Source organism: Rhinolophus sinicus, chromosome 1 (assembly GCF_057876585.1).
Source record: "Rhinolophus sinicus isolate RSI-liver-muscle chromosome 1, RSI-T2T, whole genome shotgun sequence".
In the NCBI taxonomy this organism is placed as follows: domain Eukaryota; kingdom Metazoa; phylum Chordata; class Mammalia; order Chiroptera; family Rhinolophidae; genus Rhinolophus; species Rhinolophus sinicus.
In genome coordinates, this window is record NC_142501.1 from 82676506 (window position 1) to 82820684 (window position 144179).

The window sequence follows — 144179 nt, forward strand, 5'->3', positions numbered from 1 at the left end:
AATGGTAAGATGTGGAAGGATATAAAGTATTAAGAAGATAAATATATCTTGAAAAAGGAGATGGGGGTAATAGGAAGAAACTGCAATGTAAAATATGGGGGTCAGGGAAAATCTCCCTAAAAAGGTGGAATGTGAGTAAAGATTTAAAAGAGGTAAGAAAGTAGGGGGATTTCTGGGGTGGGGAGAACAAGGCAAAAATGTATATATCATGTTCAATGTCAGTGTATCATTGAAGAGCAAGTATGTGGGACAGGAGTGAAAGGGCAAGAGTGGTAGGAGAGGGGGTCAAATTAAAAATGGAGTTCAGATCATACAAGACCTTGTAAGCCATTGAACAAAGCCATCTGAATAAGAAGTTTGGACAGAGAACAGATAGGATCTGACTTCTCTTTTTAAACTTTCATTCTGGTTGCTGAATTTAGAAGACTTTGGGGAAACATGTATCATACTATATTATTATTATTGGATTTTTAAAAATTTATCTCTAGCATCTCTTCCTCCTTTGGTTGCAAAAGCTAAAACTTGTTTATCTTAATATGTTTGTGTCTTGCAAGAGTTTGAGAGACTTAATTGGTAATCACATTTATTGAATTAGTTCCATTTCTTTCATCAGGCATGAGAGAAATGTACATATCAAATGCAATTTGAAAAGATTACATTAAGCTTAATTTCATAGAAGACCAACACTAAATTGATAAAGACAGTAGAGTGTAGAAAGGACAAAACAGAAAAAAAGTTAAACCAACTTGCACATAGGTAAATAAATATAGGCTACAATTTTAAAATAAAGAATAATTTGCCCCTAGATTTTTAAACAACATAAGATCTAAGGGAGTAGCTTAAGCAAGTATATTAATTAAATATCCAAAATGACACCAACTATACTATAATTCTGTCTCCATTAGAATTAAAGAATTGCTGAAATGTTGGAAAGTTAGTTATTTACTAAATGTATAACTGTATAACTGTATAACTGTATACACAGTATAACTGTATAACTGTATAACTGTAGCACAGATGAATCATCACATAAGTTAAGTATCTCATAGTTAAATAAAGTTGTCCTCTGAATCTAAATCAAATTATACGTTTGAGGCATGTATGTTACTTCCAAATAAAATTTGCAACTTCATTGAATTTTCAGACAGCTCATAGGTTTCACTGAACTGATTCTTTCGCACCATCATTTGTCTGGTGTTTGAAAAGCTGTATTCACAAGTTCAGCTAGAAAATATTTATAAGCCCTGTGGTGCCAGGCATTGGCAAATGTCCTCCCCGGACATGTGCTGAAGGGAACAAGCCACACAACCACTCCCCTCCCTCTTAATCCCTCTAGTTCATTGAAATTGGATGACCTTCCTGGGAACTCTTTACTGTGGCCTCTGTGGGTGCCAAAAGCCGAAGAAAGCTCTCTGGGCTGTTCCCATTCAAATACTGAGCTTGCTGGGTTCTCATTCAGGCATCTTTAGACACACTTCCTTCTTGCTCAGTGAAACTGCTAATTGGCACAGGAAACATCCCAGCTTTGTCCATTTTCTATAGAAATTGGAAATGCTTCTGTCTGACTGTGCTAACAGAATTATATCTTCAATAGTATGAATTCCCTAGACCTTTCAAGAATAAATTTGCGGATAAAATTATACACCTAATGTAGTTGGTTAGTCTTCAACAGCCTCATTCCACAGATTAAGTGGTTACAAGCAAGAATCCAAAACTGGAGGTTAAAAGTGGGTGCTTGGGATATAGTTATTTAAATGTGATAAAAGCTGTACATGGTGCCTTCCGGTCCTATGATCTTTACCTTATTGACCCATTTGCACTATTATATGTTTAATCTGTTTGTTACTAGTTATAAGGAAGAGGGACCATTGTGGTTGGTTTCCAAGGGATATTTTTCCATCAGCTCAAGAAAGCGTGTGACATTGCCAAGAGGGAAGAAAATTGTCCTCGCATTTGTCATTGGCCAAGAACCCATTCTCTCACATGTATGAAAGAAAAAGAAAAACACTCTAATTCATATTTTTAGGTCTTGCCTGATTCTAATGGACTTATGTAGAATGACAGGCAAAAAGGAGATATAATTACTCAGGAGAGCGCACTTGGTCTGGGTGTTGAAATGATTGAAATCTTTTAAGCCAATCTTCACACGTTGAATGTTTATTTATGTCAAATGGACAAAAAGTACCTTAAATTCTTTGTGTCTGTATATTCATGTGTATCTTCTTTGAGTTCAAGTAGATGCATAAAAGTTTTGTGAGTCTTTACAGGATACTGTTGCTCTTTAATTGGGATGTTTCATGCTTTAGCGAGGATATTTCATGTCAAATATATTGATATAAGCAAAGTCCATTCAAAACTGTCATTAAAATAGATTATTAATATTTTGTTCTGTGTTTCTAACCACATATTTTGAGGTTTTGGAGTATTCATGGAGAACAGGATTCATGACATCACTGTCCTTGTGTTTAAAAGATCACGAGAGGACGACTGACCAGGTTTCTGGCTGTGTGCAGAAAACCCAGTCATTTACTAGTCTTTACTATACTTTATGTATCAGAAGTGCATTTGTGCTGCCCTGTTTCCAGTGTCAGAGGCGATTTGATTTATTGAAATTCTATGTGACCACAACAGGTCTGGAACTGTGATAAATAGTTGAATGGATAAAAAAGAAGTCTCCTGAAGAACTTTTGTTTAGGTCCTCTTTGAATTGTGATTTCTAGTTTTTGCCAAGTTGTTTTATTGGGATTAACTTTTAGAGGATTGTTTCAAAGTGTAATATTTTATGCTTTTCCGTATTAAAGATCCATTAGTCTATGAAACAAAATAAAACAATTTTCAAGATCACAGGAAGTCAAAGTGTTGGTGCTTGAGAAAAAAACAAAATGACAGATAAAACAGAATTGACAGTTCTAGAAATAGAGCCAAAATACACATGGGGATTTAGTGTGTGGCAAAGCTGGTAGTTCAAAGCAGTGGGGAAAGATCAATTATTTAACAGGCAGTGTTGCGACAGCACCTAGCCCTTTGGGTGAAAATCAAGCCGTATTTCTATTTTAGAGCCCCAATAAATTATTGGTAAAATAATGATTTATAATAATAATAATATAAAAGTGACCCCAATGAATTAGAAAATAATTTTGGATATATTTTTTTCTTTATTTAGTGTCATGAAATAAACACAAGTCTATTTAAAAATAAAGTATCACCTATAGGCTATGAAGAAAAGGAAATGGTAGAATTGACTACATAAAAATTTTAAGTATCTATGCTGCAAAAAGAAGCATAAAAGTGTCAAAAGAAAAAACACAAAGTAGGAAAAATATTTACTGAACATAAAATAAGCAAAGGCTAATTTCCCAGATATGCCAAAAAAATTCACAAACCAATAAAAAGATAACATCTGAAAGAAAAATTGGCAAATGTATAAACAGAGAGCTCACAGAAAAAAGAAACATAAATGACCCATCATCATTTATGCCACAAATGTGTGCTACAAGTATGCATATGCCAGGATTATCAGAGTTTCATGCAATAAATAAGAGAACAAAACAGATATAAATTTCTATGCCTGAGTACATTCAGTCATGAGGGAAGGTGGTGGAGAAGAAAATAAATAATATACCTAATTCATAATTATATAATAGGTTAGAGCCATAGTTCCCAAACTGTATGCCAAGGCATCCTAAGATACTACAGTAAAATTACAGAGTGACCCAGGTTATCTAAATTTTTGAGGGCAACATCAGCGTACAAATTAGGTACGCTGAGGTAGTTCAAACTTCCAGCATAATCTAACTCCAGCATTAGATTATGCTAAATTTTGGTGACATAGCTTTTCAAGGCCAGCTTTTCAGCGGCTGCTGTGATAACAAGAAAATACTGGGGGAAAAGTCAGCATGCATCAGGAAATGAGGATAGTGTTTCTTATGATTCTGCATGTTGACAAGCCATTCATGGTCCTACACACATCCCGTGAGTAAATCATTAGCATGAATGAAGAGTGAAATATAAATGTTATTTTCTTTCAACTTATATGTATTAATATTATTTTTTCTAATGTCTGTTAAGTTATTAGGACATGAATGCTTATTAAGTGGTTTGGCTCTATTTAATGGGAATTATTGGATATTCCCTTTGGCCAGACGTGCCGTGAAAATATCGAGAGATTAAAGAGCACCGTGGACTAAGTTGAAGAACCTCTGTTAGAGACTGCTAAATGCTAGGAAAAAAAATGCAGAACACACTCAATTGGTCTGAGTGCTGGAGGTAGAAGGGGATACGCTTCTATTTTAAACAGGGTATATAGGTGGGGCTTCACTGAGAAGGTGGCATGTGAGCAAGGTCTGAAGAGGTGAGAGAGTGAGCCACACAGATGGACACCTGAAGGGAGACTGTCTAACTAGAGGACACAGCCAGTGCAAAAGCCCCAAGACAAGAATGTGTTTAGAATATCTGAGGAGTGCAGTGTGACTAGGGCAGAGTGAGCCAAAAGGAGAGTGGTAGGGAGGTAAGATCAAGTAGAGGTCAACGAGGCACATCCCAGAAGCCATTATAGAACTTTGGCTTGTGCTCTGAGAGAACTACAGGATCGTTGCATTTTAAAATAGCTTTTTAAATATACTTGCAGTCCAAGTTGAATGAATAATTTAGTTAAAAACAAAACAAAAAAAACATGAAACACTTATATGCAACTCTTCTGACATTTCAATATACTCTATACCAGGTAGAATTGAGGTATACAAAGTTTGAACCATTAATATATATGTTTCAAAATTTGTGTTTTTTTTTAAATAAATAAGTATATCTATTTGTCTTAAAAAACTTAACTATCTTAGAAGTGAGTCATTTAATGACATCATTGCTTTCCTTAAAATGTCAAGTTGTCCTTCAGAGTATTACAGGCTACATACAAATGCTCAGTCCCCACACCATTTTCTCCTACAAAAGAAACACTTCCAGAGTTGAGCAGAGCAGTGTCCAATCTTAAGTAAAAAAAAAAAAAAAAGTTGTGCATAAAGAGTAGAGGAAGATAATTTATTTTACAGTAGTTTTTACTATCAAATATCTACAGAGTTAGAGCTAGTGAGTTATTTTTAAACAGTAGTCTTTAAGGTTACATTATTTTCTGAAAGCTTTTAAACGGAGTGTTATGTTAACACATTTTAAAATATTTTAAGTGACAAATATTTTACATGATATGAATATTACATGAATGTGTTTAATTACATACAGGATTTCCTTTTGCCTGAGATTAAAATCGTGGAGACTATAACGCAACATAAATACAATACTTGAGTGATTTAATCTCAGAATGAGAATTAGGGTTTATACAGACAAATCACTGTTTATATGTGGAAAAAAGCAGTAAACTTTCAGAAATACTGGAGTCACAGTTTGAAGTTACACAAACATTATTTGTGTAAAATTTATTCTGTTGAATAAGCAATTTTTAACTGCAGTAAATACTAGTCATAGGACAACTTTCAAGTAATAGAAGTACAAACCTAGGGTACAATTTTTAATATGTCTAAGATTTCATTTGAATAATACCAAAAATGAACTCCTTTTAAAAACGTTAAGTTAAGCAGAAGTTTTGTGTTTTATGTTTTGCTTTTGCTTTTTTTTTTGGCAATAAGATCAGAAGTTCAGTTTTGGATGTTAACTTTGAGATTGCACTCAGATATCCGAGAGGGATCTGGGTTGGATAAGTTATTTGGGTGCATTTGCTATATTTGTGTTATTTAAAGAAGTAGACTAAATGAGATCACCAAGAAATGAGTGTATTCTAACAGAAGAGGGCCAAGGACTGAGAGCCATGGAATAACCCAACATTGATAGGACAGAAAGAAGATGAGGAAAAAAGAGAATGAGTGCAACTAGTAAAGGAGACAAAACAAGACTAGAAGCGTGTACAAGTGAATGTATAGCAAATTAGGATTCTGAATTGACAACTGGACTTCATTACATAAAAATCTTGAAAAGAGCACTTTTAAGAGAGTAATAGAAATGAAAATCTGATTGGGTTTAATAAAGAATGAAAGATGGAGAGGATTTCCATTCTAGAAATACCATTGGTAAATTGGATCAGCCCTCCAGTTATGGAAAACAAACTAGACAAAATGGTAACACACACACACACACACACACACACACACACACACACACTTCAAGGTACTGGAGAACTAACAAAGAAAACTCAGAGAGATATGCAAATCATTCCGGGATGCCTTTTTCTCAGGGGTATCTACTGATAATAGAAACAGCTAAAAGGTAAAACAACTGAGTAGAACTTTCAACAATCTCCCGGGGCTGGTGAGCAAACACTGGTTTCAGGGCTTACAAGGAGTTGAGCTCTGGTTAAAAACAAAACAACAAAAAATAAGTCCCAAGCATTGAGTTGGGCTGCTGAAAGTGTAGGAGTGAATAGAAATAGATGGACCCTCCCAGGCACCCAAATTTAGTTTCAAAAGATCTTAGTATCTGATTAAATTAAGGCAATCAATGGGGAAAGGCTGATTTTGCCCCTCAGAGGATATTTGGCCATATCTGAGGCATTTTTTAGGTTACAGTGGGGTGCTACTGGCATCTTATGGGTGGAGACCAGGAATGCTGTTAAACATCCTAAAATGCAAAGGACAGTCTGCACACAGAAAATTATTCATTTAACAATGTCAGTGGTGCTGGGGTCCAAAAGCCCTGTAGTAAGGTGATTAGGTATTGCTAGTGCTCCTAACTGCCTCTGGAAACTAATAAAATCTTTTTAGGATAAAAATAATGCTATTCTGGGACTCAAGCTATATCTATAATTGGTTGTATACAATGTCTAATGAGAAGTCAAAATAATCAGGTACATAAGGAGGTAAGACAATGAGTTCAAAATTAAAATGTATGCAGACACATAATGAAATTATCTCATGAGATTTATTTTTTTAACTTCTTCATTATGGAAAATTTCAAACATACACCACAATAGAAAAAATAGACATGATAAAAAGGAAAATGAAAACCCATCTATCTATCACTGAGGAATAACAATAAACATTAACTCATAAGCATCTGTTCCACCCCTCCTGCTCCACCACCACTGAATTATTTTAAGAAAGTTTCATAAGATTCCACTTGTATTTTAGCATATCTCTAAAAGATTAAAGAATCTTTTTTAAATACATGTTGTGGACTGAATGGTTGTGTTCCCCCCAAATTCTCATGTAGAAGCCCTAACCTCCAGTGTGATGGCAGTTGAAAACAGGGCCTCCAGGAGGTATCTAGGGTTAGATGGGGTCATGAGGATACACTCACCATAATGAGATTAGTGACCTTATAAGAAGAGACACCAGAGAGCTTGTTCTGTCTCCCCACGCACACACAGAAAAGAGGTTATCTCAACATATGGCCAGATGGCAGTGGTCTGCAAGCCAGGAAGATAGCCTTCTCCATAATCTGATCATGTTGGCGCCCTGATTTCAGACTTCCAAATTACAGAAATTTGAGAAAATATATGTCTGTTGTTCAAGCCACCCAGTCTATGGTATTTTTTTATGGCAACACAAGCTGAAGAATTTAATATATGATAATTGTCGCGTCCAGAGCAACAAAAGTTGTGGGAAGCGAGAAGGGCAGTGCAGGGTTAAGAAAGACTGTAGTCAAGAATAGAGTGCAAGTGGGGCCAAGGGACTCCAACCTCAAAGAACTGAGCCCTGAATCGGGCCAACACATAGCTTTTATTGATTAACAAATGAGGAAGTAAAGCTTATTAATCTCAATATCTGTGAATTTCATACATTATAATAGGAAACTGATTCAAACCAATCACCGTTGCCTGCAAGCAGCAGAACCGTAAGTCTCAGCATGAATGTACTTCCCCAAGGGACAAAACCTTTATGCATATGAATAGATGGAGAGCTGATGTTATCACATCATTGAATCTCTTCCCAAGCAGGATGTGAGAAGGAATGTAGTCACAGAGGCAGAAGCTCTCCTTAGACAGGGGAAGGTGGAGGTCTGTGTCCACCTCTATCAACCCTGTGAGTTCTCCAGATGGCCCCTATGTGACTGTGCCTGGCTTAGGTTGTTCCTCCCTTGAAGAATCTTACCCGTCATTGCCTAACCAGCCATCCTTTGGGGCCAAACAGGGAGACATAAGGTGTAAGCTCAAAGGTGAAGCAAAGTCCATGAAAGGATCCATCTCACAGACTCTCCTTTCTTTAGGGGTAGGAACTAGGGGACAGACGGTTAGGCTGCTGCGTGGCAACAATAATAATATCACTATAACTCCTTAAGAAAAAAAAAAACACAAAAAGCTTTTAATATAACCCATTACTCAGCCAGAGTTTTAATTTCCTCAATTGCTTCATACAATTTTCCTCATTGGATTGTGAAAATTAAGATCCATGCATCTTCCCAAGACAAATCTACAAAAATAACTTAGGAGTCAGTTATCTCCTTCCCCCAGAGGTAATTATTTGTTTTATGATTTAGCATTCTGTATTTTAAATTAGCAAAGCTACATATAATTATCTTCATAATATTTTCCCATTTCTAAGATAAATAATAGCATATTTCCATTTTCCTATTTTTTTTTTTTTTTTAGTTAAGGTTTATTGGGGCAACAATTGTTAGTCAAGTTACATAGATTACAGGTGTCCAATTCTGTAATACGTCATTTATATATCACATTGTGTGTTCATCATCCACAGTCAGTTCTCCTTCCATCACCATATATTGGATCCCCTTTATCCTGACCTACCACCCCCATCTCCCCTTACCCTCTGGTAATCACTAAACTATGTCTGTGTCTATGAGTTTTGTTTCTTCATTTGTTTTTTTGTTGTTTTCAGTTTTATATCCCACATATCAGTGAAATGATATGGTTCTCTGCTTTTCTGTCTGACTTATTTCGCTCAGCATAATAATCTCAAGATCCATCCATGTTGTCGCAAATGGTACTATTTCATCTTTTCTTATTACTGAATAGTATTCCATTGTGTATATATACCACAACTTCTTTATTCATTCATCTACCAAAGGACACTTTGGTTGTTTCCATGTCTTGGCCACCGTAAATAAAGCTGCAATGAACATTGGAGCACATATATCTTTATGGATAAATGTTTTCAGATTCTTTGGATAGATACCCAGGAGAGGGATTGCTGGGTCATATGGTAATTCTATTCTTAATTTTTTGAGGAACCTCCACACTACCTTCCATAGTGGCTGCACCAATCTGCATTCCCACCAACAGTGTAAGAGGGTTCCTTTTTCTCCACAGCCTCTCTAATACTTGTTATTATTTGTCTTGTTGCTGATAGCTTGGGGTCAGGTGATATCTCATTGTGATTTTTATCTGCGTTTCTCTGATGATTAGTGGTGTTGAACATTTTTTCATATGTCTATTGGCCATTTGTATGTCTTCTTTGGAGAAATGTCTATTCAGGTCCTCTGCCCATTTTATAATTGGATTGTTTTTTGTTTTTGTTGTTGAGTTGTATGAGTTCCTTATATATTTTGGATATTAGCCCCTTACCAGAGGCGTTGTTTGCAAAATCTTCTCCCATTTTGTTGTTGCCTCTTTATTTTGTCTATGGTTTCTTTTGCTGTGCAGAAGCTTTTTAGTTTGATATAGTCCCATTAATTAATTTAGCTTTTATTTTCCTTGCTTTGGGAGTCAAATTCATAAAATGCTCTTTGAACCCAAGGTCCATAAATTTAGTACCGTACCTATGTTTTCTTCTATGCAGTTTATTGTTTCAGGTCTTAGGTTTAGGTCTTTGATCCATTTTGAATTAATTTTGGTACATGGTGACAAACAGCAGTCTAGTTTCATTCTTTTGCATGTGGCTTTCCAATTCTCACAGCACCATTTATTGAAAAGGCTTCCTTTTATTCATTGTATATTTTTGACTTCTTTGTCAAAAATTAACTGTCCATATTTATGTGGGTTTATTTCTGGGTTCTCAATTATATTCCATTGGTCTGTGTGTCCATTTTTCTGCCAATACCATGCTGTTTTGATTACTCTTGCCCTGTAATACAAGCTGAAGTCAGGGAGTTTGATACCTGCAGCACTGTTCTTTTATCTTAGGATTGTTTTGGCTATTTGGGGTCTTTTGTGGTTCCATACAAATCTGATGATTTTTTGTTCTATTTCTTTAAAAAAATGTCATGGGGATTTTGATGGGGATTGCATTAAATCTGTGTATTGCTTTGGGTAATATGGCCATTTTAACTATGTTGGTTCTTCCAATCCATGAACATGGAATGTCTTTCCATTACTTTGTCTTCTTCAATTTCTTTTAAAAATGTCTTACATTTTTCAGTATATAAGTCTTTCATATGCTTGGCTAAGTGTATTCCTGGTATTTTATTCTATTTGTTGCAATTGCAAAAAGAATTGTTTTTTATTTTAATTTCTTTTCCTGAGATTTCATTGTTAGTATATAGGAATGCAATGGACTTTTGTACATTGACTTTGTAGCTAGCATCTTTGCTGTATTAATTTATTGTTTCTAATAGCTTTTTGGTGGAGTCTTTAGGGTTTTCTATATATAGCATCATGTCATCTGCAAAAAAATGACAGTTGAACTTCATTCCCAATTTGGATACCTTTTATTTCTTTCTCTTGCCTGACTGGCTAGGACTTCCAATACTATTTTGAAAGCAGAGGTGATAGGGGACAGCCCTGTCATGTTCCTGAACACAGAGCAAAGGGCTTCAGTTTTTCACCATTAATTATGATAGTAGCTGAGTGTTTGTGTATTTCCATTTTCTTGCACTGCTTTTGATGTGATATATTTTTTGTTACAGTTTGCTTAACATCAAAGTAATTTAAATATATTCCTCAGTCATCTTTATTGACTTTGTTTCATAGCTATTTATTTTTTACTTAAATAGTTTCTCTGTTCTTGAATAGACACAAAAATGACAGAAAGGTATCCTTTATATCCAGTATGTATGTTCAAATCAGGAGTTTGTAAACCATTCCAAAACATCATTCCAAATTTGAGTTAAATAATATGTCTGAATTTTATCAACTTTTTTCTTCCAGTGTTGACTTTTTGTTTTGAGTCTTTACAATATATATATTAGAAGACTTTAAAATGTCGTTATGTCCAAATGCCTTAACTAGATGGGAAGACCATCTTGTTACGCAGAAATTCTTTAGAAAGTCAAAGTTCGCACATGTTTAAAATACATTATCAACAAGAAGAACCTGAAAGGAAAAAATGTAACAGTTGCAAAATACCAAAGTAATCAACAATTTCAGGTGCTGTGGAGGCTGCTTTTACTATGATTAATTAAGGGAATGAATTGAGCTATACATACTCTGTGTTCTTACAAGTGTTTTTATAAATGTGTGCAGTTGCTCTGAAAAACTGTTTAGAGAATGAAAAGACAAAGTACAGACTGGTGGAACATAAGTGCAAAACATATACCTGACAGAGGACTTACATCTAAAATATACAAAGAACTCTTAAAATTCAGCAATAAGAAAATACCCAATTTAAAAATGGACAAAAGATTTGAACAGACACCTCACCAAAGAAGATATACAGATGGCAAATAAGCATATGAAAAGATGCTCAACATCATTTGTCACTAGAAAACTGCAAATTAAAGCAGTAATGATATACTATTACCAGCCTTTTAAAATGGCTAAAATCCAAGAAACCGACAGTAATAATTGTTGGCAAGGATATGGAACAGCAGTTCCTGTTGCTCAGAGCTGCTGGGAATGCAAACTGGTACATCCACTTTAAAAGACAGTTTAGCAGTTTCTCAGCATATCTTTACATTACAGTCCAGCAATAGTGTTGCTGGGTATTTACCCAGCTGATTTAAAAACTGTGTACACACACAAAAAGAATGTGTATAGCCGTTTTAGTCATAATCACACCAAATTAGAAACAACCAGATGTTCGTAATAGGTGAATGGATTAACAAACTGCGACCCATCTATGCAATGGAATTGCATTATTATTCAGTGATAAAAGAGGAATGAACTATAAAAGATATGAAAGGCATAAAATGAATCTTAACTACATACTGCTAAGTGAAAGAGGCCAGTCTGCAAAGGCTACTGTAGGATTTCAATTATATGACATTGGAAAATACAAAAACTATAAAGACAATGAAAAAAACAGTGTTTTCTACAGGTTCGGGGGAAGGGAAGAACATTGAATATGTAAAGCACAAGAGAGTTTTTTAAGAAAATGAAACAATTCTGTATGATATTATAATGGTCGATATACAACACTATACATTTGTCAAGACCAATACATTGAGAAGCCTAAAATATGTGTCCTCACATACAGATTTTCTGGCTCTATAAACATAGCAATTGTGTTAAATTCCATTGTGTTTCCGCACCATTAAGAGGTGGGGGAAAAGACGGTTTGTTTATGATCATATACTCTGCATTACTGAGTATTTTCTGTTTTGACTGCCCATTAATGAAACCTGAATCCTCCACCTACAATTTTACATAGCAGGCGACTGATGATTTTGAGAATTTTCCACAAACTTGCTCTGGCTCCATTCATTTCAAATGTTTCTCCTCCATCACCCATATACTTCCAGTGCCATGTCCATAGGGCACACTTACGTCATGATACAGCCTCTGACCACACACCTTCGGGTCATGGTGTCCTAGTGAATTGGCACAGTGTTCAGTGGGAATGTTGCTGGAAGCTATTCCCACACCAGAACACATGCTAGTACCTTAAAGATAAATGGAAGTAGCTGCAAATTTTACAAAAATACATGATCACATGAACATATTGCCAGACTCCCTCTTGGGACTTATAAAGAACCTCTGTAAGTGAGGGGGTCCAGAGTTTTGGCTTCTTTAGCTTCTCAGAAAATCAGCCTCCAGGGACTAGGAGTCTTTGTCAGTTCTGTTTTAGTTTTTCAGTTTTCAAGGTGAAATAGCAGTCAAGATTGTCTGCTAGGAGTGAGAATGGGGAATGAGGTGGGTGGTTTGTGAGAAAAAATAATATAGGAATAGTCAACTGTGAGAATGGAAAAGTGAATTGACTTGGGAAATAGAATTGTTTCCAGCATTGGGATCAACTTGAAGTTCACAGAAAGGAATTTACAGAGAGACCAATAGGCATGGTGGTGTATTATGGTCCAGTTGTGTTTAGCCATGCAAGCATAGAAAGGGTGAGTGGGGAATTAGATTTGAGCAGGGGTGTCATTTATCAAGCCGATATTAGGAAGTGAGAGGGACCAAGGGAGGAGGTATTTGCAAGAGAGTGATTATAATGCTGCACCATGGATTTTAACCTGTGTAAAAAGAGCAGAGAGGACATCAGTGATTGACGTTTAGTGGAAAATGGTAGAATCAATAGATTGACAGGCTCAGTGTGTCAAAGTATTGTTGGAATTGAGGCCCATGAGAGAGTAAACTGGAAAGATACAAAGTGGGAGTCAGAGGTAGAATGCATGGAACTGAAATATGGATGGGTTGTACTTAAGGGCTATGACAAAATCAACAGGACGACTGACCATCAGCAGAGTGGCTAGAGTATTGAGGACTGGTTTACTAGGTGAGAAGTTCAAGGACCTGAAAGGACAGGATGTTGGAAGGATCATTTATATCAAAATCCCAAGAATGAAGATGGTACAAGTGAATTGAGTGACAGTGATGAAGGGGAAGGTTAGTACCTGAAAGTAACAATGAGTGTCAGTGGGTATGTAATCCAATACCATGAGATTCACATCTGGGAGGGTTTAGGGAGGATAGACAACTAGCCCAGAAGCAGTAATGAGGAACAGAGAACCTACTTCAAACCTAGTGACAGCTGTGGCAGAAGAACAGCCACCAACTGAGAGGGCTGAAGAGGCAGATGTATTCTCAGAAGAGAGCCTCATGTTATTATAATTTGAGTAAATTGATGGAGGAAAAATTCTGAAAGTACACTGAATTTTGCTAAGTATGGACTGGAATTCCAAAGGGTACACATATTACAATGTCAAAGTCCATCTGTAATTTTGTGGTTATGGTACAGTGGGTAAAGTTTTATTTGTGCTGATGTAGAGTGTTACAAATTCTGCTACTAACGGAAAAGGTGAGGTTAGAGAATAATATTGCATATATATATATACTGGGTGTGCCAAAAATATGTATACAAGTGGACAATTTGGTCAATGTTGCTCAAGCAATAATTTACCATAATCAGAAGTGTCTGGATGCTGATGGTACCCACTATGAGCACCTCTTGTAATTGCAGAAGTCAAACGTGACTTGTATTCATCTTGTGTTATGGGTGTATATTGAGTATTACAATTTTAATACAGTTTTCCTTTCTTAAAATGTGTATACATTTTTCTTGAACCCTGTGTGTGTTTGTATTTGCACATGTAAAAAAAAAAAACATCTGGAGGTTAAGAAATTGTTAGCATTGTTTGCCTCTAGGATAACTAACTTTAATGTTGAAAGGAGACTTACCTTTATTTTATACCCTACTGTACTGCAATACTGCAATGCACAATGATGTTGTGAGACAATTAAAATGTGAATACTTACTGGCTCTTTTGATATTAAGGAATTATTGCTAATTTTACTTAGGTTTGCAAGGGTATTGTGGTTATATTTTAAAAGTTATAGAGAGACACATATAAAAATTTGCAGGTCAAATATTTTTAGGTATTTGCCTAAAAATAATATGAAAGGGGAATGGATAGGAGGTATAGATGGGAGGCTTAGATAAAACAGGATCATTCAGGCGTTAAGTAAAGTCAAAGCGAGGTGTGTTTACATGGGGGTTCATGACACTACTCTGTCTACTTTGATATATACATTTGACCCTTGAACAACTTGGAGGTGAGGGACACTGATCTTCATGCAGTTAAAAATCTGCATATAACTTTGACTCCCAAAATCTTAATGACAATTGTCTCTCAATATCCACAAGGGATTGGTTCCAGGATCACTCCCAGATATCGCAATCTGCAGATGCTCAAGTCCCTTGTATAAAATGGTCAGAACAATGCATACAGTTGGACCACTGCCTCCACTGAATCCCAACTGTGGATGGAAAATAGTGTTTTCAATCAGTCTGTGATTAATTGAATCTGTGCATGCAATACCCAGGATACAGAGGGCTAACTGTGTCTTTATTGAAAAAAAAATAAATCCATGTATAAGTAGATCCATGCAGTTCAAACCCATGTTATTCGAGTCAACTGTATTTCAAAATGTCTACAAGAAAAAGTTGCAATAGTAGTACCCATTCTGGTTAAATTTTATTTCAATTCCATACCATATTATTTGTATTAAATTTGGGATTGCAGTTGTGTAAGTATTCTTGGTTAAAGCCCTCATGCTGTTTATGGCTAAAGGGAAAAACAATTAGCAATCCCCCAAAAAATTATGAGATGGAATGAGGAGGGCCTTGGAAGCCATGTTGAGAAATTTGGGTTGTATCCTGAAAATACTGAGAAACCAATTAAGTGTTTTAACTAGAGACAAATATGTATCATCAGATGTCTCCATTCACTCTCTATATAGTCATTCTAATGTGAGAAACTGATGAAAGAGGGCTAAATAGTGGAGGACTGTGATCAGTTATGAGGCTATAATAGTTGTCTATAATTATATTGGTGGGAATTTGTAATATAAAGGGTGAGCAGAGGAGGGACAGTCAGAAAAGAAAGTATAAAGAAACAGTGGGTGAATAAGTGTGGTGTCATAAAACTGAGGGACTTGGTCTCAAGAGTCGAACACCAACTAGGGGTTAAGCAGGATGATTGTTTACTATCTAAGCCACATGAGCGTAATGATCTTGCCATCCCTCTCAGAAACACACAATGGTATCCCATGCCCCCTAAGAATGATTTCTGCCCTCTTGGTTGTGGCAGTCAAGGCTCCGGTCTCATCTCTATAAATTTCATTATGCATTATATGCTCAGGACACACTGGTTGATGGAATAAGCTGAGAAATTTTGTAAGTTCCTGCTTTCGAGAACGCTGTTTCGACTGGGCATAATTCTCCTTTTCTTTCAAAAGTCATCTCATCCTTTTGTTGGCCTAGAAACCAACTTCTCCATGATCTTCCCTAGTGTGCATCAGTTTCCCCTTCCTGGATGCCCTAAGCACATTAACTCAATCTCAATTTTGTACACTACTGCGGTAGTTACTTAAATGTGGCTTTATGCCCACTATCGCGGTTTTCATAGCTTCTCCACAACTAAGTTAGAAACTTCATGAGATCAAACTATGTGAATTCAACTTTATCCTTCTTGATTAACTTACCAGTGTTAATGACCAATCAATATTTATTGAATTAAAAGGATTTCTCATCCTCTTCTGTGCATATGACAATGGAATCTAGATTAATGACAAAATTTCCATAGAAAACATTGATTTTAGCTTAAATGTTGTGAACATGTGTGGTAACCTTAAAATACCAAACGACAGGGCAAATTTATGAGAGTGCATAAAATTCTTTATTTAGAACAATAAAGTATATGTATATATAATGTAATTTCAAATTCAAACCTGTATAAAAAAGGTCAGGACATATACCTATTTTAAAAAGTACACATACAGTATATACACATACACATCACATTTTACAACCTTTTTTATTTAATGAAACTTCAGTCATAATAAAACTATTTAGAATAGTGTTGACATACATTTACAATACGATATGCAAACTCCAATCTATGACTGAACGAGCAATATATTTGTGCATCCATCTAAATATCTGAATACTTTTCAAGTCCATTGATTTAAACAATAGTGGCAAGTCGGGCACTATAGTCTCACATTAATCCTTAGAACATAGGAGAAGAGGATATTTTGATTGAAAATTTTTATTCAGTGAGTCTTATAGCTCAGAAATCAAGTAACTGAAAATAACTATGGTTTTAGTTTAAGCAATTATCTTTTTTTTAAAAAAACACCATCAGGATGTAGTTGGACATGGTGGTTACAAATAAATTTACAATGCTTAGCAAACATTTTTGGATCATGAATATCCATTTTAATATGGATTATGTCTAAAACAATACCTTGTTAGGAAATGAAAGTACTATTATTTTATCTTTACAAACAGAGGCATTTCCAGACTTGTCAAAGGAAAGCAGCAACACTAACCATACTTGTACATTGTGTGATCAGATACCACACATGAACTAGTTAGAATTTCAATCTGAATGTTTCCATTTCAATGCCAATTTCAATATGATATTGTTTCAAAGAAAAGTGGGCTTACTTTAAAATTCTTATCCCACTTTTCAATTTAAAATGTACTTTATGAAATACCCGTTTCTAAATGGATTCTAGATTATCTTTTGGCATTCAAAAAAACAACTTTGAGCATCTCACATTTTCTGCTCTTAGCTTTTACTAAAACAAGAGCATTTAAATGCTTAATTCGGTGCACTTCCAAATGTTACACACACCTTAGAGAATCTCTTTCTGACCAAAATGTAGTAGTAGTATTCTTCAGAGGTGATCCAAAAATGTTTATTTAAGCAAAGGAAAACACCACCTCTTGTGGAAATGGTTATCCAATTCACCCAAAATGAGACTGAATTTCACATTTACTAATGGATCCTATTTACATTACAAACGAGAACAGCAATGACTTTTTATGTTCAAATTGTTTATTCACAAAGATCAAAGTTAGATGTTTTGCATTGGATAGTTTCAGCCCTATTTTATCTTGTCAGTCATAAATCAGTAGGTTTCATACCTAAGGTATGACCTCCGAGTTCATCATATAGATAAATAAAAAAATTGAGACCCGAAGACAGGAGGCAAGTTACCAATATCAGTTAATGGCAGAGTGGGGACTCCTGACAGTTTTTCCCAACGTGTATCCCGCTATGCCAAACTGCCTTTTTGAAAAATATGTTTTAATTAAAGAAACATAGATATGGAATGGCTAAAAGTCCTAAATTGGAATTATATTTTGAAGCCAAAACTTAGCTGAAGAAAAACATTAAGAAATAATCCATGAATTCTGACTAGATGTTTCTTGTGCATTTGACTTCAATTGCATTCGAGTTCTAAAAAACATGCCACAATGTTTCTCCAAAGTACTTTCATACTCAATGAAATGTGTTTCTTACGAAAAACAAATACTTCGATATGGACACAAACTTTTTCATACATTTTCACTTTTCACATAATCCTTTTTTAAGAGGACAGGGTACTTATTCTATTATTGTATTTTTTAAAAAATCCAATTTGTCTCTGACTCATTAAAAAGTGGCAGTGTGGTAAGCATGTTCTATTATAATACAAAATCCAGGAACACTTTGATGCCAGCGAGGAGGAACCGTTTATCACAGAGCCAGCTTCTTTATAGACTGGGGTTCTACCAAAGAGGGGCAAAGCTTTCAGCATAATTTAGAATCTGCAGACTTCTGTGACCATTTTAAAAGGCAATTTTGAAACACTGATTTTGAAGACATCGGATAAAAATATCAGATAAAATAAAGCAAAGATATATATACATATATATCTTCGTCTTAAAGCAGATATGACACAGTTAATGCCCAAGAAGCTAGCATCCAAAATAATGTTCAGCATTTTTCTGTTGTTCATGCATTTTTATGGAACTTTAGAGTTTTAAAAATTGGTAATCCATGTAACTCTCAATGAACCAATACATTTAATTAGGCAGAATACATCTCCCCTCACCTACCATGCCATATTTCATAACTTGCTGAATTTGTTTATTTATCTCTATTGATGAGGACCATGTCCTTGCATGTTAAAATGCAGCTACTAGCTTTGAGAACAAAAGTACATTCATTGTACTCTCAAACTCATTAAACAGCACGTTCACATACCTAAGAACATCAAAGCCATTGGTGAAACAAATCAGACTCTTAAGTATCAATCTTCTCAATCTACTCATGCCCTATGCACACAACTCATATTAATTAATCTATGTCTATTTTCCTCAAAACAATCAATGTCACATGACGGAGACAGGTCCTTTCAGCAATTAAACTGATCTCTGGTTTTCTTACTAATCGATTGTACCATGGGATGGATTATCTGAGGGCCTCAATAAGTTAATGCAGCTTCCCGAAACACTGGGGTTGTATCTTACAGAAATGACTAGTCTTTGAAGAACCACAGCACTTTAGAGAAAAAAGGGATCGTAGAAGTCATCTGAGCTCTTTGGTACAAAAAAGAGCAAAGGCCACGTATTGAAGTTGTATTTGTATTAACTTTGAGCATATGCTAAAATCCAACTACACTAGAAATGCTTAGACTTTTGAAATCAGAGTAAAGCCAGCAGTTAATTTTCCATGCCCTTTTGTATCACTACAATGAAAATGGTCCTCTCAGGGTGGTAGTACAGGGCAATAATGTTATTATAAGGATTAAGTTATAATGGAAAGCTTTGGATTCCTTTATGTGTATGTTCATGATCTACTAAAAGAACCTTCATCAAAATAAGCCATAAGAAATCATTCTTTGACTTTAATCAGATGTTCCTTTGACATATATATATATATATATATATATATATATATATATATATATATGGCATTGGAAATTCACATAATGTCTTACAAGTTCTAGTTTTAAAAAGCACAATGTCCACCTTGCGAATTCCTGCCAAATTCACTCTTAGCATGACAAACGCTGTCATATATTTTAAATAGCAAACTGACATGCATAACTACATAAAGCTCTCTTTTTCTTAAAATTCATAAACCTTAATGGATATAGAGTGCCTGCTTTTAAATAAATGGATCCTTTAAACAGATAATGGTGATTATACTATAAATATGTAGAGTTTCCTGATTCCTTGCATCCTTGTAAAAGCCAAGTAACCTAGTTTTCAGCACCCTTATCAGCATGAGGGTGTGGTTTTCTAACCTTAGATACTAAATGCCATATTTTTACTCTCTCCCATGTGGGAACTGAAAATGGGACCTTCATACATTCAGCAGTTTCTCCTAAATCCCTTTGCATAACTTTATAATAGTTTTAGAATATAAACATTTTGTAATATATTTTGCAAGCACGATTTATACACTCTGTAGTGGTCCAGGGAAAGGGCCGACTTCACCAGGGGTGCCAAGTGTCCTCCTAGGCACCTGTCCTGTGGTTTAGTGTTCATAGCTTCTTCCCATGATGACTCAGAGAGCCACCCCTCTGCAAAGGCATCACTGTCCTAATTCAGTACTTGCTCCCCTGCGTGGATAGACCCAGCCCACTATGTCCATCTGTCTAGGGAGATATGGGTGAGCACGATTTATGTCAGGAAGAGACCAAGATCAGACCCATATCATGAATCAGCGGCTACAAGGCTGACGTCACGCCTACTCCAATTACTTTTTCCCACTGCTTTCTCTATGTACAGTGTCTGAGGCTATTGAGTTTGCTGTTTTTAAAATTTCTCTAGATCCCTTTGAGAAAAATTATTACCTCGACTATCCAGCCTGAATTCTACTTGAAGAGACCAAGATAACTACAAACTGCAGGTTGTAACTGAAAATAAAACTATGTGGCTTTTCAGCAATTAGACGTCTCTGGAGGCATGCAAAACGGTGCGTGCAGTCTGGGACACGTGCTTTCTCTCCCAACATCAGTTGCAGGTTCTAAATGAGACGACAAGTCCCCCAGGTCCTTAAAATAGAGTCCTGCTCCATGCAAGTTCTTCTTTATAGATGATTAATTCAGTGCCAGTTTCACAGTAAAACACTTTGTTCCAATTTCTGAATCATCCATGTAGAGGCATGGGTAGCAAGAACAGATAAAGACGCAGTCTGTCACTTCAGACAGAATATGAATTTGTGTAAAGCTGCTTCATTTATGAAGCAAACATGAACTGTTACCCGCCTAGAGAGGAAAGACAAAAAGAGAGATTATGGTGTATATACTTTCTGCCTTCTTTTCATTCTCAACAGCTGAATTCATATGACTACAGAATCACTAACCAACTTACAACATGTGCTTTACATACACAGCCTGAAAAAACTTGACAAATGTTTTTTGAGATGTAATGATTGGTCACTCTCTGTGATCTCCCCGATTACACTGAACATTATCTGAACTGATCTTATTGTTTTTGACTGTCTGCTTCCATTAGAATGTAAGCTCCATGAGGACATGGAGCTTTGTCTATTTTTTTTTTTTTTACTTACTACCATACTCCAACACTTAGAACAGTGCCTGGCATGAAATACACACTCAATATTTTTTTTTTTAACCTAAGAATGGATGAATACCCTGTGGCTTTCATATCCCCAAGCATACCACAGATTATCTCCATTTGTAGTCAGAGGGTTATCAACCTATGTCACCTTGAATTTCTCTAACAAGGCTAAGGAAAGGTAGCAGACAGGTCATGAGGGGAGAGAGTTTGAAGCACAAAGGCAGTGTCTAGAGAGTGGAGAAGTGGAGAGAGATGGAGCCACATAAAAGAGATATCTGGGACAGGTGGAGAAGCTGGTCAGAGGCTACCAACAAGAACTAGCCTCCCGGCCCTTCAGCAGAGCTGGTATCTGGATTGCCCAGCCAGCTTCTAGCAAGTGCTTCTCCCAGCTGAGGAAATAGCAGCAGCAAGATGTCATTCAAAACCATTGGCCAAAAAACGAAAGACAAATCCTGGCACCACATCCTGACAAAGCCTCCGGGAGGTTCATTGGGCGTTAGCACAGCTTATTGTACTTGTTTAAGCATGAAAGCCAGACTTTCTTTCAGTTCTTCTGTGCTGGTGTTAAGGCACAGAGCTTTGGACTCAGCTTTCAGATTTTGCAAATTTCAAGTGAAATATTTGTATTTCCTTATCTATTTTCTATTGTAGACAGTATCTTCATACTATCTTCAATCCCCACCTATAAATGGCATTTTTGCATTTCTTCCCTACTCACTACTTTTTCTCTATCTTTGTCCTTATTTATCCCACAATCACAGATCACTGTCTCTAAAATATAATGAGATCACTACACAGGTTATGTATAAAATACGGTAGTATGAGTGATAAGAAGTACAGTATTTTTTCTAGTCTTTCTAAATACAACATACTAAAAACAATCTTACATGACAACTTATCAAACAGAGAACTCTCGGAACTAAAAAAACCTCCATTTAGGAAAGCAGAATTAAATCCTGAAGGAAAATGTAGAGGCATTAAGAGAAAACTTCAAAAATCCAAAATACATAGCAGATACTTTAAAAATAAAGCTTGGTTAGAAAAGCAAAAGGGAATCAGAGAAAAGCAAAAGGATATATTTAAAAAAGAAAAAACCTATGAATAATTTAAAATTCTAAATTTAATCAAACGTAGGAAACCAAGATTAGAAATCTATTTCTGATTTTGTCCCTGGGTCATTTAGCAAAGAAAATAAACTTGAAAGCTATCAACTGTTTTCCCACCGGACAAAACTATAATTTTTATAATGATACCCTGGATTTTGGCAACAACCTCATGAAATAAGCAGGATTCTAATAATAATCCTTTCATTATATTTGAAAAACCAGGGCTTAAAAGACAACTCAGTCATTCAGGAACTTAGAGCTTAAACTGCAGAGCCAAGGCTTGAACCTGAGTCTCATCCCTTTCTCATGACGTGTCAGAAAGAGAGCTCCAAAAGTACAACGCCAAAGCTCCTGAAATTCTTAAGAACTCTCTAGTAAACAGTCACAGATCCTGCCATTTGGTAACTCATCATTCCCACATCCTGTGTGCTAAATGACCACGCCTGACCCAGCGCTCATCTGTATTCTACCTCTAGGGTCTATTATTTTCTGTCTTAGCTCAGATCTATAGGAAACTTCTCGGTTGTGTTTCTTTCATGAATCTCTCCACCAGCCTCAATATAATAAAAATTACTTTCTACTCTCACCATGCTAGGGTAAGTTAATAAACACTGCAAACTGGGACTTCTGGGTGACTCTGCATGCCGTCCTACCAAGGGCTCAATTAAATTTCTTTGTAGATGATTCCCAACTCCTAAATCTATTATTTGCAGCCCTCACTGTTCTCTGAATTCCAGTTTAACATATTTGGCCACCGGTCAATATTTACTCACAGCTCCTTCTATTTTCTTTTAAGGGCATGGCCATCTGGTTGGTCCCAAAGGCTCCAGATCATCCCCGAGTACTCCCTGCAATGTCGAGCCTCACATCCCATTAGTAACTAGCATTTGTTGATTCTTTTACTGCAGTGTCCCCAAAGTGGTCCATGCTTTGCTGTTTCTGTGGCCCTTACCCTAATCGGGTCCTTATTCTCTCACATCTATCTGTCTGAAAGACTGGCCTCCTACGTGGCCTCGGCTTCCTGAATCTACTTCCTCGCTCCTGTTTATCTGGCCTCACCGATATCTCATTACTTTCCTAAAACTCTGCTTTGATTGTATCGCTCACATCTTTTCTGAACCCTCCAACCGCTCCTTCTGTGACTCAACAGAGTGCAAGTCCTATACTTTCAAAGTGATCACCACCTTTTCTTCTCAGCTCTTTACTAACTCTTAAGGTATGGTCTCCACTGGAGTCCAACTATACAGATTGACTCTGGGACACAATCAGTACTTTTGGCTTCCCTGGCTTAATTTAGGCCACGTGCAGTACCTGGGTTACCCCTTCCCTACTGCTAATAAAATTGTACCAATCATCCAACGTCTAGCTCAGTACAAGTGCCCCCTCCATCACCTACACAATGAAGTCTTTCTCCTGTAGCTAGTGATTTCGCTCTCCCTTCAAATAAGGCAACTGGATATGGGAGTATGTGGTACCATTCCAAGGGATGCCATCTATTCCAACATCTGGAGCTATGTTGTGGGCACATCCTGTACAGCCATATGCAGTGGCCTTGCCTTTGACCTCTTATTGCATTTTCCTTGTAAGCTCCTTTCATTGCTTTTTCAACTTTGTAAACTTCTAGCTTCCTTTTTAAAACAGGGTATTATGCATAGGTCCTATTTCCTTTTATAGGCTATAAGCATTTGGAGGCTACAGCTAGGTTCCATTAATCTTGGCCTGTAAAAATGTACCTACTAGAGTTTGTAGGAAGAATGAAGAGCAACATTTTCCTATAATATAGTCTAGTTTATTTCTTTCCTCTGAACTGTGCTACACACAACCCAATAAATGAAAATTCTTGTGGGATGCTACACATGGATATTTGGAATCAGCTTAGTTGATCAAGTGGTTTTTTAACTTTCATTGTTCATGTTTGATGTCAGATAACCACAGCTTTAGTATATGTCCTCTTAGAGGCAATTTCTTTTGTTTCTAGTTCATTACCTTATATTCTTTTCCATGTTCTTTCCTTGTATTTAAAATGAAACCCCCTTCTCTTCATTTTCCAATTACAGGTTATTTTCTTTGGAGAACTAACGATTCCATGTTTTCTATTCTAGTGTTCCAATATTTGCCAATTTAATTAGGTTTAGTTGGTGAAACTTCCATTTCAGGGAGAAATTCTTGCCATAAATCTGTCATTTCCTGTATTTTCCCCTTTCTTGTTAAAAAGAAAATGAATATAATCCAAATCATGTCTAATTTTTAAAATATATAATTACAACTCCACATTTCATTTCTATCTTGGTAGTTTTTACTACTGTTATTCTTATTTTTTGGCAGATTTCCTCTCCTACCACATCATAGTCTGCTCTCCCAAACCTTTCTCTCTCCCACATCCCTTTCCCTAAATTATACTTAAAGTTTCTTGGAAGTTTTATCTCTGTTTTAGTACAAGGCCAATCAAAAGGCTTTACTCTATACAATGGGTACTCAACAAATGATTACAAATGACACACATTTTAACTTTGGGGTCTGCAGATTCCTTGTAATGAGCTGGCTCCTTTTTCTTCCTTTTTTCCTATCTTCAGCATTCAACTTCTTTACTTATACATATGCATGTCTATTTTGTTTTTATTTCCATAAATCTCATTCTCACATTATTGCAATACTCCGAGACATTCATTCATCTCCATTCATTTATTCAACAAATATTTATTCATCACTTAACATGCACAAAGTGTAAGCTATCGAGGTTGATGGAATTCCAAAATGAAATTCAGAAACAAATCCTGCCCTCTAAGAATTTATGGTTTAGAAGAGGACACAAAATATCTCTGTAAGTAACTATCATGTCCTACTAATATATTAATATTTTGTGAGTATTATATCATATGAAATGTAATATGAAACATGGTTAGAGGGCCATAAAGAGAGATCACGTTCATGTGGGAAGTCAGTGCTTTGGACACTTTGCAGAGACGATGGGTAAGGTACTTCATGAAAGAGAAAGCCACTTTTTCATCCACTTTACACTGACGAGTCAATGTGCAATGAGTTTATTTCTAAACAATTCAGGGCGTCTTTTTAACCTGACTGTGCACTTTGATTTGTAAATAATATTTTGTATTTTAAGAAAAATTAATTAATCATCTCTCACATGACTGTAACCCCCCTTGCTGTGCACATTTGACTGTCCTATTGATCAAAATCAGCAAATTAAACACACGCATGCACACACAAGATAATAATAAAACCGTATTTCATTTTTTTAAAGATTATTATTATTTTTTTTAATTTAGGCAAGACCATTTAATGTGAGAGGTGCCCTCAACACATCTTTAAGTCCACAATATAGCACCATTAACGATAGGCATGATAATGTACAGCAGATCTAACTATCTTCTTACCACTTGGTTAAACTTTCACTTAGCGTTTTTGCATTCACTCAGTTGTTCCTTCAGCAAACCTTTATTGAGAGCCTACACCACACAGGTGACAGGAGAAGGGCTTGTGAGGAGATACAGCAAGAACTTGACAGACTCAGTTCCTGTCCTTGAATGTTCCCTGACTAGCAGACATTTGCATAAGTTGCTCGACTACAGTTGCTTTAAAATGCCATCTTTTTCTCTTAAACAAGTGCCCTGAGTTTTCTCACCATAATCCACCCTCCAAATGTCACAGGACAAATGTCACAATTAAAAACTACATGATGAAAGACCTGTGTGCCAAAGCAGGATCCCAGCTATGCAATTCAAAACCAAACAACAGAGGACATTACTTGAGCCTTTAAGACTTAATTAACCATTTAATGTGTGATTTCTGGGTGTGTGGCTTAAGGGAACTGAAATGACAGACAGGGAACATACAGCGAGGCTTGCATTGGGGTTGAGGGCAGAGAAATACTAGGAAAAAACAATGATTGCAGAGTGGGAAATATAGCTCCAGAAAACATAAAGGGTTGCAATGAAGGGTGTGTTCATTTACATTATTTGATAGGACAGATGAGCTTGGAGAGAAGCTAGGATTCAGCTTTGGACATACCGTGTTTCACCGAAAATAAGACCGGATCTTATATTAATTTTTGCTCAAGAAAACGCGTTAGGGCTTATGTTCAGGGGATGTCATCCTGAAAAATCATGCTAGGGCTTATTTTCTGGTTAGGTCTTATTTTCAGGGAAACATGGTAGTGATCTAGAGCATACTTAACGGTAAAAAGGAAGTCTGTGCAGTAGCAGGGTTAAAGTGTTAGAGAAATGTGAGACATAATTATTATTGTATCATGTTATTTGGGGTTGTTGAAAATGTTCTATAACTATAAAAGTGAGTGCTCCTGGAGGAGGCAAGGAGCTCTAGGACCCAGTTTTCCTGGGGAAGTTTCAATCTAGAGATAAATGTCTGAATTTGGGATAGAAGTGAAAGCTGGAAGACAGTGATCTGTCAGGAAAAGGCCCAAATCACCACTGTCCACATCTGTAATAATCTGGGAGCATAAGCGATCCTTTGACCAGGAGGGGAGAACTGAAGAGTTAGGAGAGTGAGCAACTCTTGTATTCCACGTATATTACAATATATGTGTTCAGGATTCCATGGGCATACCAAAATTAACAGCCAGTTAGCAGAAGTGAAGGTGAGAAGAGCACGAATGGACGTTGGATCAGGTTAGTACAATTCGAGGTACTCCCCCAACAGTATCTGGAGCTTGGGAGCTGGGGGAGGAGATATGAACATCGGTGCCTTCCGGCCTTGTTTTCTTACTCTTCTTACTCTCCACCCAGCCACGCAACCACAACAGGTATCTGTCACTGGTTTATATTCCGTGTGTCCTGGGCTCTGGACTGTGATGAGGCACAATGACTAACAGTTATGTGACCGGTGGCACTTTGCCTTGACAATTTCCCTCTTCCGACTGTAAGATATTTTGACCTTTTCTCCTTTTTCGTAAAATGACAAGGAAAAGTTTTTGGTTTTCACCTGTTTCAGCATCTAACAAACGAAACACTTTTTCTGTCATCTTATAGTAAATAGTCACACCTAATCAAAACTGGTTTTATTTATTCTTCTATTAATAATGTTTTTATTTTAGTCCTAATTTACTCTATTCCCTTTGTGTAACTTACTTTTCTGGCCTCAAAAACAGTAACTATTCAACTGTTAATTTTCTATATATCTCCCAGAAAAGATTAATCTACTAATCAGGACTACACTGCTTTGTCTTTCAAAACTTGAGAACACACAATGAATCAGAAATGCACAATTCAATTATGAAACAGCTTTTCAGTTAACATACTGACATCAGCTTAATAGAAGCCTTAATACATTTTGTTTCTACATTTTGGCATCTAAGATGCTGTATAGGTCTTGTTAAATCTTTCAGCTTGAATTCTAAAAAACTTACCAATGTACGAAAGTAACAGTGTTAATACGAGCCACAATTACACTTCTTGAAACTCTCTCTCCTTTTCTTGCAACATACTGAAAAACAAGAAAAATGTTTATTAAATGCTTTGGACAGAGATTCTGAAGTGCATCATGATCCTGGCATTCTAAAAGGCAGTTATTTCTGTAGGAACAGTAGCGAAAGATTACAAAATTGAGTGGAAAGCTTATCTTCATAAGTATTACTATAAGGAAGAGAGAAGACTTTATCTGCCTCAACATAGTTTCCCCAAGTAGTTTTTAAACTTCTCTTTGTATATGCATATACACATACTAACAATGCTTATATGCACTTAATATGTGAATATGTACACACAGGCATGATATGAGAGAAAGTAACATGCCAAATGAAAATTACAACTGAATATAAAATCAAAGTATTAGTACTGGAGCAATATAGCGTAAGATTTAAAAAAAAATGTAATCAGGGTCAGCTACAGTAAATGGAATGGTATCTTAAAACAATGTTTATATTTGGCTTTGGAGAAAACACTTCACAGGTTGGAAAAAGTTAAGGCTCTGAAAGCTAGAGTGAAGTCAAATCTATTAAATATATTAGAGAAAAAGCACAGAAAGTATCTTGACTAGGAAGTGATACTATGAACCAGGGTTTAAGGAAGAAGGAGACAAAGGTGGAGTATAGGAAGACTAAGGAAAAGAAAGATTCTGTGGTAGCAACTCAGCCAAAACTTAACAAAGATGTGGATGGAGACAATCAGCATTGCCAAAGAAAGAGCGAAACTTGTACGAGACTCTGAGAGAGAAATCAGTATGTTTTGGTAATAGCGTGAAAAGGAGGAGAATAAGGAAACATGCCTACTGAGCTCCTACTGAGCAGGAGTCAGAGCAAGATTCTTACAGCATAAAAAAGAAAGAAAAGAGGACCACTATTGACACCCTAAGAAGGGTTGTGACATAAGTGTTCTATAGGTAAATGGAAATATAGAATTGAAGAGAGTGAGAGGTCAGAAATGTGGATGAAGATTTGGAAGACACTGGTTGGAGCTGCCATTACAAGCATGCAGACCTTCTTACAGAAGCTGTAAGCATGTGCACGGTATGTGAAATGGCCACGTCAGGCTTACTTGTGCACACATTTAGTAAAAACAAAATACCTTATCTCATTATCCTCTTCATTAATCTGTATATTTTCAACTGCTCTTGTAAGATTTGATTGTTTCTTCTGGGAAAAGAACAATGACATATATTGTAAACATATCAACAAATAGTATAACATTTAAGAGGTAAATGGTCTCCACTTTCATCTTTTATGTCAATAGCTCCAATAACTATTTTCTTTACATTGCAGTATGTAAAATATTTTTCCAATAAGAAATTATGAAAAATGCATGGTAGTATTGACTCAATAATTTTAGGATGTTGGAAGCAAAAATGTAATAAAGAAACTGAAAGATTTAAATAGGGTTCAAATTCAGAAAACATTTCAGACAGCTGAGTCACAATGATTTAGCACATTTTAAAATTTTAGACAGGCTTCAATAAAAAGAGAACAAAAGGTAGAAATGCAAAATAGCATATAACACCAATGGCACTTCTATTTGGCTTTAAGCACATGATAAGATTTTCAGCATATTTTCTTCCCTTTTATATTTAGTTCAAGCTATTAAAACCAGTTGCCATTTCTTAAGTGTGCAGTGTCAGCTACAAAAGTTGTCTGCAAAGTATAGTAAGTAATGGGGAGAAACATTTCTAAGATTTAAATTTGGTTGAGACTAGATTGGACTTATCTTACTGTTTCCTTGGTAAGATCCTTTCTCAGAAAAGGGCAGTTTGTTAATCATGTATATAAAATATAGTAAGAACAAATAAAGTTCAGAAAGTTTTTGATCAAGAAAAAAAAAAAATAGCAACACTTACCTTCCAGTATAAGGCTCCAAAACCAAACCCAATTACAAAAGAAAAGAATGCCGGCAACACCATAGCTACCCATTGTAGGTTGGAGTCTCCAATGGAATTTGAGGTCTTCCCTGGAATTGAAAGAGTATAGTGGTGAACACAGCATATCCACACTTGAGGTTTTACTCTGATGCTGTGGTTGTTTCCATAACATGCGCTTGACCTATCTCTGTTTAAAATATTTAAACCGCTGATTTTTCTGCTGAGTATTGTTTTGCAATGGCAGTACAAATCCATGCAGTTTCCAAAAGGTAAATAAGTTGAAAAAAGAAAGAAACCCCACACTTGGAAGGAGATTTGACTTGGTTAATGCTGTCCCATAAAGAATACAGACTTGACCTATTCCTGGGAATGGGGGTGGGGGTGGGGGGATGATTCATACAGCCAAGCAAATCCATTTCTATATCTTTATCATCTAATATCTTTTGACATTCTTATTCTTGACATCTTGCCCAGCAATCTTAAGGATGACATTTTGTAACCCAGATCAAGGTCTGCATGCATTAAGCTATGCCTGGCTGGCCACAAATATTAAGTCATGACATATACATTGTAGTTAGAGTACTTTTAGGTACCTTATGCTTAGAATCCTGGTAGTATTTCCTCATTGCATCTTCAACACATATTTATTGGATGCCAGATAGTAACTAACACTGTGCAAGGGATTAAAGGTTTGATTTTTCAGACTTTATTTTGGAAAGCCTGAGGCTATTGAACATTAAAAAATGGCTGGAAGCACCAGTGTCTCCCTATTGCTTAGTCTAAATAAGTAACTCAGTGAAAGAAAAGACATATGACATTAGCTTGGAACACCTTCCTCGTTCCTGCTTTACTCTTCCAAGAGAAGCAGAATGATTAATAATTCAAATGAAACACATCACCCACAAGGGTCTCTTCCTTCCAACACAAAGTTTAACGTTTTGATAGATTTTTCTCTGTTTCCTGACAAGAAACACGTTAGTTGCTTGGGCACACTGAATCTTATGCCAATTTGGAAGAGTTAAACTCTGTTTTCTTTTGAATATGCAATAAATTTAGAAATTACACATTTTCAACAATTACATGATCAAAATGTAAATGAATCCAAGATAAAATGACCGCTTTCGGCTGTATTTTACAATGATATTTGAGTTACTGTGTCAGCCTACAGCCATCTCTTTGACATACAAAGTACGTAAAGTACATAATATATAAGAACTGAATCACTGTATGTGTATCAACATTTACAAGGAAAAAAATGCATAGATTTAACCTGAGAGGGAAAAATCAAATTTTATCTACTGTAGCAAAAACAGGAATTGCCTATTTCCCCACCATTTGTAAACTGAGAGCAGAAAATTCACTAATTTTATGACTGCTATGTTTCCAAAGAGACTCTAATAAATAGGATATCTGTGTGTGTGTCACATGCATGTGTGTGTGTTGGGGGTAGTGCGTGGTGGGTATGTAGTGTAAGGGACAGTGGGACAGGGTCGGGAGTGGGATTTTTTACTGACAAAACCGTGAATCACTTTCTTAAGACTAGACTAACAGTGCTTGTGGTCCACCCAAACCCTACAGCCCCATGGGAAATACATATTAGGATCTTAAATTGGAGCTCAACGTGAATTCTCTCACCAAAATAAGCCTGATTTAAAAAATGGAATTCGGTATCATTGAAGTGGTATTATAGTTAATAATATCATTACCTTAAGGGATATATTAGAATTACATGAGTCTGGGATTTAACTACCATTTTCAAAAGTGTTTTTTATAAGAAAATGGATTCAGAGTTACAAGCAATTCCTACCATTTTAGGAATCTGAATATCACAATCTATACATAATTTGGCTGTTCATGCTTGTATTCCAGTAACGTGTTTAAATTTTCCATAAAAGCCAACCTGCCTGCTGTGGCCCACACTGTGTATTGGGATTGCTTTTGTGTGATTTTGATGGATTCTGCCAGGTAACCTCCTTGAGCGGCCCTAACCTAACCAAGCCTACAGAGAGAACAAAGGAAGCTGTAATACTCTGTCCCCAGACCCCAGTGGAAAACTAATGGGCTAGGATAGAGTTATGGAGGACTTCATTATGTATGCTTCGGCAGTCAGATGTCCTGGAATCTTGGCAGCCAAACACCTGTTCTTCCTATTTTATCCAAAGGCCAAATCTTGAATTGCACCATTCATAGTAGAGGAAAGACCACACTAAGTAGCAAACAGCAGAAGGAGCTTACTAGAGAGCATGGTATTCTGGGATTTCCCATTCAAAATGTTTCTCAGGTAGAAGGACAAACCCCTAAAACAGGTGTTCCAAACACAGCCCTGCTGGAGGAGAAACCTCACTGAGGAAAGTTCACCTCACTCTCTCAGGTGCTGTGACTTCTTAACCACTTGGAAAGTCCCACCCTTAGAACCACGGCTCCAAAGGAAGTCATGGAAACTGTCTAACACAGCAGCAGCAGTCTTCTTGCAGGAGAGAGGGAGGGAAAGACCTGGTAAAGACTGGGAGGGGAAGGGAACCACAGGATTTGAGCTTCACCTCCTACAGAGGTCAACGTTTCCTCAGGTTTATTTCTCTTGTTAATTCAAATAGCTTAATAGCCAGGCCTTTGGTTCTCTCCAATGATACCACCATCTTTCTCGCAGGGAGAAAAGAAGTGATGTTATCAGAAAAGGTTTGCTTTCACCTCCAGGGCACGACTCTCAGTACTTGCTACTGTGGCTATCCACACCAAGGATCAATGAGATTTGAACTGTCTGCCTCATGGCCCATATGAAGGGTATTTGGGGCCAAGCCAGTAACAAAGCTTTGAGTTTATGTAAAGAGTGCCCAAGAAACCTGTGGAGCGAGGGAGCTCATCTGGACAGGATTTGAGTAATCCCAAATTCCTGGGTTGTTATATTAATCGTATCTTCTTATTATGAAAACGAATCCACTGTCCAGAATTCGTGGGAACTGAGTTGTTTGGTTTGACTAAATAATACCCAACATCTGTAAAAATACAGAACACAAAAAAGTGTACTACAGATTGGCTGAACTCCTTTTGAGAGTGAGTCTGTTTATGGGCAACAGGCCTATGAACACGGATCACTTGGGGCTGCTCCTGGATTGTGATCCTAAGCTCGCCCTCACAGGCTTGCCACAGTTACTGACCAGCCCAGTGCTTCCAACTGCTCTACTAATTAATGATGAAAACATACTACACATCAAGCACAGCTCCAAGTACCTGTGTGCCAATATTTACAACTCACAGAAACCCTGTAAAGGAGGTATTAGCCTCCATTTGACTGGAGAGTCCAGAGAGATTTAGTAGCTTGCCCAAGGCAGTCTGACACACCGCCATATTTCTAGAAGATGTGTAAGGTAATGTTAAAGTAAGGATTTCCTTCTATATCATTTATTTTTTTAATTAAAGTTTATCAGAGTGACAATTATAAGTAAAATTACATAGGTATCATGTGTACAATTCTGTATTACATCATCTATATATCACATTATGTGTTCACCACCCAGAGTCAGTTCTCCTTCCATCACCATATATTTGATCCCTTAACAAACATTTTAAAAATATCCTTTAAGCCTGGTACAAAAGACGTTACTATTACTTTAAAAATAAAACGCCTCTTGTTTAACTTGGATTCTCCCTTACAAACTATAGTGAAGACGCTCAAATCTCTGGACTAGTCCTTCATATGCCCTGGTCCTGTAGCTGGCATGGCCACTTTTTGGGTATTATCCCTGAAAACTAGCATGCTTTCTTCAAATTTCTCTGGCCCTGTTCCCTAAATGGCCGTCCCTCCTTTTTGCTATAACTAAAAACATTTATATACGTCTATTACTAATATTATACATATTATAATATACAGTTGACCCTTGAACAATGCAGAGGTTAGGAGAACCAACCCCCCATGCAGTCAAAAATCTGAATATAACTTTTGACTCCTCAACAACTTAACCACACTTGGCATCCAAAGGGGATTGGTTCCAGGATGCCCAATGGATACAAAAATCACCTGTATTAAATGGCACAGGTCAATTCATACAGTTGGCCCTCCACATCCATGGACTCCCAACTGCAGATCAAAACCAGTACAGGTATTTATTTTTAAAAACCCATGTACAAGTTGACCCATGCAGTTCAAACCTCTTTTGTTCAAGGATCAAGTGTACATAATTATCTATCTATCTTATCTATCATCTATCTATCATCTATCTATCTATCTATCTATCTATCTATCTATCTATCTATCTATCTATCTATCTATGTATCTATCTATAATATGTATATGTTATCTATATATCTGTATCTGTATCAAACACACACACACACACACACACACACACACACAGTGTGCACAGAGGGTGCCAAAAAAATGTACACACATTTTAAGAAAGGAAAATATACCAATAACAAAAGATGAATACAAGTCACGTTTGACTTCTGCAATTACAAGTGGTGCTCAAAGTGGTTACCATCAGCATCCAGACACTTCTGATTACGGAGAGCTACTGCTTGAGCAACGTTGACCAAAGTGTTAACGTCTCTTAAAATGGGTATACATTTTTTTGGCACCCCCAGTATATACAATAAAATACTGAGTATTTTATTTATGTCTGTTTCTCTTATGAGAATGCAAGCTCCATAAGAGCTAGTCTTGTACATGGGTATCTAAGGGACATATTCATGACTGACACTGCCTGGCCAAAAGCTACTTATTGTGTAAGACCCTTATTTATTTATGTTTTTTACTAAAAGGAAGAAAAAAATAAAATAAACATAAAAGAAGACTGGCCATTCATTTTGCAATTTAAAAAGCACCTTCAGACTCAGAGGCACAGGGCTGAATAGGTGTTTTGCATTCAGTTTGTCTTTTAAAGTAAGTAGAAAGACTTTTGCTTCTAACCATGATAGTAGCACATCAGGCTTCCCAACCTAAGTAACTATTATACTAAACAGATTATATGAGGCAACTATTTTCAGACATTAGGCAACAGGCAGCACAAGATTATAATTCCTGAGAGAGTGAAAACACACTTGACCAGGCCCATGATTATCCTGCTTTTTCTGGTTGGGAGACACCTTCACACCAAGGCATGGAAGACAGAACCCAAGTGGGGCTCCATGGTCTCACTGAGATAGGGAATCCGCCTAACGTTTGGGTTGCTGACATGGCTGGAGTGGGTGGGTCAGGGTTATTTGTGGGAAAGGAACCGTGAGGAGCAGGAGCACCAAAAATCTTTGGAGGCGTCTCATTTAGTCATTGGTCAAATGATAAGCTATCCATGCGCAGGGAAAGACTTCACAAAACCTGACAATAAATGACGCCTAGGAAGCCCTGACTTTATCAGAGCCCTAGCAGTCACTGAGAGACAAAGGATTCTAAGGAGCAAGAATAAAGAGGTTTCCTAGGCACTCAAGAGAGAGCGCAGAAATTCCATGATTTAGAAACAAGGCTACTCTTCCTCCTCCCTCTAAGAGAGCTTAAAAACACGCCTGGAAAGGCAAATAAATCTGATATGCCAGTACAGCAATCCCCCCTTATCTGTGAGGAATATGTTCCAAGACCCCCAGCAATGTCTGAATCTGCAGATAGTACCAAACCCTGTAGGCACTGCTTTTTCCTCTATGAACATACCTATAATAAAGTTTAGTTTATAAACTAGGCACAGTAAGAGATTAACAACAATAATAAAATAGAACAATGGTAACAACATACTGTAATAAAAGTTATCTGAATGTGGTGAGAAACACCACATATGTGAATGTGGTGAGAAGCCCCCCTCTCCGCTCTCTCTGTCAGAGAAACAGTGTGATAAACCAAGACAGCTACTAGGTGACTTAACAGGCACGGAATGTGTACAGTATAGATACTCCAGTCAAAGGAAGGATTCATGTCCCTGTGGGATGGAGTGAGACAATGCTACTCAGAACAGTGCACAACTTAAAACTTATGAATTGTTTATTTCTGGAATTTTCCATTTAGTACTTTCAGACTGCAGTTGACTTGGGGTAACTGAAACCACAGAGAGCAAACACCATGGATAAGGGGGTCCTACTGTAATCGAACTGCTGATTGGAACAAAACTCAACAGTCTCCGAAGGAATCTGACAACATCTAGATATTCAGTAATCCAGCATATCCTTAAAAATTACTAGTGATCGAAAGGGAAATATAACCCATATAGAGAAAAAAAAGAAAATCAGTTAGTAGGAAATAATCCTGAGATAAACTACACGTCGAATTTAGGAGACAAGAACTTTAGAGCAGCTATTGTAACTATACCCAAGGGCAAAAAAAGAAAATAATGTACTAATGACTATACAGAGAAAAATTTCAGCAGAAAAAATATGAAATATAAAAGTAATCAAATGGAAATTCTATAAGATGAAGTACAAACTTAGAAATGAAAAAAAATGCACTGGATCCAAATCCATAGAATGTACAACACGAAGAGTGAACCCTATGTAAACTCAGGACTTTGGGTGATTATGACGTGTCAATGTAGGTTCAACATCAGTTGTAACAAATGTACCACTGGTGGTGAGGGGATGTTGATAATGGGAGGCTATGTACATGTGCTATGGGTGCAGGGGGTATGTGAGAAATCTCTGTACCTTCCCCTCAATTTTGGTGTGAACCTTAAACTGCTCTAAAAAACTAAAGTCTTAATTAAAGAAAAATTTTAAATGCTGGATGAAAAATTTAGCAGATTAGCAATGGCAGAAGAAAGAGTCAGGGAAGTTGATAACAGATAAGTAGAAATTATTCATTTCAAAGAATGGAGAAAAGAGAGGTAAGAAAACAAACAAACAAACAAAAAAACACTGAACAAAGTCTCCATAATCTGTGAGACAGTATCAAACTGCTCCATATATGTGATTGGTGTCTCAGAAGGAGACGTGAGAAAATGAAAAAAAAATTTATTTTTAAATTTGCCCCAATTTAAGGGAAATAAACTTACACATCCTAGAAGCTTGACAAACAACAAGAAAGATAAATGTTAAAAAAAAAAAAAAAGAACAACTTTCCTAGGCGTGCATCTCAGTTAAACTGATAAACAGAAGAACATTTTGAAAGAAAAAAAGCAGAGGGAAAAATGACCCAGGATATATGAGGAAAAACAAAATACACATGTTGGAGCCTTTTTGTCAGAAACAATAGAAGCAGGAAGACAGAATAACATCTTTAAAAGACTGAAAGAAAAAAATTCTGTTAACCTGAGTTTTATATCTAGTACAAAGTACCTGCAATACTAAAGACAAAATAAAGACTCATTTCAATGAAAGGAAAAACATTGTTGTCCGCAAATGTGCAGTATAAGAAATGCTAAAGGGAGTTTTTCAGCCTGAAAGGAAGTAACACTGAATGGAAACTTGATCTACAAAAGAGAATGAAGAGTACAACAAATAATAAATACGTAGGTAAATATAAAAGAATGATGGTTTAAAGCAATAATTTTAAGATTGTATTATGGAGTTTGTAACAATGTAGATATATGAGAATATGTCAACACAGCACAAAATAAGGTTGTGAGTAAGTGGCACTATCCTGTTTCAAGGTTCTTACATATTTTTCAAGTGTTACAATATTAACTAACTCTAAGTAGAATGTTATAAATTAAGATGTATGTTGTAATTCCTAAAGCCACCAAAATATAATGATGCCAGGAGGTGCTGTTAAAAATCCAACAGAGTGATTAAAATAGAACACACACACACACACACACACACACACACACACACACACAATTTAACCCAAAAGAGGGCAAAAAGGAAGAACAGAGGATCTATACGCAAACAGGAAACAACAAAACGGTAAACCCATATCCAACCATACTAATTACTATATTAAATAGTTATAGCTATAAATGAAACAATCTAAAAGTCAGAAAGACTATATAAAATAGCAAGGCCCAACTATATCTTGTCTATCAGAGATGTACTTTAAAAAGGAGAAAGGCCAAATCCTCAATTGAAAGGAAAGACTTTTAATGCCCCTTTCTCAGTAACTAACAAAAAATTAGACAAAAATTTTAATAAAGATGTAGAAGATCTGAACAACACTGTCAACCACTTTGATCAAATTTGAGAATACTACACATGATATCTGAAAAATGCACATAAAATGAGTCTCAAAATTTAAAAGATTACAATTTATGTTCTCTAACAATAATGGAATTGATTTAGAAAAAAAAGATATATAGAAGAAACACATTTTTAGACATCAAACAATCCATGAATCAAAGAAGAAATCACAAAGAGAATTTTTAAATATTTTTAAAGAAATGGCAATGGAAACACAGCATATCAAAACGTGTGAAATGCAACTAAAGCTGGTGTGTCACGAGGACATTTATACCTTTTAGGTTCTTGCTTATTATTAGAAGAAGGGTTTAAAATCAATGATGTAATTTTTCCACCTTAAGAAGCTAGAACAAGTTGAGCAAATTAAACCCAAAGTAGAATGAAGAAAATAATAACGATTAGAAATCAATGCAATATGAACAAACAATTTAAAAAGCCAAAAGTTGCTTCTTTGAAAAGATTAACAAAATCCATAATTAATAGGAAAGACTTTAATTGACTAGCACACATATAGTCCTTTTACAAAACTTTTCAGATATGTTATATAATTCAGCATTTTAGATTTTAGAGGTTCTGTCCTGCAAATATTGTGTATCATTTAATATCCTCAGTGAGGTCTGTATAGTACCCTACAAATCAAACATATTAATATTTCTGTAGTGAAATGTATAAATGCTCACTTTTAGATGGATGAAGCCTATGAATAGCCTCATCTCACTTCGGGTCAGGGTTTGGTAGCAAAAATTGCCAATCCAATTGGATATTAAAGGTTCTTTTTTTTAAATTTTCTGAATTGCAGAATTGATATGGCGGATTTGTAATAAATTGATGACTTCTTTTTACACATGTCTTCGATGTCCCTGGACATATGACAGTGCCCCATTACTAAGTCTTAAGGAATGACTTTCTTAGGTATGATCACAGGATGAATTTTTAACTCTTACACCTTCCACGAGACTAGAGGGTCAGAATATTTACTAAATCCAGTGACCTTTATAGTAACCTTTGTGTAGATTTGAAAAGAGAATATTAGACTTCCAGGAAACTGGGCTCTTGGACAGAGGACACAAATTTCAGGGAAAGAAGCATATTCTCTTCCAACATATAATTTTATAGTAAAATAACAAAATCATCAAATTCCCAAACACACAACAGTAAACAGTGATATGTACAAAACTGAAAATATCCTTGCAATTCTATACAACCAGCATTTGTACTTTCCATTTTAAAATTCTATTTTTGTCAGGCAAATTCTACACAGAATGTATTTTAGGTCAACAACGAAAACAGCTTAAATCATAGTGGTAAAAGTAATTTCATCCCTTATTTAAACTAATCTTAGCAGAAAATTTATTGGCCCAATTTTCTAATTGTTATCTCAAATTTTAGGGAAACCCAGTTCTATAAACCTAGTATCTAATTCTCAGGAAGACCATAGCAGGAAGAACAGTACTGGAAAATTATTAACAGTAATAATTGTAGCCCATGCAATACTCCTATATAGACGCTAACTGGAGCCATGCATGCATTAAATCAGATACGTGTACTTACTATTACTGCTACTGCTGTCATTCTTAAGGGAGCTGGCTGCAACAGGGGGTAACATAAATGGTTTTGTGACACTGACTCTGGAATCTAAATAGAAAGCAATAATGTTTCAGTGTTGCATGGCGATTTACATAGAGTCCCCACAAGGCCAAGTGCAATACCAGAGTGCTTTCCAGGTCCTCTTCCCAAATCTAGGTTAGTCAGAGCCTATTTATTTCATCCTGGGTGTTGCTGCTGTTCTATTTTTATTAAGAAATTCACCACAGTCACCTTATAGAACAAGGAATCATTGTCTACACATACTAATAAATGTAAATAATGCAAATTGTTGGTAATTGGTCTTTTTTTTCTTTCTTTTTTTTTTTTAAATAAAAAGCAATGACATTAAGATTTTGTATTATAGGGACCCAGTGGGGAAAAAGAGTCTCAATACAGAGCAACTAGTGAAGGTCAGAATTCATGATTCAGTGGTAGACCCTTTAGGAAACGATTTGAGAAGGGGACATTAAGGAGACGGGAGGTGAAGAATAACATTATTGTACATTACGAGTACATATCAGATAAGAAAAAATATAAGTGACTATCTCATTTATTGTTTACTCCTATGCAGTTTATCAATTTGAACATCATGACTGTTATTTTGGTTTGAAAAACAAACCTACAACCATTCATTTATTTTGTGGTATTGATATTTACTTTTATGTTAGACATAACACGCATACGTCTTTCTCTACCTACACATATATTTGAGGTAGAGGTAGATTCTTACCTACACATATAAGACTCGGGCTTGCTTTTAACATTTAAACCAGAAATGCTTATATGTCTTACCTCTTTCAGGGCTTGTTAAAGAAACCACACATTCATTAGGTTTAGATGACACCATCTCCAAGTTCTTGAAGGCATCGATGGATCTATTAAAAATTCTAAAGAAGTCTTCAGGAGTAAACAGCTTGGATTCTAGGCTCTTAGATGACTTTTTTACATTCTAGACAAAGAAAAGAAAGAGAATTATATTTTTCTAATAGCCAGAAATTTAACTGATGTCAAAGTAATAAACTCTGTCCTTCAAAGATTCAAGGAAAACTAACATTCTTAAGACAACTGTTTTAACATGCATAACTCAAATTAGCACAAAAGGGTAGTGATCCCACCCAGTTCAGTCTGAGGCTCTACTCTGGATAAAAGGAAGATGGTAGGCGTTGGGGGTGAGTAAAGTGAATTACAATGCCATAACAGTAAAATAATCCGAACAACAAATTAGAGGCATTGCTCTTTAAAGGTGTTCATTAAAATCATTCCTTATTAAAAAAAGATAAAAGAAAGCAAAAGAAAAAGAAACCTCCATAACACAGCCTCCAAATAACCAAAAATTAAAAAGTCTGGTGATGCCAAATATTGACAAGGACATGGATGGAGCTAAAGGGACTCATACACTGGTGGAATGATATAAATTGGCCCATTTGATATTATCTAGTAAAGCTGGACACGTGCCCAACCTGTGACCCAGAAATTGAATACTAAGTGAATACTCTGGTGAAGCTTTTGCACTATGTACCACAAGACATGTAAGAAAGTTCTGCAGCAGTTGTTTATAAATGCTTAAATCAATCAACAGGAGAGTGGTTTAATACAGTGTGGTATGTTGAATCAATGGAATGTTCTATAAGCAGTAAAAAATTAACCACAACTATATGCATCAAAATATAAATCTTTATAATGCTGAGTGAAAGAAGCAAGTCACAAAAGAATAAAGAGTATGATTAATTTCTATAAAGTCCCCCAATACAAATCAAAGCTATATTTTAGGAATTCATAAATGCATGATTATCTATAAAGCAAATCAGGTAATAATAAGAGTTAACATCTACATAGTAGCACTTACTACGTACTCCTCTCAGTGTTTTATACATATATATACACAATCTCCAAAACAACTGAAAACTACTGATACGAATTTCCTGGATACCAGCCATAGTGTCACGATCACTTAATGTACATTGTTTCGTATTTGGAACTCTCTTCCTGACATTGCCATTTACTGAACACCTAACTCATCTTTCAAGCCCCAATGCATACGTGATTTCCTTCATGACATCTTGTCTGATATACCCTACTTTTTGTGACCTCTGCTTCTTATCAATGCCCTTGGCACACTATTTGTACTAACAAGATATAAAAAGAGATGTAAACTGTAAGATGTCATTGATTGTAAGATACATTCTGACTCAGACATTAGAATGTAAAACAACAGAAGTTAATAAATATAACGATTAGGTTATTAGCATAAGAATTTTGAGATTGGAGAAACAAATGGGATTGATGTTTGGTCTTAAAGAGTAACTGGAATTTCAACGGTGAAGGAGTATTTGAATATTATGGTACAGAATCATATATAAAATCTTAGATTTAAACTTCTAGAAGGCCTGTACTCTAAATCTTGGCTTGTGAACTCTATGCCAAAGCATGTCTCCCAAGACCTATTCTATTACAGTCACAGTGTAATATAATAATAATAATAACAATAATAATATTTCTTAACATTTATTTTGCCAGACACAATGCAGAAGCACTCATCAGGAATTACTTAATGTCAACTCTATGAGATAGATCCTGTCATTGTCCCATTTCAGGCATAAAGAAAGTGAGCACAAAGAGGTTAAGTTCACAAAGCAAATTAGTGACAGTGTCAGGATTTGAAATCCAACACTTCATATGAATCCCTAGTGGTACACTGCCTCTTAGGTATGCCTAGAACCCAAATCATTGCCATGCCCATATTCTGAAGTTGGTAACAACTATTTCTAAAATGACTTGGAGATCTAAAGTGCACTTTTTGTTATGACTTGATTCCTCTTGCTAAGAGATCAAGTATAAGTGTTCACTGTAGATAATATTCCATTTAAAGGTAAATGAACATTTGCAACCTACTAGGAAAGTTATGGGAATTCCATTCACTTATGAAATAAAGTTAGGGCTGTTTTTACACTGTCATGTGAATTATTTTTATATTAAATGACAACATTTAGGATTTCATGTGCACTTCAACATTGTGGTATAATGAAAAGCACCTATTTCTGTGCTCATCTTTCAAGATATTTTTAAATTAAAAGTTTATATATTAAAAATCGCACATACAAAGATGCCCCCACCCCCACCTCCCCACCCTCTCAATCAGCATAGGTTTTAGAGACAAGTAGTAAAGAGCAAGCCCAGTGAATACAAGGTTACCTCAAATGGGCGTCCTTCCATGCACTCCACAAGGTCATCCACTATTTTCACAAGTTTGTCTATGATAGAATAATTACTCAAGCCTTCAGAAATATTCGAAAACTTGTCCAGAAGATCAGTCAAGCTGACTGACAATTGTTCCACCATTTCACTTATCCAACAATGACTGGGCTGCAAGAAATTGAAAGAAAGAAACATAAAGCACCTATAATATTTTAAATATAGTAAACTCGGAGAGCCCTTCAAAGACATCAATGTTTCAATCATTGACTTCCTTACATCAGAACAGGTCAGTTCTTGTGTTTTAAGTCAGATCTAACATCTGTTTCAAAAATTACAAATGCATATAGATCAGAGGAAAGCATTGATGGTAAAGATTCTGCTCTTCCATGGAAATATAAATCAAGACAAGACACAGTCAACTTTTACTCTTACCAAGGTTCAGATATTAATGGAATTTAATTCTACTGAAGAATATTCTTTATTCAATATGTTCTTAAAAGAGCTTTAGACGCAGAGGAACTTACAAAACATTATTGTGAGAGACAGACTTAGGCCTCAAGATCTTCCAAGGAACTTCCAGTTTCCTGGTGCACCAGAACATGAAATAATGCATTAATAATAGCTTATTTTTCTAAAGTGTTTGACAGATTTCAAGCCCTCTTTATAGATGAATTCATGTGGGTATTAAATCCCCCTTCCAAAAAAAAACAACAACAAAAAAAAAAAAAAAGAAAAAAAGCCAGCCTGGCAGAAATGTGGTCTGACAGAGAAGCACTTTTGCCTTAGTAGAAGGACCAGCTACATAATTTCTGGGGCCAAGGGCAAAATGAGATTGTATTTATTGTTCAAAAACTTGTTCAAAACATGATTAAGAATTTCAAGATGGTGACAGCAGAGCATTAAACCATGTATGGAGCCCCTCCAACAAAGCCAGCCATGAAGCCAATCCTGCCCAATGGTTAGAAACTCAAATCTTAGAATCAGGCATAACTGGGTTCAATTCAGCTAAGAGACTACAGGCAAGCTACACAAATTCTCTGAACCTCACTTTGCCTGTCTGTAGATTGGAAATAATGGAACCAGGTAGTTGTGAGGAGATAATAACATACATAATTTGAATGTAAGTCTCATGAGGGCAGCATTTTTATAAAATCTTGTCCCTCACTTATAAAAGTGCCTGGCATATAGGAGTCGCTCAGAAGCTATTTGCTGAACTGATGCATGAGTATATAAAAAGACGAATGAATGAGAAAGAAATATTTACATCAAGGCTCCACACATTCTGTAAAGGGCCAGATAGTAAATATATTAGGCTTTGTATGCCAAGAGGTAAAACTCACGAATATTATTGTACATATGTTTATACAAGACAAAACAAATGTCCCCCAAATTTTATTACAAAATTTAAAATGTAATACTAATTGAATACAATCTTTTTCATAATAACTGAATTTAATTTCTTTGCAATATGGGTCTATCAACAAGAAAATGGATTTCTTTATTTCTGGTCAACATTTTGCTTAGTTGAGATTCCAAGTCAGCATTCTCTATCATCAAATACTGTGTTTCCCCGAAAATAAGACCAGGTCTTCCATTAATTTTTGCTCCAAAAGACGCATTAGAGCTTCTGTTCAGGGGATGTCATCCTGAAAAATCATGCTAGGGCTGATTTTCCGGTTTGGTCTTATTTTCGGGGAAACACAGTAGTCTGCAAATGTTCATCGGTAAAAACCAATCTCAGCTGGCTAGCAAACAAAATCAGGCAGTAGATTGGATCTAGCTTAGGGGCTACAGTTCCTGACCTCTGCTATAACTGGCTGTGGATCAATAATGGTTTAGATTATTAGGAAGAACTTCTTAGCATATTTGAATTGATTTTAATATTTTTTAAGTTAAGGTAATATTACTTAACATAGAATTGGTCATAAGTTCATAGACTGTATTAATATATTTTAACATTACCTTTTAAGTAGTAGCTCTGACTTATTTTTTACTCTGCTAATACGTTACAGTGAGAAAAATAAGACAATTTTAGGGATAGCTAACACTGACTTGGATTATTAATATCCTAAATAATTTAATATAACTTGTATTGCAATCATAGAGAGTAACTGATGCATGTAAAAGGAATCAAACCACTAAACTTTATTTCTTGACTCACCAGCAAAGTATTCCTGTGGGGAAAAGTCAAGTAATTTATTTATTCTACATTATACAAGGGGGCCATTTTATATTCATTTAATAGAACAGATTTAATTGATACAATACATGCAAAAAAGAAACTGGTTTATCTATAGATAGGTAAGTTCCAATTCCTGGAAGCGTTAAATGACATTCAAAAGTTTTAGGATTGTTGGCTTTGGCTTCAGATAAGTAGAATAAACAAATCCCTAGTGGGAATAATTCAATTAGGTCATTTCCTCAACTCATCAACCTAGAGCAGATTTCCTAGAATATAAAATACAGCACATACTATAAATACAGTTTGAAGAACACTTATGTGGTAGAACAGCCTTTACCAACTAGTTAATTCCATTAGAATTGTGCAAATTGTTCTGTGGCAAGCAGAATCCACATATTAATCTTTTCAAATTTTCTCCTTGCTTCACTTTCTAAACATTTCTTGCCTATCCTTCTCTTTCATCTTCTGACATGGAGAAACCAAATTAAATCCCCTTGCTTTGAACTGAACTAAGGTACTCCTTTTGTTACTGTGCTCTTTGTCTTAAATAGTTTCTCTCTTTTATTTTTTTCATCACTTTTTTGTGGTTAAATAGAAAATAAGTATTTTACCTATATGTATCTTATATTTAAACTCCCATGCTTACTGACACTTCTGTTTATCCCTATTTTCAACTGAACTCCATGTTTACATTCTGCATTCAAGTTCTTATTTAGCTATTACTATGCCCTCACTGCCAACCACTCTCCCGTTTTCACATACGTAATCAACAGTCCAAGCAATCAACTTTTTCCAGTAAAATTTTCAACCCTAAACCTGGAATTTCTTAGTTACATCACGGAAATCCCACAATCTAATCCTAGCCTGATATCTGTCCTTTTAAAGTAATGAAAAATTTATTGACAGTTGATATGTTACAAACTTCTGGACTACACTGCTGAAAAAGATATTTTTAAACATCCTTAAGTAGTATTTCATTCTTTATTCATTCTTGCCATAATTTCCTTGGAAAAGACTGTATAATGGATTCAAAGTTTTATATTTTCATTAATTTGTGTAAATAGTTATAGTTTAGCTTTTTAAGATTCTTGGATTTATTAAAGATAAAACTGAGTTCAACAAATAATAAAAATATCAGCCAGTTTTGACCTGTCTGCCTGCAAGAGAGGAAACCAGTTTTAACTAGAACGTCAAGCAGTTTCGTATTTTCTTTTTAATTAAATATAGTCAATGATTTGCAAAGAGAACAAAACAAGGTGAACTGAATATTTCATGTGTGAGATAATAGGAGGTCTTTCTGTTTTTCAACTCTTTTAAGATTATGATTAGGAAATGGATAATGAAAGGTTGTGAAGTTCACAGATATAATGTTGTTCTTTTGCTTTAATAACAGGCTTTATGGTCACTATTGCTTATCTTTCAGAGACCATTTTAAACTTAAATAGTTCAATATAAATATTAACTCACAATATTAATTAGAAGAATGTAAGATATAAATAATGTTCTTTACTTTACTAATAGAAGAATGTGAAGGATTAGGAAAGTTGACAAAAGCCATACAGGATGTCAAAGTCATGATGTAAAGAGTACCTTGCAAATTCCTGAAGTACATATAATTTAGTTTTATTTTATTCACCCATATACATAAAAAGAAATACAGTCCTTGTTTTGAAAGGGAAAGTTTGTCTGGATTTTCTTTAATGCCATAATCTCAATTTCTTACCTTCTTTCTTAGTAGCTTCTGTCTTACATTACAGCAGCTCTAACAAGGACTACTGGAACAGCATATCCTTTACATTTGTACATTTTTATGACATGTGTCATTCTAGAATGCTAACTGAAATCAATGATATTGAATCAATATCCTTGACCTAACATGCCCCTACCACTGAAGATGTTGTTAAAAACTGTGAACTTTCTAAGGGATTTTAAAGGACAATGAGCACCAAATTGATTTAACCAAATGATTCAATAAAAGATGTAATAACTACTATAATTAAAAGCATTCTAAACATAACCAGGAATGTGACCACTTCCAAAGACTAGCAATGAACATAACCATGCACAATCTAAAACTACACATAAATTTAAAATAGATGATATATGAATTCCATAAGATGTGTACTATAACACCTCTGCAGCTCCAGAACTGGTAAATTTGAGACCCAGGCTGAAATAAAGTGTATGCTTTAAAAACATTTTGGGGACTTACTAAGTCTGGCAAGCTTTCTTCTTCCCATCTTCCTGTTTCATTCAAGACACTGTTCTAGTTTATTAGTTGAAAGAATTTGACACATTATTCTGCATCAGTCTTAGATGCAGAGAGAGGAGTGTCTAACCGCAGTCACCACGAGTTTTACGTAATTAGAAGCAGAAGGTGGACAAGCTGTATGACAGTACATACTCAATTAACACTGTTGGTAGGTTCTGCGTTTTTAAGTGAAACAATATGTAACAAAACCATCTTTACTATATGGTAATTGATTTATATATTTATGTTTTTCTTTGTACTTTATATTTAACGAGAATTAAGTTCTATGACATTGTATCAATGTTATAATAACAAAGTGACCTTATTCAAGGGCCCGCTGTATAACCTGTCTTCGTGGATGCACTTGGCATCATTTTCCATTTGGTACTGTTCCTAGAGAGGTATCTGTGTGCTTCCTTAGTGAGCCTAACAGGTATCTACACTGTGAGAGGGTTCTCTACAAGAGTTGAGGTGATTCCACTATTCTATTTGTATCTTCTTTAATTTCTCTCTTCAGTGTCTTATAATTTTCTGAGTACAGATCTTTTACTTCTTTGGTTAAATTTATTCCTAGGTATTTTATAGTCTTTGAAGCAATTGTAAATGGGATTGTTTTCTTAATTTCTCCTTCTGATATTTTATTATTGGTATATACAAATGCAACTGATTTCTGAATATTAATTTTGTATCCTGCTACTTTACTAAATTCATTTATCAGTTCTAATAGTTTTTTGGTGGAGTCTTTAGGGTTCTCTCTATATATAGTATCATGTCATCTACATATAATGACAATTTTACTTCCTCTTTACCGATTTAGATGCCTTTTATTTATTTTTCTTGTCTGATTGCTGTGGCTAGAACTTCCAGAACTATGTTGAATAGAAGTGGAGAAAGTGGGCAACTTTGCCTTGTTCCTGATCTTAAGGGGAATGGTTTTAGCTTTTCCCCATTGAGTATGATGTTAGCTATGGGTTTATCATATACGGCCTTTATTATGTTGAGATATGGTCCCTCTATTCCCACTTTCTTAAGCGTTTTTATCATAAATGGTGCTGGATTTTGTCAAATGCTTTTTCTGCATCTATTGATATGATAAGGTTGTAAAGATTTTGTAGGGTATCCAATGGACACTTGTCTTATTAGGGAGACCATTTCAGGAATGATGTAGATGCCTGATCACTGCACTGTATACCTGAAGCTGAAGCTAAACAATAATGAATGTCAACTATAATTATATATATATATATATATATATATATATATATATATATATATATATATGGTCACAAGAAGTGGAGTACAGCACTAGGAATAGAGACTGGAAATGTAACGGCTGTATGCAATGTCAGAGGGGTAGTAGATTGGGATAGGGGGGTTATCACTTTGTGAGGGATATAAATGATAAATGTCTAGTACGTTGTTTTGTATACCTGAAATTAATTAAACAAAATAGAGAGTTGAGGTGAAACATCCATCAGTGATTCTGAGGGAGAAAAGCCCTGGCTCATAAACTGTGAGGCCCCCGCGGAATATTCACAAGGAATATTCACCCAGTCTATTCACAAGGAATATTCACCCAGTCTTCTAATTCAACTAATCTAATTACCAGCATCACCACCCTATTTGATTGTTTTTGTTTTGTTTACTTTAATGTGTGTCAAATCTCAATCTTGTCAGAATTAGAGGTATGAATGCCCAAGGCACAAAGCATTCCTTTCTTTCCTTTTGTGCTTCCCATATGTACCTCCTTGCTGAGCAAATTCAAAAGAATCTAGAGCCATTCCATTAGAATCACAATAGTTTAGATCTGGAAGGAATACTGAAGACCATATGGTCCAGTCTCACCAATTTCATAAGGGGAAAACCAAGGCTGAGAGTGGTGAAGTGGTTTGTCAAAGGTTACCCACAAATTCAGACACAGAAACAGGAGAAACCAAGACCCCCTCACATTCGCCTTGTTCTTTCTTCAGTGAGTACAATCAAAGCACGTAAAGTATTCTTTTTGTCGGGTTCACCATGTCTCTTGTGGTCTTGTATTTGGGCCAGGCACACTGGTCCTTCGGCTCAGTTAAGAGATCTCGGGAATGGGAATGGCTCTTTCTGTCTCATTTCACTGCCTCCAGAGTCATACTGATAAAAGAAAATGTCTCCAAGCAATTGTCACAACCAAATAGCAAATGTCAGTTGCCATTAGTGAACTTTCTTTTCTCCCCTGGTTTTTACACTTAGGATTAGAAAGCTGTCACTTCCCTGCTACTCTCAAACATTCCATGGACAGGCAAATTTAAAATGTTCTCATAAAAGCACTTTGCAAAATACTGTGTGCTCACATCACTAGTGCATAGTCTACAAAATCTTAACTCCTTTTCGGATGAGCTGGGTCTTGTCATGATTTATTTTAGTCCTTTTCCCTAAACAACTTGGGTCTTCAGTATTCCTTTTAGGCATTCTGACTTTGTATTTTTGTGTTTGAATTAAAGTGATGTAGAAACCTCAATCTGATTAAGATGGTAATCAGCCCAAACACTATAAATATGTGTTGTTTCCCAGGGCAGGTCTATAAATGGCCCCTGAGCCAGACACAAAATAGCACAGTGAGGAAGGAAAGGCATGGGGAGGTGAGGGCAGCAATGATGACCTAGAAGCTGTTTCCAGTCCCAACTCTGTTAACACACTTTGTGATTTTTAGAAAAGTCAATCTATCCAGAGCTTCGGTTTCTCTGTGAAATAAAGGGATCTGTGTAATCCATGCTAGGCAATACGGGGGCCATTAGCCACCTGTCCAACTTATTACTCAAAATGTGGCTAGTGTGACTGAGGAACTACAATTTTAATTTTATTTTAATTTGTTTAAATTTAAAAATAAGTACTTGATTCGGCAAGTGGAAAACTTTTAAGTATGCTTGAAAAAGCTAGGTACGTGAATCTGCAGTTTCAGTTGTAAATTTTATGAAAATCTAAGTATGGAGTATTTCTGATGAAAATTTAGTGTCTGAACTGGAATGTGCTGTAGGTATGACATGCACAGCAGATTTTGAATGATATAAAAATGTAAAATATCCCACTAATAATTTTATGTCAATTGCAAGGTGAAATGATAATATTTTGGATCTATTGGATTAAATAAAATTTATTATACATAATTTCATTGTTCCTTTCACTTTTTTAAATGTAGCTACTGCACAATTCAAGATTACATATGTGGCTTCTATTATATTTCTATCATAGTAATGGTCTAGATGTTCTGAACAGTATCTTAATATAATCACTTATTCATTAAGCTGGCTGCTGTAGTTTAAATACACAAATTTAAAAAAACACCCTTTAATGTTATATTTTATTCATTTAACTAATATTTTATATGTATTCCTTTAAAAAAATAAATTCTTATACGGGAGGTAGAAGTAGACAAGTACAGTGTCTATTTGTCTATTTCTGTAGGAAGTAACTCCAAATCAAAGGGGTCAACCCTCACAATCCATACTTACAACTAGTGAACTTGTGCTGTGGCCACAGCTGATTGGACAATGGACCCCTGAGCCAGATGGGCCAATCAGAAAGTCACTTCCCAAAATTGGTAGTGGTGATAGGAACCGATAATCAGTCTCTGAGCAGGGCCACAACTGTAACCTGAAATTTTGAGAGCTCTAGAGCAGCTACATTCTACTAGGTGACAGAGGACATAAATTCTGCCAGAACAGAACAGGATGGGGCAGAGATTCAGAGATAGGGAAAGGAAAACCTGGTAGTTTTCCAATCCTGACTGGAGTCCCTTCAGGAGTTCTGGCTGCATCCTTGCCCTTGACTGGGATGCTCTTCTTCAGTATCATTACAATAAGGAGACTTTTTATTGTTAAACTTGAGTTTATTACTGTTAGTGAGAACCAAGGGAGTCTAAACAAGTAAGATGGGCTCCTTCAAGATTTGAAAATTAGATGTCTTTTGCCAACAGTTACATGCTTACTGGTAAGTAGTTCTTGAGTAGCTACTACCTATGCGACTTGGAGGAAATATAAAGGAGTGGAAGATTTGATCCCTAATTTTTAGATTAAAAAAACACAGGAAAAAGAGAAAATAAAGCATAATAATAATAGTGACATCTGACACTTACTGTATGTATAGTATATCTCAGAGCTTTCATACCTTACTAATTTCTCACAACAATACTTTGAGATAAATATATAACACATAAAATTTTAAATAGCTATGTAAGCACTATATGATCAGATACCCAAAATGAATACTTTCTGGACAACTTCTATAGAAATTCAGAGATAATGAACTAAAAAGTAAGGTCCAAAGAGCAGACACCATGTTGGTATTGTTGAGTACTGAGTCTCTAGCACCACGGAAAAGCACAGAGTAAGCATGATATTAAATTTTACTGCCCATAGATACAGGGGAGAGGAAACATGGTCTGGAACAGTAGGAGATAATGGCCTTGAGAGAAAGAGGGATCTTAAGTTGACCTTGGAGGAGATGCCCATTAGGATGCTTTTTACCCCCAGGATATTGCATGATTCTGTGCGAAGAATTTGGATGAGTGGAAGGGGGAGGAAAGGGGCAACCCTGGCAACGGGAAGTAGCACCAAATGGTCTTGGAGCTGAGAATAAGCATGGTGATTTTAGAAGGCAGGGACTCATCTCGCTGGGGTGGCACGTTTGTGTTGGGAAATAACAGGTTTTGAAATGAGGTGGTCAGGGTAGGGCAAGATTGTGGAGAGTGGGGAATATCAGATTCAGGAATTTGGCTTTCAGCCTTCTGTCCTGAGGAACACTGAGAAAGTTTTTGAATATGGAAAGGACTCAATAAGAGTAGTGTAACAGAAGGTTCAAGGAGACCATGAGTCCTCAAAATTGCATGACACAGCTCTTCCATCTAAGATCTTTTACAAAATGCACATGGATCTCAAAGAAGATAACAGTAACAATAAAGTTGAGGCGCAGCCATTGTGTGATGAGTTACAGGCATTCACCTCATCATCATAATCTTGTGGATTCTATTCAGGTCACGTTTGTACCTCAGGGAAGTTACAAGTGATTACATGCTGGAGAACTTTTCTCCTTCCTTCCCTGTTCACTGTCTTTCAGCAGATTCTTACTAAGTGCTTATCATCTATTAGGGACTGAGGACATACGACAAAGCAAAAACTCCACAATTCCTGCCCTCATGCAATTTACAAGTAAGTGGGAGTTTATCAATTAAATAATTCCACAAATAAATGTAAAACTGCTATTCCAAGGAGTGTTATGAAAAGAGTTTCTAATGGGAAGATTTGGCTTCATCCGGTAGCAGAGGGAAGGCTTCCTTAAGGAACTGAAATCAACACTGAAAGAGTCGGGAACGACCTAAACAAAAGGACACACCAGCATTCCAGGTACAGAGAAAGCCATGGGTAGAGGAATAGCGGCATCAGGGAACGTGTGAAGATGAGGGACTGAAAAAGAATTTGGAAAGGTGCCAAATCACACAATGCTTGGAGGCCTTAATGAAGGAGAGATCCTTTCGCTCTTCTGAAGAACAATATACTTTTCAAAGTATATGAAAAAGGAGGGTTAAAATGATCATATATATATATATATATATATATATATATATATATATATATATTAATCACTGTCTACTCAAAAAATTGAAACCTCAAATGATGAATTCTAGAATGGCCAGGGAGATGGGAAAAGCCCAGAGGCAGCAGGACCAGGCAAAAGAAGGTGAGAACAGTCCAGAAGTGAAATCATGCATACCTGAGGAAGGGTGTTGCACATGGAAGCTGGCTGGGAGCCATATGGTTAGAGTAACATTACATATTGCCAGTGACTTGTTTAACCCTGCCTTTAAAAATTAACTTAATTAAAAATTGACATGTCAGTTAAGACTGGTTCAGGTAAGAATCATCAATAGATGCTAAATCTATGCTAGGAACTGTGATAAGGAATCAGTGCCTCCCCCAAAGATTGCTTATTAGTTGCTAATGAGTAAATACACAGAAACAGTGGGAAACCTTAACTGGGTGATCAAAACAAACAGTACCAGGAGGGAAAGATGGGCATTGTGTGCCTCTGGATGTGATAACCTGAGGACATCATCACTTCTACAGCATAGAAGCTTGGAATGCATATTACAAATATAACCATTAAGAAACATCAAATGCTTCAAGGAGAAACATTTTATTTAAAGGGGAAGGCTGTATTACTAAAAAAATTCAATATCATAAATACAAAGGAAGGCTGAGGAATTCTTAAAGGAGACTAAAGACACATGACATATTAGTTTCCATGAACTTATTGGACTTAAAACACCACAGATAAATACACAGAAACAGTGGGAAACCTTAACTGGGTGATCAAAACAGATATATTATTTTACAGTTCTTGAGGCCAGGCATCCAAAACAGTTCTTACTAGGCTCAAGTCAAGGTGTTCAGTGGGGCTCTGTTTCTTTCAGAGGCTCTACAGAAGAATCCTTTTCCAGCCGTTAGAGGCAGCCTGCATTCCTTGGCTTGTGGCCCTTTCCTCTACCTTCAAAGCCAGCAATATAACATCTTCAAGTCCCTCTCTCTGGCCTGACACACCTGCCTCATAAGAATTCATGTAAGAATTCATGTGATTAGATTGGGCCCATCTGGATAACCCAGGCTACTCTCCCCATCTCAAATTCTTTAACTTATGTACATCTGCAAAGTCCCTTTTGCTGTGTCAGGTAACATATTCATAGCACAAGACACCTTTGGGGAGCCATTATTCTGCCTATCACACTTGATGTAAAAATGCAAATCATGATACTAGATTGGTTCTCGAGCTGGAGGAAAAGAAATGCCCCCCACCTCCAAAAAAAGACTTGATAAAATTGAAATACAGCCAGTAGATTGACGTGTTTTAGTTATTCCTAAACTTGTTGAAGCTGACAACCACACTGTGCTTATGTGAGAGAAAACCCTTTACTGAGGAAATATACACTGAAGTATTTCGGGGTAAACAGACATTATGTATACAACTTACTCAAAAGGTTTAGAAAAATAATAAACACGTGTGCAAGGGAAGCAAGCATTTAGTAAAGTAAGCAAGACAAAATGTTAAAAATAGATAAATCTAGATTAAAGAGCATGTGAGTGTTTTACAACTTTTCTGTAAATTGGAAATTATTTCCAAATGAAGAGTTAAAATAAAACTTATGAATATGTAATTTACTTTAATTAAAAACTGATAATTGTTTTACTCAAACACCACAAGCAACTCATGGCTTAGATGATTTATACATATGAAAGTGACTGCAGATGTGTGGCACAAATTCAGCAATTCACTTCTTGTTCTTTCTACAGTAACATTACTAGTAAACAGAAAGGATCCGAAATGTTTAGGATTTTTAAGGTTAGGAACTTAAAGGAAATCTTAACAGTCTGGCAATATTATAGCTTCAAGGTGTTTAAAATAGAATCGGTAATTATCCTTAGATTTAAATATCAACTGGTTGATCACACCCTGCTATTTGTGAGAGAGAACTTGGTAGGTAATGTTCCAAGAAGGCCCTTAGAGAAGTAGCCTCTCCTTTTCAGGAGTGTTTATCTGACTTTTTAAAAAAAAAACAAAAAACATAAAATGTATTCTATTCCAGAGCTTTCTTCTGCCCAGTGCCTCGGGCAGAATTTTATGGCTTTGACCACAGAGAATATTTCTGGTACCCATTTTCATTCCCACTCCACCCATTATTGTTTAAAGACAAAAGATAGGGCAGCTGCTGACTAGTACTCAGGGGCCTATCCTTTGGGAAACTCCTCAGATCACGGCAGACATGACCATTTTAAAATGAAGGTATAATAAAACAAAGTGACGACCCCATTTCTGCCCAAAGCCCTATGCACAGGCTTGTTTTCACTGCCAATCGTGGTAGCCAAGAACAGAATTATTCCAGTTGTGCCAGGACGGTGTGCCAAAATCAAATAATAGTGGACTTTTCTCAATTACAGAAACAAGAAAAAATGTATGGCAATGAATCGGCTTTATTTTTACAAGTTTGGCTCTTGCTGTCTACCAGCCGATGCTACAATCTGTGATTTACCACCATCTAGGATTACACCAGCACAGAATAATCTATTTCATTATTTTCAGTTTAACACTTGTGTTTCAAAGAGCTGCATGATTTCTTTGAGTGACTTGGGCAATCCGAGGCCTAAAGTGCTTCTCCAGCCCCGAGCAAGGTGCATCTTTATTACTTAATGCTTCACTCAGAGCACTTTCCCTCACTAGTGTAATTATTTAGAGAACCACGTTCTGTAACCCAGAGTCAAGCCACATGACTGGGGTTTCTTTCTGAGACTGCCACTCGAGTTGTATAACCGTGGACAAAAATACTTTAGGATTGTAAGACTCAGTGTGTCATTTGCAAAATAGGAATCACCTTAGCTATCCTGCTTTCCTCACAGGTTTTTTCTAATCATCCAAGGAAATAAAGGTGTGAACTCATTTTGGAAAAGTCCACATTATTTCTCCCCAGTTGTTATTCAAGGTTTTGAACATAAGGCTAAATTGGCATGTGTTTGTTTCTTAAAGTATCTGGTGAAGTGCTGTTTCCATAGTTTTTCCTAAACAAATACTTGCTGCCTAGTGATCCAATGGTTAAATTAATTAACTTTCAGGCTGCAATAGTTTTACGTTCCTATTTCCAGAGAACTCTTCCTAATTCAAAAGGGTGGACATTGACCTAGACTTGGAATAACTGGTTCAACATGAAGATACATGTCCAAAGGAGTTCTAGGAACTTGAGATAGTTCATGCTAACAAGCTTCCTTTACTAATGAAGAGAAATATGCCTTTGACCTTCTCTTGAAATTACAACCTTATAGTCTTTGAAAGACTTTTTTAAAGACTTAGTGAGGTGCTTAACACACTTGGTAATACTTTTAATGGACTCATTCACGGAAATTACCCAAAGCCTAGACAACTCGAACAAGGTAGATATGTAATAAGTATTTGGTTAATTAAGGAAAGATGTCGCCTTGCACAATAGAGTAACCCAAACGGTTTCTCATTAACTCTACACAGTACGGTCGTTAAAATGAAATGACATGGAGCAACACGTTCTATGTCAAAGGCACGTTGCCAAATATAAGCTAGTTGCGAAACGGCATATGCAATGTAACAGCATTAACATATGAAAATATGCAAAAAATATCATATCTAATGTATGGATGCATGGCTTGCAGTAAAACTGTAAGAACATGAGAGGGCTGTGTGCTCTTTTGCTTGACACAGCTCCAGAGGAGGCTATCCTCATTCTTGTTTTTAGCTAGGTCCTAAAACCATGCATTGGAATGAAAAATTCCAGCTCAGAATACTTGTTCCTAAGAGACAAATTGTTCCTAAGAGACAAATTGTCCCTATAGTAAAGGGACATATAGGGGTTTTAGTCATACTGTTTCGTTATTTAAAAATATATTTGAAGCAAATGTTGCACGGTGGTAAGGTTTGACAAGCTACATGATGGGTACACTGGCATTCCATTATTCCCTATGCTTGAAATATTTCCTCATATATGAATTCTGATAACATGTAATGAGAAAAATAGTTAAAATTTCTTGGTTGCCGTATTAAAGGAGTATGCATAATCACAACCTCATATTTTTATTGTAAACATCTAAGAATCTATCACACTGCTAATAAATTCTGAGATAAAACATTTTGTGTTCTCAAATTAAATATGAAAGAGACTTATTGATATAGGACCTTTTCAGGTATTACAAAACAACTTACATAACTTCACACTCAAAACTTTTTTGGGGAGAGGCTAAAGGAAAAAGAGAAATCTGTGGCTAGCTCTAAGGAAGATGGTCTTATTTTACTTTGGGGATACAGTTCTAGGACACACGTGCTAAAATGTTCAACCATAACTAAAATTTAGCAGTTGTTTAAGGAATAAAACTATGCAAGTCAAATTCTAAAGACACCTTCTTCAAATTCTGACAATTAGCAAACTCCTAAACGGCAGATAATTTCCTATCTCAATACAACAATCCCATCTCTTATCAGCTAGTAAAATGAAACTCAGAAATACACAATTTACGTACCAAAATGTCCATTCCAGGGACATATTTGAGGGTTATCTTATAGTCTTTTGGAAGATTTGCCACCTACAGAGACCGAAAAAAAAAAAAAAAAAAAAGGAAAAAGAAAACTGTAAGAAAATCCATACATATCAATAAATCATATTGTTTTTAGTGGTTTGGAGAAAAACACATGCAAACTTGTTACATTTTTAAGTTACCACTGAATTTCAGTATTTACATACACAGTGATTATTCATTCTTGATTTCCCTTTGTAATCAAAGGCAATCTCCAAAAATAAAATCAGTAAAAATATTTTGGACTCCAAATTCAAGTTATGGGTGGCTAAGTACAAGATATGCAGAGTTTTGGAAACATGATCTGAATTTCAATTTCCATCTGTGGTCTTGGAATTCCCTTCCAGGACTACTTTCTCACTTGTTCCTCCATAGAATCAGGAATACAATATATTTTTCTTGTCACTGGTTCTCAAAGTGATATAGTATCAACATCACCAGGGAATCTATTAGAAATGCACATTCTCGGGTCACACCAGACCTACAGAATCTTACTCAACAAGTCCCCAGGTCATTCTGATGAGTCCTCAGGTTTGAGAACTACTGTTCCATGTTCTTAAAAAAGTAAATAAATAAGTAAATAAATAAAAAGTCAATGAAACTTCAAAAATACAATGCTACTTATGGGATGAAGATACTTTATAACATTAAAAAAATTAGAATAATTCAGTTCTGTGATATAACTTAATCCATTACCTAGGGCTGAACATTTGAGGTGTCTCCTGTGTTAGTTTCTTTTAAAGGCTTTAAAAATATATCTAACACATTCTGTCAGTCATTATGGCATAAATTGAACAAGCACCTGATTTAGAACCAAGAAATTTGTAACAAATCTGAACTCTGGTTTCTCTCATCTGTAAAATGGAGATAAAGCTACCCATGTCAAATAGTCACAAACTGAGTTAAGTGAATGTGTCAAACACATTATAAACACTCAATCCATGTTGACAGCTCTACTGGCAACTGACTTCCAAGGCATACAGAGTTCCAGGTTCTCTCATATCCTTTCCTACATATAAGGCAGGCTCTGTCATCCCACCCTTCCAGCGATGTTAAAATTTCTATCTGAGAAAGAGAACTGACTCTGGGTGGTGAACACACAATGTGAGACATAGATAATGTAATACAGAATTGTACACCTGAAATCTATGTAACTTTACTAACAGTTGTCGCCCCAATAAACTTTAAAGAAAAAAAAATTCCATCTGAATAATATAGCCAGTAATTGATTAGGTTCATGGGGTCTTAAAACAATACACAATGTAAAAAGGTGGTTTGGCACTATTACATTCTTAGCAGATCTACTTTGCTTTTGCAGACTTATCTCCCCCTCATCCTGCCTCTAAAATTTTTACTGTTTCCCATAGTAAGCTGGGATCTCATGCCTGTTTGCTGGACTAGGTCATCTCTGACAAGTCTCCCACAGCACAAGCCATGTTTGTTCTTGGCCTTGCCGACAGCTTCTAGAATCTGAGAACAACATAGTGAGAAAAGAATCCAGGTCAAGGCACTAGAACAGTTGACCCTTGAGCAACGCAGGGATTAGGATTGCAGACCCCAATAAGGCTAAAAATCCATGTATAACTACTGGTCAGCCCTCTACATACACGGATTCCCAACCACAAATTGAAAATAAGGAGTCACAGGGGAGCCAAGGAAGTACTGATGCCACTGTGATCACTACCATTCTACCTCCAGGGGTACCAGCTCACACTCACCCATCACAACCTCAAACCTAACACTTAGCAAATCCTTACTATGAGCCAGGGACTGTGCTTATTAAGGGCTTACATTGCACGATAGCATCCCATCCTCAGATCCCTGTGACATAGTATCTCTACTTAACAGGTAAATAACTTGAGGCTCAAAGAGTTGAAGAAACTTGACTAAGGTCACACAGCTACTACATGTTAAGTCTGCAGTAACACTCAGAGCCCCCGTGGCCTCTTAGCTCCACTACACATTTTCATCTACTCTGCAAACTTGTTCTAGGCATTTTCCACTCATGAGGCTCACCATCATCCCTCCTCAAGCCATTCCCGATAAATTAATCAAATAGTAGACTCCTTGATGCTTATTGAAAACACCTCTGGGCTGCCACAGAAAGTGTTTTTTTTTGTTTGTTTTTTATTGTTTGTTTGTTTTGTTTTTTTAGGGATTATACTCTTGCTCTTTACACTTAACTTTCTTTCGGTCAAACTTCCCAGCATGCCTCCATAATTTCTTTTGTCTTTTGAATCTTCATCTTTGAAAAGCAAAATGACCTAGTTGTTTTATGTAAGCCCTGGTGGCAAAGGCGCAGCTGACACCTTGCAGGTGTCAAAGCTGAAATCAGAAGGAGCAGCAACGTTAGAGTTCATTATCAGCCACGTAAATTAAAGCCATTCCAGATGGAGAAACTTGGCAAGAAGTGGTACCTGTTCTGAACACAAGCTGTTTGACCCTCTAGTCCTTCTTTTAAGCATAACTTACATAATCAAATAATAAATATAAAATTGATCCAATTAGTATTCAGAAAACTTAGGATCCGATTATATACACCTAAGGAACAGAGAAAATGTAAGGGATATTCTGGCCAATTTTATTAGTAATTTATATATAAAAATTGGTTCAAAAAAATCAAAGAAACCTTATAAAAAGTTCTCTGACCAACACACTGAAATCTCCATACCTTACCACGTGGGGGGAGTATAATAAAATAATTTATACATTACGCTGATTTATTGACATTTAATTTCTGATGGGACTGAAAAATAATATTATTTTTTAAAAATACTTTACAGTTTAAACAAGTTGTAACATATAGTCTCAATCACAACCCCATGAGATATGTATTATTGAGCCTATTTGACAGATGAAGACATGGAGGCTCAGAGAAGTGAACTGGCATATCAAGGTCACTGGCATATCAAGGTCACAAGCATCAGGAGTTCCTGCTGGAGATAGGATGCAAATCCTGGCTCCGTGTGCTGGTCTGTGCACAGTTAGCTACAAAGCAGTCTCTCTCCCTTTTATTACTTTCTTGGCTTGCATTGGTTCCTTTCCAGTTACATTTGGAAGGGAATTTAGGAAGTCAACTTGTAGATTTTTGTGGTCAGTTCATGAATTATTATATTACTCTGTAAGCATTTATGGTATGTTGAACAGCATTATAAAGCACAGATAAACTTGTCATAAATTCAGTTTCTATAATGGATATTGACAACTGTGGAAAGTTTGACAGAGCAGAGGGAGTCTTTGGCCTGGAACTCGGAAGATGTTCCTTTGAGGCAGTTAGTTTGTCGTGCGAGTCACAGCACAACTTCTGGAGACACACCGCTCAGGCTGGGACCAGGCCCTGCCACTCAGAGATCTTGGGCAAGTAACTTTAGCTTCAATTTCCACATATGTAAAATGGGAATCCAAATCTAGCTAGTGGATTTATAAAGACTGAACAAGAATTAAATAACACGTTTAAAATGTTTAGTGCTTCAGCATGGTGTGCGAATGAGTATATGCTTAATATTACTAATTAATGGCGAGAGAGTGGGACATTAGACTAGATAGAGGAAGGGTCATATAAAAAAACAAAGAAATGAGAAAGCACATGGTGTCTTTGAGAGACCAGGGACAGAAAAACCTGGCCCCTGCAATAAGAGGTAAGAAATACACCGGGAAAGCCACATTACAGAGGGACCTCAATGTTGGGCTTAGGTGGCCAACGGCAGGCAGCAAAGTTTCAGGAGGATGAGTCCTACCACCACAACCCCACAGCAAGTCCCTTCTGCCTCAGGTACATCACTTCCTCTCTGTGGAGCTTCTACTCCTTATCTGTAAAATGAAGAGGGTAAACTAGATAATTACTAAAAATTCAGTCTGATTTAACTTCTCATATAAGCAGGAGGGCTACACTGAATGTTTAGTTTAAGAGGGGACAGGATAGTAAATTTAGGAAGATGAGTCCGGAAGGATGGCTTGGGGCAAGGAGAGAACAGAGATAGGGAACAGTGTAGAAGACAACTAGGAAAGTGCTGAACATCGTTCAATATTTATACAGAGACTGGAAGCTGTAAAAGCAGAAACGTGGTTTAGATTCCAAGATTTCTACCCGTTGGTAGGTTAAGTGGATAAGTAACCAAGGCTACAGATTTTTAAAAACAAATCTAGTAAAATAAGTTTAGGACAAAACTGAAAAATGAAACAGAATGTAACTGATGGAAAACTTTACCAAAGTCCAAATTATCCCAATGAGCTTTGTGGTTAGTACAAGTATATCAATACTATGCCAGATTGTAAAATGCGTAAAACTACAAAAACAAGTCACTTAATGAGAGGCTCACTTTACTAAGTGGGTCCATTTACTATTGTTTTTGGATGTCTCAAGGATTGACCATACTCAGTGACACTGGGGGGAGGGGAGCATAAGGGAACAGCATGCAAAACGGCTGGATACTCAGCCATATGGGAACTGGCTGCATACCATACTCTGCAGGTATCTGGACTCAGGAGAAAAAGAACTCAAAGTCAGAATAATTAACTCCCTCTTTAGATCATGGAACTAAAAAAACCTTTGAATCTCATGATTCAAATGTCACTGAGGTCCCCAAATGCCATGAAATCTGTGGTAGTTTGGACCTCCTCGGCAAGACACTTATTTGTCTCAATTGTGTCTCCCAAGTTGTAGGTAAGAATCAAAATGCAGTAGTAGTAGCTTATGATTCCCTTGACTTTGTACATAAAATGTAGTGCACATGTGAACCTTTCTGGGGAAGGAGTCCAGTTTTCAGTCTTATCAGATCCACTGAAGTTTAAGAATCACTGCTGAGGGGATTGGGGGTGGAGGGTAATGTACTCTTGTATTTAAATATCACAGCTCACTTATGTACAACAGCTTAGTGAAATGTTGGTTGTTCGGTATTCAGAAATAGCAAAGGAGAGAGATTTTTGCTTTTTCGTTTGTCCTTGTATGTGATCTCCTGTTAATATTGACAAAAACCTAACTAACCAGGTCAATTACCTTCAGTTTTCAAAGCTATCTTTAAAATAATAATAATAATAATAATAGATCAATTAATCATTAAAAAATTAAATATTAGATGACAACTTCATGAGACTTTAGTGAGTCACCTTTTCTCAGTAAAGAATGCCTAAAAACAGTTAGATGACCCTTGTGTTCTTTCAAATAGCAGAGATAAAAAGATTTTTGTCTATTTCACAGGCACACCTTATGATGGTGATTTCAATTAAATAATAGGAATTGAACTTCTACAACGTGATTGCTTCCTAATCACAAGATAAGGTAACTACTACCTAGGAAATAAAATTCAAGAGGTAACAATGGTAAGTCTCAAGATGCAGTTGACATTTACATCTTAAATTAAGACCCCATACATTATGAACTGGGTTCTTGTGTTCCAGACACAGGTAGTTATGGGTTCAAACCTCTGCTTTGCTTCCTATTTCCTAGTGAGAGTGGTAAGGTTACTTAGGATCACTAAGCCTCAGCTTCCTAACCAATAAACTGGGGGTGAAAAAATTACCTCCTAGGGTTGTGAGGATTAAAGGAAAGTGCTTGGATACTCACACAATAACTACTGCTTTAACAAGTCAAGAAGCAGGAGACATAGCACCTAAATGGTTTATCCCATAAAGAACAAACAGTGTTTTCTTCATGATAAGATCAACATGCTTGGTAACATAGCAAGCCATCTAGTTGTCAGTTTTCACAAATATTATTTTCAATACACTCTGTCTTATGAATACTAAAAGTCCTAAATTTAGCTTTGAATAGAGAAAGAAATGTCTACTGCCTGCAGGAACAGAAATTAACATGCTAACAACTGCAAACTAATAAAAATGAACTTTGAAAACACTCCAACTACGATATCATTGTTCTTCAATGGTCAATGAAACCTCTGCTTTTAAAGAGAGGATGTGCTTAGAAAAGCTTAGAATTCACCTAAGAAATGGGAAGATTCAGAGATTCCAGTCCTCCATTTTAATGCAGTGGTTAATTCTATTTGAAGAAAATTGTATTTTAAGAAGAATAAAAATCAGAATTATTCAAAACTATCCATTCAAAGTGAGAAAATGTGTTATCTAAGGATATTTTTATAAGCTCCCATTATGTTAAACTCCAAGAGTTATATAATGCTAATATAACCTCCTTAAAATAAGTGCCTACCTCAAGAAACAGGAAAACCATGAATTCCTGAGTTTTATTCTATTTTGCTGATTTGTACCCTGACATTGAAAAGACAGAATAATTTCACCTTTACCAGATGGGGTTGGGATAGCCACCTGTTTTTAAAAAGCAGTTTTTGAGAAAGACAAATAATTGCTCAACAGAAATTTAACTATTAAAAGGTTTTTAAAATACAACAAAGTCACATTTAATTAGCCCCCCCCCCCCATGAAGGAAAAACATCATCACAAATGAAGAGAACAGTAGAAAGAAAAAAAATGGCAACTAATTTGAGCTATTTCCATATTTGGATTCCTCCTTACATTAACAATGACAACCATTAAAAGCTTCAGCCTAACTGTCCTCTAGATACAAGTTTTTAAAGTTTGATTCATTCTTTTCCCAGATACTTGACCCTTTCTTTAGGTAGGTCTGAGTTTGCCATTTAAAACAAGTCTTGCAACATTTTTTTTTTTAGAAACAAAGCAAAATGTTCTGTAAATAGATGAACTATTATGCTGCGTAATATGCCTGAAGGATTTCAAATGAAAACCATGGGGACCGTAGGGTCAGGACAAAGTGTTCAAGAAGAAATTTAAAAAAAAAGAAAGAAAGAAATGACAGTGACGTCATAAGTCATGTGCTTCTGTGACATGAGAATCACCCCAAACAAACACTTTTAAGATTTGTGGGCATAGTAAGAGTTGCCACCTAATGTAAAGGTAGAACTAGCAGAGCCTGCAAAGGAATGTTTTCAGTTGAAGAAATTACTGTGAGCACAAGGCAAGAACGTACTATCCACCCACTTTCTTTCTCTCAACTAAAACGTACCAAGGTTATGTCTGCAGAGCAAATTTCTCTTGTTCTACATAACCTCCTTTAGTCGAGACATTACTGAATTATTCAAAAAGCTGCAACCTGTAGAAGTATCGTTATGGAATACAAGAATTTCAAAGCTAAAAAGCGCTTCCAAAGTTATCTAATTTAGTTGTTCTTATCTTTTCAGGGGTTCACAGACTTCTCTGGTATGCAGATGAAAGCTTAGCACCCTCTTCTCAGAAATGTATAGAAGGCATCATTTGGAGTTCCATTTTACAAACGTTGGAAGTTTATGAATCCTAGATTAAGAACTATTGATCATGTCCTTGTTCTTCATTTTAAAAACCAGAAATTGAATTCCCAGAAAGATTCGGGGATTTATTTTCCCAAGGTCACACAGCTAGGTAATAGCAGAGCTGGAATTCAAACATCCTGTATGCCTGACTTCAACATGCTTTGTTTGCCCCACCGTTCTTTAGAGAGGCTGTAATTATCTATACCCATAAAATCCAAAATCACTCATCTTCCTGACTGAACTGGTGAAATTAATGAAAGTTAGTCAAAGGATGGGAACACAGCTCCTTTTCAAACATGAAAAACCCCAGCATTGTAAGCATTATGGCCTAAGCAGTCCTGGCACTTCTGTGCAAATAAGTGTCACCTGGGATGCTAGTGGAAGACTTGAAGTTTCCTCCACCCCATCTCCACAAATTGGTATTTTTGAGGTGGAAATTTGAGGAGAGGCCCTAACAGCTGTACTTTTAATAAGTACTCTAAGAGTTTGCGATTGGATGGTTTTCAAATGATGTCCCACAAATGCTAGCTTAAAGTAGTGGCTTTCAAACATTTTTCATAGGTTTGACTCTTTTTTTTTCTTATTTGGTAAACTGGATACATATATAAAAGTAGAGCAGCTGGGTGGGGTCTAAAACCTGTTTGAAAACCACTGTTCTGGATCACATAGCACTGGTGTCTGTGGACCAGGAGCTTGGTGTCACCATTTTTTGGTTTCAGTTTCCTTATTTATAAGAGTCTGTCTCCAAATTCCCTTTCAGTTCCAGTATCCTATGATCCCACGAACATCATTATTACCACTAATAGCTAATATTTATCATGCACTTGCTGTGTTCCTAGCACTGTTCTATTAATTTATTTAATCCTTGCAATCCGCCTATGAGGTTAAGTAGTATTAATCAAGAATACTGATGAAGAAACTGAGGCACAAAGAGGTTATGTGATAATAACTGGTAAAAAAAAATCATATATGCATTAGGAAGTAGGAACTGAGATTTAGAAAGCTCTGACCACTACACTATACACCTGAAGCTGAAGTAGAATAATACTGAATGTCAACTATAATTAAATGTATATATATATATATATATATATATATATATGCATGTATATTTACGGGGTGTAAAGTAAAGCATAGGGAATATAGTCAGTGGTACTGTAACAGCCATATACAATGTCAGAGGGGTAGTAGATTGGGGAAGGTATCACTTTGTGATGATTGTAAATGTCTATTACGTTGCTTTGTACACCTGAAACTAAAAAGAAAGAGCTGGGATTTAAAATTAAGGTTGGCGTGATTCTTCCAAAATGCATTTTTTTAACCAATATATTAGCACAGGTTAGATCCTATGTCATACCATGAAATTTGTTACATAGCATTCATTTTTGTGTTGTTTTTGTGGTGTTGGTGATATGCATTTTATATATTCATAGAGAAGACATGTCTCACTCTGAGATCAGAAATTATTTTATATTTTTCTATTTCCTACTCGATGAAATACAGCTTATGCATTATGTGGGTCTTTACTCAATTAGAAGTGATCTTCTGAATCCTACTTTCTATTAACTTGATTTTTTTTTTCATAAATCTGAGTAAACATGCTAATTTCACTAGATCAACTCTTGAAATTAAAAAATTTCCCCAAGTCAGTTGCTGGAAAGGATAAAAACAAAACAAACAAACAAACAAAAACCACTTCTTCAGTTTAATGATTTCACATTTGCCTTTTGAGTGAGAAATTATATTTTAGTGTCAATATTAATTAGCATCCCTTTCTAGGCTCTTCTTTCTCTTTAGTGCTTCTCATATCAGTTCATAGGTAACAGACTGAAAATAAGCGAATGGTTAAAGACAGGAATGGAAAAAATCTTGGAAGGTGCTTATAACACCTACTTATACCATTTGAAAATATCGCTTTGACCTTTTACAGGAAGTGGTACTCATTAAGTAGAATTCCTCAAAAACATAGCAAAAAAATAACAGCTACAAGTAATTCTTCTGAAATACGACGTTAATTTTGGAGATGCTTGGCCTGTGGTCAGAATCATCATCATTTTCCAACTATGATTCATGGCCCATAGATTTGAAATTTGCTCCCTAGGACCATTGCAGATCTGCCTGGCTCACTCTCAGCTCCACGGTTATACCAGCAGCCCCACAACCCAATTGTGACCCACTTTAAGCATTTTTGGGGGGACCCATATTAATCTGACATCCATGTAAATCTATACAACACAGATCAAACTAATCATAATGACCATTGAGATTAAATAAGGGTCAAGACACTTTGGTCTCTAAAGTTTGACACAGTAGACAATCTAGAGCAGTAGTTCTTAAACCTTCTTTCAGAAATGCCTTAAAAATGTAGATTGCTGGAGCCCTTCCTCAGACATACTGAATCAAGAGCCTAAACACCTGTGATTTTAATAAGCACCACAGGGGATTACGATTCTCAGACACGGTGGACCACATTCTTACTTCATTCATCGAGCAAACATGTAATGAGCACCTTCTCCTGATACAAAATTTAGAACATAAACGTATGCATTTTCTTTTTAATAGAGTATCTTGGGCCACAAACTAAGAAGCAACTTGAGAAAAAGGACCATGATCTATGTTTAAAAAAAATAAAAATACTTGCCCCTCACCCCCATCCCTGTACCAATACCTGGTTGGGCATAGAGTAGGCAAATGTTTCACTGCTTTGGGCACCGGCCCCTCAAATAAAACATGTTAATACATCTTCAGGTATCGCATCAGAGAATACTTTTAAACCTGCAGCCTCTGGGTGTCCATCTAAGGAATCTCCATAAATTGTGGGAGGTGTGTGTGTGTGTGTGTGTGTGTGTGTGTGTGTGTGTGTGCATGTTCCTGATTCTGCATTGAGGCTAAGCTAGCAAGACTCGGACCCTCGTGTTAAACTTCTGTTTGCACGTTCAGCCAGGAACCCAAAATGAAACATATAAACCAGGAAATGTATATCGAGAGTAGGAAAGATAAGTATATCAACAGGTATTCTTTTCTTTTTCTACATTTCACAACCCTCATTTCTTTCCTATTCTCACATCACCTCTGTTCTTTAGACAATATTCAAATAACTGAGTGCCACGTGGCTATTTTGAGCCAGGAACTTAACAAAAATGCCTCTCGAATGTTGTTCATGCTGAAATTACACTCTGAAGCTCTAATAAACATGTTAAATCTTTCCTAGGTGTTGAGAGTTGGGAACAATGCATTCCAGAGGTTGTGTTATACCCTCCATCTCTGTGGTCTGCATTTTAAGAGAAGCATGGCACGAAGCCAGCAGAAATGGCTTTTGCTGAGGGCAGAGTTCCAATGTGATAAATGTGGGAAATGAGTCTGGTCAACATTTGGACAACAAATCACTCCTCCAACTATGTTCCCTGAGGGAGCAAACATGTACCCACATGGGACAGGGTATTTGAGGGCTGGCAAGGGAAAAATGGCCATCTCAGAGTTCCTTTTGTTAGGCCTGTTAGAACAGAGTAAAGGCATATGGAGGCGAAATACGACAGGCTGAGGACCCCACTAAAGAGATAATGGGGAACAAGATAGTTCTAACACATCAGCACACAGAGAACTGTCTGGTGTCCTTCCATGACTGTGACAGAGTTGAAAAGACCAGCAAAGAAACAAAGTCATCACAGTGGTGGGCCATGGGCCAATTTTACGGATAGTAGCTCCATGACCTTAAATATCCCCCTACCTGCTCCCTCTATAAGCCCTTTCAGATCACTTAATACTTTCTTTCCCTCTCTTAGAAAAATACCAATTTGGGGCAAGAAAAAAAATAAAATCTTTTTGAGAAAACACAAGAAAAAGAGTCACAGTTATTGAAAGCATTCCTTACTCACCAATTTTGTAACGTCTTTCACATCATCAGTTATACGGTTCATGCAGATCCCTGTAGTGTTGACAAGAGGATTAAATAGGAGCAGTTGTAGATAAATGCAAGTGATAATCCAAGTCTAGATGAAAAGAGAAAAACCTCAGGTGACCATCAATTAAAATCTGTAATTACTTAAATTGTTAACATCTTTTGCCTGTGTGTGGAAAATGCAATCAACCAATTTTTTTGCAATGCTACTGGCTTAAATACAATGAAATGCTGAACATTTAAACTATGCCGACCAAAGTTTATAAAAATTCTCAGTTAAATGTGGTTTGGATTTTTCATGTCAATGACATTATCGTTAACTTTTGTTTAAAAGCTTTCTTTAGCCAATTTCCTAATGGTAATTAGGAATGAAACTAGCAACATGAAGGGATTTGTCACTTAAAATGTTTCTCAAAGCTAGGGAATGCATTAAATTAATACCTTAAGGCACCAAGGGAAACGTTCTCTACTTTAAATGTGGACTCGTTGGCAAGTAGCAGCATAAGCATGAGCAGTGCTTTAACCCAACAGTCCACCACAGTACACCAAGATAAAGTGAGAGAGAGACACACACACATTTTTAGATCGGGATAAAATTAACCTCATTTGTGAAACATAAAAAAAAAAAAAAAAAAAAAAACCCTCATAGTTTTGAATCACAGCTTTTTAGCTATTTATTAAGGAAAAATATTTCCTTAGTCAATAAGAAATTTCTTGAACCCTAGCATGAAGTAATCACACGCGCGCACGCACACACACACATACACACACACATACATGGACACCTCTCTGAAAATAACACTTTCAAACATTGTAGTTACTTTTATGCATCACATTTTTTTTTATTATACTATATTTTAGGTTGTTAAGAAATCAGGCATCTGATGTTTTTCAGTAGCTTTACAACATATGACACAGCACCTTGCATATAAAAAGCCATAAATTAAATAAATAAATAAATAAATAAAATGTGAATGAAAGTTGACATGGAAGGGACGATAATTCCAGGAACAGTAAACACCATGAGCAAAAGCAGGGACATATGAAGATATTTTAAAATGTAAGAGGTCTTTTATGAGTTAACATCTGTCTATGGCATCCTGGATGAACGAGTGAGCAAGATAAAAATAAACCAACGCTTCAAACTCAATACCTACTTATTGAACATGTCTTATGAGACAGGGATGATGCCAGTCAGTCGAGAAACCAAGGTGATGAAGATGCCCTTGAAACTCAGAGGCAGGTAAATAAATCACCCCCACACCCTGTGATAAGTGCTTTGAAAACACAAAGGAGGAAACAATTAATTAATCTTAAAGCGGGGAACCCGTGGCAGGAAGACAGTGCCAGGAAAAGCCAGAGAAAAAATGTGACTCTGACTGGATTTTGGAGGACATGGGAGAGTTTGCAAGAGTTGTCATGGAAGGCACGATAATTCCAGGAGAACAAACTGCATAAGCAAAGGCATGGAAATGTGAAATATTTTAAAATGAAAGCGTTCACTTATGACTTAGCATGTGTTTATGGCATCTTAAAATTACATAAAAGCCCATCTGCACAGGCCTAAAAATCTTTCCTATTTATGTAGCTAGCCATGTGATAAAAGGGACTGGATTATAATTTTTAATTAATATCTATCTGCAAGCTAACTAGATTATTACACTGGACCAAATGATAACTATCATTTACTAACATTTCTAAGACTACAGTGCTACCTACATCGATAATAGTGGCTTGTAAACCAAATTAAAACCCTTTTGTTGTTTTACTATTGTGATCTTTTACCAGTAATCCTGCTTAATTTTATTTAAGGTTACTTTGTGTATTGTGGGGTTACACTCCTCATAGCACGTTCTCCCCTGGACCAACATGAAGACTAAATTGTGTAAAGGATTTCTGTTGGGGGATTCTTCTTTTGGGATAATGCCAACATATGAAATCTCCCCTAATAACTTCCTTCATGTAGGCAAATATAATTGATTAAACTCAAGCTTTCTTTCATATTGTCCTTTCTAAGACCTAACTCCCTCACTTGAAATACATTTCTCCAAGACCTTCTTTTGTGATATGTCTTGGGAACCCTCCCTGAGGATCTCTGTAAATGACCAATCTGATTAACAACCATATTCATATTCTAGGTTCTAAGAAACATAAAGGCAGAAATTCTGTTAATTCTCTTCATCCCTTATCCCTGACATTGAAGAAACACTAAACAAACATTTGTTCATTCATTCATTCAGAAAATATTTATTGAGCACCCTGTGTGTTGTACATGCACTGTTGTACATGCTTAGGATATACAGAGGGTGCCAAAAAAAGTGTATACACATTTTAAGAAAGGAAAACAATATTAAAATTGTAATATTCAATATATACCAATAACAAAAGATGAATACAAGTCACGTTTGACTTCTGCAATCACAAGAGGTGCTCAAAGTGGTTACCATCAGCGTCTAGACACTTCTGATTACAGCGAACTACTGATTGAGCAACGTTGACCAAAGTGTCCACTTATATACATTTTTTTGACATCCCCCATATTAAAAAGAGTGGGGGGCAAAAATCCCTGCCCTCATGAGGCTTATCTTCTAGTGAGGAAGGCAGACCATAGGCAATGAACATAATAAGTAACTAGATTATACAGAATGTCACAAGCTGTTAAGTGCCATAGCAAAAGCAAAATTTGATCAAGGTCAAGGAAATTGGGATTATAAGGCCTATTCTGCTCTACCAGTGATCGTGGCCTCAGGTTCAAGTTCACAGTCACACTCACGAGGCATTGGAGGCATCACCAGCACCAAATGTACTACTGAGCTTTAAGAAAGGATGCAGGGTAGGCAGCAAAGCAGTGGCATGCACAGTACTGGTAGAGGGGAGGGCTCATGACTCCCAGGCAGTGTCTCAAGTCCACGTATCACTACAACCCTGCGATGTGCGTGGTAATGGCAGATGATGTCGGGTGGGCAGGGCCACGTTTGGGGCTTCTACCTGGCTAGGTGAGTAGCCCCTTCAGGGGCATGTGATGGACTTCCGTTCATTCTCCATCACAGCTACGCCCACCAGAATCAGTCTCAACAATAAAGTACATACAGATGCCTGTTGTGCTACCTAGAAACTTAAGCAGGATTCTAATGAAGTACAGCTATACTCCTATAAATCGCTTGAGTTCTTGTTGCAAGAAGGATGATAGACAGGGTCAAATCCCCAGTCTAGAGAAAAGGCCGCAGAACTAGCTATTACTACTACCCCTTGCTTTTCAGAGACTGCTTTTCAGAGTACGTGGGGAAACAGCTTGAAATTTGAAACAGGGTGACACTTGGGGGTGCCTCATTGAGAAGGCATTTTACCAAATACTGCACGGAGCTAGGGGAGTGATTCTTACAGACACCTGTGAGAAGGGTATGGGGACAGAAAGAAAAGCTGGTGCAAAGGCTCTAAGGTCTATTAAGAAGTCTGCTTTATTTAAGGAACTGCAAACATAAACTGGGGACAATAGAAGATGAGGATGTCAGAGAGAGAATGGAGAGGCCACATCATGCAAGGTCTTATACCCCATTGTCTGGCCTTTTGACTTTTGCTATGAATGAAACAGGCAGGATTCATTGCAGGATTCTGAGCAGTGGAGAGCAACGAACATATTTTAAAACTTTTGAAAAAGACTTGTTGGCAGTTTCTTATAAAACTTAACATACACCAAGGAGCTGAAAATGTGTGTCCACACAAAAACCTGCACACCGATTTTTTAGCAGCTTATTCATAATTTCCAAAATTTGGAAGCAAGCAAGATGTCCTTCAGTAGTTGAATAAAGTATGGTCCATCCAGACAAGGGAATGTGATTCAGCACCAAAAAGAAATAAGCTATCAAGACATGAAAAGACATAGAAGAAACTTAAATGCATTTTACTAAGTGAAAGAAGCCAATCCGAAAAGGCTACGTACTTGTGATTCCAACTACTATGACATTCTAGAAAAGGTAAAATTATGACAACAGTTAAAATATAAGAGGTTGCCAGGGGTTGGAGGGGGAAGGATGAAGCGGCAGAATACAGAGGATTTTTAGGTCAATAAAAATACTCTGTATGATACTGTAATAGTAGATAACATGTCATTATACATCTGTCCAAACTCACAGAATGTACAACACCGAGAGTGAACCATAATGTAAACTATGGACTTGGGTGATAACAATGTGTCAGTCAGTGTAGGTTCATCAATGGTGACAAATGTCCCACTCTGCTGGGGGATATTGGTAATAGTGGAGGTTATATACGTGTAGGGGCAGGAGGCCTATGGTAAATTTGTGTACCTTCTTCCCAATTTTGCTGTGAACCTAAAACTTCTCTAAAAATAATAAAATCTTTCCAAAAAAAGAGATGACTTTGATTACTGTGGTGAGAACATACTTTAGGTTAACCATAGGTAGAAACAGAAAGATCAGTGAGGGGTTATTGCTCTTGGCCAAGTAAGGAATGTCTGTCGCAATGGATTGACCAAAAGTGGTTAGATTCTAGATGTCTCCTGGAGGCTGAGCCAGTAGGATTTCCTGACAGTTAGAATGTGGTTTGAAAGAGTCAAAGGTGACTCCCACGATGTTTGGCCTGAGCAACTTGAAGGGTAGTGTCGCCATCAACTGATATGGAGAAGACTGAGAGTAGAGATGGATGTTATCAATATCCCCCAGCAGAGTGGGACATTTGTCACAATGGATGAACCTATACTGACACACCATGATCACTCAAAGTCCATAGTTTACATTAGGGTTCACTCTTGGTGTTGTACATTCTGCAACTTTGGACAAACGCACATATCAAGAGTTGAGTTCTGGGGGTGCTAAGTTTGAAATGTCTTGGAGATACCCTAGTCATGATACTAGGTCAGGATATTTGAATCTGGATTAAGGAGGGAAGTATGGCCTGGATATATATATATAGCCTTTGATATATAGGATGGATATATATATATATATATATATATATATATATATATATCATAGCCTTTGATATATAAATGGAATGTTAAGCAAAAGAGTGTGTGAGGCCATCAAGGGAATGAGTACAAATAGAAAAATGAACAAAAGACTGAGTCCCCCAGTGCTCTGACTTGAAGAAGTCTGGCAAAAGACTGCAACCTCACAAAGGAGCCTGACACAGAAGCCAAAAAAGTAGAAAGAAGTCAAGTAGAAAAAAAAAAAAGAAAACAAGAAAAAAAAATACCTTAAGAAGAAGAAAGTCAAACTATGTCAAGTACTCATAATAGGTGAAGTAAGATGAGGACTGAGCACTGACCACTGGATTTAGCAGAAGAGAGGTCATCGGTGACATTAGCAAGAACATGTTTATTGAAGCAGTCATGGGAAAAAGCCAGTTTGGAGTGGGTTTAAGAGAGCACGAGAGGAGAGTAATTACGAATGAATATAGATAGGTCTTTTCAAGAGATGTCCTTCAAAGAAGAGCAAACAAAAACAAAGTGGGGTGATAGCAAGGAATTGTGTGTGTGTGTGTGTGTGTGTGTGTGTGTGTGTGTGTGTGTGTTGTGTGGGTGGGGGAGGGTATTGTAAGATGGTAGAAATACCAGGATGTCCGTATGCCTACGGGGTGATCCAGGAGGAGGGTATAATTGGCTATGAGGGTCAGAGAGAGGGAACTGCTTGAGCAATGTCCTTGAGAAGGCAAGAAGGGGTGAGATCTAGCTCTCAAGCAGAGGACAGCACCAATATTACTTTTTGCATCATTGTATACAAACATCTATAAAGATAAGATTTTGCTCATTGTATAGGAATCTATTTGGTCAGAGCTAAAAGTAAGTCTCTTGATACATTCAAATATCCTGTATTTCTTGAAGCACTTTATTTTAAAGCTGTTAAATAAACTCATATTGTAATTTAATTCTGTATATACTTTGCTACTGGTAAGGAAGAGTCGCCTTTCGTAAAATTCAACAACTCACTCTGGCATACGTAAACATTAGGATGGAGGAACAGTCCAAGGTAGAAACAGACTGAGAACTCTGCAGAATAGTAGTAATAACCTCTTTTGTCAGTATTCTGGGGAGAAGGCTGAAATGCAGAACTTTCTTCTTTATATGGAAAAGTAATTTTTCAGTGTTAATTATTCTATACAGAAATCTTTCTAATCTATCGTACACACACTTCAGGATTTCTTAAACAGTGGGTAGAAATATTAAACTTCGTTTTTCTTTGATGATTCAGGTTTGTCATATAAGCGAAGACTAAATGAAATAAGCCAGATACAGAAAGGCAAATATCACATGATCTCACTTATATGTAGAATCTAAAAAAAAATGAACTCATAGCAACAGAAAGTAGAATAGAATGGTGGTTACCAGAGGCTGGGGGTGGAGGAAAATGGAAAATATTGAACAAAGGGCACAGACTTTCTGTTATAAGATGAGTAAGTTCTGGAGACCTAATGTATAGCATTGTGACTTTAATAATAAATACTGTGTTATATACTTGAAATTTGCTAAGCGAGTAGATCTCAAATGTTCTACACACACACACACACACACACACACACAAAAGGTAACTCTGAAGTGATGCATATGATATGTTAATTAAATTGTGGTAATTACTTCACAATCTATGCATACGTTGTGTACCTTAAATATCTGTCAATCGGACCTCAGTAAAGCTGGGGAAAAGGCATCTCAGTTACACACTTGTGACTGCCCTCCTGCAAGTAGCTCCAAATTAAGTACTTGTTTAAATGAATATTTTTAAAATGCTATTTTAGTTTTCGTCAGTTTGTTTCACAGTTTACCTGTTTATCCTAGACGGTCAGGTCACTTCATGCAACATATTGTTACTGCTAACATGCCTATTTCTAGTCTCCACAGTCTTAGTGGCAAACACAACACATGGCCCATCGTGTGTGCTTATGGTAGGCAGAGTAATGGCAAATAGATGACCACATCCTAATTCTGGGAACTTGCAACTATATTGCCTATATGGCAAAATGGACTTTGCAGATTAAGTTAAGGACCTTGATATGGAGTGACTATCCTGGCTTCTCTAAACCCAATTTATTCAGCTGGGTCCTTAAAAACACAGACCCTTTACTAACTCTGGTCAGAGAGATGCAATGATGGAAAAAGGGTCAGAAAGATATGACATGGTAAGGCCTTGACTTGCCATTGCTGGCACTGAAGATAAAGGAAAAGAGCCAGGAGTCAAGGAATGCAAGTGGCTTCTAGAAGCTGAAAAGGGGCAAGAAAACAATCTCCCTTAGATGGAGCCTTCAGGAAGGAACATATTCTTACCAATACCTTGATTTTAGCTCAGTAAGCTCCATTTTGGACTTCTGAATCTCCAAAACTGTAATATAAAAAACTTGTATTGTTTTAAGTCACTAAGTTTGTGGTCATTTGTTGCAGCAGCAATTGAAAACTAAATCAGAGCTCAATAAATTTACTTTCTGAATGAATTAATGAATGAATGGTGCAGTTTCACCATATTTGAGCTGTTGCTGGTAAGAAAAATAAACTGCCCCTGTGAGTATCCTGGGCCCCCAACTCCTGCTTTAAGCAAAGCAGCACTGCTTTTTTTCTGCTTTATTTGTTCATGCTTCTGGGTAAGATTTTGTTTGAACAAAGGTTTCCAAGGGCAAGAAAGAAGACGAAGAAAAAAAAACACCCAACAACGCGCTTTTGAAAACCAGTGGAGTGATGGCAGAGTACAGGACATGTATCCAGAAAACCTCTGAGCCCCTTACTGTGTGACCTCAGACAAGCCAGTTAATCCCTCTAAATAGCTGTTTATCAGTCTCTCAAATGAGAATAAGAGTACTTTTTCCCTTACCCACATCATGCAGTGGTGATCAGAATCAAATGAAAACCTTCCAAACTACAGGTGCTGTGCAATTATTTGTTGTGTGGTTTATGGGTTTTAGATTGCTAGGAAACCAGGGAAACAAGTGCTTCAAAACTATTTGAATAAAACAGAGACAGGTCTTTATAGAGGCAATCCTCCATGAAGCAAAGAATATGACCTTTAGTATTTAGTACATGGGTATTTTGACGCGAATTTTTTATTCAGATGCCTTTTTCAATTTATTTCTTAGTTCTCAACTGTGTTTCGAGTAGCTTCAGTTAATAGACAACTGACTTCCAAATAAGTGAGGTGTTCTAATATATAAAAAATATATATATTTATCTTTGTTTTCTCTCTCTTCCTCTTTCTCAAACTTCTGGAAACTCCAACAAGGGCATACTGGTGTCTAAACTTGTGGGCGTGCGCACGCACGCACACACACACACACACACACACACACACCTATTGGAGATAGAAAGCTGAAGCAAAATGTCCCCATTTTTGTGACTTCTGCTCTAAAATGTATCTTTTCTATCTGGGGAATCATCTCACTGTATTTTCTGTAACAATATCTGCTTCTACATATGACATTTTTCTTTGGCTACTTTGTTTTAGCATCGTACAACTTTTCTCTCTAGGTCACACTCATTGTGTGATAACCTTTCATTTCATGATAACCTTTCATTGCGCAGACATTAAGCTAATCTTATTGTCGGCGATTCTAGATTTTTTTAAATTATTTTATTTAGAGACATTTCTTGGGGTCTCCCACATACTCTCCCACAACACACAAAATTCCAGTTTTAATCTTTTCATTGCTAAAAGGTACCTTCAAATTATTTACATGATGAAAAAACTAATGAGAAATCTGGATGCACGGTTAGAACTAACTGGGCAACTGAAACAGTCCTGGTAGAGGGAAGGAATAGTGACTAAAATTCATACTCAATTGTGAATGACAAATACAGCAGGTCTTTTTCTGGGAGCAGGACTTAACAGCGGCAGATAGTGCTGGAAAGGTACTTTAAAAGGGGGAGGAGAAGCGAGTCACAGGAAAATGAGCCTGGGGACCCTGAAGGCCAACGTCTTACCTAAACCTCATTTTTGTTGAGAATCAATCTCAGGCCCCAGTGGAATATTCACCCCATCATCAGTTCTTCCTGAACAGAAGAGCCTTTCTCATCATCAAAAGCTACATGCCAGGAAAAGGAGCTGCAAAGCCCCCTAAAGCAAACTATTTATTTGATCCCAACATGTGTTATAACACAGAAGGGACTTTTCAGACGCCTCTGTTTTGGTGGAAGTTAACATGTGCACAGCCCAAGAACATCAAGGGAACATATGCTGTTCAAGAAACCAGAAGAGTCCAATCTTCCAAACTTGAAAACAAAAGCCAACTTTTCTCTCTGACAAACAGTTTTAAAACATGTGTTGCCAGGGTCTCCGTGACAGACTCCTCCAAGTCGAAAAGGTAGTGAAGCGTCTGAGTAGCGTGTTATGTCTAGGCACAGACCTACAAAAGGGTATTAGGACTGCCCCGAAGAAAACAGCAGCTGCTGCCAAAAACAACATCCATCTTCTCTTTAATCTCAAATGTCAGCTAGTGAAGCAGGCAGTTCTCTTGTAGCCCAAATGTGCTTTGGAACAGAACCAACTGGCTTGGCTACCCAGAGCCAGGAAAGCAAGTTACCAAGATACAGGTAGAGTCATTAGTCCTGAGTTCAGGTTTTCTGAGGTCATAGGAACCATATCCTTCAACAATAATCTTGAAGGAAACTGACACCAGAGTCGGGTTCAGTGAATAACCGTTTAATTCTATACAACCTCTTCCTTCAGGTTTTTTATTTATTTATTTTTTTAATTTACCATTAAACATTATAGGGAAAACACCTAATCATCCTACACAGACTCTTTTCTAGTGATTGTCCGGTAATCTCAAAGGGGCAAAGGAAGCACTTAGCAGATTTGTTCGTTTGTTAAACTTTCCAGCTAAAAGGAAAGCAGATGTTAAGAGCGGAGCTAAGTGAAACTCAAATCAGCTGTAAGTCCAAATGGGTACACTAAAATCTTGTGAAGATACTCTTCCACTTCTTTCCATGTAGATCCTTTTGTGAAGAAGAGAAATAAAAATATTTTAAAGTACGGATAATCCCTAAAATATGTGATGAATATACTCTTATAACAAAAAAAATGAACATCCTAGAAAGGAATTGCTTAATTTAAAAAGGCAGATGATGGCTTTAATATAAAAGGAGAATTTAAGGATTTCAAGATAGTCAATCTATGGGAAAATCACCCTATGACACAGACAGTCATTACTCTAAGTGTAAATGCTATTTAAAGGGGAAATCACTTCCATATATTGACTCCTGTTAAGCCACACATAGGATGAGCAGTTTGCAGATATCATTTCATATACCTTCCCATCAACCACATAGATATTATTACCCCATTTTGCTGGTGAGTAAAACAGAATTCAATAAGACTAAGTAACTTCCTCATGGCCACTCTGCTACAGTAGTAAATCCTCAGAATGGGTTTAAATCAAGACCTACACCACACTAGAAAGAAAACAACTGGGCCAGTCAGAAATAAAATTGATTTCACTTATATTTAATGAACTATTTTATTTAAAACGCCTGTGCTGCAGAAGGCAGATAGGTCCCTTTATCGAAGTCAGTTTCTCATTGAAATCATAATGCCAAGTTATTACTAGGCTGGGTAAACAAGTAAATCAAGTTACAATTTGCTATAGCTTAAAGACAATTACATAGCTAGAGGGAGGGGAGAAACCCCAAAAATAAAGTGATGAAGTAGTCCATTCTGATAAAAACAAAATTGAGTGCTTTTGGACTTTTAAGAAGAGCTACTTATTCATTCAACAAACATAAGATAAAGACATAGAAGCTATGACTTTTGTCCTCTGAAAGTTCAAACTACTTGGTACCTCAGCAGGAAGGGCTCTCCAGGGACAGCTAAACCTGATTTTGGTGGGTGGAGGTGGGAAACTGAGGGAGGGGCTCAGAGCTACCTTAGCTCCTGGGAGGAGATGACACCTTCTCCAAAGGTAAGTAGGAAGTAGCCACATCAAAGGGAGCTGGGGTGCAGACCCCTGACAGAGAAAGTAGCAGGTGCCCGCAGAAATGAAAGAACAAGGCATTTTTCTAGAACTGATACCACTGAAAAGTGAGTTTCAAGCAATAAGCAATAATAGATAAGGCTAGGGAAATGTGCAGAGGCCCTCCCGATTTTGCTAATTGGCTTGGATTTTATCTTAAAGGCCCTGGGGATTTAAGTTAAGGACTTAAGTTAGGGAATATCAAGATCTGATTTATTTCTGAAAGGTTTATCAGGCAACAGAGTGAAAGACAGACTGAGGGGAAGCAACAAACCTGGGGGCAGGAGGCCAGTTAGGAAGTCACTGATGTCATCCACAGTTGTTGACAAGAGAAGGATCCCAACTAGGGCAGTAGCAGTAGCAATGAAGCAAAACAGACAAGTTCAAGAGGATACGGAAGTAGAATGGAAGAACTTGGATGACTGACAGAAAGTGAGTGGAACAAAAGGGGGAGGAGTCACAAATGGCTTGCAGGTTCCATTTTGGGGGATGGGAAAAGGTGGTGCTATTCACTGGGCCAAGATTTTAAGGAGGAGAGGTGGCATTGGGCAATTGGAAATTTTCACGAGAAACCCTGAAGAACACCACCATGTAAGGAAGAAAAAGAACTGTCTGCACAGGAGATGAGAGAATGAGAAGCCAAACACAGGAGAGGCCAATCAGTTGATTGGGAGGTTCTGTGGCCAACGGAAAAGAATGTACAAAAGGGAGCGTAAGATCCATAAACCAAGCACTAAAAGATGTCAGCCTGATGGTGGTAAAGAGCACCTAATGGAGTTGACCTCCATGAGCAGTTTCCGTGGAGTGAGTCAGACCATGGTGGGTGGGCCACAGCGGTAAACGTGTGGGGAAATTCTCAAGGGTATACTCTAACAGCTTGCCTACGAAAGGAAGAAGAGAGTGGCTGATATCTGGCAGGGCTAGAAAGTTCACTTCAGTTTTGGTAGAAGGGAAGATAGCGTGGAAAGAGTGGTGCTAAAATGATAAAGCCTTCCTCTTTCTTAAATGGTCTGTTTATGAGGCACAACTAATTCATCTGTGGTTAACGAGAGCCAGGTGAGCTCAGAGGCTTTGCCCCTGTGTGGAAATCCCTACAAATGCTCTCTACCTCAGGCTAGAATTTAGGGCCTAGGTGTTGAAGTTTTGCTATTATTTTTGACAGAGACATATATGATAGAATAGGCATTTGTGCCAGCAGTAGAGGTTATTTCATTCGCAACAATGGCAACATATGGGTCATTAGCTATTCATAAATACAGGTCGTTAGCAGTTATATAAAAGCAAAGGGGGGAAAAAATCCCCCTAAACAGTATAATCCAGTTTTTAGGAAGATGCTAGCCGATGACTAAACAATTTTATGAGGGTGATGATACGTAACAAAGTGAACAGGTCTACAACACTGGTGGATTCTAGTTCAACGTTGAACCTAGACTTACATATCTGTTGCCAGTTCTTTTTTCTTCAAGTATACATTTTTAAAGAAATAAAGAGAGACAGGCCCCCAATGTTGGCCAAGACATCAGAACATAGCAAAACAAAACAAAACAAACAAACAAAAACACTTGATGACTGTTCTGAAATCCACATAGCCATCTTCAGCACTCCATGGACACTGGTTCTTTTTGGATGGCATTGTTCACTATTCTGTCAGGTAGTTGCTCTCAAAATTGAACCATCATGACAAGCTTTCTAAAAACATTAATCATAATTTATACTCTTCCAACTAGGTGACTCACTTCTGAAACTGTGATCTCACGAAAATCAAAAGCTCTGTAACTCTTCAAAATCTGTAAAATCTTTTGAACTCCTAACAATTAAGAGATGCAGAATGAGTGGAGGGCTTCCAGTTGCTCTCTGATCCCATGTGCTTAATTTAGACTGAAAGCCTGATCTTCCTAGAACTTCTGGCGTATTTTCCCCTATGGCTGTAATTAAATGTACTCAGATGTTCATCAGATCAGCTACTGTGAGTCTGACAAGTCTGGTCTTTCAATTAAAACAAAACAAAACAAAAACTTAACAAAAAAAAACTTAACTTCAGGAGGCAGCTCAGGAAATCTCCAACAAAGTTTTTTTTTTTTGGTTGTTTTTTTCCCACCTGGGTTTTTAACTACGTTAAAATAAATGAAATCTTTGTACTCTACTTTAGCTGATTCCACATAGCATCAAAATCAGTGGGGCTAATGGCATGAGCTCAAAGAATGCTTACAACCTCAATCATTTTTCTTATCACATCGGATGACAAACCCAATTTGCAAAGGTATGCACATTATGCAACGTACAGAGGACATCCCAACTGCCTTTGCTTGAACTGAATAAACTGTTGAAGTGTCCCCCCTTTTCATGGAAGATGCCCTGACTGCAACAAAGGTACTTTTAGATCGAAGTGTAATCATCAGGGTTATTTACTTAGAATGCAAGATTCCTGGGCATCGTGAGGTATCTAATTTTCTGAAGTTGCATCTCAGGAATGTCTACTTTTAACAAACCCATTAGGTATGTGATTCTTAGGTACTCTATAAAGTCTGAGACCAGCTACTTTAGGCTATACTTTTTCACGGTGCGATATTATTAGGAAAAACAAACAAAAACGTCTAAAACAGTATACACAAGGTTGCATTTGGTTTAAGGGCTACACATTAGGTGCTTCAGAATAAGAGTCACTTGAGAAAAAAAAAGTTAAATGTAGTGAGTGTGCAGGATACTGAGGAGTGGCTCTTTCAACTCCTCTTCTGGCTCTCTCCTAGCATATATTTCTCCACCACACTGGCTGGAAAACTAAAATCTGCATTTTCCCCATTCCTTTGCAGTTAGCCAATTAGGCACGACTCTGCAGGATTTGACATGGGAGGAAATACATGACATGAGAAGTTGGAGGCTGGATATGTATTTTGCCAGCTTGGGAGGTACTGAGGGCAACAAGACCCCACAATCAGCAGCAGTAACAGCTTCCTGCACTGGCTGTAGCAGCTGACTTACCTGCGTTCTGGGAGCCAGAATGTTCTGGAAGCTCAGCCTGCTCTTCTAGCCCTCCCACTGGTTTTATAAGCCATTGAATACACTTCAAAATACCCCTCCCTGTTTAACCAGCTACAGTGGATTCTACTGTCTGCCACTAACTCTTGAGTTATTAATACTAGGAGAAAAGAACCCAAGTTACTAAGCATTTATTTCTCATAAAGATAGTCTAAACTTTCCTAAGCAATTTTCCATTATTATTTCAAAATTCAGATTGTAAAATAAGGACCATATTAACATTTTTAAAGGGCAATTTTTAATTAGCAATCCGTAAGAACGTTAATGCAATTCTACCACGTGAAACGCAGCAAAGCATTTAATTATACGCCCAGGACATTTCTCTGTGTATCTAACACATGAAGCCCAGTAAACGGCAAGGTCATTGCTTATGAAGGAGATGACGTTTAGAATAGAAGAACATCGGCAAAGTGAGATATAGATTCCAATCCTGGTTCTGCCACTTACATGCTCGAACAAATTACGGAACCTCACGGAGCCTCAGTTTTCTTCTAGTGAAACATTTCTTTGGATTTTTGAAAGATTAAATAAGACAATGTTATGTAAAGCACCCACACCGGGGAATGACACTACAGATCATGACATGACTTGTCAATGCTATAGCTCTTGTCTCGTAATTACTGATCCTTTCAATGTTGACTGCAGAATTAAAAGCTATACTAACAGTGAATGTCACAATCCCACTTATGCTCTGCCTCCCCATAGATTAAAGATCAGCACAGGAGGTGATCAAAAGAGGTTGTGAAACTGCCCCCTGAGCTTGGATTGGATCGGCTCCCCAAAAGCAGGCAGGCTCATGTCCACCTGCTGCAAAAGGGAGGCCAAATTGTTTGGGCAACGGGTGAATGTTAACCTAAACTGCAGCGTTTCAAAAGTCAACTTTAGCTTCCGCAAAAATTCCAAGACAGCTTTAGAAAACACTGTGTTTACTCAGCACAGAGCAGTATAGAGAGGGGGGCTGGGAGGCAGTGATTCTAGAACCAGGCTGCTGGGTTTTCATCTCTACTCTGCCACTGGCCAGCCTTGTGGTCTTTGGGAAGTGATGGCATCTTCCTGTGCTTCACTTTCCTCACCTGTAACATGTGCAGAATAACAGAAGCCACCTCATAGCCCTGTTGAGCACTAAGCAGTGTTAGGTACGTTGAGGGACTTGGTACAGTACCTGACAAAGATCACAGCCTCGGAAGTGTCCACTACAGCTCTCATCATTCATGTCTTTCCAACCACACCTAGAATAGCATCCCCACTAATGTCATTTCCAAACTGGAGGCGTGAAGCCGAAAGTCAGGACACCATCCTTGATTCTTTCCATTTCCCTATTTCCACATCCAGTCTGTCAACTCCCATCAGTTCTAAGAGAAAATTAAGTCTTGAAACATTCACCTCTCTCCATCGCACAGTTAACGCCATTACTCCTGCCTGGAAGGCTGCAAGGGCCCTCCAAGTAGCCCTCCTTTGCTTTCATGCTTGCTAGTCACAAGGGTGTGGTGTTCTGGGAACATACCAATCACTGCCTGCTTAAAATCTCTGATTGCCTTTCCAATACGTTTCCAGTGCGGTGTGAACGCCTGACCAACCCCTACAAGAAGGAGGAGGAGGAGGAGGTAACGTACAAGACTTGCTCACCTCCGTGCCACATCTTACCATGTCCTCTCTCCCCACCACTCCAGCCACACTGGCCTCCTTCTTTTCCTGAAACTCCTGAAGTGTATTCCTCCCTTAAGCCCTTCGCACTTTGCCCTCAAGCTTTTTCCCTCTTGGGCTGTACAAAAGACAAGTTCTCCTCATCTTTCAGGATTTAGTTCAATAATCCCCTTCACAGAAAAACCTTCCCAGGTAACCTAAGGAGCTTCAACACTCCTATTGTCTTTTTTGTTTCTTTCTTTTTTTAAAAAAAAGTCCTGGGAAACAGCACTTTATTGGGAAATAGTGTGTACTTCCAGGACTTTTTCCAAGTCAAGTTGTTGTCCTTTCAATCTTAGTTGTGGAGGGCACAGCTCAGCTCCAGGTCCAGTACCATTGTTAGTTGCAGGGGGCACAGCCCACCATCCCTTGCAGGAGTCGAACCGGTAACCTTGTGGTTGAGAGTCCATTGGCCCATATGGGAATCAAAACGGTAGCCCTCGGCTTTAGGAGCACAGAGCACCAACCGCCTGAGCCACCGGGCCGGCCGTTATCATTGCCTTATCTCGACAGAAGAAGTTTTCATCAGAAATTATCTCGGTATTGCAATTAGTTTGCTATTTTATCACCTGTCCCTTCTGACAGAAACGTAAACAGTGTGAGGAGTCTAGGATTCCAATCCATCATTCTTATCTCTAGCACCTTGAACTGCTCCTTACAGTACATGCCCCTTCACATCCGTGGATTGCATGCATTGCAAACTGATGCTAAAATACCCACAAAAATGCTCCTATAATCAAGTTCTCTGTTCTATAGTATAGACCAAGATCTAAATTGTTTGAAAGGAGGATAACGTCATGTGTATGACATGGGGCCTAGATGAAGTCTGGGTAACGTGTGATTCAGTTGTCAGCAGATGGTGTCCATGTGCACACAAGGGACCTGCACCATCACCCACCAGTTTTGCTCATTATCTACCTCCTGTGGGCATCATGAGGCAGGTACTTTTCAGCTGCTCACTGTGTTGTCCACAGAGGGTAGAGAAGTGCTTGAACAGAGAAGCCACTCAGACCTATTTTTTTGAATGAATGAAGGCAGGATAAAAATAAGAGTTTTGTCATCTGACGAGCATAAACCATTGTCATGCTTCTTACTCTTGGTTCCAAAAACTGCTAAGTCCTAATGATGATAAGTGTAATGTTGAATGTTCTCTTAATTATCCAAAATGTGAGATTAGCTAAATGCTTCTCACTTTGAACTTTTAACCGTTTTCTTTGTACCTTTAAATAGTTCTCCAGCTCCATGAAAATGGAAAATTGGGATACAAAACCAGGGATAGAACCTAAACTTCATGAAGAGCAGGAACAGTGAAAATGTTTACTCACTATTGTATCTCTAGCCTCTAGGCAGTGACTTGCTTACAGCAAATGCTCAGTAAACAATTTTTAATGAATAAATAACCATTGGAAAATACCTTTCCTGGCTGACGTAACCAAAGTGTGAAAATAAGCGAAGATGCTGACCTGTCTGTAAAATCCCCAGAGCACCCTTTCTCCAGGAAATAGATCAGTATAATGTGGAGTTATTTTCCTTTGTTGACCCAACAGGGGCATATTTTTTAAAAGAAAAAACAAAACAACACACACAGACCTGTAATGTACTCTCCTACAGTAAGTACAGTGGGAGTCTCTGAGAAGTCTACAATTTTAGAGCTCATTTAGAATTCTGTATAATATGCAAATATAAATTTCTCCCTGTCTCTCCAATGAGCTACATCCATCAAAGTTTCTAAAGCAGCCATTCAAAAAAAAACTACTCATGATTCATTCGGTGGCTGTGGCAACACACAACATAGGGGATACGGGATATGATTTCACTTGAGAGCAGACATGTTCAGAAGTAATCACAAACACTAAGCTTTTAAATGTTAAAAAGCATTGGTTGACTCTTATCTATTGTTATCCCTCTTATAGCAGGCAAACAACAACAACAAAATGCTCATAGAACTGAATTTTTTATGTCATCCAGACCATTGCCAATTTGACTAAAGAATAAAACCAGCTACCTTTTTTTTTCAGAGTAATATAAACATAATATTGCTGTTCCCTTCTCACATGACTTATTGCTATTCCAATTTATCATCATGATATCCATGGAACTTAGCATTCTCTGTAATACCACTAGGTAGGAGGAGACTCCAAATTCAGTAGAGAAAGGTAGATGCACAACATAATTATTTTTTTTAAAAAGGAGAAGCCATTTTACAATGTACCAGGATGTGAGTACTGGCATCATGCTTTTCGTTATTTTAAAAAAGATTCTGAATTAATCTTCCAAGTAAATGTAAACTATTTTGTGTTCTACGATTCTTCCACAAAGAAGACTCAGGAAGATTATCAATTAAATTTCCCAGCTTAAAACTCAAAAGAAGAACATGCAAAATGTACTTTAAATTTTGCAAGCCCTTACTCTAAATAATGCTGGAAAAAGCAAAAAGAAACTTTCTTCTTGGAGCAGAGTTGAGTAGGTAACCATCTCAGGACAATCCTTTGGACATCTTTTCCAAGCAGCTGCTTTGTTGAGGAATCAAATGAGGATGGAGGAATAAAATGTAAACAGGGAGATTGCTTGGATAACAAAGAGATTCTCTCACCATCTGAGAGAAAATAGGGATCTACTTAGGAAATGAAGAGAAGACCCTGTGAGCAGCGTATCCAGCTAAATGAAATTTAAAAGATATGTTTCAGCTGCTGTACTGACTTAAGTGCCAAATCTGCACAAGCCATTTTGCCCATCTACTTCATTCCATAATTTTTGTATGTTATCTCCTCTTCTCAGTCATGGTATTTTTTGGCGCTTTGGTTTGCAAACTGAGGCAAGAGGTTTGATCTTTGTGATAGGATATGACCTAAAACTTGAAAAGTAGCATGGGATCCAGAAATATTAACCTTTCAGTTCTACATACAAAACCAAGAAGATTATCAGATTTAAAAACCAAAAAAAAAAAAACTAAAATAGGCCATGTTACAAGGTTGTCAACCTTTAAAAATGTCAGAACTTTAAAAACTTGGCATCAAAAAGGTATCCTCCAAATGAATTGTTTTAAGGACATAAATCTTTGTGATATTACTTTAAAGCATTGTATTGTAAAACTGTCCTATTATTGCCTGGATAGCTTCTAATCACAAATAAAATTTGAAAACATCATTTCTTGTTAATCCTCCAACTGTTTTCCTCCCTTTGGTCTTAAGTACTGAAACATCATTTTGGCTAAATTTCTTTGTGTCTTAAGTCCATAAGCCACCATATGTGTCCTGAATCCATAAATACCACTCAGATTAGAACATCTAAAACTCCTCATATTGTCATATGTCTGTCTTTCCTCACTTTCTAGATACAGATTATACACATCAGTATCCCCAACTACACAAGATACTCTCCTTGTGTATTGCACTGGCTAACTATTAACCAGGACAAACTGGAAATATGAAAGGAAGAGGAAGCATCTTGAAGATGAGTGAGCTGGGGAGGGAGAACCCATGGACTATATTTATAACAGGCTTATTCATTATTATATGCCAAGCAGAACATCTTATATAGGTAAAAAAAAAAAAAAAAAAAAAAAAAAAAAATGACAGCAGCACTAGCACCAAGCAAGGGACTAGGAGAAGCACAGAGGTCAGGTTTCAGACTGACTGGTTGTAAAAGGCTGAGCAGCACATTCACCTCTCTAAACTCTCTTTCCTCTTTTGTAACACAGAGTCATCACAAGACCACCCTCACAAGTGAAGAGAACTAGGGAAATAAAGCATGTGACACATTCAGCTCAGGACCTGGCACATTGAATGAGTATTGGAACAGCATTTTTTGGGGCGGTACTAAGGGCAACAAGACCCCACAATCAGCAGCAGTAACAGCTTCCTGCACTGGCTGTAGCAGCTGACTTACCTGCGTTCTGGGAGCCAGAATGTTCTGGAAGCTCAGCCTGCTCTTCTAGCCCTCCCACTGGTTTTATAAGCCATTGAATACACTTCAAAATACCCCTCCCTGTTTAACCAGCTACAGTGGATTCTACTGTCTGCCACTAACTCTTGAGTTATTAATACTAGGAGAAAAGAACCCAAGTTACTAAGCATTTATTTCTCATAAAGATAGTCTAAACTTTCCTAAGCAATTTTCCATTATTATTTCAAAATTCAGATTGTAAAATAAGGACCATATTAACATTTTTAAAGGGCAATTTTTAATTAGCAATCCGTAAGAACGTTAATGCAATTCTACCACGTGAAGCACAGCAAAGCATTTAATTATACGCCCAGGACATTTCTCTGTGTATCTAACACATGAAGCCCAGTAAATGGCAAGGCCATTGCTTATGAAGGAGATGACGTTTAGAATAGAAGAACATCGGCAAAGTGAGATATAGATTCCAATCCTGGTTCTGCCACTTACATGCTCGAACAAATTACGGAACCTCACGGAGTCTCAGTTTTCTTCTAGTGAAACATTTCTTTGGATTTTTGAAAGATTAAATAAGACAATGTTATGTAAAGCACCCACACAGGGGAATGACACTACAGATCATGACATGACTTGTCAATGCTATAGCTCTTGTCTCGTAATTACTGATCCTTTCAATGTTGACTGCAGAATTAAAAGCTATACTAACAGTGAATGTCACAATCCCACTTATGCTCTGCCTCCCCATAGATTAAAGATCAGCACAGGAGGTGATCAAAAGAGGTTGTGAAACTGCCCCCTGAGCTTGGATTGGATCGGCTCCCCTAAAGCAGGCAGGCTCATGTCCACCTGCTGCAAAAGGGAGGCCAAATTGTTTGGGCAACGGGTGAATGTTAACCTAAACTGCAGCGTTTCAAAAGTCAACTTTAGCTTCCGCAAAAATTCCAAGACAGCTTTAGAAAACACTGTGTTTACTCAGCACAGAGCAGTATAGAGAGGGGGGCTGGGAGGCAGTGATTCTAGAACCAGGCTGCCTGGGTTTTCATCTCTACTCTGCTACTGGCCAGCCTTGTGGTCTTTGGGAAGTGATGGCATCTTCCTGTGCTTCACTTTCCTCACCTGTAACATGTGCAGAATAACAGAAGCCACCTCACAGCCCTGTTGAGCACTAAGCAGTGTTAGGTACGTTGAGGGACTTGGTACAGTACCTGACAAAGATCACAGCCTCGGAAGTGTCCACTACAGCTCTCATCATTCATGTCTTTCCAACCACACCTAGAATAGCATCCCCACTAATGTCATTTCCAAACTGGAGGCGTGAAGCCAAAAGTCAGGACACCATCCTTGATTCTTTCCATTTCCCTATTTCCACATCCAGTCTGTCAACTCCCATTAGTTCTAAGAGAAAATTAAGTCTTGAAACATTCACCTCTCTCCATCGCACAGTTAACGCCATCACTCCTGCCTGGAAGGCTGCAAGGGCCCTCCAAGTAGCCCTCCTTTGCTTTCATGCTTGCTAGTCACAAGGGTGTGGTGTTCTGGGAACATACCAATCACTGCCTGCTTAAAATCTCTGATTGCCTTTCCAATACGTTTCCAGTGTGGTGTGAACTCCTGACTAAGCCCAATGAGGTAGAGGTAAGGTACACTGGCTCACCTCCATGCTCATACTTTCTTGAAGTTTTATGGTTTCCAGAAATGCTAACATTTCAGTTCTCCATTCAAAACCAAGAAGCTCAACTCATTTTTAAAAAGCTAATAACACAGGCCATGCTACAATGTTGCATAACTGTGAAAATGTCGTAACTTTGAAAACTTGGCATCAAGAGTTTTGTGAATTTTTTAAATGAATTTTTTAAAGTACTAATGGCTATATAATATTACTTTAGAGCACTGTATTATAAAGTGGTAGTATTATTGCCTTGGGTCACTAAGATGGTGGCTTTTCATCACAGATGATATTTGTAAAAATCATTTCTTGTTAATCCTTCTACTTTCCTCCTCCACAGTCCAGTGTATCTTGATCTTAAGTACTGAAACATCATTTGGCTACATTTCTTACCCCTATCTATCTTAAATCCATCAATACCATTCAGATTGGACCATCTAAAACTTTTCATATTGTCATTTCTGTCTTTCCTCACTTACTAGATACAGACTATACACAGCAGTATCCCAAACTACATAACATATTCTCCTTGTCTATTGCACTGGCTAACTATTAACCAGCACAAACTGCGGAAGGGAACTATGAAAAGAAACATCTTGAAGGCGGTGGGTGAGCTGGGGAGGGAGAATCCATGTACTGTATTTATAACAGGCTTATTTGTTATTATACATCAAGAAAAACCATCTTATCTAGGCAAAAAAAAAAAAAAAATGACAGCAGCAGAAGCTCAGAGGTCAGGTTTCAGACTAACTGGTTGTAAAATGCTGAGCCCACCTTCCTCTTTTGTAAAATGGAACAATCACAGGACCACCCTCACAGGTGGAAAGAATTAGGGCAATAAAGCGTGTGACATACTTAGCTTAGGACCTGGCACATCGAATGAGCATCAGAACAGCATTTTCTTCACCGTCATCAACTGTAGCATGTTCTAAAATGTTTTCTGGCTCATAAACCCTTTATGCATATTGAATGAGCAAGCACCAAGTGGTGCTTGCCAAATGGCAAGCAAACTACGCTACTGTCATCTTTTTGTAATCTCTGGTCTCCATTCTCTTCTACAACCCAAGCAGCTCATTTATCATTTCTCTCCGAACAGAATTATATTTAAACAATGTGTGTTTCTGTGGGGCAGTTGCATGCACAGTTATGTTTGTATCCTGTTGACATCAATGCATAATAATGTTTTAAAGTTCTTACCTTCCAAATCACTCTCCTTGTTGTCAACTCACATGTCAACTGAGACCAGGAGACATAAAATTGCTAAGTACCTAGATCCATGCTTAGAATGCTGACAGATGTTCAGAATGCTGATAGTAAAAGATTCAGTCACAAATACATCTAGCATGATTCATTAACTCATAGTTTGGTTCAGAAAATCTTCACGGAGATTTTGGTTCTGTGCCACCAGCTGGGGATACCAACACGCGGTAATTTAGCCAGGTAGACAGATAGGTAAAAATGTAATTTCGGTATGTTTTATGTGTAGAATTTTTTAATGCTATTGGAGCACCGGGTAAACATAGTGGAAGTGAGGTTGGGGGGTAGAAGGGCAAAACATCAAGGAGGGCTCCCAAGAGGAAGGACCCTCTCAGCTAGACAACTGGAGAGGCTTTCAGGGCCTTCGAGACCAAGGGCAGTGTGATGGGCATGACACCATACCACTGTTCATAGTTAGATGACACTGGAATGAAATGTACCACACGGGGAGTGGTGGAGATAAGCACCAACCACATTACAGACAACCTTGTACAACTGTTGAGGAATTGGACTTTACACTGCTGGTAAAGTCAGTGGAGGATTTTAACCAGGGTAGTGACATGGTCAGACTACCATTATAACCCTAGATTGTATGCATTAGAGAAAATCTTTAAAATTACAGAATTCACCATTTGTTTTGTTGGATAATGAAATGAACACCCTCAGAGGGACTCACTCAACCATGTACCAATACCATGTAGCTGAATTTAGAACTTGAGTCTCCTGTGTTGTCAGCCAAGTTCTTCTGACTTTCCTGCATTGCCCCTCAAATGCTAGGGCACACATTTTCAGAGAAAGAGGCAAAACTGGGCCCCTTTGTAATCCAGCTCTTCTCCTAAGCAACTTATAAAAATTACACATGAATGATTCTGTCCTATTCTCCTTTGGGCCTTAAAAGAACAGACTTAAACATTTTTTTTTCCCTTTTTCAACATTTAAAGGAGATTTCACTTCTTGGTTTTACAATCTTGGTTCCACTAAAAATGTTAGATCCTACTCTGCCTGAATTGAAACCAAAATTACTTCATTATTTCTGTGTTGGTAACTTAATTGCTGAGGTTGCAACAATCAAAAATCCAGTCAAGAAACCTCTAGAAATAGCCTTTAAGTCATATGTTGTCACAAAATAGGAGGTGTTTTCTGTCTCTCACAAGTGCTTTGACTAAGTCAGCACTCCATCAAAAGGAACACAATAATTTAATATTCTGTCAAAGAATGGAATGCTTGTTTACCTGAAGTAATGAACTGATAAAAGGAACTTGCGTCTGTCTTGATTGATACAAAACTTACTCGAAGATTAACCTGGACAATCAAGTTCTTAAACTCGAAACACAATCACCTCTAAGAAAATAAAACCTAAATTCAAAATGAAAACAATCCCAAACTGTTGATCCTACATACTTACTAAATTCAACACATGCCAAAAAAAAAAAAAGAAGAAGAAAAGAAAAAAAGCTGTGAATGCAAAAATGAGTTTTGCTTGACAGCTGCAGCATTTACCTAGGTTTTCTGGGTACATAGCATGGTACTAGTCCTTCTCACATATTGGCTCATTTCATCCTCACAACCACTTAAGGAGTTAGACACTATTATAAACCTCATTTTACAAATGAGAAAATCAGAATGTTAGAAGAATTAAGTGACTCAGAATCCTCCATTTTGAAGAGATGACTCCAGATCTGTGAGTGTGCAAAGCTATAAATACATACTATATATATAAAATAGTTTGAGGCTCATTCTGGAAGGCATTAATAAACGCACAGTTCTCATATATTTAGAAAGTTTGGATTTTCATCACTCAAGGTTGAGAATAATAATATGACCCTAGGCCTCTGAATGGATGTGCTGTCTGTAGAGCACTGCTCTGTCAATTACCTCTCCGTCTCCAACAACTATGAAGCAGCCAAGTCGTGTGCCAGCATCCTTAGTTTCAAAGGGTCACGCTGACCTCGATCCAGACTCTTCACTAATCTCGGTTCACCGTTACACAGTCCCATTTCCCATAATCATCTCTATTCTCACTGGACCTTTCAATGACCACAGGTTTTAAATTGTTACAGCCATCATCCAAATGCAGCAAACTGACAGAAAACACAGCCTGGTGCATACTGATCTGTTTGCTGGTACAATTCGGCCCCTGAAGATCAGAGATACAAATTACTGAGCATCAATTCTGGGTCAGTCAATTTCCATGTAATACCTAATTTAATCTTTGTACCTTTCTGATTAAGTACTATTACTCTTATTACCCCATTATACATATGAGGACATTGGGGCCTAGAGAAAGAAAGAAAAGAACATGCACCTGGTCTTGGTGAATAATAGAGCTAGGACTTAGCTGCTTTGTGTCTGACTCCAAAGTCCATGCTCCGAGTGTCTAGCTGAGGCCAATGGGTCAAACACTTGCACAAACATAATTTAGTGCTGAACAGAATAGCTGGAAAACATGTGTTAAGTCTGAAAAATACTGCCATCTATGCTTCCTGAGCATTGATCAAGAATACAGATTTCTGAGCAATTTGATCAACAAACTTGAATGAAAACAAGAATTATTGTTGTCACTGCCATAATGACATGTATCTGTTTTAACTGGAATTTTCTATATTGTGCATTATATTGAGCAAGTCAATAAACATCGCTTCACGATTAAAAAAAAAGTCTGAGAAATACTTTTTTATAATAGTATGAATCTGTGAGTGACCGTCACAAAGCAGGTATACAATATATTATTTCTAAGTTAAAAAGGTAAGGCAGGGAGGGAACAAGAAAAGGAGGGAAGGTAGAGGGAGGAGAGAGGTAGGGGAGGGAGGGAGGAAAACTGCAAAGTATTTTTATTCCATTTTACAGGAGAGGAAATGCAATTAAGAAAAGGTTAAGCAAAGTTAAATAATTTGCCTAAGATCCCTTGGCAAGCTAGAGTCAGGAGCCAGAGGTAAAACCTACATGCTTTTGACACCAAAGCCATGCTCTTTCCTCTTCCTTGACAAGTGACTATTTCTGTTGATGCTAAAAAAGACTTTTCCTCCCAGGTAGAAAAAAGTAGGAAAAATCAGTCACCAGTTCATGGGAAGGACTCATGTTTGCCCCCCACCCCCAATTCCAGGTGTAGCGTAGACTTTTGGAATGCAGGCAGGTTCTGGTTCCAGACCGCCTGGTTCAGAAGCCAGCTCCCACCACGGATTAGCTCTGTAACCTTGGGCAGACGATAGAAAGAAGTAACTTTGCGCTAGGTAAACTATCTTGTGATTATAATTATACACAGTTAGCTCTTTTTCAGTGTTTGTGATAGTAGGGAATGAAAACAAATTATTCAGCACTAAAGTAAAGTTGAAGCCTGAGTTATTTAGAGAAATTGCTTCAGCTTTCCCTTCCATTCTGACGGTGGAGACTTTGCAATTAGAGTCACTTTCTTTAAGAAAGGAGCCATCGCTATTGATAAGCTTACCATTTGCTTAATGCTAAGGATACCAGTAAACGTTTATTTCTTATTTCCTATGTGCCAGGCACTGGACTAAGGGCTTTTTGTAGATTGTTTCATGTAGTCTTCATAACCACCTTTGAGAAATGTACTATTGTGCTCCATGTTTGGCAGATGGGGAAACTGAGGCTCAGAGGACTTCGTGCAGAGGCAACCGTCTAACTGCACTCTGGTTCAACACACCTCTGTTGTGCCGTCTCCTTCACATGCATTCAAATGATCCAGGACCTTTAGCTTTCATTTCCACTAAACCGACGAGGAAGTTACACCACGATGCTGCTGACGAGGGCACTCCAACAGCCATTGGTTTAAGAAAACATACTGTCCAGGCAGAAAAGGATTTTTTACCATTCATGCAGCTGGAAACAAGGAATTATAAAGCAAAGGTCGTCACTTCAATGACTGGTAGTTTTAAAAACCAGACATAAGCACGAAGACACCACTGTTAAATAGTTTTCCAATATGCACACAACCACTTACAATCCTTATTGAAAGCAGCATGAAAAGAGGGTCAGACAGAGCAAATTGATTAAAGTGATCCCTGAAGCATCTTTTATTCCAGTAAGTTATTTTGAAACACAATTTTAAAATACTTTAGAACCTGCCCTTTGCCAACAAAAGTACCATTTTATTTGAAAAACACCAAGGTTTTGAGAGCAAGTCTTAATTCCATACAGTAAAATAGCATTTTTACAGTTTCTAAGGGGCCTCTCTCACAATAGTCAGATAAGGCAGGCATTTGACAGCTAAGGAGATTGAAGTGAGAGAGGCTGGTGACCAGGCCCAGGCTCCCTGACTTGGGTGAGAATTATTGTTCCTCAAAACCATTTACACACCTGAGTGGGACTGAGCAGCTGGGTGAGAAGCCACCTGTCACTCACCCAGAACCTCAGCTCTGCCTGCCTCGGTCTTTTCCAAATAAGACGGAAAGCTATCATCTTTACACACAAATTTGGTGGAGGGAGGAAAGGTTGAGCCGTACATAGTGCATGTAAATGTATGTAATCATATACTTACATATGGGTACATTCTTCTGAAGTGGTTAAGAGAAATCTCGTCTTTAGAATTCAACAGCCTTAGCTTCCAATCCAAGCTCTTCCATTTAACTTGCATTTTTGTTTCTTTTAATCTTGGGCAAATTTTCTTAATCTCTCTGAACTTTAGGTTCCGTATTTGTTAAAAAAAAACAATGATATCGACAAGTAGATACTTCATAACATATTTTCTTTTTTTTTTTTTTTTGAGAATCAAATGAGATATACCTGTGCAGTTTGTGGCACAGTGCCTCATTGCGGTGAGTAATCAACAGATAGGTATTAACTTATTAACTAGTCTTATTATTTCCTTATTCAAGAAGCTGCTCTTTTTCTTAAACTGCTTGTCTTTTTGGCCTATTTTGTATAACTGTTTCCTTCCTCAGAAAGAGGAGAAAAGTAAAGGAGATAAAATTGGGGTGGGGGGGGCAGGTAATTTGTTTAATTTGCTAAGACTGCTTATGAGTGTGAAAGAAGGTAGGTAACACATAAATAAGGCAGTTAAAGTATTAATCTCTAAGGATTATTTTAATTCATTTATTCATGCAAGCCCTAGAGCCAAAGGCAAGAATTGCTAAAAATGAATTTATTTCTTACACCATGCGCATTTGCCGTAATGGTTCACTATTCCAGCAGAGAAGAAAACGATTATTTACTAAGTGCAAGTCACTGTGCACTTAGACACTCAATCAGCACATCAACACTGCAACGGAATAGGTCATTTTTTTTCTGCACCCATTTTAACGACGGGGAAAGTAAAGTTCAGAGAGGTCGCACAGCCAGTACGTGGCAGAACCAATATTACACTTGATCTTTAACTCAATCCAATGTTTTCTGTTTTCTCACATGGCGCCCAGTTTTGCTTAGTAAACGACGTTGCATAGTCACTGAAAATAATGCTGTGAATGGTGAAAAAAGTAGCCTTTCCAATCATCCACCAAATACATTTGTGTGCATAATAGACACAGTCCAGCAGTTAAAATTTGCCTTCTGTTTTTTTTTAAAAAAAACAAGAAAGAAAAAGAAAAAAGCTTCTAAAAAGTGCATTAGCACCTAACAACCTGAATCGGGCTTTTATTCCTTCCACAACATTAAGTAAGAATCTGAAAGGAGCCATTCTGCTAGGCAACTGAAATCATGAAATTTTTGTTGTCCAAATTCTTTAACTGGCAGCTGTTTCTAATATCTGAATTGCATTTGTTTTTGATTCAATGTTCCTATAAACAGAATGTGCATCTTTGAGGTACCGAATAAGCCACACAAATGCACTGTGGTTGTGCCAGCTAAATCTCTTTGGGTGTTAATCTTGGCAACACACACTTGGAGTTGGCAGGGGAAAGACCTTATCTGAGTTTCCTCATCAGCAAAATGGGGTTTAAAAAAAAAAAAATGTACCTACCTCCCAGAAGAAAAGTTCTATGAATTAATTAATCTTGGAACTGTTTTCTGCAGAGTGCCACCCTGGCATGATCTTATTACCAGGGTGATTTGATTTTATAAAACAATGATGGAAGCCATTTAAAATTGCTATACATTCAAAGGTCAACTTTTGACGCGTGCTACAGTAAATTTCACTCCTTCTAGCTGAAGGAATCATTTATGGATCATTTATGTATGACATTTGTACAGAAGTAGAGCAATAAACTGTCAAATCAGTTTTGGATTTAAAAGCCTAAGAATAAAAAAGACTCAAGTTTCAAATGGGGACAAAAAAGAAGTCCATTATTTTCTAAGACACAGAGTACTATGACAATGGTACATTATAAACAAACATACAAAGTTTTAAGAATCCTTTCCTGGGCAGGGGTTAAGAATTTCTTTAAAATGTTATAATCTGTTGCAAAAACAATGAAAGGATTATATAAACCCTACTTTGTAGTTCTGTGTTTTTCAACATAGAATTTCATCCAATATTTAAAACATTATGCTAATACCTCCCTTTCACTTTTCATGATTGTTTTCTAACTCCTTTATTATCCGTGCATTTCAGTGCCCATTTGGACCACCTGGAGGGACAAAGCACCTGCCATGCCCCTGTTCTGTGACTGTTTCTATCTAACAAGCAGTAGAATGACATGTGCTAGAGTCAGTCCTCAGCCTAATTGAACAAATCAGAGATCTCTGGGTAGAGCCAGCTGAATAGATAACTTTCCAAAATCGCCAGAGATCTGTACTAAAGCAATCGTGGAGGTCTTAGTTGGTCATCAAAAATGTAAATCCCTAATGCGTTAACCATTTCAGAAGCATTAAATTGTAGGTTTACATAGAACCATAAATAATGTTGTGTGATTGCTGAGGTTTGTTTTGCAATCCTCAGGTTTTCTAGATCACATTAGAAATCATTTTACATGAAACACTTCTACCCTTCCTTCCTCCCCCTCATCTAAAGTTTTGCTGTGAATATAAATGTTGACAGCCACCCATATGGACAACACATGCCAGGAGGGGAGCAAGGCCTTTATAACACAACCCACTTTCTCCGCAACATTCTTCTTGGAAATCAAGAAACCTATGTGGTTTCACAAGGCAGTGTCTAGAAGGGCACTGAGAAAACGATTCCAAGTAAACAGTAAAAACTCAGCACCAGGGGGTCCCTAACAGTAGACATAGGCATTATTTAATTGTAATTTTTAGAGGTGACCTGGTTTACTCAAACACTTGCATTTAGAAGAAACAAGTCAATGATGAGATGAAAGGTCTTTGGTTTCAGAGATTTTGTGTCAAGGTGAAAAAGAGGCACAAGTTCTAAGCACTCACAGGGCTTTTGTTCAGAAGATGAACTTCTGCTCCTGAAAGGGCAACAGAGTATGTGTAAACAAGACAAACACAAGGGCTGCCCCAGAACCTCTGCAGTGCTCTTTCCTCCCAGGCCTGCAGCAAGGCACATTATGCAGCTGGGGTGCCCTTTCTGCAAAGGTGAAGGAGGCTGAGGTTTGCTTTTCAAGTGAGCACTGAGGATGGCATTCTTGACCATCCTTTGCGCCCTTTTGCATGGTCACCCTAGAGAGCGAAGGCATTCTTTGCAAGCAAGGCAATCACCCAATTTTTGAGCTGTTTTCTGTGCACCCTGAATGCAGAAGAGCCACCCTAACTGCCCTCATGAAGACCACATTTTCTTGAGCAGCATTCAAAGCCCCAAAGCAGCAGCTACACCTGCAAAGTCAGTGCTGAATTCCTGAATCCAGGTAACCAAAAGATAGCTACCGCTGCTTTCTGGTCTGCATGATTGCCTCAATTCTGAACTTTGTTTTAATGGGTAGCTCACTAGACTCTGCCTGTGCTTAGAAAAGAAGAGTATTATTGTCATTGTCACTGCTATATTTTTTGAGGAATCCATGGTCTCTTGGCTGGAGGAGGGGATCCGGCTGCTCTTTGAATATTTTCCTGTCAACAATGAGAAAGGACTGCCCAGACTTCTAACTGCTCTGGACAACACGCTGGTGGTTACTGGGCTTGCCACCACTCTCCACTGAGGTCAATCCTAGACTCTAAGAAAAGGATGCAGGTGAGAGGTGTTCCAGAGATGGTGCTGGAGCTGCAAAAATCCTCTGTATAGTGTCTTCCGCAGGAACTGCCTTTCCCTGAGGCGGGAGGGCTGTTCCCTCCCCTTCCAACCTCTGTGTCTCCTGCTGTAGACCCCTCCTCTTCACTATCTTCTGAATATTCACGCCAGGGTGTGATTCAGAGATACTACAAGATTCAGTGACTTGCCCAAGACTTGCCCAGACTTGCATAAGACTGAGACTCAGTGACTGGCACTGGAGCGGGAGCCAAGTGCAGGACCCATTCCACTGACTCTCCCCACTAATGCTTTTTCAACCCCATGATCAGATTCTTTCCATTGCTGGTGCACGTACGTAGATATTGGAGCCCCCGGAGCAGAAAAGACCAGCAAAGAGGGAGGCACTCATTACCTTCGGGAAGCTTACATTTAAAGATCAGAAGAGAGAAAGTAAAGATCCTCTTTAACAATGGACATTGCTAAAATAGGAAGGTGTAAATACCATTTTTGTTATAGAGAAATGTCAAGTACCAGGTGAAAGGGCTAAAGTAGAACAGTCTAAATTTAAATCTCCTTCATTGCTCTCCATTGGCTGGTTCTTAAACATAAGACAGTGGTTATAATTGGCATTTGCACCAACAATGGTACATAAATCGCAGAATCGAAGGCAGCTTAAATGTCATCTGGTTCAAACCTCTATTCTACTAGAATCTTAAAAACAGAAAATTGCAGAACTGGAAGGCACTTAGAAATCACCTAGTCCTGGTCTCATTTTACAGTTGAGGAAACTGAGGTTTGGAGAGATTCAAATACCTTCCCAAAGTCATACAACTTGGTATCCAAGCTAATAAAAGAACTCCATCCCTAATACCCAAGTCAATGGGCAGCCTAGAAAAACAGTGAAATGTAGCCCAAAGGCAAAGAGAGCAACATAAAGAACAGTTTTCCTTTAGATGATACACATCATGATCTTAAAAAAAAGAACCATGAGGTCTAATGATAAGAAAATCACCCCCCACCAACTCCTTTATTTCTGGATAGAAGGAAATAGGTAGAAATAGGATAACTACAATTCTCTCAGCCCCTACCTAAACAGTTTTTAGTGTGCCCACGATTAAGTGAAAAGGCAAAAAACATTTTGCTGCATCTATCAATCAGTAAAGCTACAGTCAAAGATTTCCATGAGACAAAGTCTATGCAAAATAACCTTGAAAACAGCATATGTCACAAAAGCATCCTGGCATTGCCTCAATTTGTTTTATAAATTGTTCTGACTACACAGGTGACTTACTCCAAAAACAGAGTCTCCTGCAGCTGTTTGTGATTCATGTAATAGAGAACAAAGATAAAAGATCACTCCTCAGAGATTTATAACCAAATGCCTTACCCTAAGTTACAAAAGGAACATTAAGGTAATCGAGAAAAGAAAAAAAAAAATCTCCCAAACTTGCATAATGGAAAAAAAAAAAAAATCTCACTGCAGGTTGCCTGGGAAAGACAAAAAGACACCCTGCAGAAATGAATGCATGGCCTCACTCAGAAGATCAAGTGCAAGAACACTAGGGATAGGAAGCTGACTACCTCTCCAGTCTAAACTAAAATAAACCCTCAGAATCATGCAAGGGGAACTTAGAAAGCAAGAGAGTGGAAACATAGAAGCGAATCAGAGATGGTGATATTCCCATTTTCCATTTCTACTTGAAATTCTAATTCTCTCATTCACTTTCACTTTCAAAGAAAAACTTGAAAGAATTCAAAATCCCTCAGACCACATATACCGTGTTTCCCCGAAAATAAGACCAGGTCTTATATTAATTTTTGCTCCAACAGATGCATTAGGGCTTATGTTCAGGGGATGTCATCCTGAAAAATCGTGCCAGGGCTTATCTTCCGGTTAGGTCTTATTTTCGGGGAAACGCGGTAGTATGTAGACTTTGTTTTCACACATTCCTAGTTTGATGTGTGTTAATTACAGTCTATAAACAGATATCAGCCTACCTTAATAGAAGGTACTGATCCACAGGTTCAGATTTATGGTCTCTGTGCTTTGCATCATTTACCTGCAATAGCCAGTTTTTCTCTGGGTTGTAAGCTATCTGGCAGGTAATTCTCTTCTCAGGAACAATAAATTCACACTAACTACAGGAAGCCACTGTGCTCGGATAAATTATATATATATATATATATATATAAAATCTTGTTTAGTCCTTACAACCACCATGTGAGAAAACTCTATAACTATTTTATAACCATCAGACAGATTACAAAATGGAATTCCCAAGAACTTTAACCATTTGCCTAAGGTTATTTGTCTCACCAGTGGTAAAACAGGAATTAGAATCTAAGATCTTTCCACTACAGCTGAGGTGCTCCCTAGACATGGATGGGGAAGGGCACATAGAGTGGGGTTCCATGGACTATGCATAAAAATCTCTAATATTCAGACTATCCATTTGGCAGGGATGTGTTTTTTTTATAAATATTATTTCTGGTGATGGAAAGATTTCAACATATCATTAAAGAACAAATGTGACTCACAATTTGCTATGTTCAATCCAGCAGTTAGACATAAATCAAATTTAGCAATTTTAATTGGTTTGGCTCAGGCCTTCAGATTTCCATATGGTTATTTTCCTTGTTTTATGTTAAATGTAATTGACTTAGCACTTGAGTTTTAAAATCTTGGCAGCATGTATCAATTAAAAGCTACACAAAATAGAATTATTCAAAGCATACATTACAAATGGAGTGATTTTAAGGACAAGGTGAAAAAAATGCTCTTTTCATAAATGTTAATATTTTTCTATGAACTTACAGATAAACTTCATACAGACAAAAGAGGGATATTTTCTTGGAATAACAAAAGCCAACAAGCATTCTATTTGCCTTTTTTCCAAGAACTAATAATGTGTGCTTAAAATGGCCTTTTCTACACTGTTTGCAAAATGAATTTTTTCTTAGTATTTCTAAAACTGACAGCAGTCAGGAAAACTCTCACAAACCTTTTCAAAACTAAAATGTAAGTAGGTACAACATCAATAAACATGGTGCCAAGCCCATTAAACTGATGTCACCTTTTTAAAATGGTCTTGCAAAATTTACTGCCCAATTGTCATTTAATATACTAGTATATCAGAGTATTACGTTGAAATAAATGTTCTTCATTGACATCGATGTTCTTTCTAAACCAGAGCCACAGTTACCTTCAGAAACTGGAAAACCATACAATGTGAATAAAATGCAATCAGAAATCTGAAAAATGCAAAACGCATTCATTCCTGTGGACTTGTGACTAAATTTATTGCTACAACTGCTCCTCATGACTACTGTCCATGTAATTATTGTCCAAATACTTAAGTCCAGCACATGTGCTAAATAAATGAAAGGATCATTTATCAAACTCCGAGTGGTTATTGATGGAATTTTCACACTTATTTAGTTTGACTGAAAACCTGGTATACCTGTGATTCTTGGAGAGCTGCATAATTCAAGTTAAAGTTTATTATTATTATTATTATTACTATTTTAAATTTCCATGTTATATCTTGGGTAATATATAGATATATCTTTGGAGAGTACAGAACTGTTGGCCTAAAATAAAGCTCTGGTATTGATGTCATCTTTATAAATGACCACTTAAGCTATTGATTTAATAGCTCTTCCTCCTTTGTGAGGAGAACATTAGATTCGATAGGACAATTCATCTTACTTTTTAGTGTCTGATTCCCTTATGCTACTTCCTCTCCACCCATACAGAGTAGCACAGAAAATATCTTCGTAACTTTTGGATTAGAAAATTTAGCAATATGAACGAGGATCGAACCCTCTCCCCCCATTTCCATGGATTATTTTATTGATTTCATGCTATTTCCAATGCCCCCCTTTTCCGTGGCAAGAATGTGGAATTGCTAGAAGTATCCCTAAGGAAAACCTTGAAGGTCATTGGATCCCAGGCAATGAATGCCTTCATTCAACAAGGGCATGGCCCTCCTGTGCAGGCAAGTCCTTTAACATCAGCAAGTTCCCCCAAAGGGCTTGCACTTTAACTTGGTCTGAGCGGGTCACATTTCTAAAATATTTAGCTGTCTCAAAAGTCCCTGGTCGGCAGCACAGAACGTTTCAGGCTAGACAGACCTCTTTCTAGTTTTCAATGGAAGTATTCCATGTAATCCGATTTACACAGCCATTGAATCAAAGTGGGAAAGGAGATTACAGGAGATTTGTTTCGCAAAGCAAGGGTGCAAGGATCATCAATCCTACTGACTCTCAAAGTGACATGATAGTACATCGCCCCCCTTTGGAGTGTTGGTCATTAACTTGATCTGTCTCCAGTGTTCTTGTTTAAATAGAAAGAAGGTGTGGGCTCTCTGAACGAGCAGGTAGTGATTTCTCTACCCAGACCTCACCACTACCATTCATGGGAGTAGATGCCACTGTCACAAGGAATTGGTTCCCTGCCCTTGCTTATTATTCCGCAAAGCAGAAAGCTTGTAGAAATCAAGTAATGCCATTAAAACTTCTCTTGTTGCCTGAGTCTTTAACATTTGCATTTCAACAGCACACTGTGGTGATCAATGTTCTGCTTATAAACTAATGTGTTTGCAAGAGGAATCTGCACACCTTCTCTTAGCCTAAGGCTGCTGCTCTAGAAAGGACACAAAACTTTCTGCTAGGCAATATCCCTTTCCCCTGCCCTTTTCCACGCCGGTGCAATGGGCTCGATTCTTCTTACTTCCTTCTGAATGTGTACATTTCCCAAGCCTAGACAACTATTTAAAATATGATACAAAGCAGGCCATTTCATAAAACATTTCCATCACCTGGATGTCTTCATTCTCAACTGACGATTTGTACAACCCCCAATTTCCCTTTTCCTCCAACATTTCTACCCCTTCGACACATTTCAGGAATTGCAATGTCCGACAGAACCTCTGGGGGGTAAAAGGGCAGCCTTACCCAACCCGCGGCAGATATACAGAACAATTCCAAAGGGGAGAACTGAGAAGAGGTAAGAACTGCAGTGGTGAAAAAAACTATGAAAAGGAGTACCATGGCGTCCCTTTCTATACAAGCCACATATTTGATTCAAGGGGGAAAAATCTAATTGTACCCTAGATTTTATATCTATCCACTGTGTTTATGTATAATGGACAATTTAGCAGCACCGGGAATTACCTCAATAACTATCATTAGAGGTGCCCATTTAAAAACAAACAAACAAAAAAAAAAAACAACTTTCTCTTCTGTAATGAAAAAAGGTGAGTGCAGTGTGGAGGTATTACCCCCACCCCCTACCCCCCCACTCCTCACCCCACCCCCCACCCCCGAGCTCTCTGGGGAGCTCACCCAGAGCCTCAAACCCCGCGAATGCCGCTGGGAGCCAAGTTTCCCCCGGCTGGCTGGGCAGGTTTCCGCCCCGCGGACGCAGAGCGCTGCGGCTAAGGAACTCGGGGTTGGCTTCGCTCCCGGCGCTGCACCCGCGTGGCCACGAGCCCCGCGCCCACCTGGGGACTGCACAGAAATCTGGGTTCGAGAGCGAGCGAGCGTGGCGTACAGGGAACTGTTTTATAATCTCCCGGAATCCACGGGAAAATGTCACCCGTGCAAAGACATGCCTTCTCGTGGTTACTTAAATTCTCCGGCCAAAGAGCTGGTCCTTCCTCGTTACAGCAACTACGCACGGCTCCCAACTGACAGCTCTAAACTTAACGGCTGCAAACTTGACACCGCTCCCTCTCATCACTCCCACTCCTCCTCTCTCGCTGGCTCACCCGGCCCGGGAGGCTCCGGCTCGCACGCCACACCCGCCTCCCCCGCACCTTCTTGGCAGGTCCCGCGGGCACAGCCCCGGGCTCCCAGGCAGCCCGTGCCGGGACGCGCCGGCCTCAGGGCACGATTTTCTAGAAAAGCCAACCAGCGCCTGGGCGCGCCCTACTCACTTGTGTCTTCTTCATAAGGAAAGGCTGCGCTGTGATCCAGCCCAGGCAGCAGTGTGGCGACTCCGTTTAGCTGTTCTGGAGCTCCAGCATATTGCACGAGCAGCGGCTGCAGATAGTCCACGCATTGGGCAGCCCGAGCGCAGCACGTTCTCCACCGCCGGTGCTTCCCGCGGCGATCCCGGACCCGGCGCGAGGCGGCGAGCTAAGCCCGGGCCCGCGCGCCGCCAGCACTTTTATATAGCTCCCTCCCGCCTGCTCCAGACACGCCTCCTTCCCTTCCGGAGCCCTGGGGAAGCGAGTTGGGGCAGTGGCGCGGGGGGAGACCAGGGAGGGCGATCAGAGCGCCGTGAATGCCCCAAAAGTTGGATAGATCAGGCCAAGCTCGTCCCCTCGCCTGGGGGCCCCCGGCGCGTACTGGCGGGAGGCCACCGGAGCGCGGAGAACGAAGCTTAACCTGCAGCCGCTGCTGGCTCTGCCGGCCAGGCTTGGCGAGTCCTTGCTTGGCCTCTCAGCTCCGCAGGAGTTCACCTGGCACCGCCCGCGGACAGACAAAATACCTCGCTCGTTGGCGAGGGCCGGGACTCCCTGTTTTATGCGGAGGTGCTGTGAGACAGGACTTCACTTAGGAGCAAAGAATGCACCTCGCCAGCTTTAGGAAAATAAAAAAGCTTAATTGGGTTTAGTTAGGCCATTGTCTTACCCCCCCCCCATATATATTTACAATTACTTTAGTGAATGAATATTTAATAATTAAAATAATTGTTGACTCAGGGCTAAGTATTGCTATTTTCTGAATGGTTCGCTGCTGCTTCTTTAGAAATTAAGATTGAAAGTGAAGCGATAGATTATTAACCCCCATGAATGTCTCTGAAGTTGGACAGATGAGGCCAAGTGCATACACTCCTGAAATGTATCATTATGGTCTAACAGAAAGGGAAATGAATTTGAGCAAGACTGATTCTATTTCAGATTCTACTGTAGGCTCTATAAACTTGCCCCAAAGTAAGGGTTTAGCAGTGTGGCATGCATAGCTTTAAAGGTTCCCACGGTGATTTTAGGTGGTAGCCAGATAAACATTTTTGTTTATTTTGTCAATAAACAAAATTAAAACGTGTTAAAACGAGTATAAATTAAAACGTGTCTTTTAAAAATATACACTATGTAACATATTAATACACATATATGAGCTGTGATCAAACAATATAGTGAATGTTTAAATTTAAAAAATGTATTATAGTAAAAGGCACATTGACACTAATCCCCCTGTCTTCCAACACATTTTTCCCATCGTTCTTGCCACTTTCTGAAGCAGTTCTGGAAGTCCTATTTGGTATCTTTATTGCGCTGCTGTGGCTGCCTCGATGTCCTGAATTGGTTCAAAATGTTTACCTTTTATGGTCATTTTACATTGAGGAAGAGCCAGAAGTCACAGTGTCAGATCCCAGATCCAGTGAATAAGGTGGATGAGAATACACCGTGGTGTTTTTGTTTGACAGAAATCACTGTACCAGAAGCTCTGCATGACAGACAGCCTTTCCATTGTGATCACAAAATACGGTGAATGCTGCTGTCCAGTGCCATCCAACCGAAAGGCAGGGATCTTCAAAACGGAAAGCAGAGCATCAAACCTTAGTACCATGTTTCCCCGAAAATAAGACCTAGCCGGACAATCAGCTCTAACACGTCTTTTGGAGCAAAGACTAATATAAAACCCGGTCTTATTTTACTATAAGACCAGGTTAATAATATAATATGTTAAAACAAAATATAATATAATATAATAATACCTGGTCTTATTTTTGCTCCAAACAACCCATTAGAGCTGATTGTCCGGTTAGGTCTTATTTTCGGGGAAACATGGTAACAGTGTGTGTGACAAGTTTCAACGTGTTCTGTGCAATCAGTTGGGTGTGAGCTATGGTTGAGAGAAGGTGTTTTTAAAAGTGTGTCATAAATCATCCTCCATCATGACAATGCTCCGTGTCACACATCACTTCTGGTAGGACAATTTCTGTCAGATAAAAATATTGTGGTGTGTTCTCATCGACTTTATTCACCGATCTGGCATCATATGACTTCTGGTTCTTCCCCAAAGTCAAAATGACCATGTAAGGTAAATGTTTTGAATAGATTCAGGACATTGAGGCAGCCATGATAGCTCAATAAAGACATTCACGAAAGAGGACTTCCAGAACTGCTTCAGAAAGTGGCAAGAATGGTAGGATAGGTGTGTTCAAAGCAAGAGGGAGTATTTTGAGGGGGATTAATGGCTATGTGTTTTTTACTATTTAAACTCACCATATTTAAACTCACCATATTGTTTCATCACACCATATAGATATAGATATAGATAGAGATAGAGATATATAGATATATAGATATATATATATATATGACATCAAACAGATGATTCCAGCTTTATTGCATCTTAGAAAAAAGTTTGAAGGGCCAATTTAAAGTCAACTTAATGTATAACATTAAATAAATAACTTGTACCAAAGGAAGGTGTATATGACAAAAACCATGAAGTTGGAAGAATTACTGAAGCTTGGGAAACATCAGTCTAACCATACTAATTTTATGAAACCAGTAGGAAGTAATGGCCTAATAAGTTAGATGAAGTGAAAAGAAACCAGGGAGTGGACCTATCAGAAATTAAGTTCAATTTATTTTCATTCGACTCATTAGTTCATCTCAATACTCATATTCATCTCCTACGGTACACTGTCATGCTCTTCTCTCCCTTCCTTCCCCCTTTCCTTATTTTCCTCAGTTCTCATTGCCTCTAGCTACGTCATCACTGACTTTCTCATCCATAATTCTGATTCTTTTGTTTCCTTCATATCACTGCCCTACAGTTTTGCTGTATAATCATGTTACTTGAAATCAAGTCAAAAGAATATAAAAGCAGGTATCAGAGGGAGTAGAAAGAGCTAGTTTGCAAATCAAAGATTGTAGGCAAGCTCATAGGGAGGTCAGAAGTGGGTCTGAAAGACTGAGGTTTCTCTTTAAGGTAGGCCTTTGAGAAGAGACACAGGCTAGCATCCAGTCCCTTAGCAGAAAAATTCCAGGAGCTACTTAAAAGTTGCCAAGAGTCAGGGCTATGCCCCGAGAGGATAGGAGGCATGGAGGATTTTTTTCTTGTAGAAATAATAGGCCCTAATTATGGGGTGCAAGGAGTTCAACATTTGCTACATTGGAAAGTCTCTATGATTATCTAGTTCTTTCCTTGCATACTTTCAATTCTAGTTGGTCCATCATGCTGTTTTTGGTTAATCTAATTGTTGGATAGCATTTTTTGTTGAGCTTTAACATTTGTTGTTGTTTACAAAACAGGTTTCATTTAGTAAATAAGTCTCTTAAGTCTTGTTTTGTGCACTTGAAACATCTCTTGTTCCAACCACTTCGTGGCTGCCCTCTGTTAGCAACATATGTTGTTTTCAGTATCCTTCTTTTAAAAAATGGCACCCCAAATTGAAACAGATATTGTATCATCAAGCCAGACCAGAGGGAGGCCATCCATTCCTGTCTTTGGGGGAGGTGGAAAAGGAGAAGGAGAAGGATCGCTCTTTGATCATGTAACTTCCACCGCTGAAAACTCTGCCATTGCTCTTGGGATAAAGAATTAAATACCTTTGCAAAGGCTTCAAGGCTTCCAGGGTCTGGCCCTTCGCTGCCTCTCCAAAGTCAACTTACTCTGTGCTCCACAGGCAGGGCTTTCTTTGTTCCTCATAATTCTCTTCCCTTTCAGAACCTTTGCGTATACCCTTATTTCTGCCTCTGCCTCTGCTTAGATAACTTTGCTCAACCCTCTCCTCTTTGCCTAGTAACTATCTTCTTATTCTTTAGATCTCAACTCAGTATTCCCTATATTCTCTTCCTCAGGTAGGTTTTCCCTCTGATTCAGTCAACTCCCTTCTTCTTATAAACACAAGTATGAATTCCCTCTCTTTTGTAGCACTTACAGAACAGTGGCAGTTTGACGTTTGTTTGCGTGATTATTTGATTAAAGTTACTGACTACAACTGTCCTCATTCATTACTTTATCTTCAGTGTCTAGTACAGTGAGCAGAACACAGTGAATCTCTTAAAAATTGTTCTAATTGGGTTACTGGTGCCAGACATGAGGCAGGAGTTGGGCTAGGCCATTAGCTTAGACTATGTCACTAACTTCTCAAAACAGTCATGTAAGGGAGATGATTTTTCTATTTAATAAATAAGAAACCTGAGGACTAACAAGGTAAAGTAATTTATTCAAGATCCCTTAATCAGTAAGAGGAAAAACCATGTTCTAATCCAGGCATATGGACTATGGTTAGGATCTTTTATCTGCCCGGTACATTTTCCTATTCTTCTTCCTCTCCTACTAGCACCCCACTTTCTTTTGTAGAATTCACACTCAATCCCATGGAGGGATTGTCATTCACAAGGCTCTGTTTCCTTCCCCTTGCTCACGTCCATTATAAGGGTGGGTTTAGGATCCAGGTCTGTCTAATACTCTGATTGCTAAGGTGTGGGTACATAACCTGAGGTGGGACAATCAGAATCCACTGCGGGATTTATGTGCTAAAGTTAATTGGAAAGATTACCTCTTTCCTATGGAGTGTGAAGCTTTCTTTATCCAATAGATGTGTGGTTTTACCAGCCTTAAAAATGATGAAAGACATCAGTTCACAGAGTATTGTCTGAATAACCCAAATTTTCTAGTATTCTGGAATCCCATCAAACCCGTTTGTTTAGTTCAGTTCATTTTTCCTCTTAATTGTGGAATAAAGATGAACAAATATCGCCAAGGATAGTAAAATACTTAAATTATTGGTAGTCAGCCTTCTTTTCCCTTCACTCTGTGCCTAAAAATTAATCACAGGTCTAATTTAAAAATCAACAATAAATAATTACATTCCTGAGGAAAGATGAGCCTCTATAATACCAAATCAGAGATTTAAAAAAAATTTTGTAACTCTTTTGTGAAATTCTGGAACTGTTCATAATATTAACTCAGAATGTTAGCTCAATATTTATCAATAAATAATGATTACATTTCAAATAGAATTTGATTGACAAGAAAAGAATTAGTGTTGCATGGAGATAATTATGATACAAATAGATGATTTCTATCAAGTAATCAAAAAGGTGTTAGTCATCATGACCCAACGAACATGTAAGATTATCAAAAAGTCTAAAGGAATAAACTTACTTAAACATTCTAGTGAGAACTTGAATGAAAAGAAATCCAGGGGATCTAGAGAGGGAATTTCTTGTTATATTTAAAACTATTAACTTTGCAGAAATAACTCATATTACTTATTCACTAATCAGAAATAATGTCCTCTAAAACAAAATTATTTCTATTTCCACTGCCCTCCTTCAGAGTCTCATGTATCTCACCCAAAGTATTTCAACAGATTCACCAATGGTCTTCCTCTCTCGTCTTTCCTTACTTCTGTCCATTTCAATATCGCTGCCAGTGTTAAGTAGCGTCTATAAAAATCAAATCACACCATCTCACTGACTATAAATGTATTTTGATTCTCAGTAACTAGAGAATAAAATCCAAATCTCCTCACAATTTAGCCACAATATTTGTAGCTCCCTAGACTCCTCTATTGTTGTAGTCACTTTCTTTCAACCAGCCATCTTGTACTTTTCAACATTTTCTCTTTGACACTTTTGTTCCTGTGTTCACATTGTTCCTTTACGGTGGAATAGCTTTTCCTCTATTTTCTGTCTAAAATCTTCTTTTCATCATTCAAATCTTGGTTCAAATAACACTACCTCTTTGAAGCAAATGTGCTCATTCCTTACAACCTTAATTAGGTTTACAATTAATGAGACAATTCATTTGTAATACATGAGCTCTCATTTAGTGAAGGAGAGAAGAATGTTGTTCAAAATGTGCTAAGTGAAAGAATAAAATGAGCTGTAGGAATTTGATGAGAACCTTCTAGAGAGAGAATATGCATATAGAGTTTGATAAAAGTTACCTATGTTTTCACATTTTTTTGCTACTAAAAGTTTAACAAGTATAAAAAATGTTGATCATAAAGTATAATTACTTCATTTAATTTACGTAAACATTTTTGTTTATGTCTTCCTAATCCTTAGAGATTTCGGAAAGTTATTTAATGAACACATAGGTTTTCAAACTAGAAGAGAACTTTGATAATATGTAGTTTTTACGATTAATCTACAGATGAAGAAACCGAGGCCACAAAAGTGTTAATTTGAACAAGGAAGGGTAGAACTTACATCTCCAGAATTGATTGATTTCTGGCTAGTTTGGAAGCACTACTTCCAAGGAATCAAGATTAAAGAGTAAATATTCCATCCTGTTTATAGTAAAGAGTGATTTATTATTAATAAGACAATGATTTTAAGAGTATTCAGAGAAGAATTTCTAGACAAGAGGTGGAATTGATTTTCTAAATGACATATGTATTCTGGGAAATATGCTTTTTTATATTCTATATTCCCAGAACATAGGAGACTTTTGTATATATGTAATTTAGATGCTCAAATAACATGAAATATTACAACTTCTGTATATTTTACCACCGGTCCTTCTTCTCCATAACATTTAAAAAATATATTATCTAATTATACATTTTTGCATAATTGTCATTGTGATGGCTTTCATATATGTTTCATAACTTTTATGTGTATTAGATAAGTTAATTTAGGCTGGTGTTTTTGGCAGTGATGTTATCCTCTTCTAGTTATCTGATTTTAAAAGAGATTTGTGGCTTCAACAGTGGCAATGTTCTTTTTTATATTCTTCTTTTGCAATGCGTGTTCTCTAATGAATCATTTAAATGAGAAGTCTCTAGAGCATGGCTTATTTCCTAATTGACAAGTTTGTGCTGTACAACTCTTGGCACAGTTAATAAAGAGTGTAGAGACAGACGAATATACAATTTTATAAAGTTCTGTTACAAGATGTAATGCAACTCCCCTGGCTATCTCTTCTATGAAATTTATTAACAGGGACAGCAGAGAAGCTGTCACATATTTGGGACTTTCTTTCTTCTTTCTTTCATTTTTTTGGGGGGTGGTGGGCGATAAAAACCACTTTTGACATTAAGGCAGCTAGAAAACAGATAACTTTCTATTATGGGTTCCACAGTCTGAAATAAGCAATGTAGATACTTTTATTTTTTCAGTGGATGTGCAACTTGCTTAGACAAGTAGCAGATTTTTCATGTCTCCCTTCAGCGTCATCAGACCACTTATCAAGTTTGGATAAAAGACATTTGTTAACAGAGTATCTCATTGTCAGTATTTTCTCTCAGCTAGAAGCTGACTGTTTGCAATGACCTCATCTTTAGAGGTTATGGGGATCTTGACCAGTTTTCAACCTATTCTTGAGGGAAGGCCCTGAGGGTGGAGTTGGCTTTCAGAATTTAGAGATCCAAACTTAGAATGGTTAATAAGCCCTAGACATTGTTATCATTAGCCTGTACACCAGGCACTGTCACCTGCCTTCCTTTATTTCATTTCCATTCAAAGCTGTCATTCCATATTGTGGAGGCTCCCATGGCAAATCCCAGACACCAGCTTTCTAATTCTGAAGACATCACCCAAGGTGAGACAGTAGATGAAAATAAAATGATCATTGTCATAACCACTGATTGTTAAACATATATTTGCATTTTCATTTATAATTAATACATACTTAAATTGGATTATTGCTGTATCTTTCATTGACCTTAAAATATGCAGTGTGGTACTGTGTGTGTTTGATTGAATGAGCATCCCAGGTGCTACAAGCATTCTATTCAAGAATTTCAGTCCAGGGCTGGCCAGCTTTCTAACTAGATGTTCCATGCTCGAGAAGATAATGCAAGCACTTCTATTATCCATATCTGCTCTATCCAAAACTAGCTTATTCATAGATGTTGGAAATATCTTAGAAATAAGAATATTAGATATTAATCATTAATAGCATACTATATGCTATATGGCAAAATAATCTTTTAGAGGAGAAAATGGTAGCTTATTGACTAGCATAATTAATGTAAGAAGAGAGTCCTTATTGGTAAAATTAAAGCTCTTTAGGATATGTGGATTGGCCAAAATTGTTTTAGCGATGTAGACATAAATACAGTATAAGAATTCAAGGAGGCCTGAAGCCATTAGCTGTCGAAATGATGCTCGAGACTTGAGCCCTAAACAGACTAGTTCCAGCTATGTAAGAGGATTTCTAATGATGAGTTTGTTTTGAGTAACTATTTCATGCAAGATGTTAATGGAGCATTTGACTGTACCAACAGCTGGGAATTTAACAAGCTTTAAAGAATATTTTGTAAGTCTTGAGTTGTGTCTATTTGTCACTATATTGGTCTATATGTGTCGTAGAATTTGGCTTATGATTTGCTTTCAATATGATCAGTTGTTAGATACATAATCTATGATAAAGAACCTAAGAAGCTGTATATGTTAAATTGGCTTGAGGTGAGTTCATAATTATTTAAGGAGCATTTACAAAGTGCTAAGTACTTTGCATATATTATTTAATCTTGATAGCAATCTATACAATAATGCTCACAATACTCCTTACACAACTGTGATTGTTTGTTTTTGTTTTTGGTAAAACACCTATGCATAGAGTGGTGCTAATCATTGTCATTATTTAGAGAAAGAGAAGCCAGATTATCACATCCACTTATGAGGTGGATGCAATTATCGTGTTTTACAGATGAAGAAACTAAGTCATGGGGTAGTTCAGTGACTACTTTTACAGAGCTAAAAAGTGGTCAGTCTTCTATTTAGTCTGTGTCTGAGTGACTCTAAAAGCCCTTCCTTCTAACTAGGATGTTTTATTGCATCCCTTAATGATTCTTTCTTGTAAAATAGAAGAATTTATCCACTAAGACATAAGCTAAATATTTCTTATGATACAGAGTTTTCTTATGTGGTTAAAAGATAGAAAATAACTTGTCAAGTCCTAGGGCATGCTGGGTAGCCATCAGGACTCTAGGATAATTAGAGATCTTTCAAAGCAGTACTCTCAGTGTGGAAAATGTCATTAAAGACTTTGATCCAAATGATTGATTTTGTGACAATGAAGGGCTCCAAAAGCCGAACAAGGTTGTTTTATAAGGAGCAAAGGAAAGAGTTAGGCTAGCACTGACTCTTTTCAAGGCAAACAGTGGAAGCTGAAGATTATCTGTGCTGATTTTCCCCCTAATCCCTTTTATTGGGTTTCTGGTTACCCGACCTTAGTATAGCTTGTACAATATCATCTCTGTAACCTTTGTGTTTGTCGGTTTATCATGATCAACTATCAGTGCAAAGTGAGAAGCTGCCTTTCATCTGGTTTCCAATGGTGCTAACTAGAAGAAGAGAAACTAAAAAGTTTTCATTGAGCAGAAATAAAGTAGTCAAGGTATTAAAGCACCAACAGTGAACCTAAAGAACGTATTTGAAGAAGGAAGCCTTCCTAGGGAGAAGGTTCACTAAAGAATATAGAACCATAGGACATTGAGAACAAAGAGCATTGTCTAAAATCTTGATTATTTGCAGTGGTACAAAGTTTTCCTATTTAAACTCCAATAAAGAGTTTTTGTCAATTCATCCTTATGCTGAAACTGTTCTCCTAAATCTAATGCATCAAAGATCTGGCATTGTTAAGGAAGATAATCCTTGAACTCTTAGCAACATAAAGGAGAGCTGGCAAAAAAAAAAAAAAAAAAAAAAAAAAAAGTGTAATGCTACCTAAACCTTCCTCTTTGGAAAGAAAATAGAACAGGTTTGATATTTGGAGGCCAGCTAAATCAGGTGGAAGAGCAAAGAGAGGCTTTGTAGCCAAGAAGGGAGGAGAAAGTGAATAAGGAAGTTGTAAAACACAAAGTGATTTATTTTACAAGTATTTGTTAAATGAAAGGAGGTACATTTTGCTTACCTAACATGCTTCCTTTTACACTGTGTCGTAGTGAAAAGAAACTTTGCAGTCAACAGAACTAGGTTTAAATCCTGGCTCTACCACTTTCTGTCTGGGAAATTCAGGGCAGATTCATTAACCTCGCTGAGCCTTAGTTTCCCAATAGGTTAAGTGGAGCTCCCCATACTTGTCTCCCAGCAGTGTTAGAGCCTGTATCTGTCACCAACCTTCTGTTTGACTTTGGGCAACTCAACCTCTCTGAACATCAGATGCTCCATCTATAAAATGGGAATAATAATGCTTCCTGGCTCTATTATAGAACTTTTGTCCTGCATGTGTGGACAAAACATACACGACTGATACTTTCGGTGTTTTTTTGTTCTGTAATGACTACCTAGTAGTGACAGTCTATGGATTAGGTAGTAATGTATTTCAAGTCCTAGTTCATAATAGCCAAGCAATAAATAGTATACAATAGGCATGCAGTAAATATTAGGACTACATTATTGAATTCACACAAGATCTGTCGGTGGTATTGGCTTACTCAATACTTGCTCTCATGGAGAAAACAATATGCCAGAGCAGACAAGATATGAGACAAAAAATTCTTATATTTAAATTGTGTTCTCTATTTCTTAAAGCATAATCATACCGTCATGGAGAAGGACATTCATACATTATACTCCCCATTTTCCAGAAAAAAAGGCTGAAATCCAGAGAAATTTAGTGATATTGACTAGAGATAATGTGACTTTAAGGACGAGTGTCAGGCCTAGAGTCTGGATTCCTGAATTCTGTCCTAGTGGCTCTCCCATTAAACAACATTTGCTCGGTCCTAAGGGTCTGGCCTACCTTTCTAGAAATTCTTTATTAGGGGAAATTAGAAGAACAAGAGATTAGGCTTTCTTCTTATGAGTTCGTGATGTGTTCATATTCTTCGCTTATTGTTTCATTCTTTAAATGTGAAAAAAGGATACTGAACTTTCTGTAACATTTTGAGAGAACAGAGAGAACACACTTTTGCTAAATGGAGTGGACTCGTGCCACTATCGGTTTTGAGCCTTCACCTGATTTCAGACCCCTGAAAATTGAAAATTAGAAAAATGTTTTGCCATTTACAGAAAGACTGAAGTTTTAAAGATCACAAATCAAATTTATGAACTCTAAATAGCTAAGGGAAAATATTGTGATCAACAAAGAAAATTGGAATTGCAACAAAATCATTAAATTTTCTTTGAAACATGTCTACTTATATGTAGTACATAGTAACTGACTGCATATTACTTAAAAGCATTGGGCTTATGTTGAGCCCAAACTGACTTAAACCTCTTAATATAATTTATTTTACCCAGCTAGATACTTTAATATTTGATTATTTTTTGGCAATATTAAAATACTTTTAGAAAGTAGCAGAAATGTAAAGCATTATGTACATGTAAAATACTAACTATCTCCTTAGTTCAATCCAACCTAGAATAATTTAATTCCACCTACAATACACATAACCTACTCTCTAGGGCAGGGGTGTCCAAACTGCAGCCGCGGGCCAACTGCGGCCCACAATCCATTTTTAATTGGCCCGCAGCAAATTCCAAAAATACATTTAGTTTACTTAAATAAACCAGGTGAGGCAATACGTACTTCACCTCGAGTGAGTGGCCCGGCTGTTTGTATATTTTACCACATATGGCCCTTGGTAAAAAACGTTGAAAAAAGTTTGGACACTCCTGCTCTAGGGCATGATGCTGGCCCTGAGATAACTAATGTGTCTCTCTGCCTTTGAGAGATTCAGCCTATGAGCTTTATGGTAATAAAAGTTTATAGTTACTAACTTCTATTGATTTTTTGCTACGTGTCAGCCGCTTTGCCAAGGGTCTTGCATATTTTCTTATTTAACACCCCCACCTAAATCTTTGGAGATAGCATTTTATTAGCCCCGTTTTATAGATGAGGGAACAGCGACGGAGAGTAAGGACTTTAACCAGGGACATACACTTCATAAATTGTTGAATTTATCCACTTAATTGATATACTAACAAATATACATAGAAAACCCAACATAGTTACATAAGTAAACACAAATACTTATAACTTTTATTTTTTTAAATATGAAGGTATTTTTCTTCTGTAACTGAAGATGTTTGTTATTGCTGTTTCTCCTGCCAGCTTATGCTTAAATAATTAGTGATAGTAGTTTCATCCTTGTGCAGAAAGGGCAATGCATTCATAATTATAGAGGAGTACAAAAATCTTTCATGGCTGTTAAGTCTCAAATGCTCTGACCCTAACACTACGTTTTGTTCGTTTTTTAAAAGATAAATTATAACCAAAATTATATTTAAACTTTAGGTTGACTTCATAATAAAACTTTTAATCTTAAATCATATTTGTGCTTTTTCTAGGAAATTATGGTAATAACATGCTTTGCATATATTCAGAACTGTTTATTATAAAAGGATCCCAAATACACAAGGACCTTAGATATGAGTGCGAGGGGGGCACAAGTGTAGGAGGGAAATCCAGGGAAACATGAGGCTTTAAAAAGAATAGACTTCACCCCATTTTAATTAAAGTTTTGGATAGAAAACTCTTGATAGAATTTTAAGAACCATATTAGAGATATCTAATTCCATTCATGTACTTAAATATTAAATTGAGTGACTATATTCGTTTACTAGAACTGTGATACAAAACTACCACTGACTAGGTGGCTTGAACAACAGAAATTTATTTTCTCACAGTCTGGAGGCTGGAAGTTTAAGATCACAGTGCCAGCCAGGTTGGTTTCTTCCGAAGTCTCTCTTCTTGGCTTGCAGATGGCTGCCCTCTTGCTGTGTCCTCACCTGGTTGTCTCTCTCTGCATGTGTGCCCTGGGTATCTCCTTGTGTATTCGAATTTCTTCTTATTATGAGGACAACAGTGAGACTGGGTTAGGGCCCACCCTATATTGGCCTCACTTTAACTAAATTACCTCTTTAAAGGCACTCTCTCCAAGTATAGTAGCATTCTAGGTACTGGGATTTAGAGCTTCAACATAGGAATTTTGAGGGGACACAATTCAGCCCTTTAGGTGCAAAGAGCTGAGAGTTCTTCCAGATTTAGAATTTCATACATCTTCAAAATTTTCGCTGTAAATAAATTGACCACAATCTCATTGATTGATATAATGCTTTTCTTTATTTATTACAAACGACATTCCTTCCTTTCTGTACTACCCAGAACATAGAGCATTGTTCTGGGTTCCAATTTTAACTAAAATGGAAACTTTCACGTCTGGAGCCCTTGATATCCTAACAAATGAAGGAGGAGGTTGCTCTCAAATTCCTTGCAGTGAGAACATACTTAGGTGGCACCGACTTTGCCTTCCAAATGGAAGAGTACATCTACAATAGGAAAAGGGATGGTATCTACATCATAAATGTGAAGAGAACCTGGAAGAAGCTTTGGCTGGCAGCCCGTGCCATTGTTACAATTAAAAACCCAGCTGATGTCAGTGTCATATCCTCCAGGAAAACCGGCCAGGGAGCTGTGCTGAGGTTTGCTGCTGCCACTGGAACCAATGCCGTTGCTGGCCGCGTCACTCCTGGAGCCTTCACTAACCGGATCCAGGCAGCCTTCCCAGAACTTGGACTTCCAGTGGCTACTGAGCCCAGGGCTGAGCACCAGCCTCTCACAGAGATGTCTTATGTTGGCCTGCCTGCTGCTGCTCTGTGTAACGGACTGTCCGCTGCACTATGTAGAAACTGCCATCCGTGCAACAACAGGGAGCTCACCCGGTGGGTCTGATGCCGCGAAGGAGGGCGGTGAAATTCTGTGCATGGTCGTCACCGGAGCGCCTGGGAGCACCCGCGGGATGGCACGCCTGACCTCTACTTCTACACAGAGCTCACAAGGAAGAAAAAGAGGAATTTCAGGGTGAATGGACTGCATCTGCTCTCTAATTTACTGCCGCTCAACCTGAGGTCTCAGACTTGTCTGTAGGTGCCCTTGTGCCTACTCAACAGTTCCCTTCTGATGGCTGGAGTGCTCAGCCCGCCCCCAAAGATTGGACTACAGCCTCCACTGCTCAGGCCACTGAATGGGCAGGAACAACCATTGAGGGGGTCTTAACAGAACATTGAGGCTGTTCTTCCACTGGCTTAAGTAGAAAATGGAAGGTTGATGTAAAACAGTTTCTGAACAACAACAAAAAATGACATTCCTGAATTAGCTTTAGTATATATATATATATATATATATATATATATATATATATATATACACACACACACACACACACACACACATGCACACATTTATATTTGGATAATAGATAGAGAGACACTGTGGTTGCATCTACCTTTTATTTACTCACACATTTGCGACCAAAAGTATGCATTCATTTACTGACCAATTAAATGTGACCAAATTAATAACCCAAATCATACATTTTCACCACACTAAAATGTAATGACTCGAGTTACTTATTTACATTAATTCCTCCTTCTGGGTAGAGGAGCCAGCATTCCTGGCTGCTGTGTGAACAGGGGGCTCCTTTGAAGGGAGAGGGGCTGGCTGACGTCCTGAGGATGAGAGCTTGGGCCCACAACACTGCAGCAAGACCCTGCTGTGCTCTCAAACTGCCAGGGGATCAGGGCAAGCTGGATCCTTACCAACCAGGAGCCAGCTGGGATGTAGCCCCGAGGGCAAAGGCAGATGGTGGGTGATCACTGTGTTTTAAATCACTGTGGGAAGGGGTGGATGGGACTGGAGTATGGGACCTATTTCAAGCAGTGCTTTCGCAACCCCAGAGAATGTGGTTGGAGTTGAGGGTCCCTTGCATACAGTGGCTCCTTTAGTGGTTAGGATTCCTTGGGAGCTCTTCAGATGCTCATTCCAGGGAGATTGCTGGCATGCCCAAGAGAAACCATTGCCTCCCCTTCCTTCCCCAATGGCTCCTCCAGCTTCTGGTAAAACTTCCTGCGAAGAGAACCAAAAGCTCATGCATAAGTCGTGCCCCACATGACAGGGTGAGATTGCTTTGGCATGTTTGAGGGGAGGGGTTTTTGCAGGAACAATCTCTAATTGGCTGTAGTCTCCCAGGCTTAGCAGCCCCACTCTATTCTGGGCCTGCACAGGGCTCCACACAAATACTTGATGCAAGCGGCCCACAGATTGGTCTTGAGACCATCAGCTTTTAGAAATACATGTGCCCATAGCCTTCATATTGTGCTGAGCCTGTAAAGACTGGGGCGTAGTCTGCCAGCTTCACAGCTATAATGCTCAATCTGGGAGACAGCCCAGAGAACTGTACCACTCGACTCTATTGACATTTGGTCTCTGAACAGCTTGGAAAAGTGCTAAAGAATCAAGTCACTAAAAGGAAGTTCCTGAATTCCAGCATGAAACCAATCTGCAATTTTTATTCTTGGGTTACCATTCCTGCTGATTATTATTATTTTTTTTACAAAATAAAAATCAATGAAGTAAAATAAAACAAAAATACATTTAAATTTCTCTTTTAGATTAACCTACAATTTCATGCTACATTCAACCTGGTTTTTGGATACATTTATATAGACTAAAATATCTGCAGTGGTATAACGAGTTAAAAGTCATCCTAAGTACATTCAATAAAATCCCTGCTGTTGTGGACTATATTTTCCAAAAAAAAAAAAAAAAAAAAGTTTCAACAATATTTTCAAACCCGCACACCCTTGCAATTTTGCCAGTCAAGAGATGGAGTCTATGCCCCCTACCCCAACCCCCCACCGTTGCTTTCAAACTTGGGGGCTTTTATGACTACCTCAATAAGTAGATTGCAGCAGAAGGGACACTATGAGACTACTGATCATAGGTCATAAAAGGCAACATGGCAGTCACTTGTATTTGCTTAGTTGACCATTTTTAGGTATGTTCTTCAAATATATGTTTGATATTTTGATGCTTATAGTTCAAAATTTCACTTAATTTCTTGAAAATGATTCATATAATAAATATTGATGTTCTCATGTAATACGTTTGTTTGCCATCCTGTAAAGTATAGCCATCTGTTTTAATTGTGGAGATAATATCTTACAAATCTTGAATTATTCTGTCAACGGTCTTGAATTAGACTGTGAAAAGTTCATTAATAATGTCAGGTTGGCTGTTATTAACCATCAATATTTTACTTCTCTATACCTTCATTTCCTCATTTTTTTTTTTTTTTTAAAGGGAGATTATACCAAGTCACTATTTTCTAGACTGTATAACCACGGAATTACCTAAGACATTTGTTATAATGTTCCCCGTCCCTCCCTTTAGAGATTCAGTAGGTCTGGAGAAGTATTCAGGTACCTTTTTTTTTTTTTTTTTTTAACAAGACCCTGATATGACTCTTACTGTTAAGCCAGTTTTTAAGTAATTTCTAGTTGTGCAATTCTTTAATATAGGAATATTTCAAACTAAGTAGAATTACATTTAATTATTATCATCAATAATGGGAGCAGGATATGAATAATTCAAAGGAATGACTAATATCCAGATTTTGTACTATTGGATTCCAAATCATTTTGCATTATTTTGTCTATTGTTGTATTGTCCTAATTATTCTTTCTCATTGAGATATAAAAATTAGTATTAATTGAAAGATCCTTGTCAATCATATATAGTTCTACCAAAATTTTTTAAAAAGATACACTTTTCGTAGGATTCAATCATTTCACTCCTCAGAGAAATGAAGGCATATATCCATACAAAGACTTTTCACAGATGTTCACATCTTTTTTATTTGTAGTAGTCAATAATAAAAACAACCCAAATTTCCTACAGGTAAATGGATAAACAAACCATTATATGTCCATTCAATGGAATACTATTCAACAGTCCGTAGACACCAACTAATAATACACACAAAAACATGGATGAATCTCAAAATAATTATGGAGTGAAAGAAGTCAGGCAAAAAAGAGTACACACTGCATGATTTCATTTATTTAAAATTCTAGCAAATGCAAAGTAATCTGTAGTGACAAAAACCAGATAAGTATTTTTCCTGGGGACACAAGTGGGGAGTAGGTGAGAGGGATACAAAAATATATGGGAAACTTTTGGTGTAATGAATATGTTCATTAACTTGATTAGTCTGCTGGATTTATAAGTATACATATACATATATATATATATATTAATACAATGTTAATAACTGTCATAATATATGCATTTAATATGTCCCTTTTTATATGCTACATATACCTCAAATAGCTTTAAAGATAATATTTTAAAAATCTTTAAAAATTAACAAAAGGTACATGAGAGTTATGCAATGAAAGTTTCAAGACAAAAAGATGTACAGCATCTGTGGTACATTTTATTAAATTCTTAGAAGAATTTTTATGTCTCTACTGAATGCATGCTGGATATTTTAGTTTCCAATTTTTAAATTCTATTTTGTTTGAGTATTTTTTACAATGACTTTATGTTAATTTAAATATAAATCTATGCTCATAATGCATAATAATACAATTTGAACAATTAATATAAACTATGCCCAAAATACATAAATTAATATTGCATATTTAAAAGCCCAAATATAACCAATGTTAATTTATTGCTACAGAAGTATTCAGTTTGCTATTTTGCTAAAATTGTAGTTTTCTAACCTAATTTAATGCTAGTCACTTATTCAGCTTAAATGTTTGAACATTGTGATATGGGTTATGAGTGGTGAGATGATATGTAAGAATCAGAGAAAGTTTGAAATCAGGTAAAGGAGTGAAGCTATGCTATATCACAGGAAGTGCTAAATTCCTTAAAAGAATTGTAGAAGTTACAGAAGAGAAGAATTACAGAAAGAATTACTAAAAAAACAACAACAAAAAAAAGAATGACTGAAAAACCCCAGATGAATTGCCTGGGTAACTCATCACTTTTAATGGCTATATATTGCATTCTTCTAGATCACATGTGTCTGAGAAGACTAAGGGTATCTGATGGTAAAAGGCTTTTTGAGATGGCACTTGAAGGCAGGATTGAATTTGAACATTAAGATTTGGTTTGAATAAAGAACTTTCCAGATGCAGGGAACTGTGTATGCAAAACCAGAGATGGCTAAAAACACCAGAGGCCTGTAGACAATTTTGGCCAGTTAAGGATGGCTTGAATAGTATTGTGTGAGGGCCACTATTTGGAGTGTAGTTGGAAAGATAAATTGGGATCAGATCAGATCTCAGACCCTGGTGGATGTGGTTAGACTTGAGTTGGTAAGCAAATGGGGAACCATCAAAAGTGTTGAGCATATTCATGTCATGATAAGATCTGAATTTCAGGAAAATAATGTGGCAGCAGTGTAGAAGAAATTGAAGGAACAGAAACAAAAATTTCTGCTCCAAACAGTTTTTCCTCCTTGAAATTGTCTATGTTGCCAAGTGCTTTCTTAAGCAGATAGCATATTGTCCTATCAGAGATGCCAAGAGAGAGCAGTTCGTTATTAAAAATGGTATGGAGTGGTGGAAGAGCTACTGACTGCCTGCAGACTCACACTTACTCATACTCTGAAACCAGATTATATGCTGGATAAGAGGGATATTTATGTCACTGGCTGAGGGGATCCAGCATATAATGGATAAGAGGGATATTTATGTCCCTAGCTTTCGGCAGAGTGTAGTATACTCCCATGCTAGAGAGCATCAGAACAGGGTAAGTTAAAAAGGGCAGGACTAAGAATTTAGCATACAGAAAATATCAGGTGGGCGTGATGCTACAGCAGGTCCTCAAATAACATCGTTATAATATTGATGAGAAAAAAAAACAACAACAACAATCAATTCCATGCTGGTGCCACTGTCTGTAAAATGTGCACGTCCTCCCTGTGTCTACATGGGTTTTCTCTGGGGAACTCCAGCTTCCGCCCACATCCCAAAGATGTACAAGTTAGATTCATTGGTGTGTCTGAATGGTCCCAGTCTGCATTAATGTGGGTGTGTGTGAGTGCGCCCTGTGATGGCAGGGCGTCCCGTCCAGGGTGGGTCCTGCATTGTGTCCTGAGCTGCTGGGAGAGGCTCCAGCTGCTGCCATCCTGAACTGGAATAAGCAGGTTGGAAAAGCATTATCTAATGTATTTTTATTCATCTTTCTTAAATGTATGTATAGCTCACATTTGTTTCACTGTTTAATAGAAGTGTTTGGGTTGTTATTTAGAAGTTTAGTGATGATTTTGTGACCAGAAATACACCATAGGAGCTTAACTCTTGTTTATATCAATTAGCCTATGGTAAGATTGGTTTCATTTATGTGTCTTTTCACATAAAGTCATAGTGTCCAAAAAACTGTCAAAGATGTTAAGTGAGAACTTATTGTACAGCTGTGGAAATGAGATGAAGCTGGGATTAGCATTCAAATTCTCCAAGTTAAACCAGGCAGTGGGTTTGGAAGCAGCGATGGGAGGCAGGGGGTTACTGAGGTCGGGGGAGGAGACGGACGTATGAAGTGTGTGCCAACTTACCCAGAGTCTATACTCCTACCATGTCCAATTTCTACCTACCTGAGATCAATGGGCTTGCAAAATTTTTGAAATTTTAATAATCCATTCATTTGAGCCAGGATGTACCAGCTCCAGCACATGACCAGTCCTTCCACAGAGATTTATAGCTCAGGCAGAGGTCATGGCCGAGGGATCATGGAGTTAGGCAAAGAGACTGGGTGAGAAGTTGTCTGAATCCAGACAAAGCATCTGGGTGATATGTACCAGTATCACAAGCAAGAAAAAGCTGGCAGTGTTGTTCAAAATCATCCCAGCCATGACCTCCCTCAGTTTTTTTTCTTTAATCCCTGTGTGGGTTGGTCAGAAGCAGATGGAGGCAAGTTGGAGTAGCTGCCAGAGTAGGAGCAAAGGGCCCAAGAAGCATCGTATGATAGTCCCTGTCCTCTTTCTCCTGGGTATACCGTGTTCTCCAAAAATAAGACCTAGCCGGTCAGTCACCTCCAATGTGTCTTTTGGAGCAAAAATTAATATAAGACCCAGTATTATATTATATTGTATTATAAGACCTGATATTATATTATATTATATTATATTATATTATATTATATTATTATATTAACCCAGTCTTATAGTAAAATGAGACTGGGTCTTATATTAATTTTTGCTCCAAAAGACGCATTAGAGCTGATTGTTCGGCTAGGTCTTATTTTCGGGGAAACACAGTATATGCTGGGTTTCTGGGTTTGGGTTCCTCTGATTAGAAGTTTTATTCTGAAGCCTACAGCTTGACAGATATAGAATATGTACGAGAACATGGAGTCACTGAAGAAAAGCATTTATTTATCTGGTAGTGAGTCACCTGCTTCTAACCAGCTTCAGGAATGAGATAAATAATTTGAAGGAAAAAAAAATAGACAATCTTCCAGCCTCTCTCTCTACTTGATAAATGCTCTGCCTTGCTTCAAGCAATCTATCATTCTAAGTGATGACATTCATAAATACAGCATTATAAGAATATTTTTGGCTCACATGCTAGAATGGGAGGTTGCAGTGTTTAAATCTGTGAATGTATATCATTTAATTTCCAGAAGAAATTTACAACCTAAATAATAGTGGAAAGAATTCCAAAATGACATGTTGACTGTAGTTTTCATCATTTACTAAATCCTTTAAAAATAGTTGTCTTTAACATTCCATTTCCTTTATGAGTCTGGCCTTAGAGCACAGTTTTAGTAATGGTATTTCCATTGATAATTTTGTCCTGTTAGTTATAAGGTGAGAGAAGCCCAGAGAAGCTTTTCAGAATGTCAATAAAACATATGGCATTTAAAGGACCCAAATTCTGTTAGAGAATGAAACTAAAAGTTCTTTTTCGAACATTCCCTTTCCTTCCAAGTGATTTTTGTTTGTTGTAACTAAATATCATTAGGCAAATAACTCCATAAATAGGATTTTCTAAAGATATATATCAGCCTTGCACCACAAATATTGTTGGCACAATTTTAAAAACTGATATATATAAAATTAATTATGTAAACTCATCAGCAGTCATGGAATTGGAAATAGTTTGTGCTTGAGTTCTATGTTTCCTGTAAAGGGTGAAAAAGAGATTTAAAAAAAAAAAAACGAAAGTGTTAATTATTAATTTAAAAGGCACCCTGCCCAAGCCTACTGCCCATTTCATTTCTCATTCCATAACTCTTAACCCTGGGCTACTTCTGCATTTTCATGCTGCCAAGCCTGCCTCGACCTGACTGGAGAGTTCAGGTTCAAGCCTGTCTCTGATAACATATTCGAACCTCTTCTCCAGAGTTACCCCAAAAGCCCTCTGGCTTCAAGCTTCCTCTGTTGTATAAAGTCCGGAGGCTCTCCCAAAGAAGGATGAGCCTATAACTGCATGCCCAAATGACAGCACTGCTGTCCTGCTCCTCTGAATCCACGGCACGTGCTGGCAGGTGGCAGGCCTCTTTGGGAATTAGAGGTTTCTTTGTTTACCACACCATTATATACCATTTGTCCCTCGTTTTTTTTTTTGTTGTTTTTTTTTCACTGAAAAGAGACTGGAAAAATAGGCTTGGTATCATATTGCCCTGGATTTCATAAGAGTAAAAATTAGAATTATGCCACTGTAAGCCATTTCTGACTGCTCTGTTTAGAATTGCCCTCCCTCAAACCTTTAACCATGTTCCCAGCACTCTCTATCCTCTTTTCAGCTTTATTTTCCTCCCTAATATTTATCACTGACTAGAATGTCATATATTCGACTTACATATTTGTCTATAGTTTATTTTTTTCAACTAGAATGTAAATTGTAAATCAAGGTTTTTGTCTTTCACTGCTGTATCCCTGGCACAGAGCCATGCCTGGTACACAGTAGGTACTAAATAGTTATTGAATATATGAATAAATAAAAGAATGAATGAACAAATTCTGGAGGATAAGGTTCAGAACTGGCAATAGCATTCAAAGCTATGGCTTTTTAGTGGCCAGCTTCAGTAGAAATAAGATGAAGATAATTTCCATGAAGGGCTATTATTCATTGGAAATATATGCTTCATTCATTCATCCATTCATTTAACAACAAATATTTGTTGAGAATCTTTTGCATCCAAGGCACTGTTCTATAGATTGGAAGTTGGTGCAGAGTTCCAGTTTAGTAGGTTTACTATGGTTAGTCGGGTGTAGAAATGACGTGTGTTATTACAATGTACTTTATGGATGCTTACTCATGTGCTGGCTAAAGGAAAATGGGAATGAATGCTAGAATACATGTCCTGATAGAGATAGATAAGAAATGGGGCCACAGAAAGAGGTGTGTCTTTAAGGAGGTGTGGAGAGGTATTGCTAGGCTTGGTTTTGCAGAGGGGAAGCATGTACTTTACATACTGAAGGAGCTGCTGGCAAAGCTCACTCTGGGCTGAGGGAACTGAATGGTTGAAAACATAAGAGTAGATGAGAAAGCTTGTGGTGTTTTGCAGGAATTGCTGAGTTATTTGTGACAAGAGATAAGGCTGGAGATGTAGGTTGAGTTAGGATTAGAAAGTATCTTAAGGATTTTAAATTTATATCCTGTAAATTACGGGAAAATACTTAAGGTAATTAGTGGGGAGTGACATATTAGGTGTGACAATTAAGTTCCCGAACTCATCCTAGAAAAAGTGCTACATACCTCATTACTGAATATCACTACGGTCACCTTCAAAGTACTCCCCTGGGGAAGCTATGCACCAATGCCAGTGTCTAGTCAACCCTTCAAAGCAATTTTGGATTTCTTTTTTCTCGAATGGCCATTAAAGCTGTCATTGTGTTACCCTTGATGTCCCGAATGTCATCAAAATGTCTTCCTTTCAATATTTCCTTTATCTTTGGGTAAAGAAAGAAATCATTGGAGGCCAGATCAGGTGAGTAGGGAGGGTGTTTGTGGGGGCAGAGCCCCAGAAAGCAGTTTCCAGGCTCTAGCCCTCATATGGAAAGGTGCTGGTTCAGGTAGTAAAAGGCCATCAACTGTGATTGCATGGCCATCAGCTGTGGCTAGTTGGCCATCAGCTGTAACCATTGAGCCATTGGCCACTAATATAACTGCTACAGCTATGGAGGAGAGTTGAGAAGAGTCCAGAAGAGTCGAGAAGAGTCAGTTGGTTGGCAGCAAAGTGGACAGCAGGTCGCACGTCATGTGAACCCAGCCTCCAGTGAGACCACAGTGGTATGACTCCACTACCTACGGTTCCGTGTGTGTTCCTTTTGGGCCTCACCATGTCCTGTGTTCTTATGTGGGGAGCAGGAGCTGAGACCCCGCAGGCCGCCCTGCATGACAAATGGCACAGCGAGCAGGGTATGGTGTCGGCCAAAACTCTCCAGAATATACTGGAGCAGTTTACATGTATAAAAGCTCAGTTTCATAAGGAGGGTACGGTGCCGGCCAAAACCTACTGAAGCATGGTAGAGCGGTTTGTGCGTGTGAGAGCCCAGCTTTGGGAGGCCCATGAGGAGTGACACCGGGAACGGGAAGCACGGTCTCCAGCTGGCACACCACCCTCTTGGCCATGGACGGCGTTGCCTTCATTTTGGTGATCTGCTGCGGCCTTAGGCTCCAAGGGTTGTGGACATCTTCCACGGAGGACTCCACCCACTCAGACACCTGGCACAGTGAGCAAGATTCCGACCAGGTAGGAATGGAGTCTGACTCTGGGCAGGAGGACATGTGGCCCCCCCACACACAGTGTGTGGTGCCCGGTGGCCACTGTTCTCAGGAGTTGGACCCCCAAGGAGGGGTGGAAAGACGTGGACAGTTCCCCAACCAGCATAGGCCGGAGAAAGTGAAGGTCATTGAGGCCCTGTGGGCTGGGAAGTGCTTGTTGAGGCAGCCTGGATGCCCGACTTGTAGTCCCAGGAGGAAAGGCTTGCTGAGTCCTCCTTGGGAGATGAGGGTGAGGTCAAGGTCGTCCCTCACCCCCAGGACAGCCCTGACGAATGACTATGGACTATGGGGAATTGCCTTCTATCCCTAATTTAACGGACCGCTTGACTGTTTGCTTGGGAACATACCACCATGTAGTGGAACTGGCGGATGTTTGCTTTTGTGTTTTGACTGGCCGCCATCGAGAATATATAAGCACCTTGACCGTGAGCCGTTGTTGTTCCAGCAGGGTACCCTGAGAGGCACAGAGAGAGTGGCAGTGCCCTGAGAGCCCTGGCTGAGTCCAGGAAGTCTGGCTATGCCCAGAGAGAGTGACGGTGCCCTGAGAGGCCCTGGCTGTGCCTGGGGAGACTGGTGGTACCCTCAGGAATCCAGCAAGTCTGGCTGTGCCCAGAGAGAGTGACAGTGCCCTGAGAGGCCCTGGCTGTGTCCAGAGAGAGTGGCAGTACCCAGGGAGACTGGTGGTTCCCTAAAAAGTCCAGCAAGTCTGGCTGTGCCCAGAAGAACTTGTGGTGTCCCAAGAAACCCTGGCTGTGCCCAGAGAGCCTGGCTGTGTCCTGGATATTGCATTCACCTCCAGACTCCTTTCACAGGGCCCCTCGCGGAAGATACTTGTTGCGTAGATTGTGAGGTGAGACCCTGTAAGGGTGGAGTGTGGGGACAGAGCCAGGAGTGCAGTTTCCAGGCTCTCGCCCTCATGTGGAAAGGTGCTCACTCAGGTAGTAAATGGCCATCAATTGTGATTGGATGGCCATCAGCTGTGGCTAGTTGGCCATCAGCTGAAACCAGTGAGCCATTGGCCACTAATACAACTGCTGTGGCTACACTAGCAGCAAATGGGCTAGCAAGAAGTTGGTGGCTGAGCCTGCAAGCGGTGCAGTGAGGGTTGCGAACAGTGTGGCTCCTGCTTCCTGTTTCTCCAACCCAGCCGCCAGCAAGAATATAGTGGTATGACTACCCTACCTATGGCTCCGTGGGTGTTCCTTTTTGGCTTCACCATGTCCTGCGTTCTTATGTGGGGAGCGGGAGCAGAGACCCTGCAGGCCGCCCCGCATGACAAATGGCGCAGCGAGCAGGGTCTCCCGCACGACAACAGTAAAGGGGAGAATATGGTGTGGTGATGAAGTTTCCTATTTGGGGAACTTACATATGGGTTTTATCCCTAACTGACATGAGTAATGCAGGGGGTAAAGGGAACAGGCTTGGTGGAAAGATGGGGAGGGAGCCACCAGTTTCCTCTTAGAAATGCCATGTTTGAGTTGTCAGACACTGTTAAGAATGTGAGTTCTGAGTTTAGTGTACAATGGAACTGTGGATGAAGATGTGGGTGTCCTTGCTGAGGTTATGGGATTTTATGAACTCCCTCAGAGAGAGGACACAGAGCAAGAATAAAAGCATTTCTAGGATGAAATCCTGCAGTATATGAATATTTAAGAGAAACTGATAAAGATGGAGAATGGATACTCAGTTTTACCAGAGCCAGAGGAGACAGAAGGGTGAGGGGAATCTTTGTAGAAGAAAGAATGGTCCGCTGAAAGATGCTGTAGAAGAGAGTGACATTCAGCAATTAGGGGTCTTGGGGGACGTTAACAAGGTCATTTCAGCGGGATGCTGGTGGTGACAGCTGCATGGTGAGGTCTAGAAGGTGAGAAAGTGGAATGAATGAATGCTGTACTTTTTATATGAATGCCACATCCCCTATTGTACCCTTGGCCCCACCCCTTCTCACAAAAGCAGGTTCAGTCACGCAGGACTTACAAGTTGAATTAATTTAGCACCTTGTGTTTCCATGAGAACTCTATAATAATATCACTAGTTTACACAATGTGACTGCCTGCTCTTTCCTCTTCCTTTAGCACCCTCACAGATATTTTTTATGTGACTGAAGAACACCAGTTATTGCCAAAATTTATTTGAGGAGGTGAGTGAGGTCCAGAATGTCTTCATTTCTTAAAAATAAATAAATTAAAAAATCAAGGGCAATCACACATCCTGAGGTGTCCTTGATTTAAATTTGATTGTTTCTGTGCTGGTGACAGTATCCTCTGTCACCTATGTGATGAAAAAAAAAAAAAAAAAATGCTAAGATCATTCTACAAGCAGAATTTTCCACAAGTAAAAGGTCAGAAAGTACACATATCCCTATATATCCATGTATGTCGATGTATAGAAAAATCTGAAGGGTACACACCCAACAGTTGGCAGTTAGTAACTTTGGGTAGAGGAGTGAGATTAGGGGAGTTATAAAGGAAGAACTTCACTTTTTAATTTAGATCATTCTGCACTGTTTAAATTTTTCAATGAACATATATTCGTGCATTACTTGTACAATTCTTTAAAAGATGCGGTATCTCCTTTATATGGGAGACTGTCCTTTCCACACCTACCCTCACACAAAATATTACATAGAGTTTGTAATACATTGAGGGTCTAAACATGGTTTCTACACGTTGATAAGTTACTCTTAATTATGAGCATGTTGGTGAAGGGAAAATGAAAGACATAGGATAACCAAGGCTAGAATAAATATGTGTATAAATATCATGAGCCAAATTTGATGCTCTTTTCAGCAGCCAGGTAGATGGTGGTCCCAGAGAGTGGTCCACTTACATTTGAATCTCAAGGGGGCACTTAATAGAAATACAGATTTTCAGGTTCCACTCTTGATCTGCCAAACTAGATGCTCTGAGGGTGAGACCTAGGAGCTTGCATTTTTAAAGAGCACTGTTGGGGGTTCTTAGGTATACCAGCATCTAAGGATCACTAGTACGTATAAAAAAAGGACTAACTCGGGAATCTGAGGGCCTGAGTTTTAGTCCTAACACGCACCATTTGCGTGGCCTTGCACAAATAGCTTGTCTTCTCTGATCCTCACTTTCTCTTCTGAGAATTCCCTCTAGGATTCTGGGATATATTTTTTCCCTAGGAGTCTATGACTTCTATGATTATAAGTATGACACAACACTGTGGAAAAAAAAATAAAAACTTTTCTCCAAATAAACCTTCTCATTAACATGTTTATATTTATGCCTGGTCCTACCAAGTAAGAAGACACCTTTAGTGAAATTGTGTTTATTGTTTCAAACTTTAAAAATCTGAGTTTATCAAACCCTTAGCTGCTTATCTCTGACAGGAATTCCTGATACTAATGGTCACAAGTGTCAGTCATGGAGGGAATCTTTACCAGGGTGGTAAATACAACACAGCAGTCATTAAAATTTCGCCTATTTCTTCCTAATTTGTAAATATTTAGATGTGAAGTGCCTATAAAGTGGCGGGGGCAGGAGATGGGGTTGATGGGGGAAGCATGGTGAATAGAGGGAGTGTTGTATACATAAAGAAGTTTGATTTCTTAACATGGAGGTCATTGAAATCCTAAATTGCCTTTGACGTGGGGGGTGATTTCTTCCTCTACCTCCTTTCTATGTTTAGTAACTAGATAATTAGGTCTCCTGCAAGCGTGCTTTGCCTCTGTTCTGGCACTTGGGACCAGATTCCCTGTCTGCTGGCAACACAGTGATAGAGGGTTAACTTGATGGCATGGCCTTGGAGTTACAGCCTAATGAGAAAGCTGGAGCACGCAGCTGGAGAATATCAGGATAGAAATTCTCTCTTCTTCTGACCTTAGCTCTGCTTCTAACCTAAAAAAGAAAAAAGGAAGAAGGAAGATTACTTTCGGTATTTCACTGTAAATAAATTCATGAGCATTGCTTACATTTGTTTAAAATTACAATTGTTAAGGACATGAAAATGTGGTTTCACTGTTATGTATAATACTCTACTGAATTGGGTATAACTTGGTATATCATAACCACAACGAAAATAACCACATGCAGGCATTCACACACATACAAGCAATACCCTGAAATTTCCCGATGGTATATAGGATATCCAAGTCCCAGTTGTATTTTGCAAGACATTGTGTCCCTCTTTGCTATGTTTCCTTTTCCAGTCCTAGAACTATGGTTCTTCCTCTAGCTTTACCTCTCTTCCTCCTTTGAGAATTGACATGTCTAAAACATTTGAGCCCCAATAATACTTTTTTATCCACAGCAGTGATTAAATCATGCAGTGGAAAAGCGTCTTAAAAAGTGCAACTATTTATGAATTCTGTGGTGAGGGGAGGTTGGAGAGAAGCAGGATTCAGTTTTCAGTGGAGACTCTCCTTTTATTTAGGAAAATCACCTTACCAAGACTATTGCTTATGAAAAGGCAAAGTCCAGAGTATGTCTGATGGGAAAGGTTCGCACAAGGAAAAAAAAAATTGCAGTGCTAACTAGTGGAAAAGACAGTATTCACTGAGTAAGCAGGCAATTCTAATAGATTGTTACGGGAGGTGAACACACAATCTGTTATACAGATGATGCATTACAGAATTGTATACTTGAAACCTATGTAATTTTACAAACCAGTCACCCCAATAAATTTTAATTTAAAAAAAAAAATTGAAAAAAAGATTGTTATGTTAAATGATCCTTTGTCTTCTCTGGGTGGTGGATGACAGGAACAGGAGACAAGGGACATTGGGGATGAGGAGAGACAGTGAAAGACAATGATTTGCAGAGATCTAAGACTCAGCTCTGAGGACCAGGGGAAAAGGAGGAAGATTACAAGAAAGGGACATCTCATGGAAGGACATGGCCCATGAACTTTAGGAGCACTGATAATATCTGATCTCATTTTTTTCATTGTTATCACCCCTTTATTTATACTTACATCTTCAATTAAGGTTTAGGAATCATTGAAACCTGAATTAAACTTTGCTATGAGTTGGTTCTCTGACCACAGTTGTTTTGAGCTCATGATATAATTGTGGCTGTTTTTAATTCTGAGGCTAATGTGAAGGTAACATCCTTCCAAGGGATGTTTTCAGTTCTCAAATTCTATGAGTTGGTGAGCAACAAAGAGAGTGATTTATGAAGGAGCAAGAAGTGAGTAATGACACCCAAGATTGGCTAATAGAATGTGCATGTTTTCTCCAAGGTTCTCTGTAAAATTAAGAATGGCAAATATGAAATGGGCATGGATATCTGCAATCATGCAAGATGAAGAGTTGAATAATTTTTATTTGGGTGTTAAAGGAAATGGGAGTCTTGCAAACTTGGGGACTTTCAGGTTAGTCATAGTATATTACTCTTTCAAAATTCCTCACATTTAAGAGTATCCATTTTGAATGTCATACTTATACATTCTGTAAGTTAATATTTTAAAATTGTCCTTATCCTATTGAAAGTAATTTCATATAATATTATACCCTATGTGATGGTATGGGTGTTATAATTTTATCCAGATATACAATACCACTGTTTGATTGCAGTGAAAAAGATGAGTAATGGACTCTCAGACTGAACTCTTAGAGGTCAACTAACTTTTAAAAGATGGAGTTTACTTGATTGGCAGGTCGCATAAAAGAGAAATTTGATGAAAAAACAATCTGACTTTGTAATCAGTCACAGTGTTGTTTTCCACCATCACCCTAGAATCCCTTCATTGATACAATGCCTGCTTTTCAATCTTTTTTTTCTTAGTCACTGCTTTATTCTCTAAAATTCTCTTCAGATTAAGAAATACAAAGCCACGCTCAGTAACAGTGATTCATGAATAAAAAATTCACAATCCATAGTTATTCTAGAGGTCTGAATTTTTTTTCCTCCTTCTTGAGCTTTCAGTTTAAACATAAATAAGGACATTTCTGGGAGGATTAAATTAATGGTTTCAAAATATTGGCACCAAGCTAAAAATCATCTCATTCATACTGGCCTCATTCGAGCCCTAGCAGTGAGAATTTCTTAGATACTATTCCTTAAGCATATTTGTTTTTAACCTTTGAGGAAATAGAATCTCTATTACTCGTCAATAGTCTAGTTCCTGGGATTAGAAGGTAAATGTGGCGATTAATTGTGGCTGACCCTGCGCACTCTACATCAGTGATTGTATCAGGAGTCAGGGGCCTTACGGGGAGATATAAATTGGTGCCACAGGCCTGGCGCCAGGCACAGACAGGGCCTACTTCTCAGCCCTGACCAATGTTGCCCTGTCAAAATGATTTCTGGATCTTGTGACCTATCTCCCACCCTGAGATGCACAGCCAGTATTGAAGGAACTTGCTGTTAATTGGTCCTTTTGCTTTTGTGTTCTCTTACTTTTCTGGCCTCTCTTTCTTCGTTTTACCTCATCAGTAGTTAAGAGAAAGGTGGAAAGTGACTCTTGAGAAGTTTTCCTAAGGGGCCATGATGAGATAGAATTAAAGAACAGGTTTCCAATGGCAGGAAATTTGACAGACCACAACCTCAGAAAATGTGGATGTTAGAAAGGAAATCTTAGGGGAGGAAGAAGGTATCAAGAAAGAAAACTTGGGAGCTGAAGTATTTCCGCACAGGAGGTTATGACAAAAAGGGACAGTATGGGTGTTACCTGGGAAAGAAAACTTCATAGCTGAAAAATCAAAGAAAGTCAGGCTGAGAGAACTGGTTAGGAAGAGACAACAGAGAAATTTGGAGGTTGGGAAAGAAAACAGAAGGAGTATGCTTCAGGAAGAACCTTGTGCTAGAAACCATTTCAGAGTTTCCCTAAACAATAATATACACTCATTCTTTCCCCACACCTAAACTTTCTGTAATTTAACAGCCTTCAAAGCAGAGGTGTTCCCAATAGATAATTAAATATCTCTCTCTCTCTCTCTCTCTCTCTCTCTCTCTCTCTCTCTCTCTATATATATATATATATATATATATATATATATATATATATATGAAATGATACATATATTATGAAAATTCACAAAAGTAAATTCAATTCTTAGATATGAAAATCCAATTTTTCCCCCTTATCCAGTCTTCATAACCTAATGGAGAAAGGCCTCAGAGGATTTTCCTTAAATCATCATTTTTTAAAAAATCTTGTCATCTTCTCTTCTGCCATTAGAGCCTTGCATGGCACAGGACCAGAGTGCATTGGAGTCATTGGGAAGAAGTTAGTGAGGAAACTTGCAGTAAAAGAATGAGAATGTTTCTGTTTCCCTCTGTTCCCATGGGTTTTAGTTTAGTAAGGTTACCACCAGTATTTTTGTTTACCTGGATTTACTGTGTATGTTCAATTTTATGTTAACTAAACAGGATTTATTTACTTCATGGATTATCTAAGACTCCTTTTGAATTTAATATCCAAATATTAAATAGGGTTTTAGGATCTGAATTTCCTCCCATTGTACAGTTAATATGTAATCATGAAGAAGGCTAAGGGGTGTATAGGAAAACATAGGAAAGTTTGATGTGCAAAACAAAACTTAAACATATAGAACATCTAAAATAAAATATTCTGTGCTTTATAGATTGGCTATGGTTTGAGAGTATTCCTGTTGCTAAAATTACTCCTCTCCATTAGCATGGATGACGGGCAGTTGACCAAATTCTGGTGCCTGAAACTCATATGATAAACAAGAAGACTGTCAAATACTATCATATCACTGATAGGTGCATTCTTATGTAAATGGCCAAATACTCAATACTTTTCTAGAATCACCCTTGATCTCATTTTTTAAATCCAAGCAATAGCTTTAAAAAATTGTTCTTTCAAAATCTTCTAGATTTCTATACTTATGATATGGTGGGTTAAAGTATTACATACACATTTTTTTTTCTTTTGTAAAAATTAGGTCACTTCTGCCAAGATAGATATTGTGTAACCCTCTAAACTATCATAATGGTCCCAGCAGTAAACTTACAACAAATAAAAAGAAAACAACCCTTTGCAAAAAGCATGATCAGCAGGGCAGACATGTCAATGTATTCTTGATAGACGTTCAATACATACCTTATCTTAAATGGAATATAAAAGGAAAATATTTTTGCTTATATTTTGGGATAAGATCTAAGAAACCCCTCATACTTTGAAGTTGTTTTAGTTTGTTCATGGTAGAGAGGAATGGTATATTAATATGTCCTCTTGATTGCTTTTGTTAACCATTTCTATGATAGTCAGCAATCACATCTGAAGTCTTTTTTGTTCTGTTCTGGACTGTGGTTGGGTTCCCCTAAAAGTTTCTTTGGTCTTCTTTCCACTTGAGGTCATTGTGTTGCTTATTTCTAAATGTCAGCTTGACTGGGCCACAGTGTACCCAGATATTTGGTTAAACATTATTCTGTGTGTGAGGGTGTTTCCGGGTAAGATTATCATTTGAATTGACAGAATGAGTAAAGCAGATTGCTCTCCTCAATGTGGGTGGGCCTCATCCAACCTGGTGAAGGCCTTGATAGAACAAAAAGACTGAGTAAGAGATAATTTCCTCTCTCTGCCTGACTGTCTTTGAGCTGGGACATCAATCTGCTTGACCTTGGAGTTGGATTCAGACTGGAACTTACACTCTCAGCTCTCACGGTTCTCAGGCCTTCAGACTCAAACCCAAACTATTCCATTGGCTCTTTTGAGTACCCAGTTTGCAGACTGCAGATCTTGGGACTTCTCTGCCTCCTTAACTGCAACAGCTAATTTCTTATAATAAATCTCTTTATATGTATATGTATCCTATTGGTTCTGCGTCTCTGGAGATCCCTGACTAATATAGTCACGGATTTGTTTTTTTCAGGAGCTATGCTCAAGTATACAAACACTAATTTCAAAGATTTGTATGCACTCCCTGCTGAGTATCTTCAAAGAGAGAATTCTGAGAGGAAAAGAAAAGAAGAGCCGTTCCTATTCATGGGTCTAGAAACTATCCAAGGCAACCCCATTTAAACAAATCACCAGAGCAGGAAAGTGCTGCTCTGAACTTCCTTCCTCAGGCTCATTTCATGTAGCTCTACACCTATTTGCCTCTGGCTTGGAGTCCCAAAATGCTTTTAGCATGTGGCAACCTCTGACTCAGTTCCCAACTGTTGATGCTTGGCTGCTGGAGGACTCACTGTCTTTGAATGTTTACATCCAGCCTCTGAATGTTGTCTCTGCTTTTGTTATTTCCAAAGCCCACCACCAGTCTGGCTGCTTCTACTGGAGCTGCTTCTGATTTCCTCAGGGCTCTTTACTCTTACATAGATGGAGGGGTTTCAGAGACCCTGAAATCCCATGACATTTTTTAAAAAGTACATGTATGTATTTTTCTGAGAAACATCATATATTTTTTTTCCATCAGATTCTCAAAAAAATCTCAGGACCCAAAATAGGATCTTTGTCCGAGGCAGTTAGGACACTTGCTGGTTCTTTAAGGCATTCTGTTTCTTTTTCTGCCCTGGAAAGAGATATCAACTCAGTTACAAGCATTGTTTGCTTTGTTGAGCCCTAAGGAGTTCCGCAGTATCTTAGCACTCTCTTAACCAATTTTCCCCTCCTTAACTGAGAAGGTTACATATAGTTCTTCCTCAGAAGGACACCTCAAACCTTCTCTGCCATTTCAGATCTAGAAAAATTACTCAAGGTTAAGCACAACTGTCCACTTTTTTCTTTTTCAAGGAAACACTCTAGTCTTTAAGCTTTCAGGGTGGGGCATACACAAGTTCACTGTTTATTCAAACTTCATGATACCTGTCTTTATTAAGCATACAAATATAAGTGGGGAAGACTAAAGTCACACCTATATTTGGGGGGCACTAAAGTTCAGCATTAGGGTTTTCGATTATTTCAGATAGATCCTTATTGAGTGCCTCTATTCTTTCAATGCCTGCATTTTTATAGTTGTAAACTACCGTGAGAGGATAAAGTCACTGTCATAATCTTTCCCTGACTATGGGAATAGTTCTGCAATCCACTTGTGTTCTGCCAATTTCTTGGTTTTCCACCCTGATACCTTGACAGGTTTATTCTTAGTTATGTTCCTATTGCCTGACAGTAGGTCTGGTCATTGTCTACAAGGAGCTGTCAGTCTAGCAGGAGAAAGAGGTACACAAATACACAGTGATGATTAAAAGTGACAACAACTATAGTAATGGTGTCTACAAAGTGCAATAGAACTGCAGAGCCATTAACTCTGTTTCCACATGTTGGGGAGGGCTAGGGAAAGCTACTAAGAGGAGAGAATTTTCTCCTGGGTCCTGACATGAATATAATATGGCCGGAGGGTCCGGAGAGAAGGGAATAGTGGGAGATCTGGTAACTGTAAAATACTGTAAGACAAAAAAAAAAAGTCTAGAGAGGCATTTTTTCTTAAACTAATGTTTGGAAAGCAATTACTGTTTGAATAAAAGTGTTTAATTATTCCTATTAAGCAATGTCTTTCAAATGCTTATTTAAGACCAAGAAATTCTGTGCTGGTTTTTTAAAACAGAGAAACAGCTGTATGCATCCAATGCCTTATTAGTGTTAATTTTAAATAAATATTTTAAAGCATTTTGAGGCATAATTTTTCTTTTGCTTGTAAATTAAATCCATTCTTTAGACAGAGCACTCTCATTTCCTTAGTTGTGCAATATTTATGGAGTGTTTTATATACTTTATCTAATACATATTTACTCTCTTAGGAAAGGATTTAATGCTTTCTATAAAACAGAATTGCTACTGCTAGCTAATATTACAGGAGTTTATAACTTAGACTCATTAACACGTTCCTTACAAAGGGTCATTCTGGAAAAAATTTGATTTAAATTTTTAAAATTGTTATAATTATTGGTCAGAACTTCCTGAAACATCTAATGCTCTATCCCAACAAAGAATCAGAATTCTATATTTTTTGTGCCTTCATAGATTAGGGTTATTTTGGGACAGTTATTTGAGGAAATACATTTGAAAACATTTATGTACAATCATTTATCCCCTCTTATTTAAATAATACTTCAATGACCATAAATTTTTGTTTTTCAAAACTCTTTCCAGTATTCAGTGTTTTCTTTAATAGATTCTTTGCCAATTGATTATGCTGATATTTTTGTTGTTTTAATGATCACTGAAACCTCTGCTTAAAAATGCAATAAATTTGAGCACCTACGAAACAGCATTCAATGTGCTCAGTACCTGTAACACACAAATATTGAGGAAAAATAAGCTTGTAGACAAAGAATTATTGTCTATTTTGTTAAGAGTTATAAAAGCAGTATGCATAAAGTGTCAGAGACTCTCAAATCATGAAACACTGACTTCTGTTTAGGAAGAGGTAAGATGGCTGAGAAAGGTTACAGAAGGGAAAGAATATTGGTGAAAGATTTTCAGAGAATAAGGAGAAGGGTATTTTAGTTGAAGGCAACATCATGAGCATAGTGAGTGTGAAGAATGGTGAGAAGTCATATGGGGCAGGAGGTGAGGTTGGGAATGAGGCTGGGGGACTATTGGTAAGAGTCCGGTGTACCACGTAAACTGAAGAGGAAATGGCATGTACTAGAGAACTCACCTTTGTCACAGAAGGAAGAATGAACTCCTCCAAGAAAATAGCAATGACAGAAATACCAGTTAGTAGTTAATTGGCAACAGGAGAGCCTCAAAACTAGTACTCACGTGGAAACAGACCAGACAGGTGGGCTATGAGAACTGTTTGAAGATGGTGGGCTTGACAAGAACTGGTGATGATGGAGAGAAGAGGAGCCAGACATAATGGACTAATTTTTAAGTTTGGGTAATAGAATGAACAGTGGTATCAATTAATCAGGGAAAGAAAGGAGGAAAAGTTTTGGAAGAAACAAAAGTACTTGGTTTTGAAAAGAACATGGATACAGGATTTACTCTTGGTTCTCTGCTGTATTAATTACTAGCTATGTGAAACTTGGGTAAGATCTTTAACATTTCAGAACCTCTTTTCCTTCTTTTAAAATAAGGAAAATTATACTCACTTTGTAGAGTTGATGTGAGGACTGAATAACAAAAAAATGTATGTAAAGTGACTGGCACTTTGCTGAAATATCAGACACTCTGTGAGTGTTATTTTAACTTCTATCTCTTTCTTTTGAATCTGAGGAGCGGTAAAGATCTAAGATAGTTAGCCAGCTAAGCAGTAGAGATGGTGAAAAAAAGTTGAAAATCCAGTCAAAGGAAGCAATCAACTGAAAGGCTCTGGAGATAATTTAAAAAATAAATTAATTCAATAAAAAGATATAATTGATTCAAAGTTCTGTTTGTATTTAGATTTTGTTTGAGATTCTATGGATGTATAAAATTAAAGTGCCTTTAACATGACCAAGTCCAGAGAAAAGTAATTTGACCATTCTTGCTACCCTTATTACATCATCTGTAGTATTATTTAATCCTGTTCTCTATAGGTACTTTAGAAATACATTATATTCCAAACAGCTTATTCCTGTTTGTCTAGTTGCTCTGTTAAAACAAAATTCAGCTAAGGAGTATTGATGAAATGAGACCCACTAACATTGGCTTGAGTAGGGAATGGATGCTAGAAAAGAAATGTGTTATGAGAGGAGAACATTTGTAATACTATTTTTTATTGTGGTAAAATATGGGAAGGGGGAAGGAAGAGGTGATAGCATGGGGAGTGGCATGTAATCGGCAATTGATACTGATTTGCTGGCTGAATAAATAGATTCATATTTCATTGAGCAATTTGAAATGATTGTATTTTAGATCACCCTGTTCTAAATCATCATTCATTCAGCATTTTTTTCTGTTATAAGGATAAAAAAACAATTTTTTCTCCCACAGAATGTCTGAATATTCACTAGCTACCTCAGTGTCAGATTCAATATCCTGAATAGATTAAGATTCCAAAAAGCTTTTACACTTTTTCCCCTTTTATTCCCTACCACAAGAGGGCATGTATCTCATCTCTCTTAGAAGTGAATCGAAAAATATGGGAAATGTGGGCTGTTTCCAGTGTGCCCAGCTATCTACCACGTTCAGAGATCTCAGATTGGGAGAGAGGTTCTCTACTATCTCGTGGTTGCTTTTGGTATGGGAAAAGGTCTATCTACTTATTTCCAAACATTCCCATTCAGTATCATGAATTTATCCAGTACCATCTAGAAGTTGTTTGTTTTTATTATTTTACTTTTAGTTAGCCTGGCTAGGTAGAGCTTCTTTTTTGTTATGTACCAGAGAACATGGCTTTACCACCTGTTCAAATACTTTGGTAACATGTATTAAACCATCTTTCTAAGTGCTGAGGTATGCCATCTTCCTATAATTCTGCAGTTTGTTCAGTAAGATGATGTTCACTCTGACCATAGGATTTCATGGTCCCACCTAATCCTTAGTTTTCTTTACTCTTTTCCCAGAAAAGAGACAATCTGAAATCCTGGAAGATCCCTAGTTGACTTGTATATCTAGCTCCAAAGGAAACAGGATGGTGTTTCAGGATATTCTTGGTCAAACAGGATAGGTTTGGATTTTGTTACACTGTAATTCCAGATATAAATTTGTTCTAAAACAAACTGACTTTATTTTTCTAGATTAAATTAAACATTCTCCTTTACCTTAGTGTTAAGAGGTGTTACACCATCTCAAAAGATGTCTGTTATCTAGGCTTGTGTGGCCCATTGGGAGGCTGAGTCTCTGCAGCTGACAGTGTATATTTTTGGCCTCTTGGACCTTCCATGAAACTTCCAAGGCTTTAGTTTTTTGGGGTTTAATTCCTTACACATTCCAGGCCCACTTACTTTAGAGTTACTGCTTCCTCCCAGGATATTTCTCAGTCCCCAGCAATCTCCTCTCCTTCTGAGGTCAGGACATTTCTCTCTCTTTCATCCCTTTGAGACCCTCTTATTCTAAAATAATCCATGTCATTTAAAATTAAATGTGAGAGCAAATGTCTCTAGAACACAAAAATCTTGCTTGTCTTCTAGAAAGGGAGAAGGAAAATCATTCTGATTTTCCTGGTGAGCCCAGAGAAAATGTACTGTCTAGTTCTGTCAATTGGAATGTTTAGTAAACATTCCTACTTTAATGATGTTAGAGACTCCTATGTGGACAGTTAACTCTTCCTGGTTTATAAATGAGCTCCTAGAACTGGGATTTTGTGTATAGAGGTCTCTTAGGTCTTTTTCATTCTTGATTAGCCTGGCTAGATAGAGTTTTATCAATTTTATTGATGTTTTCAGAGAACCAGCTTATATTTTTGTTAATATTCTTCACTGATGTCCTCTTTGATTTCACTGTAATTTCTATACTTTGCTTCTTCTACTTGCGTTAAGCTTATATTGCTCTACTTTTTCTATTTTCCTAAAGTGGGAGGTTAGATTGTTGATTTTGGATTTTTCTCTTCTTTTTTTATTTCCCCCTCCCCCCACCTCCTGTCCAACTCTGAGTCAAGCCGTTGTTCTCAGTCTAGCTGTGGACGACACAGCTCACTGGCCCATGTGGGAATTGAACCAGAGACCTCGGTGTTAGGAGCACAGTGCTCCAACCACCTGAGCCACCAGGCTGCCCTCTCCTTTTCTATGTAATGCTTTCAGCAATATAAATTTCCCTCTAAGCACTGTTTTTGCTGGATCACACAAATTTTATCAATTCCATTTTTATTTACATTTAGTTCAAAATATTTCAACATTTTCTTGAGACTTCTTCCTTCACGCATTAATTTTTAATTTTTTAATGATTATAATAGCAGTTTATTAATAATTAAATCTGCAGTTAATGAAATACCTAATTGGATATTTATTAAATATCGACCACAATAAAAAATATTTTCTTCTGTATTTTTTGTAGTATAATAAATGAAAATTCGATTTATCCTGGTTTACTATACAGAAAAAAAATCCCCTTTATTTTATTATAAAAATTTAATTATGCTACAATGAATGTAAGCCCCTAAGATAAATAATTTAATTTTTATTTTTGAGTAGACATCTAGCAAGTTAAGTGTATTGCTATTTAACGTGGACTACCCATGTTAAACAGTGTCCAGCTCATTACAATGTTAGGGCATGTTTCCTCTCCAATATTATAACTATACACTATATTTATATCTATATAACATGTATATGTATGTATTGCAAAAAGTGGTCAGAATGAAACAAATGCCTCATTTGACTTAATTCACTCAAATAAATCATACCTAAATATTAACAACAACAACAGAACTACTTGAATCATGTAATTTAGCTGTTGAAATGAATCTCTGCCTGGCTCTGCTGGCTCAATAGCTGCAGCTTTCTTCTGCTCACTCTCTCTCTCTCTCTTGCACTACAAAGCATTTGCAGCACTACATTTTGAATCCAAGGGTGTAGCTCCTTGCTCTTGCTGGTTTCAGGACCTTGTACTTCCTTCCCTGCTTGTTCTTTCCTCCTTTTATTGCACTTCAAATTGCCTGGGCATTGAACAATGTTTCTTAGTCTACTTTCAAGAATTGTCTCCTGGTTCTGGTTGGTTTATCTGACATTTGACCGCTTACTTCTTTTGACCTCAGTTATTTGGGTGAAGAAAAGACTCTTTTTATAAAATCATGAAAAAGGGATGGCATGAGAGGGGATGGGCCCCTTTTGACATTCTTTTGTTTTGTCTTAAGTTTATAGTTGAAATAAAAACATTCAATCTTCTTGGAGGCTGAGGCATCATTTAAATAAATAAATAAACTGGGAGAACAGATAATCTCCTCTCAGTTATTATGAAATGCTAATTCATAAGTGTGTTCCATTACAATAAATTATCTAGCCTTTAAGAAGCTTTTAGAACTTCAATAATCAGAAACATTTCTAGAGAGAGAAGAAAAATATTTTTTTTTCCACAGCGTGATTGCCAAACATTTATCCTGCTGCCTAATGCTTTTCAAAATCATAGTGCAGAGAAGACTCCTTCTATTTCCTTTGTTGAAAAAGGAAGGAACTGAAGTCATTAATGGTTCTGATGAAATTAGGAAATTCATACTCTCCCATCCCCAAAGAGACTATGTTAAAAGTTTTAACAGCTTAAAAGTCTCTCTCAATTTCTGCGTTCATTAAGAAAACACACGAGAAACTCCCATATGGAAAGTATGG

The 144179-nt window shown here is 37.6% G+C and overlaps 1 protein-coding gene and 1 pseudogene across 3 annotated transcripts; one reads left to right on the plus strand and one right to left on the minus strand.

Moving 5' to 3' along the window:
• Positions 1-16571: 16571 nt before the first annotated feature.
• KITLG (KIT ligand) lies at positions 16572-105101 on the minus strand. Of its 3 annotated transcripts, XM_019742153.3 has the most exons (10): positions 104602-105095; positions 68134-68247; positions 56928-56990; positions 42431-42601; positions 40031-40187; positions 39203-39286; positions 29543-29652; positions 28780-28847; positions 27624-27700; positions 16572-20821 (listed from the first exon to the last, which is right to left on the minus strand). In XM_019742153.3, the coding sequence occupies exons 1-9, from the start codon at positions 104614-104616 to the stop codon at positions 27661-27663; spliced, it is 822 nt and encodes a 273-aa protein (XP_019597712.3). In that variant the 5' UTR covers positions 104617-105095; the 3' UTR covers positions 16572-20821; positions 27624-27660. The 3 variants fall into 3 exon arrangements, with proteins under 3 accessions (XP_019597712.3, XP_088657243.1, XP_019597713.3); XM_088801117.1 differs by lacking the exon at positions 56928-56990 and having other exon boundaries at positions 104602-105101; XM_019742154.3 differs by lacking the exon at positions 39203-39286 and having other exon boundaries at positions 104602-105101.
• Positions 105102-117778: 12677 nt separating this feature from the next.
• On the plus strand, positions 117779-118267 carry LOC148759101 (small ribosomal subunit protein uS2 pseudogene; annotated as a pseudogene).
• The last annotated feature ends 25912 nt before the right edge of the window (positions 118268-144179 follow it).

What these genes read in the sequence shown, in the direction of transcription:
- KITLG (XM_019742153.3), bottom strand. An exon ending in TCCCTGGAATGGACATTTTG is followed by an intron (nt 42,602 to 56,927) that starts GTACGTAAATTG and finishes AATTTCTTGCAG; the next exon opens with CCCAGTCATTGTTGGATAAG. An exon ending in TTTAACAAGCCCTGAAAGAG is followed by an intron (nt 39,287 to 40,030) that starts GTAAGACATATA and finishes CTTTCTATTTAG; the next exon opens with ATTCCAGAGTCAGTGTCACA.